This window comes from Tasmannia lanceolata, unplaced genomic scaffold (genome assembly GCF_043159265.1).
Source record: "Tasmannia lanceolata isolate RefF3 unplaced genomic scaffold, GAP_Taslan_0.1 ptg000008l, whole genome shotgun sequence".
In the NCBI taxonomy this organism is placed as follows: Eukaryota; Viridiplantae; Streptophyta; class Magnoliopsida; order Canellales; family Winteraceae; genus Tasmannia; species Tasmannia lanceolata.
Genome location: NW_027518685.1, coordinates 9,259,590 through 9,402,434, shown reverse-complemented (window position 1 = coordinate 9,402,434; position 142,845 = coordinate 9,259,590). Strand labels below are relative to the sequence as shown.

At 38.8% G+C, this 142,845-nt stretch overlaps 8 protein-coding genes across 12 annotated transcripts in view; 3 read left to right on the top strand and 5 right to left on the bottom strand.

The window, feature by feature from the left end:
- Positions 1-2,178, top strand: part of NF-YA4 (nuclear factor Y, subunit A4) — a 5,975-nt gene extending 3,797 nt beyond the window's left edge. Inside the window, exon 4 of the mRNA XM_077386155.1 lies at positions 1,496-2,178. Within this exon, the coding sequence (XP_077242270.1) occupies positions 1,496-1,693 (198 nt within the window). The 3' untranslated portion in view covers positions 1,694-2,178. The remainder of the gene's footprint in view (positions 1-1,495) is intronic.
- A 15,528-nt stretch (positions 2,179-17,706) lies between these two features.
- On the top strand, positions 17,707-26,338 carry PHB (Homeobox-leucine zipper family protein / lipid-binding START domain-containing protein). The gene is made up of 18 exons (XM_077387735.1): positions 17,707-18,666; positions 20,325-20,484; positions 21,330-21,439; positions 21,545-21,635; positions 21,721-21,816; positions 21,897-22,010; positions 22,092-22,175; positions 22,304-22,459; positions 22,548-22,622; positions 22,699-22,805; positions 22,900-23,089; positions 23,814-24,002; positions 24,152-24,232; positions 24,332-24,466; positions 24,660-24,982; positions 25,156-25,261; positions 25,637-25,786; positions 25,955-26,338. The coding sequence occupies exons 1-18, from the start codon at positions 18,461-18,463 to the stop codon at positions 26,099-26,101; spliced, it is 2,520 nt and encodes an 839-aa protein (XP_077243850.1). The 5' UTR covers positions 17,707-18,460; the 3' UTR covers positions 26,102-26,338.
- Positions 26,339-36,045: 9,707 nt separating this feature from the next.
- On the bottom strand, positions 36,046-45,816 carry ACD11 (Glycolipid transfer protein (GLTP) family protein). The gene is made up of 4 exons (XM_077387734.1): positions 45,555-45,816; positions 43,398-43,570; positions 36,972-37,117; positions 36,046-36,429 (listed from the first exon to the last, which is right to left on the bottom strand). The coding sequence occupies exons 1-4, from the start codon at positions 45,738-45,740 to the stop codon at positions 36,323-36,325; spliced, it is 612 nt and encodes a 203-aa protein (XP_077243849.1). The 5' UTR covers positions 45,741-45,816; the 3' UTR covers positions 36,046-36,322.
- Positions 45,817-58,209: 12,393 nt separating this feature from the next.
- On the top strand, positions 58,210-93,023 carry AIR9 (Outer arm dynein light chain 1 protein). 2 transcript variants are annotated; one of them, XM_077387732.1, is made up of 38 exons: positions 58,210-58,405; positions 59,025-59,950; positions 60,394-60,465; positions 61,302-61,367; positions 61,547-61,618; positions 61,734-61,799; positions 61,910-61,972; positions 62,055-62,120; positions 63,766-63,865; positions 64,240-64,341; positions 65,141-65,373; positions 65,467-65,581; positions 67,291-67,411; positions 67,566-67,741; positions 68,302-68,437; positions 72,522-72,622; positions 72,727-72,774; positions 73,552-73,736; positions 73,842-73,959; positions 78,858-78,985; positions 79,185-79,353; positions 81,972-82,090; positions 82,365-82,533; positions 82,802-82,886; positions 82,979-83,052; positions 83,224-83,343; positions 84,627-84,822; positions 84,918-85,039; positions 85,120-85,327; positions 85,587-85,660; positions 87,067-87,205; positions 87,293-87,474; positions 87,780-87,935; positions 88,438-88,569; positions 89,087-89,145; positions 90,782-90,814; positions 91,077-91,208; positions 92,483-93,023. In XM_077387732.1, exons 2-38 carry the CDS (start codon positions 59,066-59,068, stop codon positions 92,657-92,659), a joined length of 5,199 nt encoding a protein of 1,732 aa, XP_077243847.1. In that variant the 5' UTR covers positions 58,210-58,405; positions 59,025-59,065; the 3' UTR covers positions 92,660-93,023. The 2 variants fall into 2 exon arrangements, with proteins under 2 accessions (XP_077243847.1, XP_077243848.1); XM_077387733.1 differs by lacking the exon at positions 58,210-58,405 and adding an exon at positions 58,781-58,862.
- Positions 93,024-93,471: 448 nt separating this feature from the next.
- On the bottom strand, positions 93,472-98,231 carry LOC143882676 (cationic amino acid transporter 1-like). The gene is made up of 4 exons (XM_077386132.1): positions 97,936-98,231; positions 97,125-97,544; positions 95,042-95,481; positions 93,472-94,563 (listed from the first exon to the last, which is right to left on the bottom strand). The coding sequence occupies exons 2-4, from the start codon at positions 97,537-97,539 to the stop codon at positions 93,616-93,618; spliced, it is 1,803 nt and encodes a 600-aa protein (XP_077242247.1). The 5' UTR covers positions 97,540-97,544; positions 97,936-98,231; the 3' UTR covers positions 93,472-93,615.
- A 3,260-nt stretch (positions 98,232-101,491) lies between these two features.
- Positions 101,492-104,969, bottom strand: LOC143882675 (cationic amino acid transporter 1-like). Of its 2 annotated transcripts, none has more exons than XM_077386129.1 (3): positions 104,871-104,969; positions 103,529-104,034; positions 101,492-103,066 (listed from the first exon to the last, which is right to left on the bottom strand). In XM_077386129.1, exons 2-3 carry the CDS (start codon positions 103,959-103,961, stop codon positions 101,640-101,642), a joined length of 1,860 nt encoding a protein of 619 aa, XP_077242244.1. In that variant the 5' UTR covers positions 103,962-104,034; positions 104,871-104,969; the 3' UTR covers positions 101,492-101,639. The 2 variants fall into 2 exon arrangements, with proteins under 2 accessions (XP_077242244.1, XP_077242245.1); XM_077386130.1 differs by lacking the exon at positions 104,871-104,969 and adding an exon at positions 104,602-104,709.
- An 11,319-nt stretch (positions 104,970-116,288) lies between these two features.
- LOC143884264 (cationic amino acid transporter 1-like) lies at positions 116,289-119,705 on the bottom strand. 2 transcript variants are annotated; one of them, XM_077387730.1, is made up of 3 exons: positions 119,676-119,705; positions 118,327-118,832; positions 116,289-117,863 (listed from the first exon to the last, which is right to left on the bottom strand). In XM_077387730.1, the coding sequence occupies exons 2-3, from the start codon at positions 118,757-118,759 to the stop codon at positions 116,437-116,439; spliced, it is 1,860 nt and encodes a 619-aa protein (XP_077243845.1). In that variant the 5' UTR covers positions 118,760-118,832; positions 119,676-119,705; the 3' UTR covers positions 116,289-116,436. The 2 variants fall into 2 exon arrangements, with proteins under 2 accessions (XP_077243845.1, XP_077243846.1); XM_077387731.1 differs by lacking the exon at positions 119,676-119,705 and adding an exon at positions 119,409-119,431.
- A 7,855-nt stretch (positions 119,706-127,560) lies between these two features.
- LOC143884263 (coatomer subunit delta-like) lies at positions 127,561-141,185 on the bottom strand. Of its 2 annotated transcripts, none has more exons than XM_077387729.1 (13): positions 140,957-141,185; positions 140,716-140,794; positions 140,193-140,298; positions 139,619-139,658; positions 138,842-139,065; positions 138,010-138,252; positions 137,706-137,871; positions 136,860-137,161; positions 132,835-133,033; positions 132,591-132,744; positions 131,805-131,867; positions 131,592-131,688; positions 127,561-127,843 (listed from the first exon to the last, which is right to left on the bottom strand). In XM_077387729.1, exons 3-13 carry the CDS (start codon positions 140,193-140,195, stop codon positions 127,754-127,756), a joined length of 1,581 nt encoding a protein of 526 aa, XP_077243844.1. In that variant the 5' UTR covers positions 140,196-140,298; positions 140,716-140,794; positions 140,957-141,185; the 3' UTR covers positions 127,561-127,753. The 2 variants fall into 2 exon arrangements, with proteins under 2 accessions (XP_077243844.1, XP_077243843.1); XM_077387728.1 differs by having other exon boundaries at positions 140,969-141,185.
- Positions 141,186-142,845: the final 1,660 nt, after the last annotated feature.

The window sequence follows — 142,845 nt, the reverse complement described above, 5'->3', positions numbered from 1 at the left end:
GTTTGTAGAGACTTAAATAAGGGGTTTTTTGCCTTAGTGAAACCACACCAGACGAATGTTATCTTTGCAGTATTTGAAGGTTTGTTGAAATGTGATCCCACTTATGAGTATTGTAGTTTCATGACTACCAAATATACCTGCGAAGATATTTTGAAGTGAACTAAAAAAGGGAATGGATTTCAGTAGTATACTAAACAAACATCACTATATTTCTCTCATATTTCATATTAGTTTCCCATGTATTTTTCTCTTGCTTCTCTGTTTCTCGTTTATCGTTTCTCCTTTCTCCTTTATTTTTTTTTTCAAGTATTTCCTGTTTCACGTTTTCCTTCCCGAATTTGTTATCCAACCTCGAAACTATGGATCTTTCGTGCTTTACAGTTTTTTATTTGGTTTTTATACAAAATAATAAGGGAAGTGATTTCAACACTCCATTGTTTTGATAAGATGCGGGAATCATCTTATCGTCTAGCATTCAAAGGGGTGTCAGGAGGATTTTGCGGTTCTCAAAAAGCTCTTATAAGCCCTTTAAATACTAAACGACAAGATGCTGCACGCATCTTATCAAAACAATGGAGTGTTGAAATCATTTACCAATAATAATTACAAATGTAAATTTGAAGATCACATGATGATCTTCACCAATGGGATTAGTATCTTTTGTTTGTGACTTACAAACGGCCATGAGAATATTTCTACATATTATTTGGGATTAGCATCTTTTGTGGGATTAGTATTTTTGGGATTAGTATCTTTTTTTTTGTTACTTACATACAGATGGTCGTGATATGTCTATACATATTATTTGGGATTAGCGTCTTTTGTATATGACTTATATACCCATGGCCGTGAGTGTATGCAAGTCAATTTGGTAGGTTACTGCTATGCCCGACAGTTTTATATATAGCTAATGGGGAATTAATTGTTTTAAGTTATGCCCAAATTGGTTTGCATGCTATGAATCTTCGTAATTGAGTTATATTTACTCACGGAGATGTATACAAGTCATACTACAGAAATACAGATCCCAATCAAACACCGACTTATCTCACCTTACTATGCTTATATAAGGCGTATTTGCAAGTTATTCTCCACTTAGAGGTGAGGCTTTTGATGCCCTACGATCTTGGGCATTTTGTGTCTCCTCGTCGTTATTGTAATCTTAATATCCCTTTTATTGAATCAGAAAAGATATAATAGATAAATATGAGTTCTTGATTTTTTCTTTGAGGATGTGCAATTTGGCACTGTTGACTGTTTAGGGTGTTCAATATCGAACTCTGACCCGCTTATCTGTTTATTCAACTCTAGTTTTCATGCAATTTGATTGATATATCTTAGCAATTCATTGTAATATCGCATCAGATGTCTCGGCAAAAGCATTTCAGCTGTGCAAATATATCTATTGTTGTACATGTTTTTTTCCTTTCATCTGTGATTACCAGCTCTTTTGCAGCCTTCAGTAACTTGCAGTTCTGAAATGTTTTTTGTGTAGCCCTACATGCATGAATCTCGACACCAGCATGCTTTGAAAAGAGCTAGGGGTTGTGGGGGGCGGTTCCTCAATGCCAAGGTCGACAAAAACCCACAGAAGGAAGTGTCAGCACACGAGAAAGCACTTCCAGCCAATAGTCCCGACTCCGATAAGTTGAGTTTGCAAAACCAAAAAGCTTCCTCGGAGAAGATATCCTAATCATCCAAGCACATAAATTGTCGTTACAGCGAATACGAAGAAACATGGGCTCTGTATGGATTCCCGGAGTTGACACCACCGAAAGCCAAACACTGGTCCTCACGGCCCGTAATACTTTGGTTATCTGGTCTCACAGGCGGGTTGTCCTCCCTCACCTCCAGATTTCTTTTCAGAGTTGGAAGCAGAGCTTGGGTGTTTAGTAGGAGAGTTGCAGAAAGTGAACGAGGAAATATTTCAGTAGGTCTCGTGAGATATATATTGTAACACTACTAGTGCAGTTGGGTACTTGTTGCTTACTCTTGCATGAGAGTAAATATTGGTTTGCAGAGAGTTTTAGTTTATCAGTTCTGCCAGTTCTAGAGAAGGTTTCAGTGCCGCTGGCAGGCAGTTGCCAAATCAATTGTATTGTGTTCATGGCTTGTTTTGTTAGAAGTTTACTGCCTACATTGGCCTATTGGAAATTTGATTTTTTTTTGTTTTAGAGACATTTTGTGTGAGTTCCAGTTATGGGTCTGGTGATATTTTGATGGACTTGTTCTGCACTGGCATATGGGTATGGCAACTTGGACCATTGATCTAGTGGACCTACTGTAGATCGACGGTCGAAATTGGATAATGATGGAGACCTTTGAATGTGGAATGTGAGCTATACTCTATTTCTGCTGTACTATTAAGGCTGTTATACTTGTCAAGGATTTGGTGCTATGGTTCATCCACACTTACCCTCATTAATCCAAACTATTTATCAACTTCCTTTTGGATTTTGAGAAATGATTGAGTTCAAAACTGATTATTGGAATCAAATTAATAATCCAAACTGTTTATCTACTAAGGCCTTGTTAGATTTGGATTTTGAGAAATGATTTTGAGTTCAAAACTGATTATTGGAAAAAAAAATATTAATAATCTGAATATCATACGAGAATTGAATGTTGAATTTAATAATTAGTTTTGGACTCAAATTATTTCAAAATCTAAAACGAAAGGGCCTAGACCTTGCTCTGGACGGCCATGCACCGATTCTCCCCATCAAATTGTCCTAATTTTTTTATGTGTGAATGTTTTCATAGCAATAACATGTTGACCATGTATGTGTTTTTATTTTTAAAAGTCCATTTAGAGGTCGTAAATTAGAAGATTACAATCGCCCGAAAGGGAAAGGCAGATATTATTATAATTTGGGAATAACGTCCATCACAAAAGGATTTCGCGGATGGTCTGTCGCAAGTGAGAGCAGCCACCTCGTGAATGAAGACAAATCTGCTGAAAAGTGAGCGCTGTCACATGCAACAGACCATCCACACAATGCCTTCTGCTGTCATATGCAACAGACCATCCACACAATGCCTTCTGCGATGGACATTAGCAAATCCCTTATAATTTTGACTCCAATAATCAGTTTTAGGCTCACAATCGATTCTCAAAATCTAGAACAAACAGGGCCAGGAAAAAAGAAAAAAGAATAAAAAAAAAACAAGCAACTACGACCCACCAATTCGAAATTCCATTTCATGGCAGATTGTGGAGTCTAAGCAATCCAAAAAATTAATTAGGATGATATCTTATATAAATTGTTCAAATTCTAAATGACATCCTGCGTTATGTACGCAATAATAAGAGATGCTAGGCTTGAGTGACCTATGTAGGGGTGTAACTCGGGCAGGGTTGAGGCCAACCCTAGCCCAACCCAGGACTCAAAACCTCGGCCCTAACACGATCCAACCCGAGCCTCGGGTCGAGCAGGGTCAACCTACTTTGGCTTTAAATATCTCAACCCTAACCCACTCGGTCTAACCTGACTTTTCAAACTGGGCCAGTTTGGGTTGGGTTTGCGTTGGCTCTGGGAGAAAACCAGAAAAAAATATGAAAAAAAAAAACCATAATTCTAAAATTTCGAGGGGGACGGGGTTGGGTTCGGGTCAGGTCGGGTGGCCCAGCCCAAGGCCTTAACCCTAACCCAACTCAAAATTAAATCGGGTTGGCCTTCTCATCCCTAAAACAGCCCAACCCTAGTTGATTTCGTCAGGTTCATGTCGAGTCCGACCTAAGTTGCACCCCTAGACCTGAGGGACGTGAGAAGCACTATGGGCTAGCTGGACTTATACTGAAACTTGGGCCATGATGTAGCTTTCTAGCCCACCAAAAATATGCAAAAGTGCACGGGGCCGCCGCACAAATCTATGTACAAGCCCAACTAGGGTAGGCTTGTTCCATTCCCTGGCCTATTAAGTTTAACTTGGTCCCCTGGGTTGGTGCAGGGCCCCCCAGCCTTGTTAGAGTAGCTCATATTACAACAAATCAGGCTAGATAAGCATACTTTGGCTTGGCCCAAACCCATACTTTTTGAAAACCTAGCCTTATGGGTTAGGAGGGCAATACTTAATTTTCATGTTTTGTTTCTTTTAATTGGATGAAAAGATCATGTGCCAATCAAATTAATTATCTTTAAAAGAAAAGAAAAAACACTTGGGGCACATTTGGCTACAATGAACTCGGTGTCTCCACATAGTAGCGACAAGGGTGAAGTGTCTAAAAATCAGGAAACAAAAAACATGAAACTATAGTGTCTCAAAGTGATGAGAAGTGGGAAAAAAATCAGGAAACAGAAAACTTTATATAGGACTTTTTCCTCATTTTTAGCCACTTCCCAAGCTCATCTCAATCGCACTCTCTTAAACCTGTCTTCTTCTCGCACTGCCCTACTCCTCTGTTACTACTTGGGAACACCGATTTATCATAAAAAATAAAAAAAATTCCTGGCATCCAGACATGGCCTTAATTAGTCTCCGAGCTAGATGGGCGGGGATTATGGAACATAAGGTGACTGAAAAACTCATTAAGTGGGGCCCACCATGGGATAGTCCATGGTCTAAATGAATTGCAGATTCCATCCTAGCCATCCAATCAAGGGCCAGTAAATAAGATGGTTGAAACCAAAAATAGCTTAGGGTTTCCAACCAATAAAGGTCCATCAATCAATCAGTTTTAGGTCATCTGATCTGTGCAACATTTAGGTAGTGGGCCCATCCAATGTGGCTCTCACTACAAGACCTATTAATGTAATACAAGGTCCCACATGAAATTTCTTTGAATTACAGTCAAAATAACCAGTTGACCTGCCAAAAAATAATTGAAAAACAATACTGTTGACCGGGGTAAAGTGGAATTTATATTTTTTTGAATTGGTCTTTGCATCAGTGGGTCTCCCAAAAATTCAATGTAGAATGCAAGTCTATATTTTCTTTTTGACCACAGTTTTCCACCGAGAAATAATATCTCGTTGGGTCTCATACGCTTCTTTGATGGTGTAGATTTTGGGGTAAGGTAACATCTCTCTCTCTCCGTGTGTGTGTGTGTTACATCTGACCCAAAGAGAAAGAGTAAAATATGCAAAAGACCCACAATGAAAAATTTAGAGCAGATTGCTTTAGATGGGTGCCTTGAGAAAAGGGAATACAATGGAATGTCGGCAATGGTGACAATGAACACTGCCTCTCATATACCTAGTTTCAAACACCATGGAATCTTTCTCCATCTCCTACTCCTTCATCAGTGCCTTCCTACTTTAAAAAAAAAAAAAACAACTTCTACATTATTTTATTAACACATCTAATCATGGCAAATATTTCAAACTTATGTAATAATTAAGACAAATATACTAAGCTTTATTTAGTCTCTTTGGCTGTCTCCTGGACCCCCTCCCCCCCCACCCAACCCCCCAATATCTATGTAACATTTTATGCACCATAGAGAGAGAGATGCCGAGGTGTACAATGCACGCAAAGGCGCGCAATTTGAGGAACATGCGTGTGACCTTGGTGGTGGGGCCTCGTCGATTAGTCTATTCCGATGCGGCGCATGACAAGTGGGGACCACCCTCCACCCAGCCCAGCCAAGGACCATTCCTTTTCCACCTTAGTTAATTTGCAAAATGAAGCAATGGGTGCACCTGGGGAAGGAGGCTGGTCCCTTATCTTGTGCCTGTGGTGCCTTCCCTTTGAAAAAAAGGGCAAAAGCCTAAAAGCAAAATAAAAGGAAGAAGAAGTTCATCATGGATTTGAAGGAGACAAGCAGACACCAAGGGAGTCTGTGTACCCATGGACTCTCCCAAACCCCATCATAAGCCATTAATTTGTGTACCAAGGAGGGAGGCCAAGCCAGTGGTTTCATGCTTGGGATGCTTTCAATATAAAAGCAATATTGTCAACCTTAGGAAATCTAAAAGTCAATTGCTTTTGCACACAGCCTTTTCACACACTCTCTCTCTCTCTCTCTCTCTCTCTCTCTCTCTCTCTCTCTCTCTCTCTCTCTCTCTCTCTCTCCTTATCCCTTTGGTGTGAAGGGACTGAGGTGGCCAACACTATCAATAGTCTCAAAAGTGATGGTTGGTGTTGGTGGATCTAATCCACGAGGTGGCTTTTGTGTTTCAGAATTCAAGGTTGAGGATTTTAAGAAGCTCCAACTCCTTAAGAGTGGCAGTTCAAGAATTTAGTTAATTCGATTTCTTCTTATAGACCCAAATAGATAAACAACCTAAACAACTTCAATTCTAGGTGGGTCAAGTGACTCAAACCCAAGAATACCACATTTCAACAGAACAGATTCTTGGTGTTTCACCTATGACTGGATTGGTTAAGTTGTCTCACCCAAACCATGCAACCTAAAAACCAAACATTTTTTCATTGCTTTTATTGGGAAATCTCCCATAATTTGCCTTCGATTAATGTTAGATTAGTATACAAGAATTACTTCAAAAAAATTAAGTTGGAATGAGTAATAGATCCAATTGCCCTACATGTATATAACATAATTAATAAAAGAGAAATAATATTATTACCTACCAAAAAAAGGGAAATGATACCCCCCCAATCAGCATTTCCACCTTTTTTGTTTGTCTTTTCCTAGAAATAACTGCATTTGCGCATCCTTTCAGTTATGTTTCCTTGAAAATAGTTCATTTCCAAGAAAGACAAACAAAAGGGGTGGAAAAGCTTAGAAAGGAGGTGGAAATATCATCTCCATTAAAAAAAAACATCAAAGTACTGTGCTCCCTAATGGCAGGCCCCCTACCGGTTTAATAGTAATATGTCAAGGAAAAATTGACCACTATTCAGCTATGTATTCAGCTATGAAAGATGTCAAACTGTGTAGAATCTTATTTTTTTCCCATTCCTTATAATCAAGCAGGAGGTCTTAATCTTCCTTTGATTTAATAGGATTTTAATATAATTAAATAACAATCACTAACCCACTTATCACCATAGTGGAAACTGGTACGACTTGTTTATGCAAAAATATAAAACCATTTTAGCCATGCCTTACTACACCAATATATAAACCTTCATGACTTAGACGATCAAGCTACACCAAAGCATTGATATGCTTTCTATTGGCTGAGCAATTTTAAAAGGGAGATGATAAATCCGCACTCTACAGGATGATTCGCACGCATTTAACGTGAATTGAAGTAAAAAAACTGTTGAAAAGCATAGACTTTAACACTTTTCGACGTCAATTCACATTAAAGGGGTGTGAATGTGTGAATTTATCATCACCCTTTTAAAAATCGTGTTCGATTTTATCATTTTATCACTGATTTTTATTGATTATATTAATTAAACTCATTTGGATTCTCAAGATGCTACCAAATTCCCAATAAATCATTTGAAGAATGTTTCTAGTAGATTTTTTGAATGTTAGATTATGTTAACCAAAGTGTTTAAGTTCGTTCAAAATGGTTTGGAACATTTTGATGAGGGAAATGCTAGATTATGCCAGTCGTGACAGAGGTGGAAAATGTCATATTTATAAGAACATGCTAATAAAACATGTAAATGGTGAGCTGCACAAGACTGAGTGGTTGCTAGAAGAAAAAAGAAGAAGCTTGGAAGAATTGAATAACATTAAAAGACACAATCAAAACCCCACCCGGATTAACCAGAATCGCCGGTCGGTGAGAAGGTCTCGTCGTCTGATGACAATGCTAAGTAGAACATGGGGCTCGGAGGGTTACTGTTGCTGGTCGGATTAATCATCCGCGGAGGAGATGGGTTTTGAAAGGTAGTAAGTACAGTTTCGGAAGTGTGATTGTCAGGAGTCGAGCTCCTTCTCCGGCGTGTCCCAATCGTCTGAGTTTGGGATCTTCTGGTATCGGTGGCAGTACTCTCTGATTCAGAGGCTGACTCTCCTACAGTATATACTTCTGGTTCATCATACTCAGAATCAGTCTCTGAATCGTATTCCTCTTCGAACTCTTCTTCTTCTTCCGTTTCATCCTCCGACGTAGGAGGAGAGAGGGGTCTGCACATCGTGTCTCAGGAAAGATTGTTTCTGCTCAGTTGTTTCAAATGGAGGAGCATACGAAGAATATGCGTTCAAATGGATTGGAGAAGAATCGATTTATATTCCACCCTGATCTCGGCAATCGTCACTATGATGGCCGGGGGACAAATTCCTACTTCACAGGAGGGGAAAGATCAGACGTCCAGTGGAAGATTAAAAAAAGTCGCCGAGAGGAGCGACTGCAAAGGGTTATAGACAGAAGAAAAGCAAGTAACATGGGGGACTGGAGGTGCTCTAAGTGCAACTTCTTAAACTTCAGAAGACGACCCGAATGTTACAGATGCAGGAAGGTGTGGTCGGGTTTCGATCAAAATATCCCAGCTGGCTACCAAAGAAATCTCCCGTCTAGCTCAACTAGAACTATAAAGAAGAATATCTCCAGAAATTCTCTGAACAATAGACCGGAGGGGATGGTATCAAGGAGCACAGTAGCGACAGTTGAGAGTCAGCCGGTGGTGGAAGTTGACGCCATAATTTCGGAGATGAAAGATAGTATTTCTATATGCCCTGAGGAAATATGGGCTGAATCCATTGAGCTGGGCTCCAGATTTGACCTCCAACGAACTTTTTGAGGTAAAACTAGAACTTGAACAGTGAAAGACTTTACGGAGTTAAAGAGGTGGCTAGAGAACGCCTCGGAGATTTCAGCTGAGTTTGCGCTTTGGCAGATAGCCCCAGGGGAGTTTGCTATAACGTCTTCTCTGGATGCCTCGTATGTTGACTGCAGGCTTCGGTGGTCTAATGCCAAGGATAGTCCTTTTGAAGAGCTACGTGAATGGAAGGATAAATTCTCTGGGAATTTCACGTCTTCCTGGTGGTCGATTGTAGGGCTCCCTCCACATGCATGGGTGGTGGAAAACTTCAGAAAAATAGGCTGTCGTATTAGAAGGGTGTTAGCAACAGATGGATCCTGTGATGAAGGTGACGGTTTTGAGAAAGCGCTAATTCTACTTATGACATCATCAACCGCCCCATATTCTGTGAAATTACCGGTATGCATAGATAAAACAGTGTATTGGGTGATTGCGGCAAGAAATGTTAAACGTCCGGCCGTACACAATGTTCGACAATCAGCGAAAACATCAGCTTTATTCAAGCAACCTTGGTCGGGAAATCTCTGTAAATCCGGTAATGGACAGTCGGAGAAGACGATGGCGCATGGTAGTAATCATGCGGTGGTGGGTCTAACAAGCGCGTCTTCCTTTATTCACCTACCTTCCTACGTGTCGTTCGCAGATAGAGATAGCGTGAGCAAAAGAAAAAATGGGACGAGTGGCATGCACGTCGTTTCTGGTCTACAGTGGCAGGGAGTCGTGGCGAATGGAGAAAGCTTCTCCATTCGGCGGAAAACAGCCTTCCAAAGATCTAGTCCCCAGGTTCTCGCATCTCCGTTGATTCGAATAGAGTCTCCCCCTCCGTCGGATTGGTGTATCTCGTATTTGCAGGCCCCTCAAAGCCCGCCTAATGCTCTGGGCCTGAATGAAAAGTGTTCTAATGGGCTTTCTCCATTTAACTCTTTGAATAGGGATGAAGCCCATCGCGGCGGTTTTAAAGCAAGGGAGAATAGCCCATCTTCACCTCTTATACAATTATCGGCTTTGGTTGAGCATTCGAAGTTTTCGGAATCTAGTATACTTCTTCTTGGTGATATGGCATCGGCTGAAAAATCTCGTCTAGTGGTCAACCTTTCTGAGGAATTTGCCGGAGTTTTCTATGATGAACCTAATCTTGAAGGAGCTCAGGAGGGTTACGTTCCATTACAGGGAGGATGTTTGGATCATAATGATTTGGAATCCTCAGATCTAGATAATCTTTCTTGTGTGACCAGTGCCTTGATTCAAATCTCCGGGGAGGTACAAGGGGGTTCTGTCTCAGATAAGGAAGTGAACCCTAGCCAAGCATGGGTGGACCCATCAGAGAGAGGCCTAAACGATCTATTTTCTAGCCGAATGATGAATGGTATTTCTCAGTCCGGTAGGAGGAAGAGTACGGTTGAGGCAGAATATAGCGGAGGGGGTTTGCCTTCCCGAGAAGCTTCAGAGAAAGACAGCCTAGCTTTAGTTTTAAGAGTGGAGGAAAATATTAGTCCTATTTCCTGGGTCGATCCCAAATCAGAACTTCTGGAAAATTTTGTGAACCATATAATTTCCACCAGCAGAGTCTTGGGATTGACATACTCAGGGCCGGAAGATCAATTGCGGTCTATGTTCAGAGTTGCGGAGCTTCGAGAAATGGATCATAGGAATTTTTCAGATCCTTCAAGTGTTGAAGGCGTAAGGAAGATGTTACGGGAGCTAACCAAACTAAAATCGGATGTGAACTATGAAAACTCTATCGCTAGTAAGAAAGTGGTCCGTAATACGAGAAGTAATAGTAGAAATTGCCCCAGGGGAAGTGCACTGTGGTCGTATGGTTTTACATGAAGATTATATCTTGGAATGTAAATGGTTTGGGGTCCTTGGAAAAAAAGGCACAGGTTAAAGAAATAGTAAAAAGTAATAAGCCGATTATAGTTTGTATTCAAGAAACAAAATTGGGGGTAGTCAACAGTGCTCTTATCAAGAGTTTAGGTGGCAATTCCAATTGAGACTGGCTATCTCTGGCTGCTGTAGGAGTCGCAGGAGGTATTTTAGTTATGTGGGATCAATCTAAATGGGAGATCCAAGATTCTTGGGTAGGTCGCTTTTTCGTTTCAACAGTTCTCAGAAAGGTGGGAAACACAGATGTGGTTACTTCTTCAGGCATCTATGGTCCTACAGATAGGACGGCGAAGCGCCAGCTGTGGGAGGAACTTTCCATGATTAGAAGCAAATGGGTAAATCATTGGTATTTAGGGGGAGATTTTAATGAAATCAGAAGGGTCGAAGAAAGGTTGGGGTGTAGCAGAACTTCCCAGAATATGATTGATTTTTCAGATTTCATTGCTGAAAATGAATTGATTGATATTCCGCTAATGGGGGCTAAATTTTCTTGGTCCAGAAACTCCAGAAAAAGTCGGTTAGATCGCTTTCTGTTTTGCCCTGTTTGGATTTCTATGTTCCCGGAAGTGTGTCAGAAGGCGATTGTTCATTCAGTTTCTTATCATTGCCCGTTGTTGTTGGATCCAAGATTGGATTCATGGGGTCCCTCTCCGTTCAGATTCGAGATAGCATGGTTAGAACTTCCTAACATGGTTGAGAGGATGGGGGGGGGGGTGGGAATCTCATAAGGTGGAAGGTGCAGCTGACTTGATAATAGGGGAGAAACTCCGATTTGTTAAAAAAAGGCTCAAAGAGTGGAATTCTCACAAACTAGAGGCTCCTCATGAACGACAATTATGGCTACAAAATCGAATCAGGGACATATCTTTGGCCGACGAGGAAAGGTTAGCTTCAGAGGATGATTTGTATGAAGTGGGAAAAGTAAAGGAGGAACATAAAGGCTGCCTTCTACAGGAAGAAATCTCATGGCGACAGAAGTCCCGAGTTAGTTGGTTAAAGGAAGGAGATAAAAATACTGCTTACTTTCATAATATGGCCAGTGCAAGGAGACGGAATAATAGAATCGAGGCATTGGAGGTTCAGGGATCCTTATCTTGTAGCAAAGAGGCGATTACCATGAAAATTGTTGACTACTACAGGAAGTTATATTCAGCGGAATCTATTGTTAGGCCTAGGCTGGATGAGGTGATCTTTAAAACTCTTGATGCTATTAGCATCTCGGGGCTTGAAAGCCCTTTCTTGGAGGCGGAGGTGGAGAAAGGGGTATTCTCGCTGAATCGTGACAAAGCTCCGGGGCTGGACGGTTTCTGCCTTGCTTTCTTCCAGGCTTGTTGGGAGTATGTAAAGGGAGATATAATGGCATTTTTTCAAGCATTTCACGCTGGCCTGGAGTTGGATCGAGGAACTGGAGCCACTTTTATTGCTCTCGTGCCAAAAGTAAAAGGAGCAGTGAAAGTATCTGATTTTAGGCCTATTAGCTTGGTAGGTTGTCTGTATAAGATACTGTCCAAAGTATTGGCGGATCGGCTAAAGAGGGTCCTTCCCTTCATCATTTCTGAGAATCAGAGTGCTTTTGTTGGCCAGAGACAAATCTTGGATTGCTCGCTGGTGGCAAGTGAAATGGTGGATTGGATGGAAAAATCAGGTGACCAAGGTGTTATTTGTAAGCTGGACATGGAAAAAGCGTATGACAGTGGATTGGCAATGTTTAGATTACTTTCTTAAAAGGATGGGTTTCGGTGTGAAGTGGCGAGGGTGGATCAGAAGTTGTTTATCTTCAGCATATTTCTCCATTCTTATTAATGGCGCTGTAAAAGGTTTTTTCAAATCGTCACGAGGCTTACGCCAAGGGGATCCTCTCTCTCCCTTTCTATTTGTAATTGTTGCGGAAGCATTGAGCGTGATGTTGACGAAAGGAAGATCGAAGGGTCTGATTTCAGAGGTTAAATGTAGCCAGTTTGGGATTGAGGTATCGCACTTACAATTTGCGGATGACACCCTACTTTTTAGCTCTGCCCAGGCCTCAAAGATTCTCAATCTTAGGGCGATCCTCAGGTGTTATGAATTAGTAACAGGGCTCCGATCAAATTTCTCAAAATCCAGACTTTATGCTGTGAATATCGACGAGGCAGGAGCATCTAGTCTAGCCAATATCATGGGCTGTTCACTGGAAAGCCTGCCTGCATCTTATTTGGGACTGCCCTTGGGGATAGGGCGACCTCATAAATGTGCATGGGATCCCATTGTGGAAAGAATCGAAAGACGACTTGATACATGGAAGAGGAATTTGGTCTGTAAAGGCAGCAGATTAACCTTGATTAAGGCAGTATTGGCCAATATACCCATTTACCAGTTATCGTTATTTAAATGTCCTATGAATGTTATTAAGCGTATTGAACAGATTCAGAGAAGATTTTTGTGGGGGGGATCAGAGAAGAAGAGGCCTTTGGCCTTAGTTAGTTGGGAAAATGTCTGTAAGCCAATTCAAGGAGGAGGCCTCGGAATCCGAAGGATCAAGCAAGTAAATCAAGCATTATTGGGAAAATGGCTGTGGAGGTTTGGTGAAGAAAAAGCAAGATTATGGGCTAAAGTAATGTCAGGGAAATATGGTGTTACTCCAGGTAATTGGGTCTCTCTGAATAGTTTGAGCAAACCTGGGGTGACAATTTGGAGGGATATCCTGTGTCTAAACCCACATTTTGACCGAGGGGTTAGATATAGAGTGTATTCCGGCGACAGGATCTCCTTCTGGTCCATGAGGTGATGCTCTAGTTCCCCTTTAAAAGAATTATTCCCTGACATTTTCTTAGTTGCCGCTGATAAGTCAGCTCTAGTGAAAGATTGCTATGAGAGAATCGCTGGTAAAGTTATCTGGAAACCTCTCTTTCGAAGGAATTTTTTTGATAGACAATTGCCCTCTGTGATCAATTTATTTCAGATCCTTGATCAGAATTACATCAGTTTTTCAGGAGAGGATAGAAGGCTGTGGGTATTAAAATCCTCTGGATGTTTTTCAGTCAAGTCTTTCTATAATAGTTTGATGCCCTTTGAGGAAAATGCATTGGCAGCAAAGGTGTGGAAAATAAAGGCTCCTCCTAGAGTATGTTTCTTTGCCTGGTCAGCGTTAGGCAATAGAATCCAAACGGCAGACTTTCTGAGAAAGAGGAACATGCTGATTATTGATCACTGTGCTATGTGTATCGAATCAGGGGAGTCGGTAGATCATATCTTCATCCACTGTAGAGTAGCTCGGGAGGTATGAGGGAGGATTCTGAAAAGGTTTGGTATAAACTGGGTGTTTCCATCCTCTCTAAAAGACTTGTTTGCAGGCTGGACATGTACACCATGGGGCAAAAAAGGTAAGCGATTATGGTGGCTTTCATTAATGGCCTTCTTATGGGTTATATGGATCGAAAGGAACTCTCGAGTTTTTGAAGGGAAAGCTAAATCTCCTTATTTTTTATTCATCAAGGCCATTGCTCTTACTATTTCTTGGGCTCGAGCTCTTCCGCTATTCCGATTCGTTTCGGCCTTCGAATTGTGGGAGGGGTGGGGCGTTGTTTGCAATAGCCAGGAGAATATTAATGTATCCAATCAGCGTTGGTGCCCTCCTCCTGAAGGGCTAGTAAAATTAAATTTTGATGGCTCAAGTCTGGGTAATCCTGGCCCTGCTGGGATCGGCGATGTCTTGGGAGACTGTGCAGGCGAGGTCATTATGGCTTTTTCTGGCCCAATCGGAACAGCTGATTCGAATGAAGCGGAGGTAAGAGCAATGCACTAAGGTATCCTGAGCTTCGCAAGGGACCATTCAGGAAGTTGTATTGTGGAGGGAGACTCGCTTAATGTTATAAGATGGCTTAGGGGCCCTAGGTGTTTACCGTGGAGATTTCTTCATTTCTTTGATGAGATAAAAGATCTCTTGGAAGGTCTTCAGGTTTCTTTCCAGCACGTGAGAAGATCTGCTAATGATGTGGCAGATAAGTTGGCAAAAGATGGAGTATCGAAGTAGGCTCTAGAACTTTTTGATTTTCTTCCTTCCTAAGTGTATATTCCGGGGTTGTTTAAGTTCCTTTGGGCTTGTATGTATGTCTTTTTAGTGTAAGGGGGACCTCCTCAGTCTTCTCTTAATATATTCTGTTACCATTCAAAAAAAAAAAACATGTAAATGGTGGGATTTTCTATGTTCAAGATGATTCTTATATTTGATAGATGTGATTCATTTAAGCTAATTCTTTTAATTAGTAACATTAATAAAGTTGTAACTTTATCTTAATCAAGTTTTTACGTAATTCTAAGAATCTCTACAAGCTTATGGTCTACACAAGTAACACCAAATGTGCTCTAGACTTTTCCACACATATGGACCTTCCTACATGGGCCATCTTACATGGGCTTCTTTATATGGGATTAGAGTTCATGGGTCAACTTATTAACTTAAGATCAAATGCTAAAAGCAACCCGTAAACTTTTCTAATAATTTTTTCATTATAGATTCAAATATCATGTAAAAAATTCTACAATATTACTTTAGCATTAAATTTGACCCAATATTATATGTTATAATTCTTTTACCTTTAAAATTTCCATACAAGCACAATAATTAAAATTATTGCTTAAACACACAATTAAACTATTAAACATGCATAATAATAAAACTAATTATCCAAACTAGGTTCAAGTCGTTACACTATACTTACCACTATTCCACTATTCTCCGAGTGGTAATTCTAGACAAATCAAATGCTTGTCTCTTCCCTTTTGACTTCTTATTCCACTACTCTCTGAGCCACTCTCATGCAACCAAAAAATTATCCCTCATTTCATGAGGGGGGAGGGGATATCCCTGCCAACTTAGCCAAGATGGTTATGACACGTGAGTAAAACTTACCTTTAAAATGTCAATAAGAGAAAAAGGGTCTAGTGTGGCATAAGAAATCCATCAATTTTCCATCATTTCTTCATTTCTTCCGGGTGGGATTTTTTTCTCATTTTCTCAATTGAATGGTCCAAAAAATTGTTTATATTCGTGATAATATAGCATGGTGATAACTCTTTATTCAAAATTGTTGAAAGGGCTTGGGGAATCTAGGTGAAAGGAACCTTAGCTTAGTTCAAGAGATCAAAGAGACAAAACACCGTATCAAAATTTAGAATGGTGTTTTAAAGAGAATTCATATCCAACTACTTTAAGTGAAGAAAGGCCCGGATGATGTCCAATCTTCCCTTGCTAGCACCTTATGGATCATATGCTTATTGAAGAAGAAAACAAGCTTATATCTAACTATGTCGGAATACAGCTACCAGGATTTTGTGCAACCAAACACACCATTAGTAATTCCAACACTAATTTGGTCTAGCTAGCCTGTTGTAAATTCTAGAAGAAATGTCGAACTATATCTACCAGCTAGCGAGTGACGAAATCTCACTTGAAATGTTGACTAGGTCAACCCTGTCAAAATACCAACTTCTCCAAAAGCTTAAGCTGTTGGGGAAAGGCGTTATTTATTTTTTATACTTTAACACTCCCCCGCACGTGTGGCCCACTTGGCAAACATGTGGCACATGTGTGGTCCCACTTTGGGCCGACCATCCCATCTGGATTTTTGCTATCCGGGAGGTTTGAACTCGAGACCTTTGGCTCTGATACCATGATAACTTACCAACTTCTCCAAAAGCTTAAGCTGTTGGAGAAAGGCTTTATTTATCTTTTGTACTTTAACAAACCCTACTCTAACCTCTCACTTCTCCTGTCTACTAAACTCACATGGAGAATCTCCTTGCTCCATACCTACGCTGAAGCAAGCTCGACCCTTGTATAAGAGATATACTCAGTTTAGTCTTATAAAAAAAATGATTTTTAAGTCACCATCCTTCAATATGGCCAACACAAGGCCCTCAGCCTCGATGACTTCAATAGTGACTTCTCAGCATTGGAACAATGTTGGTTCCTAATTTTAAGAATAAGACATAAAATATTATAATTTTTCTTAAATGGTAGCCAATTAAAGACATTGGTTAAAATATTATAAATTTACGGAGCCTTAATTATTTATTTGAGCCCAACCACAAACTAAAATTTTAAATATATGGGGAGACTAGCGAAATTTGACCATAAATTGTAGTAAGCAAGGTTTTGAAAGCAAGGTTTTAAATTTCGCTTTCGGAATGCGTTTTGGTCCTCTATGAAATCAAAATTTCAGTTGAAAATTTGAAATTTTGGTCGAAATCCAATGAAATAAGGTTACGGCTATTTTATCTCCTATAAAATTTTGACCAGGCCAAAATTTTGGTAATTTCGGGAAAATATTATAGATTTATCAAAATCCAGAGTTTTTGGGTGAAATCCCTTAATGGATAAATGAAATTTCGTCTGAAATAAATTGCGATTTCATGTATTATCAATTTTGATGTCGTTCTCTACCGAAACCCGAACCGAAATTTCGAATTTCGGTCGAAATTACTACTAGTAGTAAGTAGGGCACCGTTACCTGGCCATGTCAAGGAGACTATTTCCCTAGGCTCTGTTTGGTTAGATGAGATTTTAGTGGAAGTAGTAGTCAACAAGGAGGTGACAAGGGTGGGATATGTGTAGACTTGTCTAAGAGAATTAGAGGGAATTTTGGTAGTGTGTTTGGTTAGATGTCAAAGCATGTGGGAGAATGGAGGGGTGTCATTAACAAAATAAATAGTAGAAGAGAGAGAAAGAGAAAAAAAAGTAATGATTACACATGGCATTTCACATTCTACTCTTCTCCTCTCTAAATTTTACCAAAAACAAGGTTTGGCATTGGAAAAGTAGGGGAGGGGACAATCCCACCACATAGGCGCCACCTAAGCAAAAAGCTAATAATGGTGTCTCTTCCATGTCTAGTAGTCCAATGGGATTTGAGCTAAAAAATGACAACCAAACAACATTTTGTATTTCATATTCCTAGAAATGCTCAGCCGTCTTCCCTACTTTTTGCAACCAAACAGAGCCCTAGGCTTTCAATGATCACATGGATTCTTCAATTTTGAGTTCAATAATCGGTTTTAAACCCATAATCGATTTACAAAACTATGTTCGTATGTCCTACGCATCCCATGTCATGTTCTATGTCCTCATGCATGCATGGGTTTTAACATCCTTTTATGAGAGAAAACGATAGAGTGAGATGGTTTTGTTTATCTGAAGAGAGAGAGAGCTTATCTGAAGAGAGAGAGAGCTGTCCTTTCTCTCTCACAGACAAATTGCAGAAGCAGTAGCAGCTCTTTTTCTATACAAACTGTGTCTGCCAGGTAAAAAGAAAAAGTTGTTGTGCGTTTCTTCAATTTAGTCCTCACAAAATCACAAATTGCTTACCTCAACACCTGACCTTCCTTTATTTTCTGTTGTCATTTGCCCTGTTTTTTTCTCCTCCCTTTTTTTTGTCTTTTTCCTGGTGGGCTGTGTCCTATTTCTTCTTAGTTTTCTTGTACTAGAAAATCTTAATATGGGTGTTGAGGATTACATACTAGGTTTTTTTTCCTTTGAGTTTGAGAGGTGGGTTTTGAATTAGGCTTGTGATGTGGGAGAGAGGAGGCTCTCTTAGAGGAGAGAGCCTGTTAAGGACTTGGAAGAGGTGTTTCAGTGCTGAAAGAGAGAGCCCTAGACTCTAGGTTTTTTTTTTTGCTCTTTCTGGGTTTTTTTTTTTGAGTCAGTTAGAAGCGAGACTTTTAGAACTTGTTCTTATTGTGTTCTGTATTTTGTCTGTTTTAAAGTGTTTTTTTTTTCCAGGGGATTTCTGGTCTTCTTAGTGGTTTTTTTGTCTTTCTGATTTTTTTTCCTGTGCTTAGTTTTGGGTTTGTCTCTGGTTACCTTTTTCTTCTCTCTATTTTTTTTTTTTTTTGGGTTTGTTTGGGAGGTGGGTTTTGGGGATTTCTAGGGCTTTTCTTTTATTATTATTTTGGTATTAGGGTTTGGTTGATGGCTCTTTCACTGCACAAGGATTTGAAGCAGATGGATTCAAGCAAATATGTCAGATATACCCCTGAGCAGGTTGAGGCTTTAGAAAGGGTATATACAGAGTGCCCTAAACCGAGCTCTATGCGTAGGCAACAACTTATAAGAGAATGTCCAATACTGTGTAATATTGAGCCAAAGCAGATCAAAGTCTGGTTTCAAAACCGAAGGTAAGGTGGTGAAAATATAAACCTATGTTTTTTTTTTGTTTATATTTTGTTGGCTCTTTATTTAGTTTTTGGTTTTGAAATGAGGGAGTTTAAGTAAATGGATTTGGGATTTGGATTTACTTCATGCAGTATTTCAATCATTTGTTATTTCTACTTTTCTTTTTTGGTTTGGGATTTTAAAGGTGGGATTTTGGAGATGTGTTATTGATGTTCGTTAGAATAGTGGCCTCTGCAATTTTTACTCAAAATAGAACTGTTGTCAAATCGGCATTTGAGTGGTATTGTTTTTTAGGAAGTTTTGAAATAAGGCTAAATGATAAGCTTTTAAGTTTGGTTGTGGGTTATTTTAAAAAAAAAATCAGTAAAATGGTTTGGAGAAATGAGAGGAATGTTTCTTTTGTGGGATACCTCTTGTTTTCTTTTCCAAAGAAAATGATATGCAGTGGATTAAAAAATTTTATCTTGGAAGAACCTTCTTGATGTTTTAAAAAATTGCATCTTTCAGGGTTTTAAGTTTTTTTAATGTTAGTTTACTGTGATTTTTATCTGAGAAGAATATAAAGGAAAATGAGGTCTGGGGTATGGGTTTTGAGATCTTTGGTTTTTAGACCAAAGGGGTTTTATCTCTGTGTGATTTGGGAGTTTTATTGTTTTCTTAAATACTTAGAATTTGTTGAGGAGAGAATAAATGGTAATGATACCTTACACTTAGTCACACTTGAGGAGACATTGATCGTTTTTATCCAAAATGGTGTTTTCTGGTGCATTCTTGATAACAACAATTATCGTATTTTCTGTATTTTTATGTCTTATTGCTAGTGAAAATGCTGGAAAATGTTTCTCTCAAATGAGATTCTGGAATACTCTCTTGGGGTTTTGTCAACGTTGTGTTTTTGATACATTATGCTCAATGGCTTAAGCTAGTTTTTTTTACTGGTAACTTTGCTGGTTTGATATTTTGGGGGCTTGTTTTTTCTATGAACTAAAGAAGGGTAAATGATGTCCACATGCTTGGTTTAGAGAAATGTATTTAATTATGCTCGACCACTAGTTTATTTTTATCATGGAATCTGTGCTTGTATTTTTTATTCTTTTAAGTTATTTCATTGCCAGATCTGAACCTCTGCTTTTGACAGTATTTCTTTTGTTTTATTTGCTACATTGCCTTATTCTTTTTGTTTTTAATTACTGAGAGTGAAAATTCTCCTAATTTCATTGACATATTTTCTTTCTCTACAATCATTTGATCGAGTAGGATGGTAAGATGTAGAGGATTTCATTCTTCTAATAGTAGTTTGGAAAAATATTGATTTTTTTAAAAATTTGATTTAGTTAATCAGGCTCTTCACAATAATCTGTTTTCAGTGAAAACAATATTGGATGAGCACATAGGCGTGTGATTGAGAAAAAGTACTAAAAACATGGGATCTGAAAAACTGGATTTGCTTCAACCTACAATTTTGGTTGTTTTTTTATGCGAGTTGTTCCTGAAATATGAAATTACCGGCACTTCTGACTGTTCTTAGACTAGTTTATATCTGTTAAACATGTCTAGCGTGTAAACTACTTCGGTTGTTTGCTTCTGGTGTACCTTTATATTTATAGTATCCCTTTTTTACACTTTTTGTGTTTTTAAATTTTCTGGAACTGTTTAATAGATGCCGCGAGAAGCAAAGGAAGGAAGCTTCTCGGCTGCAGACAGTGAACAGGAAGCTGACAGCCATGAACAAGCTATTGATGGAGGAAAACGAACGGCTGCAAAAGCAGGTCTCCCAGTTGGTGTATGAGAACGGATATATGAAGACCCAACTGCAGAATGTAAGAATTCCATTGTGATTCTACATTGAATAGAACATCTGGATTTATATTATACTGGCCTATGCATCTAGTTAGCTCAGATGATTGACTCAGGCAAATTTTTTATAAAATTGTGCAGCAACCCTTTCTGGTCTTCATCAGTCTTTGAAATTTGTGTGGTTGCTTTCTCCAAGGCCTTGCCTTGTTTGAATTGCAGGAATTTTCTATTAAAGTTTGGAAAAGATTTAAAAGTTTTTACTTTTTTGCATTGGAAGAAGATAATTTGAACCAAAACCTCGTTCTATTATTTATTGGCTGGTCTCTCAATTTATGATAATATCCCTCTAAATTAACAGCATCCATATATCATTTCCCACTTAAATTGCGGAAAGAAACAATTTTCTGTCAGACATGTGTATCTCAGAGTCCAAAGTCCAAACCAGGCCTAAGGTCCTAGAACCATAATAGATACCAATACTGAATATTGCAGGTTTTTATCTTTTCTCTTCTGCTGTTCTATTACACATACATCAATCATATCTAGTTTTTTTATATCCTCATCAAATTTTCTTACTTCAAGCAAGGGCTCGGTTATTAATTTACTACTATTTTATCTTCGTATGGTTTTGATTTTTTTCAATCTTTGCCATCTGAATTCACAATAGAGACCAATATTGTTAATCGCTTACTAGATACCCAATTTGAATGAAGAAGCATTTTAGTGTCTTATCAGACCAGATTAATATATTCAAATGTAGTTCACTTGCATGTCTATTATTTCACTTTTTGGATTTTAAAACATTAAAAGGCCTGAAAAGCTCTTCTAAGCATCTGAAGCTATTCTTACCATATTGGCTTGTTTGCAGGCATCTGTAGCGACCACAGACAATAGCTGTGAGTCTGTGGTCACTAATGGTCAGCACCAACACAACCCAACACCTCCGCATCCGCAAAGGGATGCCAACAACCCAGCTGGGTAATTAGATGGGCCTTCCTATCTCTTTTCATTGCATTTCGTAATATTGATGTTTCTATTTTGGGTACTCATTAAGGGTTTTCTTTGGCCATCTTTTTCCTACAGGCTCCTCGCTATTGCTGAGGAGACCCTGGCAGAGTTCCTTTCCAAGGCTACTGGAACTGCTGTCGACTGGGTCCAGATGCTTGGGATGAAGGTAAATATTCGAAGCATCAATCTCCCATTATTAATTTCTTAAGTGGCGAGTTCTAGAACTGACTATTCTAGTGGGTCTTATGTAGCCTGGTCCGGATTCTATTGGAATCGTTGCTGTTTCCCACAATTGTAGTGGTGTTGCAGCACGAGCCTGCGGTCTTGTGAGTTTAGAACCCACAGAGGTAAGCTTCGCTAAACTTTGGTTATCATATCTGATTGCTGAGACCTGCAGTAAGAAAATCTAATGACATCATTTTTACAGGTCGCAGAAATCCTCAAAGATCGTCCATCTTGGTACCGCGATTGCCGTTGTCTTGAGATATTGACTGTTCTCCCTACTGGAAATGGAGGGACGATAGAACTTATCTACATGCAGGTTTGTGCTTGTCTATCCTAATTGACTGATATTCTCAATATGTCAGACCCGTAAAACTATTTAATGTTTTGTGCTTTTTAGACATACGCTCCTACTACATTGGCATCAGCCCGAGACTTTTGGACGTTGAGATACACTACGGGTTTAGAAGATGGAAGTCTTGTGGTATGCTATTTGTATCACCATAGTCCCCAATAGTTATGACTCGTTGGCATCCAGTCAGTATTTTTAAAGTATGTTGTATCAATGTTTCTTGATCGCACAACTGATTTGGTCATCCAATTATTCTGTAGATCTGTGAGAGGTCATTGACTCCTTCTATGGGTGGTCCCGCTGGGCCTCCTGCCCCAAATTTTGTCAGAGCTGAGATGCTTCCCAGTGGTTATTTGATCCGCCCATGTGATGGCGGCGGGTCAATTATCCACATTGTTGATCATGTCGATTTAGATGTAAGTGTATACAATATAGAGCTTGACATTAGCTTCTCATTATCTTTTTAAATCCATATTTATTATTGTTTCCTGGGTTGTGGTTTAGGCTTGGAGTGTGCCTGAGGTGCTAAGGCCGCTGTATGAATCATCTAAAATTCTAGCGCAAAAAATGACAATTGCTGTGAGCATTATCACTTGAATACCCTGAATATTGTATTTTCTTTTGGAAGTTAAAGACTTACATACTCTAATTCTAGGCATTGCGTCACATAAGGCAAATTTCACAAGAGACTAGTGGGGAAGTTGTGTATGGTGGAGGGCGTCAACCTGCAGTTTTACGGGCATTTAGCCAGAGATTAAGCAGGTAATGTCATAATTTTTGACATAATGTCATCCTCAAACCCTTTTGTTTCGGTTCCTCTATTTATTGATTTGGAGCTCATGTAAATAAATGGCAGGGGATTCAATGATGCTGTCAATGGGTTTGCCGATGATGGATGGTCTATGATGAGCAGTGATGGTGTAGAGGATGTTACTATTGTCATAAACTCTTCACCAAGCAAACTTCTCGGCTCTCATATTAACTCCACATTGCTATCTACGTTGGGAGGTGGTGTACTGTGTGCTAAGGCGTCCATGTTGCTCCAGGTACAGTTTTTGTAATGATGAATGTGATATGATATGGGCTAGGTAGATTTTACTTGATACCGTTATTTAGGGCTATCTTGGGTCTATATTGGGCCTCAAGTGTTTCGTCCCTTGTAACTTGTCCCACGATGATCGTATGATCATAGCCCCTAAACCAGGTCTTGTATGAGGTGCGATTTGGGCTTCTGCCTGAAACTGTAAATTCATGCATTCTTGATTGAACATATAGGCTCACCAGATTATGGTGGGACCGTTGGGGCTTTGCTGGTGGTGGTGCCCGGATCAGCGGATTTGTTCACCATATTCGTGCTCCTTGTGTATTGAGTGCCATCATGATACTCACTAATGAGTACTGCCTAGAAAATGATAATTTTTTAATTTACAGGAATTGATCCATTCTTTAGTTGACTATGTATCACCGTCCTATGCCATTGGCTGTTAAGATATGCAAAGCCATTTTGGGTTTTTTCTGGGTTCTCACAACTAACATTGGTACATATGTTTTTTCTGTTACAAAAAGTTTAGAAAAGTATGTTGTTAAGTTATAATGGCTATATAACATCTGAATGATATTCTAGTCTAGAAAGCAAACAGAAAAGCCAAATTGCCGGTCCTCCCAATGACCATATATTGCCATCTGTTTTGACACATTCACAAATTTTTTTGCAAGTGTAAAATGTCCTTGTAATGAAAGCTGCTGACAGAATTCTTGTGCTGCATGTAGAATGTCCCCCCTGCATTGCTTGTCCGCTTTTTGAGGGAGCACCGTTCCGAATGGGCCGACTCTGGTGTTGATGCTTATTCCGCCTCATCACTGAAAGTTAATCCTTATGCAGTCCCTGGTCCTAGAATTGGTGGCTATTCCGGTAGTCAGGTCATTTTACCTCTTGCTCATACAGTGGAACATGAAGAGGTAACCTGGGTACTTATCAAAGAAAACTTTGTGTATTTTGCATAAAAAAGGGGCGGCCCAGTGCACTAGGCTCCTGCCATTCCGGTATTTTTGCATAATGTTTTAAATTAACTCTTAGATTAAGGTCATCTTTTTTTGTCATCCTACAGTTCTTGGAAGTGATTAGGCTTGAAGGCCATGGGTTTGCCCAAGAAGACCCTATTTTATCTAGAGATATGTATTTATTACAGGTGGTTTATACAGACTGCTTTTTTTTATCTTCCATGTGCTGTTCAAGGGAGAGATATTCTTGATGCCTTTTTCTTTTTCTTTTTCTTTTTTTTTGGCAGCTTTGCAGTGGAGTTGACGAAAATGCAGCCGGCTCATGTGCCCAGCTCGTGTTTGCACCTATTGATGAATCCTTCGCCGATGATGTACCTTTGCTGCCGTCAGGTTTCCGTGTGACACCATTGGATCCAAAAACAGTTGAGTGAATTCTCAAGTTCGAAGCCTTCCCATTCTATTCCTTCTAGATTTTCTTTTTCCATCCTGGAATTATGACGGTGTTACGGAACTTGTTAAGTTTTAGTGCCTATAGCAAATGACTAAATGTTGTATTTGATTGTTTCTGTTTCTGGGTTCACTTTGTATGGTTATAGCTTTCAATTTGTATCGCAGGATTCCCCTGCTGCGACTCGAACGCTCGATCTTGCTTCAGCACTTGAAGGGCCGGGCGGAGCGCGCCCAGCTGGGGAAACAGCGTCTAATGCATATAATCTTAGATCGGTGCTTACGATTGCATTCCAGTTTACCTATGAGAACCATCTTAGAGAGAATGTAGCCGCAATGGCCCGCCAATATGTACGTAGTGTTGTGGCTTCTGTGCAGAGGGTTGCCATGGCAATTGCCCCTTCGAGGTTGAGCTCGCATGTTGGGCTGAAGCCCCCACCTGGGTCCCCTGAGGCTCTTACCCTTGCCCGATGGATTTGTCGGAGCTACAAGTTTGTTTCGAGTTCCTTCTGCTCTATGTTTCTTGGTTTTTTTTAATATCATTGCTTACATTATTTTTTCCACAACAAAATTCTATTCTATAGTTCTTGATACTGTGGATGCTTTTTTCAGTGGCTTGACCTTCCATTTACTGTCACTAAAATGTTCCCTTTGAATTTTCTAGATTTCATACTGGAGCGGAGCTTCTTCGAACTGATTCTCAAGCTGGTGATTCCTTGTTGAAACTCCTTTGGCACCATAATGATGCTATCATGTGCTGCTCTTTGAAGGTAAATGCAACTAATGCCTTGTTTGGCAGCCTTGAATTTTTTTCTTAATGAAATATTAGATTACCAAGTGATGAGAGAGGAGGAGGGACAAGGGAGAGTGTGAGAGAGAGAATTGAGAGTGCTTGAGTGAGTAGAATAGTAGATGGTCCTGAATGGCTGAAAAATAGGGAACAAAAAAGATCAGGATACAATTTTTCCTACTGCTTAATTATCTATTGTAGAATAAGATTAGGATCCAGTTTTTTATTTTATAGGCTAATCATCTATCAAATTTTGAAATGAACATGCACTGAATTTCTGTTTTTAGCTTCCAAGTATAGAAACTTATGCCTGTTTCTTGATTCACTGGTTTTGGCTACAATTCTTACTTGACAGGCATCGCCCGTCTTCACTTTTGCGAACCAAGCGGGGCTCGACATGCTGGAAACCACTCTTTTTGCTCTACAAGATATAATGCTGGACAGGATCCTGGACGAGGGAGGTCGGAAAATGCTCTGCTCTGAGTTTCCCAAGATCATGCAACAGGCAAGCTTAAATAATAAGACACTGATATTGTAGAAATCCTCACAATATTTTTTGCATCACTGTTTTGGTATTCAGTACACAGATTGTTGAAAATCCCACAATATTTTTTGGTAGTAAATCCATGGAGGTTCTAGTTCGAAGGCTCATGGTTGTTATTCTTGTTTGCAGGGTTTTGTGTATCTGCCCGCTGGAGTCTGCGTGTCGAGCATGGGTAGGCCGATTTCTTACGAGCAGGCCGTGGCATGGAAAGTCTTGAATGAAGAGGACAACATTCACTGCTTGGCTTTCATGTTCATGAGCTGGTCTTTTCTTTGATCTCTCTCTCTGTCTCTCTCTGGTAGAAGAAGAATTGTCTGAAGTTTTATTTTGGCTTGAGAAAACTTCACTTGGTTAACTTATTAAACAGTTGAATGTTGGTTACTTTATTTGTATTTTGCCTTGTGGATTTGGATTCTGTCCATTAAGACCTCTCTAACTTTACATGTATTTTGCTTAATGGATTCAGATTCTCTAGTTAAAATATCTTTAAAATCACTGGTTTTACTTTTTTAATGTTAACTAAGGAGCCCTAGGCCCTGTTCGTTTTGGATTTTTAGTTGAAAACTGATTATTGGACTTAAATTAGTCTCTCGATTATTGCATCTATCATTCCTCATCTTTTAATTATTCCTCCTCAATAATCAATCACTCCGCTGGGTCCCCTCGCCATTATGCGGTAGTTAGTGCTGCACTAAACACTGTTGAGGATAGCATTTTCTTAATTTTATTTTAATCTCAAAGTTTGAGTTATTTTAAGACAATGGGTCCCTCTGGTTGATCCGGACCGTCTATATGAAGGGCTTTCCTTAGGATCTCTTAATTTTAACCGTTCAAAAAAGGATGGATGGGTAATATGTACATTTTTTGCATGCTAGATTGCTAGGATTGCATATTTGGGCCATGGGCTATCCAAGTCAATGCCTTGAGGATGGATCAAAGGTGAGCCACTAGATGATTAGTGTCAAAAAGCGGTGTGGGCCCTCCGATTTAGTCTGTATCGGGTGAAGTGAATTTGACTGAAAATCAAAGGCATTTTGATGTTAAAAGGTGCGTAGAAAACGTGAAAAGCCTTTTTTTTCTTCTGTTTTCAGTCCGACATGAGGAATTTCGATTGTGACGCCCTGCCTCATATTCTCGCCATCTTTTCTTTTTAATTGATGTGTGGGCCCTCCAACCACGTCGATTGCGATGCGAGTCAATGATACTCATTCCATACCTCATTCCGTCCCTCCCTCGCATTAAATTATATTGGGATTCATGAATCATGATCTTGATACGGGAATGACGATATGTCCTTTCTTTCTTGACCAAAATACCACTCTCTTTTTTAGTTATTCTCGATGATGTTCTATCCGAACGTCAGCGTACGAAGCCGTTAGTCGGATCTTGTTATAATACCAGGAATGCCCCTTTGTAATTGTTGTATTTACAAACTTTTTGTCTTCACCGGCCCAAACACCAATGTCAGAATATAGGAATAAATTGCTTAATTGTTATGATATTAGGACTACAATTTTTTTATAATTGTACAAACTAAACTTTGTCTTTTCTTTTTTAATTGGCCTCCGTGAGCTTTTTGGGCACCTTTATAACTTTTACCACAGTTTAAATAATAAAAGACGAGATGGGTTAGTAAGATCAGTATCCTTTGGAAAAAACACTCGAGAATTTGCTAAAATTAGGAGAATAATATTGGCACTGCCATGTTTTAATGATCGCACTAACTCAATTTGTCTTTATTATTTACCGAATTGATTGTTCCAGTTCCCGAAGAGAACAAAATCGCTGGTACCACTCTGACCAGATTAATATATGCGTTTGATTAACCACGCTTTCAAAAAGGAGGGTATTGGCCTACAAGATCTACGGTCCATGATAAATCCTACGTGCAGATACACCCGGGTGGATCCACGTCTGTTAATTGCATTTATAGCGCCATTGAAAAATGTTTTCGTGATGTGGATCCAATGGAGCGACCTTGCAAGGGTTTTGTTAAAGAGCGTCCTTCACTTTAGCATTCCGTATGAAATATTTCAGAGCCAAATTTCATAAAACGTAGGTAAGGGTATATCCGTCGGGTCAAAAGTTAGAATCACAAGCGAGGCAGATTTTTGATTGCGCATCTCGAAAGCTAAAGTACGTATGTGGTCCCTTCTTTGCCACGTGTCATTACATGAATGATTTGAAGACCTCCATCGCAAATATTCTTAAAACCCGTGCCCAATGTACGGTTTATATTTTGTACCAAGTCGAGTATGGCGTTGGATTAGAATACTGTCGGTGTTTTTAAAGTGGAACTTCAGACTTGGATAGTCCATGTAGGTCCATGGACACCCCTACCTGCAGCCCGACTTGACCGTAACCCGACCTCCGTCTTCTAATTTTATATTAATTTTCTTTGGTTTATTATATTTTTCTGTTTGGCCCAAGTGCAACCCGAACCGACCCAACTAAACCAGACCCGATTTTCTGTTAGATTGGTTTGGCTAAGGTTGACAGATTTAGAGGCAGCTTGGGTGAGGGTTGGCCTCAACCCGACCCAAGTTGCGCTCTTAACCAATAGGAAGGGAAATGATATATATTCGCCCCTTTTCCTCCTTGGGCCCATCTCCCTGTTGCATAGAAACTAGCAAGAGTACTTATACACATAACTTATAAATATAGGAGGGGTGGCCAGGGATAGGGGTGTAAACGAGCCGAGCCGAGCTTGGGTTGGACCCATTAAGCTCAAAAGCTCAGCTCAGCCAAGCTCGGATTATATAAAGGGCAATGATATATTCACGCCCCTTATCTTCCCTGGACAGCTCTATTTAGTGTAATTTGACAACTCTTTTTATACCACGGGGGGGTGGTCCAAGTAACAAATGGGGTTCCAAAAAAGAAGTGACATATTTTGCCTCCCCCTTTCGCGAGCTCAGGCTCGGCTCGTTAAGGATTCGAACCGAGCTCGAGCCCAAACTGACACCCCTACCCAGGGAAGAAAAGGGGCAGAGGAATATTAATATGGTTATTTGGGGTCACCTTTCAATGATCCAAACCGTTCATCCTTTGCTGACACAAACAATCTGTATCACATTTCGATCCATGTAAATTAATAATAAGATTAGCGTTAGCGTTATCAGCTGCAATCTTATTAGTGGGAGATGCCCGGGAAAGGGTAGTTTAGTCATTAGAAAAGCTGGAAAAGTGCTCACGCTTTCCAACCGAGACAAAAGCAAAAGTATTAGAATGGCATGTCCTTAATTTGAAAAAGAAAGCGTATGTTGACCGTATGGAGGCATGGATGGATGGTATGCATATGTTAGCATGACCATGAGATAAGTTTTTTTTTTTTTTTTAGGCTCGCGTTCCCACATCTTTTAAAGTCCGACGATCTAGGGTTAGGGTTTTATTATTCTGCACATTTGAGCTTCCAAGGCAATAAAGGTAAGGTTTGTGAAAGTTGTGGTTTTCGAGCCCCGTTCTTTTGCAGGAGTTGTGGCTCTCATTCACGCATGGAAATCGCTTTCTACTTTTGTTGATTTTTTCTGAGAGCTATTAAAAGATCAGATCTGCGTGCTTTTGTTTCTTTCTATTCAAGTTATTAGGTTAAAAAGGGTTAAGATCTCGCTATTTTCAATGCACGATACGGAGAAAATTAGGATTTCAGCGGGGAATCTGCTGTCAAAGTCGTAGATCATCAAAATCACGATCTTTTTGGGAGAAATTAGGGCTTGGGGCTTTCCGATCTCGTGTGTGGGAAAAAAAAAATCAGGGACGGAGCTTTGAATTTCCGGTTTTGGTTGAACATGTTTAGGATCTTTGATTTCTGAGATTTGACACTTAAGGGGATTTGTGGAGTTTGTGTGGGGTAGGCTTTTTAAGAACATTTTACTTTTCAGTTTTCAATTCATATTGATTAGAGTTTCCGATCTTGTGATATAGAGGGAAATCTGAGTTTTGTAGAATGATTTCAGGTTTTGTGATTAGGTATCTGAAATCTTAATTTGACCACGGTTGTTGAAGAAATTAGGGGTTTATACATAAAATTTAGGGACAATTACATTTACACCCCCTCATCTCTCCTCATCTCTGTTTGGTTGCTTGTAGATGGCTGGGAAATATAGGTGGAAGAGAGAGAGAAATGTAAGACAGAGAAAGAGAGAAAAAGAATAAGACAAGAATTTCTCCTAATTCCCCCAACAAAATTTTCCATTTTGGTGAAAAAATGGGAGAAGATTATGGGGGGAACATCTCCGCCACGTAGGCGCCTCCTAGGATAAAAACCAATAATGATGTGTAGAAGTTGTCTAGTGGTCAAAGGTGTAAATGACAACCAAACATGCTTTGGAAAAATCTCTGCGAGATCTCATGCATTTGAAACTCCTACAATCTCCCCAAAACAAGCAACCAAACGGGGCGTAATGCTTGTTACGTGACGGGGTGGACGGGAATGAAAAAATTGTGGGGGTGTCTTTGATGGATTTTGAACTATAGGGGGAAAAGTCAAGGGGGTTTACTTTAAAATGTCAGAAAGTTGAGGGGGTGTCTTTGGTACCTTTGATACTATGTGGTTAAAAGTGGAATTTGGCCATAGTTGAGACGGTGTATCTGTATTTTTCCCTTTTGAGCTTAGATTTCAAAAATCATAATCATCTCTAAGAATGCGAATAAAAATGAAGGGGATGCATTTAGGGCCCGTTTGGATACCTCATATTTTGTATTTTTATTTGGAATTGAGTTTTGAACACAAAATGAAAAGATCCGCCAGATCATGTTGGAGAGAGAGAGAGAGAGAGAGGGGGGGGGGGTACTTCCTACTGGAGGGGAGAGGTTGAGGAGCAAAGAGGGTGAAGGAAACTGCCAGATCTATGGATTTCCAATTACTTATTTCCACAGCATATTTGGAAATTTAATTTTTTTTTCACTAGATTTGGAAATCCAAGGATTTGATCCAGATCCAAATCACAATGCAAAAATTGCTGCAAATGTGAGATATCCAAATTAAAATCTTCTTGGCATCCAAACGAGCCCTTAATGATTTTTGAATAACAACCCAAAATGAGCAACCAGTTTGCTGATTGTTGAAGAAGATGCAATTGAAGAAGAAAGAAAGAAATAGCCATGCCATACCACATGATCACTCTCTTTAAGAATCATCCTCACACTTTACGGTGCAATTGGGATTCCCACGGACCTCGTCGGCTCTAGTAGACGTGCACTCGTTTATTAGTCCTCTCCTAACTACTTCAAAGTAGTGCTTGTTGAGAAAATCCGCTGAGCAGATCCGATCCAATCGTGCACAAATAAATGGAAAAGTAAAATAAACGCAAGCCACAAGATGAACATCGAGATTTTACGTGGTTTTGCCAATGCCTGCATCCATGGGCGAGAACATGATCGTTCACTATGAAAAACAAGGATTACAATGGGTTAACCCAAAACCCACAAACATGCAACTCGTTCCTTACTTCTCTCACCCAAGACCGTACACCGAGAGTAACCCGATAGAAAACCCGAGAACCCAAGAGAAGAACCCAAATCTCTCTCTCTCTCTCTCTCTCTCTCTCTCTCTCTCTCTCTCTCTCTCTCTCTCCATGGCTCCACGTTCCTCTTTGCAGCCATACACACAAATAGCCTCCCACAATTTGATCGCATTGAGAGCTTAAATACCCTAGGTTTTCCCAAAACCTAACAAAGATAGTTACAATTTTATGCATTTAAATTTCAGTTTGTTTGAATATATAAACTGTAATGGAAATCTATTATTGTCCAACATTCAAATTTACGACCCTCAACGATGAGTGATATTCTAAGGGATTGGAGAGCAATTATCACGGAGAAAGGTGGAAAACGTAAAATCTCTCCAAAATGGTGTTCCCCACTCTCTAGATCAATCAAATTCAATTTTGACATAAGCTCCAAAGGTAACCCTGGTCGGGCAGGGATTGAAGGAATCTTCCGTATCCTTGTTGGGCAAGAGATCTTATCTTTTTCCAGTCTAGTGGGAATCTGTGATGCAAATGAGGCAGAAGCTCATGCCTTCCTACGGGGCCTGAAATGGTATTCAAATGCTAGATCAGAGTCACTGATCATCGAAGGGGACTCTTCTAAAGCCATCGCTTGGGCTGCTAGTAAATCGCAAGGGCCTTGGATGTTAGCTAATGTAATACCATAAATTAAGGACTTGGTAGAAATCATTAAGCCAACACTTAATCATATGAGAAGATTGGCCAACACTTGGTAGCAAGGAGTCATTTCTTATTTTTCTGTATCTTAATTTGATCAGGTGCTGGTCCTGGATCGGGAGATACGTAGATGGGCTATCCATGATTTTAGGGTGTGAGTTGGCGGGATCTGTATCTTTGCTGCTTATGTTTTGCATTGAGAGGGATGCCTCGTCCCCTGTAATGTAATTCATGTTAAGCTATGTTGATGGTCTTTCACGTAACCTCATGAGCATTAGTCACTTATGTGATAATGGGTATGAAGTAATCTTTAAACCTGACAAATGTATAGTTAAAAATGAGGTAGATGGCACTATACAATTCAATGCATATAGAAATGGTAATGTTTACACAGTTGGGCTAGATGAACTAAGACTACAAAATGTAACTTGTCACTTTTCAAAAAAAATTGCGACCCATAGCAAAGTTACAATTTACAATCATGAGATTGTCCTAAATTGCTCTCCCCTTCCATATTTCATCACTAGTCACCCCAATCCCCATGTATGGCGTGTTTATCATGATCAGAGTGTTGATTCAATGTGCCATTATCAAACTATATGGAGTGTTTTTTTCTTATGACATAGGGTATCCCCACCCCATTTAGGGCAGGGCTAATCCCTACGGATCCGTGCAATCACCTTTAAACCACATGCATCGGATAAGCCCGGGGTTCGAACTCTCATATGTGTGGAGCAAAGTAGCAAACCCACAACGCCAGCCAGCGTGCCAACCCTGTACGGGTTAAACTATATGGAGTTTGCGAGTCCTGTATCCAGAGGATGATCCTAGCTCCTTTACCAGAAGAGGGTTTTCTTTGGATTTCCCTCATTTAGATTGATTGGATTTGCAATCCATGATCTAGTAAATCAGATCTCAATCAGCACGCCTGGTCTTAATAACATATGTTCGATTTGTGGCCCACCAGATCAACGGCCCCAATCGCCTTTGACATGCAATTTCCCCCTCCTTTTGACCTTTTTACACAAAGTAAAATTACATATTTTCCTTTTCCTAGCAGTGTTTTTTTATTCACGTGACGGTCTCAATGCAAGCACTTTTTAAGTGTTTGAATTGCCTCTCAAATCAAGAGAAAATGGGAATCTATTTTACTTTCCCCGTAGGCTTGTACTTCTATATTACAAACATTCCAAACGGACCCTTTGCTGTGTTTGATTGTATGACAGGGTGGGGTAGAAATATTGCTTACAGATGATGGTAGCAAACCTTCGTCACGACTAAGTGCATCGCCTAGAATCAGTCTGTAACCTTTTTTTGAAGGGATGAGATTAAAAAACATGTACTCGTTAGTCGTTACTATACAGGTGTTCAATTCGTTTTTAGCCATTGGATCATCTATCTTAGCCCAACTTATAGAGTAGTGATTAGTGTGCACCTGGGGCGATTTACTTTTTTAGCCATTAGGCCCTCTATGTAAGCCTCACTAGTATCGCTATACATGTAGGCCTCATTAGTTTTTGGCCAAATGGGGCCTGCATCTCAGGCACACTACTAGACAGATTAGACCCTCTATGAATATCTGACTAATTACTTTATAGATGGGTACCATTGGTTCTTGGATGTTGACCCTCTATTTGGCACCACTAGTAGATCATTGATTACTTCTGTTTGGCACTACTAGTAGATCATTGATTACTTAGCATGTAAGGTTTAACACTAGTATAAATATTTACACTGGAAAGAATTAAAACTAATTTATACCAAACAATGACAAAGCTAAAAAGGTCCAAGACTATATCGAATAGGAATAGGGGTGTCTAACAGACCCTAAGGATTGATAGTATGGGCATTCGTTTTGGTCCGTTGGATCTGAATTGGATCCGAATGCCATGATCTGATAAAATCTTGAATTGAATGCAGACGAGAAGGATCCCGGAAGAGGGCCGACATGTATAATTCTACATCCTCTATGGTCTTACTTCACGTCTTTTCTTGTTAGGAAAAATTGCCAATATGGGAGACACCAAAATAAGAGAATTGCCAACAGGGGTCACTCTTGGACAATTTTAAAGGGGTCGAAAACAGAATTTGGAGGAAAACCTGACCAAAATGCCCCTATGGGTTATCATGATTCACGTTTTTAATTCATAAAATAATCAAGAAAACCTTAAGAGTGTGTTTGGATTGCCGGAATCAGGAATCGGTATAGGTATTAGATTACAATCCAATTCCAATTCCCTTCGTAAACGGCTAATGATTCCAATTCCAGTGTTTGTGTAAGCACTAGCATTTGTCTAGGGAATCAGTGATGATTCCAATTCTAGGGTTTGGTAGCGTCTGGAATGAAATCAAAATTTCAATTAATATAATGAACTTGTAATAAATCTATATATTTTTCATCTAATTTATATTGTCACTCTTAATATTCCAGCGTTTTTGCCCTTTCTTTCTTTTATTTTGTTACTCTTTCCAATGGATAATATAAAATGGGATTTGCTAGCGTCCATGGCATAAAGCATTTTGAGGCTGGTCTGTTGCATGTCAGAGCAGCCAGCTCATGAATGAAGACAAAAGCTGCTGCAGAGTGAGCCTGCGTGTTGCCTTCTGCGATGGTCCCTAGCAAATCCCACATAAAATATATATTTGTCCTCTTTCACTGAGGCCCAATCTAATATTTTATTATATATTTCTTTTCACTCCTCTCTTATGATCTTATCAAGAGAGCTCTAATATTATATTATATATTTCTTTCAATTCTCTACTACAGTAGATTATGATGAGATTAACAGGTGGCCTCTGTTTTCTTGCTTTAAGCCATTTTAGCATCTTCTTCCTTTTTTTAATACAAATTGAAAAACAGAAGATGGAAGCAAAATCTGGTATTCGTCGTGGAGTGGGATGAAAACGGAAGAAAATCATTGCGTGATGAAGGGAGCCATTGTCTGTTTGGAATTGCCGGAGAAAACCCAACAATAAATACCTTGGTTCCGGTATTGATTTGCAGCATAGCCGGAAAGAGGAGATATCGATGTTTAGAGAAGAAGAGACGAGAGAGGGAAGCTTAAGAAAGGAAACACGTAATACTGGAAGGTAATATGAGATGAGATTTCACGCCTTTTTTTTCTCCCGATTCCAGGAATCAGAATACCACCCCCTTGGGCAGGTATCAAAACGCGCTCAATATTCCAACGTTTTTTCCACCTGGAGACGAAGCCAAACGCCGGAATCCCCTACGTCGGTATCAGATACCCATACCGATTCATGATTCCGGCCATCCAAACACACCCTAAGAACGTGATAGCAATAAGGGCACGTTTGGCTACCACGGTTTCTTTTTTTCCATGATAAATCAGTGTCTGCAACTGGAAATGAGGGTGAATTGGCTAATAATCAGGAAACTAGTGTCTCCGAGTGATGAGAAGCAGCTAAAAAATCAGGAAACTAAAAACTCCACTCAAAATAGGATCGACTTTTTTGTGACAATCACAATCGTGCCCTCTCAAATCTCTCTCCTGCCACTGCCCCACTCAAAATTCCTGGATGCCTTGCATGGCCTAAAAGAATGTGGTAACAAGAAGAGAATGCAAAATTATTAAAATATATCAAAGCTATTTCAGTAAGAGATTTGCTAGGGACCATTGCACAAGGCATTTCGCGGAACGGCTGTTGCATGAGTACGGCCACATAAGAACTTAGTATTGAGATGGTCCCTAGCAAATCCCTTTTAGTAACTGAGTCCTCCACAATGCAGTGGAGAAAAGCTTTGATATACTTAACCCTGGGAACCTAGTATTTTTCAGCTTTAAGTCAAAAATAAATATTCTGTTTTTTTATGGGTAAGTAAGCTTGGGTCGAACCTGAGACCTCAAGGTTGAGATACAAAGCCTCAACCATTTAACTACAGCCCGATGTATTGGTTCGTTGAACTACAGGCCCAATTTATCGGTTCAAAAGTAAATATTCTTGTTTTTGGATTCATGTTGAACTTTGATTTACTAGCGAATTCATGTTTTAATGTCCCCAATGCATCATTTGAATATGAAAGAGAAATCATAACAAACTAAAGTGCTTTGCGATAATGTAAATCAGAAACAGCACGAATGTAGGCGATATATTTGTTTAACCTAGCTGGGGGATGCACTTGTTCTCAAGCAAATAGGTCCAAGTGATAGATATCCACAGATGAATGTAGTATCAATGTATCGGTTCTTGTATCAATTTACATGGGCAGGAACAAGAGAAGGTCAAGCAGTTGGTACCTGGCAAAGAATCCGGTCCACTTGATTCGAGCAAAGCAAACTAAAGCCAAGCAACTGCAGCCTGAGACTCTTTACCACTCAATACCCAATTCCCTTGAGAGAAATAGATTGTTGATGTAGAGAATAACAGGAGCTGATGAAGCAATGTAGTTTTGCATCTGAACCTTCGCCGAGGCCTCTGAGAGCATCAAAAGATGTGTAATGCATTTGTATCATAGGCATTCTATATGATATATTGAGTCTGTATGTGCGTATGTACAAATTTCTTTATGAAATTTTTCTAAAGGATTCATTTAGCCGACCCCCAACTACTTTGGGACAAAGGCTTTGTTGAGTTGAGTTTTGAATGACTGATAATTTTACTGAGGGAAGGGGGAACCCCGGGACCGAGATGGTCAGGACATTGAGAAAAGAGAGAAAATGACAGCAAAAAACAGCAAGATACATCGCCCCTCAAGGAGGGAGAAAATAAAAAATCGCCAAACTGTTTGTACTGACTCCAGCCCGAGCTAATCTGTCAGCATCACAAGTAGACATGGAAACCACTAATCTTTAAATGTCAGTGGGGACGTCTTTATCGCCGTCCAACCAATGACAGTAGAGATTCATTAATAGAGAAATTTTGTTACTGTTGTCTGGCACCAGATCATTTTCCTTTTAATTTTCATAAATGAACATGATATTTACGACTCCACTATCTAACTATGCATGAGTTCTTACCCTCCTCATTTAGTTTCCTCAAGAGTTGTGCCCTTGTAGGGAGTGCATACATTCCCGCAGCCACAGCTTTCCTGATAGCCCATCCATGGTGAGGAGCAAAGACCTGTGCATAAGCCACTGACGCGGGAGTCTTAAGGGAACTCTCCCTGCAAATAGAATTCATGAAATATGAGTGACCTCAGGTGATGTGATGACAGTTTGGATTTTATATTCAGGAGCAGCAACATGTCCATCAAAATATAGCTGCTAAAGCATGCTTTATTAATGCCAATGAAAACTACAATGGTGGAGAGAGTACATAAACAAGTTCAATAAATCAAGCAAGTCTAATTGTCCTTTTTTTTTCTTAATAACGAAAATGTAAGATTTCTATGGACTCAATTGAGTCAAACCTGGAAATCAGGTGATTTGAATTCCATGTCATGACTGCGTTTCTAAAAAAATGGGACTCAAACTGTCTGTCAAGAAACTTAAAATATAGAGGAAAACCCCCACAAATTCTTTAATTGGATCCCCGCTCAATTAGAAACTCTAGACAATAAGCAACACAAGTAAATACTTACCATTCTAATTTAGGACTTTCTAATATCGAATTAACTGAGTAGGAAACTAACCCCTCAACAATGAAAATAAAAACTATACCAAACATAGAATTTCCTAAACAACTAAAAGGACTCTTAAATCAAATAGGTAACTACCCCAACATGACAAGACTTACTAAAAGTAACCTAATCATATTGGGAAACAAACTAAGCCTAAATTAATTCACAAAGGCCAACTTAAAACTCACTCACAAAAAATAAAGGGAAATGATAAATGCGCCCCTTTTCATTACTTAGGACACCCAACTACAGTGTATCTATGACTGCAAAGGGGCTGATGTACTTCACATTTGAAGGAGTGAGCGGACCTGATTGCCACGTACAATGCACCTGGGTGTCCCAAGTGATGAAAAGGGGCGCATTTATCATTTCCCAAAATAAAACCTAAAAGGCTAAAACCCATATTCAAAATTTGAGTCAATTGTTTTTTTAATTGCAGACCTTGGTCAACTATTCAAATTACATATTCACCTCTCCTATGATTTTTTTTAGAACGTTCAATTGTCGGAGGTTCCTTGTGGGCCCCACTTGATCTTGAAGACTCTTAGAAGAATTTCTTGGCTTGAAGGTATCCGATGACGGTCCCCATCAAGAGGACTTCAAATATCTCAATATTTTCTCTGTAGCCTCAAGATGAGATGATCTTGCAACATGCATATATTGGCTAACCACGCACAAAATAAGCTACATCAAGCCATGTTATTCAAAGAAAAATATAGCACGTGACCATCAAGTCACTAAAACAGCCCCTTAATTGGAAGACCATCACCATTTTCGCTCAACCTATGGTAGGGCTCAATGGGAGTCTGTTGGACGACCACCCAACTTCCCTATTTCTTTCGAAAATCAAGGATCTAGTTCCTCTAAGGCTCCGTTCACTTGTTTTCCCAGGAAAGAAAAAGAAAAGGTTTCCCGAGAATCTGACGTGGCATTAGGAAAAGAAATCCAGGGAAACTATGTAGGAAAAGGTTTCCCGCGCCTATTCACTCGCGCAGGAACTGTGCAGGAAAAGGTTTCCCGAGAAACTGCTTGCCTAGTTTTCCTAGGAAAGCAAATCCCACCAAAATAAAGGGAAAAAGAATCTCACACTTGTGAGAAAAGACTCATTTCCACATCATTTTTCCCAATTTCTATGTCAGATGTGACATTTTCCACCTAGGCTCCATCAAAATCCCGTGAAGACAAGTGAACATGCGAATTTTAGCTTTCTCAGGAAAAAATGGGGTGTTTTCCCGGGATTTGGTCTCCCGAGAATGCGAGTGAACAGAGCCTAAGAAGATGAGTATTCCCATTTTTGACAGAGCTACCTCAATCCCAGGAAAATATTTTAACTCATCCAAGTATTTAATTTCAACGTCAGCAGACAAAAACTCTTTTAACTGATCAATCTACGCAGGGCAATTACCTGTAACGACAAGGTCATCCATGTATACTATGAATGCAGTGGTGAACTCCCCTGAATGTTTCACAAAGAAAGTACGGTCACATTGGAACAAGTTGTATCCAATCCTTTTAACCGCTCTGATGATCCTATTGAGCCAAGCTTTAGGAGATTGTTTTAGCCTATAGAAAGATTTCTTCAGCCGACATACTTTCCCTTCATTTCCCGGAGACCGAAGACTAGAGGTGGCTGTATGCACGCTTCCTCATGTAAATCTCCATCAGGGGGAAGGAATTCTTCATGTCTGGCTGGAATGTGGTCATGACAGATTTTTGCAAGGAAAAGAAGCACTCAACTATATTTCATTTTTTGCTATAGGAGAAAATGTACAGTCAATTCCTTAAGTCTGTGTATAAATTTTAGGAACTAACCGTGTTTTACATTTGTCAACTATTCCATCAACCCTGTGTTACACGGTAAACACTCATTTAGAGCCTACTGCCTCTTTCCCTTTCGATAGATCTACCATTTCCCAGGTCTGATTTTTCAGCAACGCCTTCATCTCTTCCTATACTGCCTCTTTCCACTTTGGTTAGGAGATAGCCTCTGTAAAACTACTCGGAATAGACAGAGAAGAAATAGAAGAAGAAAAAAAGCATGATTTTTTTTTTAATGACAAAAAAATTCATTAATAGAAGCGACCGAGATGGTCAAATACAAAGAAGAGAAAAGAAAAAAAAATGAAGAATACAAAGGACATACAAGAAACAAAGGCATGATCTGTTGGAAACAAAGAATAATAACCAAAAAAATTAGAAATAGGATGCGAAGTGCTATGATACTTTTCTTGCATAAAGCAATGGGATATCAAGGTCAGAAGGAAGAACAAATTCAACAAGACTAGACTCAAAAGTAGGATGAGGAGTAGGTTCAATACCATTAGTAATCGAATCCAAGGCAGATTGGGAGAGAAGGATCTACGGTTGGCTTTCCTTTCCGTCGCCTCACATGCATTTGTAATTTTTGAGCCCATGTAGACCCTGTAGAAGGATGAGTAGGGAGATGAACAAACACAATCATAGGAATTGGACGAGGAGTAGGAAGAGGAACGGATTCAGACATAGGAGTTAGTATCCCTTTCAAGAGGTGTAGGAGGTAAAAAATGGAGTAGACTTAAGAAATGTGATATCTATAGCGACATCCGTTTTCCAGACATACGATCAAGACATACCACTTCTAAGTGGATGAGTAGCCAACAAATTCCCCGCAAATAGCTTTAGGATAAATTTGGACCCATAATATGAATGAAACAGACACACCCAAACACATGAAGAAGGACAAAAGATGGCTGGCCTGGAGAAAAAAAGAAGAATAGGAGACTTCCATTGTAGCATACAGGATGGAATCTAAATTTTCAGGAATGCCACTGTGAGATCAGCATCAACACAGGACATTTTGGCCTCATAAATACTCTAACAGTCCATGAGTAACCTCTAGCAGATGGCAGCTCTTTCTCTTCTGTAACCCTATTTTGTTGTGGGGTGTAAAACAAGGTACTTTGATGGAGAATACCCTGATCTTCCAAATACGACTTGAGTATTATAATATTTGAATATTTTTATTTGTTTCTCAAATTAGCTCAGTAACATACGATAGACCTGAAGAGGAAGACATTGGTAGAAGAAAAAGGGTAGAAAACAAAGCAGATATACCCATCATGTGATTAGAGGCTCTTGATTAAATAACCTACGATAGACCTGAAGAGGAAGACATATAGACATGATGAGGAGAAGATTGTGTACTTAGAGGAAGTGGAGATCGAGGCACCTTCAAGTTGAGAAAGGAAATGAAGAAGAAGTTCCATCACATATCCAGCAGCAGATACTAAGACACTAAGACCGATGAGGTGGTAGACGTAGCAGAAACATTGGTCAACTGGGAATTTTGGGCTTTACTCTGGTTATCCCTTTCTGGTCAGCCAACAATATCTCGGAAAGTCTCCTATGTATGACAATTTTCACACAATAATCACATATCAACTTATCATTGTCATCCGGAGCTCTATTAAACTTTTGATGTTCTCCCTTTTCCAGTAGATGACATAGAGGATGAAGATAGAGTCATGTGCAATGAAAATGGGATCGACCTCCAAAAGCCCATCTCTCCCCAAGATTTGCAACTAGGCCATTTCATACCCTGGCATTCAACACGGCTATGAAATTGAAGATTATGTTTTGCTCAACTGGTTTTTGATTTTTTCCTAAATCAGGTAGAGTATCCCATTCCAGTAACTGGTAGTGATCTAACTCCTCCCACAACCCTGAAGGGTGAAAATATGAAATAAAAAGTGACACTGCTCTTCTCCCCTAGGCGAACAGTCACGATCTCCTGCCAAAGATAATATACTTGTTCAATATTCTCTTTTCTTCTTCCTCAAAGAATAAGTTCAGGCTGTCTTAGCCTAAACTTCATTTGCAGTCAACAAGAATTCAGCAACCAAGATATGACCATCATATTTTTACACTCCCATTTAGCATATGCCAGATCATATTCCTTCGGTGCATTTGCTTTCCCAATAACATATCCCACTTCACATCCGCCTCCAAAAACATCTTGGGAATTGTGATCACTCAAGATAATTCGTCATCCAACTTAACTGTTGTGACACCATTCCGAAAAAAAAGGAACGAAAAAGAAAAAAACTTACTGTTGTGATCTCCTCACATTATGGGTATTGTCCCCATAACTACCCGTGGTAGAACTAGCTTCTGAGGCCCCAACTATTGTAGAGGTGATCTTTGAATTACTGTCACTCAACATCCTTTCCAGGAGATCAATTATGAGCAGTACACAGTGCGTAATCTATCCGTCCTCACCAAAGAATGTCTCCCAATCAAGTGAACCAAACTGAAAAATCTTGATCGGATAAGGGAAAAAACTAAATCTGATCAGAAAAACTCCAATATGGACAAAAACACCAAATATGATCAGAAAAAAATCCGGTATGGACAAAAAACTCCAGATATGATCACATACACTCCGGATCTGTACTCAAAAACTCAACATCTGATGTTCCTCTATTTTTTCGAAGAGAAAATCAAGAACAACATTCAAGTCGCCATCAAACAAATAGGAAAAAGCCATCACAAATCCCCTCAAAAAAATTGATTATACCCTAGACGAAGATGATGTCCCTTGGTTGCTGCAGACTTGCGGATAAAAGAAGAAGATGTTTTGATTCCCTGCTCTGATACTAGGTTGTGATCTATAATGAAGTTGATGGAGAAAGGAGAAACAAAAGAAGAAGAAGAGAAGAAAGAGAAAAGAGGGAGAGAAAACAATTTCAGTAACACGACTTGAGGTAGAAGCCCCTCTGCTTGACTTCTATTTCCTTAAGTTATTTACATAAAAAGGAAAAAAAAAACCCTTGCAGGCTACAATACGATATAACTCAACAATTAGTCCAAAACTGGGATTCCAATTGTCTTCAAACATGGGTTCATGTTTCTTCTACACTCAATAAAATCAATCTGAATGCTTCGTGATATAATAACCATTGTTTCATGAAACCAGAGTGGTAGTAGAAGCAGCCACAGGAACAGGAATAGAAGGAATGGATTCACAAGTTGGAGAAAAAATTTGTGGTTCTCAAAATTTTCAAGGAATACCTAGGAAATATTAGTAAAATCTTATAATAATTAAATATATATATATAGAGAGAGAGAGAGAAATTATATGATGCCCGACCGTCAAAATGTAAAGGGCGGAAGGAGACAAAACCTGCTGCCTTGGTTTTTGAACCAAGGAAAAGTCAAAAACGGTGCTTTCCCTTGGATTAAAAATCAAGGGAGAGAGGGTTTGTCTCTCTCCGCCCTTTATTTTGACGGTTGGGCATCATATAATTTCTCATATATATATATATATTGAACAAAGTTAATGAAATCGAGAAGGAAAGAACAGGTTGGTTTAGGGCATGTCCTAAACCATCACTCTAAAGTTATCATGTGTACCAAAACAGTAGTTTTTTTTTTTATCATTTTTCCAATTTTTTTGAAGAAATTCTTTGCATTTTGTCAAGTATGTTTTTTTCATAAAAAGACAGTGATTTATATTTTGTTGATTATGTGGGGTGAGAGGAATGCAGGTTAGGGACGTCCCGAAACCACGTGGTTCTTCCACGTAGCTCCGTATAACAAGCTTGAGTTTCCAGATTCACAAGCAGAAAATCATACAAAACTGAGTTAAAGATGGCATTTGTGTTATCACAGTAGATGCACCTGGTCGTAAAGCAATGTGAGGTTGGAAGTGAAAGAAAAGCACAAGAATTAAAAATTCAACCCAGAAGTGGCATCATTGAAAGAATATTTATGAACTAGTAAGATAAAATGCTTTCCAGGCATTTGCATCACCCAATTGACACAGAGAAGGGGCCTGCAGACATACTCTGATGCTAAAATTTGCTCGAACAGTACCCTGACCATGTCAAGTCCACGCTTCACTCTGAGAAGGTTGCGTGAATGGCTACCACCTTTCCTCACACAATTTTGTTCAACATCATGATCAAGCAAGGATTGTAATGTATCAATAGACGCCGATGCTTTTGAGAGATCATTAACCTGTTATGCAAAAGGGAAAAAGAATTTAAGAACCAAAGTATATGCAACAGTGCAACATAAGCGAAGGAAAACAATGTGAAAACATGAAAGGAAAACAATGTGAAAACCATTAGCTACAAATCTATAGTCAATCCACATAATTCAAAGTTCCCTTCTAAAATACATTAAACATCCACTCCAAGTCACATAGTTTTAAGCACTTTTAGCACAAAAGTAACTTTTTTTTTAATAATGCAAATGTAACTTATTATGTACTTGACATTTATTCAGTTCCATCACCATAAGGGGTATGAGAAAGATCATTAAAAGAGAGTTAAAGCATTTCCTCTAGGGTTAGAATATGGCAACTAACCTAAAACAGCTCAATGTATTACACTTCTTATACTTATAAATTATAAGCATACATGGGCAGTCATCACGGTATACTAAATTCATTTTTTTCATTAGATTCTAAATTCTGCAGTGATCATGGAGACCAGAGTTTCGCTATAGCAAGGCACACAAACACTTAGACTAGGAGCTTCCTTCGCATGAGCACCAGTCGTAGCTCCAAACTAGTTACCGGTGCTCCACTTTGACAGAAGATTCTGGTGGTTGTAGGAGACTCCCTAGCATGGGTTCCCTGAGAACAGACACAGGCAATAGAACCCTTGCAAAAAACTTCTATCCTGATCCACTCAGTACTTTTACGAAATAATATATTGGAAAATTTTCCAGTGTTTGATTCTACACCCCACTTTTCTTCCCCATTCCCCCCACCCTTACACACCCTCCACATACACCAAGTAACCCAAAAACAACTTATGATAATCAAATACAGCTTCAGATATACATTTCCTAGTTGGGTCACAGATTCATGGATTATCTATCGAAATTAGCAAGAGAATAACAAAGTAACTGGAAGAGAATTACTATTTTTTTTAACCCAAGAAGAGAATTACTATTTAAAGACTCCAAACTGAGAGTAAGTGTGATTTCTAACCATCGAATTCAATAATAGATATACTGATTGAAGCATATACTCATGAATTATCAGCAAAATCACCAAAAAGAGAAGAGGAACTGAAGTATTGAACTGTGAAGAACAATTAGATATCGTAAAAATCCGTGATTTCTAACCATTGAATTTGAGCACAGCTCCAGATAGAGATTTACGGCCCATTTGGATACCCCACATTTTGTATTTGGATTTGGAATTAAGTTTTGAATACAAATTGAATAGATCTGGCAGCAGCTCATGTAGAGGGAGAGAGAGAGAGGGAAGGGGGTACTTCCTAGTGGAGGGGAGAGGTTGAGGAGCAAAGAGGGTGAAGGAAACTCCCAGATCTGTGGATTTCCAATTTCTTATTTCCACAGCAAATTTAGAAATCTGGATTTTTTTCATTGTCAGCTGCTGAATTAGAAATCCAAGAATTTGATCCGATCCAAATTACAATGCAAAAAGGGGCTGCAAATGTGAGAAATCAAAATCAAAATCTTCTCGGCATCCAAACGGGTCCTTACCCATTGATTACTGATTGAATGCAGATTCACAGAATACTAATGAAAATAATAATAAAAAAGCAAAAACAAACAGATGGTACAAGAGAGAGTGAAATACAATTACAGAGACGAGAGGTTTAGGGCCTCTTTGGATCCCCCCAAAATCAATTCTTATTTGCAGATAAAATTATTTGAAGTTAATCTTATTTGCAAATGGAACATATTAAGGCCTCATTGAATGGCATTAACTATATCAATTATAATGCTATTATAATAATCATATGCAAATAAGCAAATTTAACTTCAAAATTATGTACAGATTCTCAAATTATAAAGTTAGAAATAAGGAACAATCAGAGATCATTAATCATTGGAGAGAGAGAGAGAGAGAGAGAGATTTACAGATCTAGTTACATATTCGCAGATTTACGATGGAAAAGAAATCCATGAAAATGAAGAGACGATTTTGTTAGATTGAAAAAGGAAGAGAGGATTTTGTTACCTTGGAAACGTAATCCATTTCGGCAAACTTGAATGCGATCCCTAGACAGCCGAAGAGGACTGAGACGTGAGAACAAGCGAGCGAGAAGGGCGCCACCTCCACATCCAGGGTCTGAGAATTTACAGTCGATGCCAGATCTTTGAAGGCTTCTGAAATCTTTCTCAGAGGCTTTTCTCCGTCCCCCATCAAAACCTCACCTAAAACTCTCTCTCTCTCTCTCTCTCTCTCTCTCTCTCTCTCTCCCTCTTGCTCGCTTGAGAATGACAGAAAGAAGCAGGTGCGAAGGAATAATAAACGTACTCTTGATCAAACAGAAGCCTATTAGATGGACGGTCTGGATTGATCATCGGTGGAGCGACATTATATAATAGTAGATATGCAACATCCTCTTACAGTGAGGTCACCCAATTTCCCTATTGTATGTGGCCCTCGAGCTCATGAGTTTTGCTTCCCTATTGCTTCGTTTGGTTACGTTTTTTTAAGTAAAATAGCAGGGAATGTAATTCTCCTAATTACCCAAGGGATGTTTGGTAGGGATTTAGCAGAAATTAGAATTTTGACCGCCGGTTATGTCGGGCGCTTGTCGGGTGACGTGGAACCCTCGAAATTCGCCGGATGAATTTCTCCAAATCAAAGAAAAAATGGGAGAATTTCTCAGAAAATTCTTTTTCACCGTAATTGTCATAACTTTCTACTTTTGCTTGTAGTTTTTTCCGTAATTGTCATATCTTATTACATTTTGTTGGTATTTTTTTCGTAATTTTCAAACTTTATAACCTAAGTAATTTTTCATTTAAAACTTTATAACTTCCGCTGTTTTACTTTTTTTTTGTAATGATTATTTTTTTGCTTATTTTTGCTTTTGCTAGCAACTTTGCCCATGTGCGCATCTTTGCACAAGGATGGCCACATGCCGAGAAGTAGCATAGGAGAAGTTTGCTAGCAAATTCCTATTTAAAAAAAAATGTTATCAACACTACTGTTTTCTTATGAGGGCACTCTCACTTTATTAAAAGTACAGTATGGCCCACACCATAGGATTATCCAAAGCGTCCATTAGATGGGCCATAGCCTAAATAGGTTATGCTCCAAAAATCATTTCCATAGGATGATCCTAACCCTCCAATCTGAATGTTAGAGGGTTGATCCTAACCCTCTATAGATCGGAGGGTTAGAATCAACCAATGGAAATAATTTTGGGGCATAACCTATTTAGGCTATGGCCCATCTAATGGACGGTTTGGATAATCCTATGGTGCGGGCCATACAGTACTTTTTATAAAGTGAGGAGTGTCCTCATCAAAAAACAGTAGTACTGATAATATTCCCCAAAAAATCTTAAAAAATACGGTAAAAAAACTCCAGCACATCTCCTACCCCCAACCAAACAACGTCGGAAAAATGCCCACAATCTCCTCGTTGACTGATTTCCTTTTGATTTCCCTTTGACTTCTTCTTCTCTAAATCCCCCTAACATCTACCAGCATCCAAACAGAGCATATGCATTCTCCATAGGGCAATCTACTTAGTGTATAGTGCGAGTGCCACCAGAGTCTTGGGTTTAAAGAATTTAATCATGACTCTACATGATTAGATCCGTCGATTTGTATCAAGGGCCTAGGATCATTCAATCAAGTGTTCTTAATGACATTTAACCAGACTTAGGTTGTCCTCAGTATCAATTGATTTTACCAAGTGCATTAGCAAAAATATCTGGGTGTCTCATCCCCTTTGAGGTGATGTGAGAGATTGGTTGGAAAGAAATGCTCGGACTTTCGAAGAGAAGTTTTCTATCATCCCTTACGCTAGCTTGTAAGATCATAATGAACTTGGCAAATTGGGCTTGACAAAGTAGTGCCTTTTGGGGTTACTCTACATATTGCATTTTAAGAAATTGGAAGACAATCTAGGTGGGTTCCATTCCAAAGGAAAAGATGCTAGTGATTTGGAGATCCCCCTACCTAATGTTCTCAAGCTCAATGTCGATGGTTGCTCCCTTGGCAACCTCGTCAGAGCAGGTATTGGAGAGGTGTTTAGAGCATGGTTTTAAATTTCAACCGAAATCTGAAATTTCGGTTTCAGTTGGACCAACACCGAAGAGTCTAATACCCGAAATGGTATTTTATTTCGTCCAAAATTTTAGAATTTCGGTCGAAATTTCGTCCGAAAATCTGAAATTTCACCCAAAAACTGTTTTTTTTTAATTTATTTAATATTTTACCGAAATGTGGTATCGAATAAAATATTGTTTTTAACGTTTCGGTGGGGTCCGAAATTGAAATTTAAAACAATGGTTTAGAGATAGTAATGGCGCACTATCATCCACGTCTTCTGTGGGCCAATTGTTATTACAGACTCTACCGAAACAGAGGTTCACGTTTTTCACTACGGTATGAACTTATTCAAGAATCAAATGTAGGGTAAGCTAGAGGTAGAAGGAGATTCTTCAAATGTCATTTCCTGGGTTCAAGGCAAGAGCATTGGACCATGGAGATTAGCTAAGTCTCTGGATGAGATTATTTGTATGATTAACAATAGTTTTCTTTCTTTTGTTCATGTCCCTCGGAGGGCCAGTGATCTGGCGGATTCGTGGATTCGTTGGCTAAAACTGGAGCATTGAGAGACTAGGTTTCCTCTGGGTACTCTCTCCCCATCGATGTGAATTTGTAATCGCTTTTGCAATGAATATAGTTACCTTTCTTTTTAAAAAAATAATATGAAGAAGAAGAAGAAGTGAGGCCCAATATGTGTCTCTTAGGCCATGTTCATTTAAGATTTTGACTCCAGAACTGATTATTGGACTCAGAATAAATATAGGGTATTTAGCTAAACAGAGAGTTTAGATCTCTCTAAACCGAAGATAGGAGTCCAGCCCATTCCCATTGCCCCACCTAGATCCAGTGAAACCTGAACCCATATGGTTCAACTTGACTTCAGCTAGGGTTTTGTTGGCATTTGCTAGTGTCTGAATCCAATCCCATCTCCCTAATTTTTTCGCGAATTTATAGTTCCGTTCATTGGTATACTACTTAATATTTATACTTAATACTTAATTTAAATGAAATACAATCGGATTCAAATATTTCCTCTCCATCCCTGCCTCAAAGGGACAATTTGAGTGGAATGCCGACCCCTTTTTTTCAGAATGAGTCCGTTTGTTTTTATGTGATTTCGTACTATACAATTTCTTTGTTTGTGGGATCATTTTCCCTCGAGGGGTAATGAGAAGAACTATAGAATGGATTGTTAACCATGCCTAGATCTCGGATAAATGGAAATTTTATTGATAAGACATCTTCAATTGTAGTATCCTGATTTCAAACAAAATTGAGGTATCGTGTTTTTTGTATTTTTTCAAATTTTCCATGGGCCAACCTAGACTCAACGTGACCGGATTTAGTAAATTGGATTAGATGGGTTGGGTTAGAGTTGAGAGATTTAGGCTCTGTTTGTTTCAGATAAAGACAGCCAAATATAAATTCAAAATTACATTTAAATTTGAGTCCAATGACAATAGGTTGTCATGACTCATAATCTGAAACGAACAGGGCCATAAAGGCAGGTTGGGATAAGGTTGACCGTCCTTGACCCGAGGCTCGGATTGGGTCAAGTTAGGGTTGAGGTAATGCTACCACGGATTGGGGTTACGGTTGGCCTCAACCTTGCCCGAGTCGCACTCCTCCTCCCAAAAATATGTAAACTATATTGATTTTTAGACCTTTTATCGTACGCATAAGATGTCCCCTCGGCACGGGACTGGTGCCGTGTCGATCACTTGATGAATGTCAACAACATAATAGTCTCGATTACAAATACCCATCTCCTTGTGAGACCCAAGATAGATATAATTCATTACGTATCATTAATCTCGAGAGTGAGTGTTTTCCGAGTTGCTTTTTGTCTTACGCTTCTTCACTTGCCCTAACTACCCTTAATTAATTATAGCGCGGCCCACGTTACTTTGATACAACGAAAGTACTAAAGAGGAAACCCAACTCAAAAGGTTTCTTTAGTTTTACAATGAGTGACAGTTTAAACAAATACCTTGTTGTTGGCATAGGGTGGAAACCAATTTAAAGCCATGGTAGGGCCTGAAACCATCTTGAGTAAAGACATCATTATAGTTTTTCATAATACAAAACAAATGAGGAAAAGTTCTACAACAAATAATTTTGGGAGTGAGGGGAGCATAAAAAGCTCCTACAGACCAGGAAAACAAAAAACTAGGTATTATTTTTCACCATTTTTAGGGATATCTATTGCTCTCTCCACTCCCACCCACTCAATTCCCCCTCTCTCAGTGTCTTCACCTCTCAAGCAATTGGGCCTACGAATATTCCATGGAATAGTTTTTCATCGACTCTACTTTATTGTATGATGGAGACAATGAAAAAGTGTATTTGAAGATTTAATTCCCAATTCCTTTTTTCTCCCCTTTATTCTTTCCTGGCCATCCCCTCATATTGCAGATAGAACAGTCGTAGATACTCTAGTCTAGATGGAGGTGCTCCAAAGAAAAAAGGGTGAATAGAGAGAAAGCTTCAATAGGGTGCTAAATTATTGTGATACAAAGGTTCAGCAGCTAAGACTTAATGGGTCCCACCTTTCATTGACTGGCCTTACCTCTTTTCCTTTTTTTTTCTTTTTTTGGGATGGGTGAGATTTTATTAGAAGGCACTGCACCGAGACAGTCATGAGACCAAGAAAGACAAAACAAAAGAAGGGAAAGAGACAAGCAAATACAAGAGCTTGATTAGCCTCACTCTAGATCTCCTATTGCCCAAAAATCATCCTAATCATACAATCTTAACAAACACACACTGTAGCTAACAAACATCTAATCTACATATAAATTATTTCTTTCATAATGTTCAAGTTATTCTGCCCGCAAGGTCTACCGAGTTTTGAACTGATTCAACTCGTTTTGCTGTCAGGCTGCCGAGTGGGTCAACTCAGCTAAGCTTCAAGTTGATTTGTCTGGGTTTTAGTATGTTGAATTTAACATAAGATTGGTTCAGAGATTTTGATGCTCCACCGTTCGCTGTTCTAGTTTAGATAGTGACAATTTGACTCTCTTATAGCTAGTTAGGATGCTCCCAAAGCGCATAGCTCTGCTTGTTTAAGATTATGACAACCGATTGCGAGTCCAACCCTATTCTTGAAAAAATGACTGAATTTCAATTTGCATTGTTTGGAGGACAATTTCAAACAAAACAAACTGGAATTGGCAGAACAGGAGACTGAGGGGCCTCTCGCCACTGAAATTTGTTACGATTTCCAAAAAAATAAATTTTTATGGGATTTGCTAGGCAATTTTACATAAAGCCATCTCTGCGAAAAAGTGAGCCTGTGTGGCTGTTTTCTCATGCAAAAGTGAGCCGAGAAATGGCTTTCCGCAAAATTTCCTAGCAAATCCCTATTATAAACATTATTTGCGAATTATCTTATTTTCCTTCAAAACTATTTGCATATGGCATTATATAGAAATGACATTTAGAAGCATACAGAGAGGCCCATAATTTTTTGGGTGAGAAACTGAGAATACTTTCTATATATACTAAGCAAATCTATCGCCGAAATACTGTTCAATTTGAGGTATTGCCATTGTTGAGCTATAGAGATCGACTAGCAACATGATCTTGTCTTGAAAAATGGCTATGACTCAGTGCCCATGTGGATTACAAACCTAGGTCTCAATCACAACATAGGGGTGCAAAACCAATTATTTAAAAAATATTAAAAGATGTCTTTTTCATGGTGCTTGACCAAAGGTCTACACGGCTAATGAAATAGGCTAATTTTTTATGACAAACAATATTAATGGACCCAATCACCATACACATGGCAATGTGACCATGTCTTGCGATGATTTTCTTCTTCTTTCAATTTGTGATGGGACGTAAAATTTGTTTTATGCCTATTTCACGTCGAAAGAAAGGAGTAAGACGATGCCTGTCATTGAAGATCTTTCCATTTTTCTAGTCAGATGTGGAAATGAAATCTGCACTCCCTTGTTTTGATCATGACCGTCCTCATATTTTTGAGGCCGATAAGAAGTTTGGGGCTCACAATCGATGTCACAATCTCAAACGAACATGGCTAAATTGTTTCCTTGATTGGATGTACAACCAGAGGCACAATTGTTCAATGATCTGAAACATTTGTTTTCTAGGCCTTGATAATCCGCTCCAGGCAATTCTAACCCTCTAATTTGTAGTTCTTAAATCGATGGTCAGAAAATAAGGATGCAGTTGTCCGGCCACAAATTGAAGGGTTAGAATGCATGGCCGCCCATAGAAAGGCTAAAAGATAAGTGATTTTGATCATTAAACAAGTGGCCCTACTTGTACTTTTGCCAGCCCATATTCTCCCTTGAAAATATATGGGAATCCATCATATAAGAATCGAATTAAACCTTTGCTCATTTGCTGAAACAAGGGAAAGTGGATAACAATTCCTAACCACAGAGAAGAATGATAAGCAATAATCAAGAAATAAGAATGCTTTAAGTTTAAGTGCTTTAAGTATGCACTCAAGACCTTGGAGCCCACCTTCTCTATTGATGAATCAATGGAACCCATTTCATTTCTCGAGGACCCCGTTGCTTCCATCAATGGATAGCTTTCCCCGTTTAGAGAAAAGAAGCTCTGCATAATCATGTAGACATACTTTATAATTAATTCATAGGCTAAAGGTGAAAATGATGCTTCAATCATTACAAATAAAAGATGCTTAAGTGTAGTGATAATAGCTTTGCTTTGAGCTTAAACAATGAAAATAGGGATTTTCAATTGTTCGTTATAGTCCGGTGAACTTGGAATAGAGACACACATACACACACAGAGAATAAACCCCTAACCCTTTCTTATTTCTCTTCGAGGAATGCTAAACAGAAGGGTGCCCTTGCGAAAACCATAGGCAAGGGCTCCCTCGTTGGATCCACATCACCAAAGTGCATTAAATATTTCTTTACTTTTACGTCTTCCGGTGTTTGTATAATTGCACTTTAATGACATGGATCCAATGGGGTTGCCCTTTCGGCTGGTTTTTGCTAGGTCGCCCTTAAGTTTAGCATTCCTCTCATTATTAACCCTACCAGTAAAAAGGCATTAAATGAGGCTGTCACTTTGTAAAGGATATCAAACAATGCAAGTGCTCCAATCTCCCATGCAGTGATTCGTATCTTGGATTTCCCGTGCCACAAAATTTACTCAGTTTAAACAACCTTAATTACAATCTGTAGCCTCAGATAGTCAGATGAATGGCTCGCAAAGCAAATTTTAAAGCATGGATGGTTTAGCTGGGTGTCACTGGGGCTCCGTTTGCTTGCCTCCCTTAGGTGTAAACCATAGATGCTTGAAAGTGAAAAAAGCTCATTTCCTCTTTCCTTTCCAAAAGATAAGTAATCCAAACAGAGCCCAGGGAACTTGGGAAGGAAAGTGAAAAAGTACCGTATATTTTTTTTTAATTGTGCAAAAAAAGTATTGTACTAGCTCACTTTGGCTTAGCCTTTATTATCTTTGTAATGTTTGCTAGAGCATATTAACTTCAATTATTAAAAATATTGCTAGAGTATTCTCCTCTTCTTCTTTAAGCCATTTGGATCTAGACCTTTGGCTCTAAGACTATCTCCTCCTGTAGGACTAGGTGGTTGAACTCCTCTGTTAGATTTCCCAGCTCCTCCACCACCTTCCCGTTGCCCATACCTTGGACTTCCGCCCTTTTCAATTTTTGAATTTGTAGGGGCGGGCGCTATCATTATCTTTATTAAGAGTCCAGACCAGGGGCAATGCTGTCACAAGGCCTAGGACCACGCAGGCAGCCTCCAATCTGGGTCTGTAACCTGCCTCAGCCAACAGGATGCTTGAGAGCAACCAATATTTTCTTTCCGCCTCATAACGAGTATTTTCCTCACTCCACTCCTTTGGTTTTGCTTTGACATAAAAAAAATTACGTCTCATCACCATCTGGCTTCTTCCTATTGAGATCTTTAATTTGCTCCGCACCGGATCTGAGACTCTGGATTGGGATGTGATAAGATCCCAATCGCCAAGCACATATACCTCAGGAAAATTATGAACGGCTGGGATTGCCCAAATTCCAAACGAACTCGAATGTGACCAGATGGTCACCTTCTTGTAAGAGCCCATTCACTAGCAATTACAGAATGTTTAGGATTGCCTGATCCAAGTGACTTTCAAATATGGCATCTACAACCCCGGTTTAGATTGCCTATGGATAGACTTTGATACACGCGCAACACATCCCTCTTCGTTTATAGATTGGCCCTATGTTTTACCATTTTTTCTACTTGCTTGACTCTGGCGACAATATCACGTGCAAATCATTTCTTTTTATTTCGTAAGAGAAATGATATCTCCATTCCCTTCTGATAATGGCAATCGTTTGGTAAACATTTTTTTTTAAAAAAAAAAAATTGGCTTTTGATAGCTGGTCAGTGTGCTTAGCAACTTTGCTTAAGTTTGAACAGCTAGTTATTAAAATATAAAATCCTGAGATATTGGCATTCTTAAAATGAGAACAATTGGGCAAACAATTACCATCAAGATCGATGCTAACAGTCAACTTTTGGGTCCCACATAGGGACATGAATGTGCAAGAGATGGCTGATCTAGTAGAATATCATGAGACAACCCTCATGGCCTTGGCTCCTAGTGGACTGAGCATCCCATGTGTGAGATAGAAGAGTACAAAAATCAATGGTTTAACTTTTTCTTGGTAGAACCCTGGGTTATCCAATCTGTACATGTGGCAAAAGTGGGCCCAAAAAGTATTTCTTTTTGAGCCTGATAGCCACCTGTTTTTAGCATTTTTTAATTAAAAATAAGGAAGTGCAAATATTATTTCTCTCTTTTTTTTTTAGCATTTTAAAGGAACACAAGTGCCAGTATAAAATTCAAGAAGGTTTGCAAGTCATTTTCTTGGGCTTCTTATAAAGCACTGTTGGTGTTAGGGAGTCGAGATTACATGCAAGAAGAGTAGGTTGCACACTTGCACCTTTTTAATGGCCAAAATATCCTTTATTCTTTCATAATGATAATTATGGTCCATTGGAGGAATGCTTATAGTTGAAAAATGTAGACAGGATTGCCCTACATAGGAGGACTTTCTTGTCATTTGCAAAAAAAATAATCAAGGGTTTAATTAAATAATAGCTCAATAAACGGCGTTTTTATACCAGCTCTTTTATTTCTTATGGTAAAGCTATATGGTTTCAGCTCTTCACCTCATGTTTTCCATGCATTTCCCTGTTCATTTTGGATTCTGAGTATTGATTCTGACTCCACGACTGATTATTGGATTCAAATTTGTGCTAATTTGAATCTAGTAATCGCTTTAGGAGTCAGAATTAATTCTCAAAATTCAAAACAAATTATGCCCTAATTTTGAGACCAAAAATCAATTTTAGGCTAAAAAAGGTTGGTGCTTTGAAAAATGTTGCATGTAAAAACTGAAATTTCTCAAGTTTGGTTACACCATTTTTTGGGGCTAAGAATTTCTTTCGGCTCTGTTTTGTCTAAATTTTGTTTTAGGTCCATTTTACGTTGAAAGAAACAGAGCCTTCGTGCATGTTTGGCAACCATAAAAAATTATTCCATAAAATATTCGTGGTACCAATTGTGAAATTAGAGAAAGAAAATGGAGAGAGTTGAGCGAGCTCGAGTGGGGGAGCACGCAGAGAGCACGAGAAGTTCCAAATAACTGAAGCGTGGCAGGATGTGAGTAGAAAGAACCACCATAATTTGCGGAAGAGCCAGAGAGAGAGGAAGTTGAGTCGGAGGTTGATAGAAGCCCTTGACTATTAGTGGTTCTCGAGTTTCTTTGTGTTTCCACTTTTCCTTGGATAGCAATATCTAGGAATAGGTGCTGTCGCTTTTTTTGGTCTGCATACATATTCTTGTGATAGGGTCAGTGTTTGTTTGTTGATTGTATCATCTTTCATATTCTAATAAACCGGTAGGGCTCCCTGCAAAATCCCAGCTCACCTATCAAATAAATAAAAAATTCAAATAACTAGTGAAAAAAAATACTCTACTTCAAAGTCGGTTTTCTTTTTCTTGTTTTTCCGGAGCTTTTCATGCTCCACTCAGTCCACCCTCTCAGGTCTCTCCCTCTCCGCCTATCTCTCACAACTGACCCCAAACACACAACAACAAAAGAGTCCTTGGTATAGTCACATTTCTCTTATTGGGAATTTTCTTAGGAGGAAAAAAGGATTTCCTGCAATATTCCAGATAGGGCCTAGACAGCTTGAGCACATCCAATCCAAACTGCACTGCATTGACCGTTTAGATTAATGGCCTGCCAAATATTTCGGTATGCTGAATAATAGTATTTGGCTTTTTCGGTGGGTGAGATAATTTAGATCAAGACAATAGTATTTTGCCATTTGATATTGGGGATTTGCTAGGGTCCATCGCAGAAGGCATTTCGCGGCTGGTCTGTTGCGTGTCATACCACCCACCTCGTGAATGGAGACAAAAGCTAGCGATGGACGGTAGCATTTCCCTTGATATTATTATTGAGATTTTATACGGTGCGAGCCCTTACAATCGCTTATTTTTCAAAAAAGTACTATACGGACCATGTCATAGGATGATCTCAACCCTCAGATCTATAGAAGAGATGCATATTATTGAAACCTCTGTAGATCGGAGGGCTAGGATAATCCTATGGAAATGATTTTTGGGGAACTACCTACTTATGCTGTGTTCCATTGTATGGACGGTTTGGATCATCCTACAATGTGGTCCGGATAGTACTTTTTCACCGTATAAAAACTCATTATTATTAGGCGCTTTTGGATTGCAATAACTTATTTGGAAGGTTTGGAAAAGAAAAACCTTTCCAAAATTTCATGTTCTCCATTGCCAGATTACACATGGAAAAAGGTGACTTGAACCAGCGAAGTTCAAGTTTTACCCATACGACTTTTAATTTATAATGATATTCCTAAAATTTATCAGAAATAACAAAATTATAGGAAAATTTTTTCTCAAGAATTTTTTCTTCCTCCAATCAAAACTGGGGCTTAGGGAAATACTATATCCACCCAGTTATTTACTAGCGTTTTCCCCTTGTACCGGTTTAGGAATGCTTCAATGGGGGCGTGATCCGATTACAGCACAGTTGGTGTCACCTTTAGAATGATTAGCATATAGTTTTTGGGTTATAATGGATTAAAGGCAAGGTCTATCAAATGGGACGATTCGGATCATTAAAAGGTGGGACCTACTATTTTGTAGTGTGTGAACCTTACCGTATTACAATGAGGTCGAACTCTTCTTGAGCAGTCCAAAAAAATGGTTTTTTTTTTTTTAGGGAAAATTACATTTACACCCCCTCTAGTTTCTGACACATCCACTTCCACCCCTATAGTTTAAAACGTGACAAATACACCCTTGTAGTTTCAATTTGTTTAAGGTTTGCCCCATCAGTTGAATGTTCGTCCATAGATTGAAGGGTTAGGATGATCCGATGGAGCTGATTTTTTGGGCACATCCTATCTATGTCAGGACCCATCAAATGAATGCTTTGGATCATCCAAATAATGTGGGCCCATACTCGAATCCAAACCCCAAAAAAACCAGCTCCATCAGATCATCCTAACCCTTCAATCTATGGACGAACCTTCAGCTGGGGGCAAACCTTAAACAAATTGAAACTAGAGGGGTGTATTTGTCACGTTTTAAACTTAGGGGTGGAAGTGGATGTGTGGGGTGCAAATGTAATTATCCCCCCCCTTTTTTTTTTTTTTTTTTTTAAACTAAGAAAATTGTCATGAACAAGTGAAAAACCAACTAAAGGTTGTGCGTCTATCATCACTCATCAGCCTTATTATCCTCGTGAATTTGCCATCAATTATTGCAGGGCCATTTTGGTCCATAAGAAAAAAACCAAATCGTATCCTTTTTGAAATTTAATAATGTTAACGATTGTGGCTTTCTCTGATTCGCTCTTTCCTAACACGCATTTTTTGGCACTCTTATTGCCACGAAGATATAATCGTATCCGTTCTTCCAACTGGTGAGTAAAATCCCACCCATTGCCCCTAATATGACCTTTAATGGATGATCCTAGCCGCTCGATCTATCTAGCCTCATTTAGGGTTTCATTGAGAAATTTGAAACCGTAGATTTTTTTGCAGCCATAGGGAGACGATTTTTTCGCTCCCCCAGTAGGATTATGCGCCCCACTTTTAAAGTGAATTGTGTGCAGATTAAGGCTTTTTGAGATCAAATCACGTTAAGAGGGGGCGCATAATCCTAGGGGGGTGAAAAAATCATTGCCCTCATATAGATGTGACCAGGACGATGTGGGTTGATTACTTGATTCTTAATGTCATACAAGATCAACTATGTCGATCAGATGTCGCTTGTGGGACCCTGAGAGATGATCGCTAAAAAGTAAAAACCGGCCAAAACCAGGGCAATGATAAATTCGAACCTAATGTAGGATAATTCGCACCACTGTGACGTTAAAAAACGTTAGCCTGTCTACCCATCCCCTCCTTTACAGTGGTGCGAATTATCCCACAGGGGGTGCGAATTTATCATCGCCCAAACATTTTTCCCACCTATTTCATTTTTTTTCCTCTTTAAAAAAAAGAGCACGCGGCGGAACTTTATGCGGGTTTTTACCCTTCCGGTCATATAAAAACCGGCCAGCTGCCGGAATATCTCTCTCTCTCCTCTCTCTCTCTCTCACAAGTGGGTAGTTTTTTTTTCTGTCATGCATTACAAGGAGGAGCATGCATTTTCTCTGGCAACCAAAACCCTAGAAATGGCCACTTCCTCTCTCGGACTTAACTGGATCTAGAACTCTCAAAGGTGAGATCGATGTTTTTTTATTCTGTTCTTCTAGACTAGATTTTCGACTTTATTGTATCGGATTCTCCGCTGATTTCCTCTGTAGATCAGTGTAGAATGTTGTCATTCTAGTTCAGGAGCCTGCATTTTTTGTCGATCTTAAAAATATCTTAGGAATTTGTTAAAACTAGGGTTTCTGTTCAAATTTCAGTGATTTTGAGTGTTATTTGGTCTTCTCGCATTGTTTCTTCATATTTTTTATTTTCTACTCAGATGGCTCTGAAATGCTACGGTTGTAGGTAGGAAAACTTACGCAGTTCTTTGACATCTGAATGATCTCTGAAATTAGACGACTTTTTAGCGTTCTTTCCTCTGTTTTTTTCTTCTTCTCCGTAGGAGATCGTAAAAAATTCTTTGGATCTGGGGGAAGTGCTTGCATTTTCTCTGGCATCGTTGAACGATCTCTGAATTGGCTGAGGTTAGGGCTTTTACTTGATTTATTGTATTTTTGAGGGGTTTGGACTTATAATTTCTCATGGTGTGAGTGTCGATCAACTTATGTTCTCTGAATTCCTGCAAATATATTGAAAGATCTCTGCATTGAAGACGATTTATTTTTTGTTTCTTTGTTTTGTTGCAGTTTTGGTGGGTTTTAGCCCTGGAAAGGTGTATTTGACCGAAATGGAGGCTCAATCAGTGAATTCTAGCGAAGATGTGGTGAAGAAGCCTCAAGCTTTGCCTTCTCCGAAGCAATCTTCTGTCAGTTCTTCTGAAAGTGTTAAAAAACTGTCAAAAACTGCGAAATCTGGCGTTTCTCCTATAGGTAGAGTTTCAGTACCTACCACTTCAAGCAGAAAGAAAGCAGAAGGAACAGTAGTTTCAGATTCGAGTTCGAATGCTCTCAAATCTACTGTAACACGGTCGACTAATAGCTCAAATGCAGCTTCCTTGAAAAGAAGAAACAGCACCGGAGGAGTGCTGGAAAAACAGCCCATTACAGGTCCGAAACCATCTGAGAGCGGGCCCTCAGTGGCGCAAAAGCGCATAACTCGATCTGTTTCTGGGTCAGTTAATCAATCTCGCACAGAACCAAGACGGGCATCATTGCCCTCGATTAGCAGTAAACCTGCAATTCCTGCTAGGCTTTCGGAGCCAAAGAAAACATCCCCAATTTCACCTACAACTAGAGCCTTGAATGCATCACTGAGATCGGACACCAGCAAGCGGGACTCTGCCCCAAAACCCACTGTTGACATCAGTAAGCAAGATTCTGCCCCAAAGTCCTCGGTTAAATCATCTTTATCGTCGTCTACTTCCAGGAGGGTTCCTTCTTCATCTTTGGATAGTAGCGGCAGTAGCAGTCTCAGAAGGACAACTTCTAAGGCTTCTTCTCCATCAGCTCGTTCACCTTCGATCACCAGTGGCTCGAGGTTTGGGTCTTTGTCATCATCAGTGGACAGGGGTTCTTCTTCTTTATCAGGTCGACGCAAGGCATTGACTCCAGACAGTAGAGATTCTCGCTTTATAATGCTGCCGCAGGTGGAGGTCAAAGCTGGGGATGATGTTGTAAGCACTAGCTTAATTAACTTTTACCTGATGGTTGCATTATTTTACAGGGAGTGTGCTTTGCATTATTTTACAGGGAGTGTGCTTTGCATTATTTTACAGGGAGTGTGCTTGATTTTTGTGGAAATGAATTTGAATTTAAGATTTCAGTTTCATTTTCTTTTGGGGTAGAGTTTTTCATTAGAGAAAATGATTCGTTTACTTTTTCTTTAGAAGGTGCTGAGGTGTTCTCGTTGTCTGTTTAATAGGATAACTTTGATTTTTTTGGTTCGTCATTGTTATTATAATTCTTGTTACTACCTTTATTTTGGGTTTAGATTCTTGAAGACGTGGAATTAAAGCTATGAGGATGGCAAAAAATTTGCATGAGGCTATAATTTTTCTGTCACACAGTTCTTTAAAGTGACTAAAATTGATTCTGATATTCTTGTCTTTTGTTCCAGAGGCTGGATCTTAGGGGCCACAGAGTTCGCAGTCTTGGTGCTAGTGGGTTGAACTTGTCCCCAAATTTAGAGGCAAGTAATCTTATAGGGACGTTTTATCATCATACTTGTATTGGTTTTTCATGCTTCAGCAGTTCTGTTATCAGCATTTATATTGAAGGGGGAAAAACGATATATGCTCTTAATTGGTTGGGTACTTGTTGAAGAAAGTTGCTATGCAGGATGATGCTTGGAAATAATTGTAGTGCATAGGAGTGTAACCTGTGTGATACATTTTTATACATTTTGGATTTGGGGAAGTGAATATAGGTTGTGTGGTTGTCTGTTACCATTGTTGGAGGATTACTGGGATCAATCTATCCTAGGTTGACCTCATTAACACAAGAATTTGTTACCAATTACCATCAAGCTTTCTTAGATTAACCTCAGCATCTTTATGCATTTTGTGTAGTGGTATTCTACAAGAATTTGTATATTTTGTTTATTAAGTGTTTTTATATGTTGTAAGGCCTTACAACAATATGGTAGGGGTACTACCCTTGATATTTGATCCAACAACAGCTCACTCAAAAGTGAGCTGCTGTTGGATCAAACATCGAGGGTGGTACCTCCACCGTACAAGGTCCCTATTGTTGTAAGGCCTTACACCATATAATTTCTCGTTTATTAATCTGTTTCCACTGCTGGGAGCTGCTGCAATCAGGCTATTTTAGGATGAACATATGTACTTAATTGTGGTATATTTTGTTCACTTTTTCTGTGATACTGCTGCTTTATAATGGCGATTCTTGCAAACTTTCATAAGCCAGTTTGCAGATCTGGATGATCTACGTCTTCATTATTAACTTTCCACATCTAATTACTGTCTCACATGACACTTTCTCGCCATTAACATTCCTCTAGTGCAGTTCCTTTATCTCAGGGACAATCTTTTATCATCCTTGGAGGGAATTGAAATTTTGAAGCGGGTGAAGGTTTGTTTTCCTTTCCTACATGCTTTAAAATCTTTTTTCCATGTATCGATGGTTATCCTCATATTAAGTCACATGCAACATCATTTTTGAGATTGGGTTCATTATAATTTGAAATTTCCATTATCCAACAGACAAATTAATGGCATCATATTTGATATAAAGAACTCTTTTCATGCTAGGTTCTTGATTTGAGCTTTAATGATTTCAAAGGGCCTGGCTTTGAGCCGCTCAAGAATTGCAAAGTCCTCCAGGTCTGAATCTCACGTGTTTTCTTAAGGTCATAAGAATCACTATGTGCTTTTATGTGTCTCAAGTTGTAGTTGAATTATTTTATGCAGCAGTTTTTAATATGCATTATTCATGCAGCAATTGTATCTTGCTGGGAATCAAATCACATCGCTCGTAAGCCTTCCGCAACTTCCCAATTTGGAGGTTGGTGGAAGCTAATACTCCTATTCTAATTGATATTGATATTTATGTCTCCCATGTGCATGATGTCATTCTAACTTGCCTGGCTCAATTCTAAAATGCTTCCTCTTCAGTTTCTCTCAGTTGCTCAAAACAGGTTAAAGTCTCTTTCCATGGCGAGTCAGCCTCGTCTTCAGGTCTGTTTGTTTCACATTCTTTTCTCAATTTTTATGGTTGCTTTCTGTCTCTTAAATCTCTTTTCCTTTGGACTTTGCACAGGTATTAGCTGCTAGTAAAAACAAAATATCAACTCTAAAGGGTTTCCCACATTTACCAGTTCTTGAGGTTAGCTTTCTTGTTTTGCATTTGAAATCCTAGGCTGTGATACATTGCTAATTTGTTATTCAAACTGAATCATTCCAATTTTACATGCTCCAGTAAACTTCTTTCAATAGTTTATGGAAGAACAATAATTCTAGCTTGCATTTATGTGCTATCACATACTACAATTAAGTTCAGAAGTTTGAAGGCCATGAGCATCTGTTTTGCTTTGACACTCCAAAGTTTTCATATCTCGTTTTGGTGCATACCTCAAGAATCTGCATGTGTGACACACGATAACTTTGCAAATAAGTTAGGTGAACAGATTCATTCAGAAATAGTCCATTAATCAGATGATGTGATCTCTTGATTGGGGAAGTGGATGTGGCCCATCCATGGTCAGCCTCTACACCTTAGGTTCTTGCATTTGCAAATGGTTGCAGATTTCATTAAACAACAATTAATTTGCAGGAACATATCAACTGCGGCCTTATCAATGTTGTGCACATGGTTTTAAATTTCGACCAAAATCCGAAATTTCGGATTTCGGTGGAGACCGACACCGAAATGGCCTTTCCCCGAAACGGTCATTTATTTCAGCCGAAATTTCGTTTTTGCCCGAAATTTAAACCAAAAAACCTTTTTTTTTATTATCTTAATATTTTACCGAATTTTCGACCGAAATTTACTATTAAATAAAACACCCTCTTCTTTGTGGTACTGGATTTCGACCGAAATTTCGAAATTCCAGGGGTCCGAAACCAAAATTTTAAACCATGGTTGTGCATTGCTGACCCTGGAATATGAGGATTTTTTTAACTGTCCATATCAGTACATTATAGAATGTCACAATCTCTCGAACCATCCAAATCCAGAGCATTTGCTGCTGTTTCCTTGTTCCACATCCAGTTGCTGGTGTCACTATTCATCACTGCCATTCTTGGAGGCAAAAGTCGTATGACTGTTGTTTGACCCCTCACCCTCCTATCCATTCCTATTTTAAGACAAAAAGCCTAGTCTGGTCATTTTAAAAAATTCTTTAAGTTCCATAAACAGAGGTAAAGGCTGTGGAACAACCATAAAAAAGGGGGTGAAAATATCGTATCCCTATTCATAAATATCATATCTGGGCTTGTAGTAGTATATATGATATTTCGTGTATAATATGCAATATCTATACTATATGAGATGATGTAATAGTTTGATATTTTGCGCATTGCAATATTTACTCTACATATCAAATTGTTTATATTCTCAGATCTTCAGTATGCATGGGGAAATGATACGCATGCTCCCTTGTTTTGGTAACACCATTTCTTACTTTATTCAACACTTTCCTGGCTGTTGATATTGTTTTGGGAAGTGTAACTGTGTGATAGGCCTTCAATAGCTAATTAGAACAGTGTAAACTGAAGAGAAGAGTGCCATTACTAAAACTAGGGAGTGTGTATATCATTTTCCTATTTCAAATTGCTTAATTGTTATTTATTTGCCTACTTAGACATTACCAAATATGTCAGTTACATGGACATTGAAATACATACATGCCAAGAAACCTGTATGGGTATATTCATATAATAAATGGCTGCACTCCTAATACTTCTATATGAAAATATGATTCTATTGTCCAGTCTGAATGTGTCTTCAACAATTACATTATGTGCTGCAGCATTTGCGTGTGGAGGAGAATCCAATACTGGAGATGCCTCACTTGGAAGCAGCTTCAATATTGCTTATCGGCCCTACTCTAAAGAAGTTTAATGACAGAGGTATGTTGGAGTACATTCATCAACACGGTTATTTTTAGTCTGCCAGTGTTTTTACCTATAATTTTAATACTGGGGAGTGGGTAATGTCCTTTTTTTTTTAACCATCTCCTGTCAACCACCAGTGTGTTTATTTGGCCCACACTACTACTATTATTTTTTCATTACTTTGAGCCCACATCTAGCCCTCCCCAGACCCCACAATGGCGGGAGCCTCATGCACTGGGCTGCCCTTTTTTTTTTGTCAAATGAAGTAATGGTATTGTTTTACATTCAACCCATACAAGCCTTTCATCCGAATTCCTTCAATTTCCTTGATTCTTTTTTACATGCTACCAAGGTTTCATTATTGTACACATTATGACAAATTGATGTAGATCTTTCTCGTGAGGAGCAAGAAATTGCAAAGCGTTATCCTGCTCACACAGCTTTATGCATTAGAGATGGTTGGGAGTTTTGCCGCCCCGAACTTGCTTCAGGTGAGTTATGTGGGATTTTCTAGTTTTTTAGTGACTGGTTCTCATTCGGTTTGTCACTTATTACAAGAAGGTTTCATGCATATTCATGTCTTGTGTACACATCTTGGTATTGTGATCATGAGAGATTTACACATCATTGAAAGACTTTAGTTCAACTGTCGAATGTTGAAAAGATGGAGAATACTATCTAAATCTTAAATTTGTAGCTGTATTTTTCCTGCGCGATTTATGCATTACCTATTTCTACACTTTGGCATTTTCTTTTTCCCTGGAGCTGCTTTTCTTCAGAATTTTGTATGATCAGTGTTCAAAATGTCAAATCAATATACTGTCAAAGTTTCATTATTCAAAAAAAGAAATATACAGTCAAATTTAGGGTCAGTCAAAGCTCAAATCGGCTGTCTCTGACACATCATTGAAGAACTTTAGTGCAAGAATGTTAAAAAGATGGAGAATACTATCTAAATCTTAAATTTGTAGCTGTATTTTCCTGTGCGATTTATGCATTACCTATTTCTACACTTTGGAATTTTCTTTTTCCCTGGAGCTGCTTTTCTTCGGAATTTTGTACAATCAGTGTTCAAAATCTCAAATCAATATACAGTCAAAGTTTCATTATTCAAAAAAAGAAATATACAGTCAAGTTTAGGGTCAGTCAAAGCTTGAATCGGCTTCTCTAATTGCACTCTAAGATAAGTTTTGTAAATTTTTTTTTTTTTTGAGATATTAAGTTTTGTAAAATTTTATGAGGTTCTTTATCTACGGTAGTATCAACTTTATTCATGTGATATTTGAGCAGACTCGACTTTTCGCTTTCTGGTTGAACAATGGAAGGATCATTTGCCTCCTGGCTACACACTCAAGGAAGCCTCTGTCGATCAACCATTTGAAGAAGATGCTTGTCACTGCCACTTTGATTTTGCCAATGACCGCTCAGTCAGCAGTGATTCCGAGTTAGTTTTGAAATACCAATGGTTTATAGGAGAAAGAACTCCTAGTAACTTTGTGGTTATTGCTGATGCAGTTGGAAAGGTATAAAACCCACCTCTTATTTACTGTACGCTAATTGTTTCATCTTGCCTCCTGTGATGTTACATTTTTGCGATATTGTTGGTTGATGACCAGGTTTACTGGCCAAAGCATCAGGATATTGACAAATTTCTGAAGGTTGAGTGCACTCCAATATTGGGAGAGACTGAATATCCCTCTATATTTGCTGTTTCTTCACCTGTTTCTCCTGGTACGTCTTCCTAGTACTTGGCGATGTTGGAATAACTCATTTTGATCTCCTTAAAACTGAACTTCTTCCTTAAATTAATGAATGTTCTGCATGTATATGAGTTGTATTTGCTGTTTCTTCACCTGTTTTGCCTGGTATGTCTTCCTAATACTTGGCGATGTTCGAATTAGAATTACTCATTGCGATCTCCTTAAAACTGAATTTCTTCCTTAAATTAATGAATGTTCTGCATGTATATGAGTTAGAAATTTATGGGAGCACTATATGGTAGATCCCAGACAATGGAAATGCCTTTAGAGTTTAGATTGAACATTCATGCATCTTACTGCATAGGCAAAGTTTAAGTTCCAATTTCCTTCACCCTCCGATCTTGAGTGAGACTGAATATCCCTCTATATTTTCCATGTCTTCACCGGTTTCGCTTGTTATGAGCAAGGTTTTAAATTTCGACCGAAATCCGAGGTTTCGGTCGTTAACGAAATCGAAATTGGGTAAAGTCGAGAAGTTACTTTATTTCGACCGAAATTTCGTTTTCCTCAAATTTCGGTCCGAAACTTAAGGCATTTCATCCAAAAATCTGGATTTTTTGATATTATTTTGAAATTTCAGTTGTAAATTTCGATTTGGGAGAAAAAAATAGCCGTTTATGGGTTTCGTCTAATTTCGCCCGAAATTTCGGTTTCGGTGAGGACCGAAACGCATTCCGAAACTGAAATTTAAAACCTTGGTTATGAGCATACTTCCAAGCACTTCGAAGTGTTGTAGTAAGAATTATTCTCGTTGTAATATTTTTTAAGTCAATTGTTTCCTTCATTCAATGAAAGTTCTACATGTATATGAGTTCGATATTGATGGGACATTCGATGATAGATCCAAGACAATGCAAATGTATTCTGAGTGAACATGCATATGTCGTAATGTGTAGGCAAACTTGAAGTGCTATTTTTAATTTGAAATGGTCTCGAAGTGCTAATTTTTTATAAAAATTGCCTTTTCTAATAGCATTGTTATTAATTTGAGCTTCCCAACTTTTTGTTTTCTAACGAACCATTCAATTTTGGTGTTTTTGGGGTGTGTAGAAAATCCTTTAAAAAGAAGGAAATGTGAATGGAAGATCCAATAAAAAATTGACTAATTAACGGTACGGTGTGCATTTCGGTGAGGGATGGAAACAATAACATTTTTTGTCATTTCGTGTCCGTTTCAGTGGAAATTTAAGACCATGCTTATACCACAGAACTTGCTCACAAAGACAAGTCATATAGAGTCTAGTGTAGACGAACAAAATAAACTACATGTTGCCATGTTGCCACTTCACAATTACAGTTGTCAGGTTTTGTCAAGGTGTACTAACCCTGCTACAAAGTAATTGTGAAACTTTAAAGCTAACAATGAGAAGTCAGACATTGTTGCTAAGGTATAATGTTATAACAGAATAAAGAGGCAAAGAAAACAGAATAAAGAGGCAAAGAAGCATTCATTATAATAAATTTGTAGGTGCTATTTCTTCCTCTGTAATAAATATTTTCCAATCTCATTACATGAAACTCTTGTTTTTGTCTTCCGTGGCTACTTAGATAAGTATAATTGCTTCTTAATTCCATTTGCTTACTCAGGGTATGTTTGTAGAGACAGATGTCATATGATGCTTTGAGCCGTTGTCATGTATTTGTTAGCTTGTTCACTTCTGACTATGCTATCTTGACCAGGAACTGGATACCCCAAGGTTCTGAACCTGAGAGTGCATGGCGAACTTGTGGAAGGAAATGTTATCAAGGGCTTTGCTGAGGTTGCATGGTGTGGTGGGACACCTGGAAAAGGTGTGGCGAGGTGAGATTGTTTTTTACATTATGATTAAACTGGTTTCTTGGTTGGCAATTCCTCTTTTCAACTCTTTCATTGTGTTTTTTGGAAAACAAATTTTGGTATTATTGTTTAGCAAATGTAAATTGAAAATGATATTTTCTTTTTCATATTTTGACAGCTGGTTGAGACGAAGATGGAATGGTAGTCCTGTGGTAATAGTTGGCGCTGAGGATGAAGAGTATAGATTGACTATCGATGACATTGATTCAAGTTTAGTTTTCATGTACACTCCAGTAACAGAAGAAGGTGCTAAGGGAGAGCCTCAGTATGCAATGACTGATTTTGTGAAAGCAGGTGGGAGCAGCTTCAGAAATTTTGAATATGCTATATTTTTGTAATTGCTAAAATTTGAGAATTTCTAGCTTTTAGTTGAATGTGTGATCCTGTACTGTTGATGTGGGTAATATTTCCCAAGGAAGCAGGATTCTTCCCTGGGAGCCTTCAATTCCCGCTTTGATTCCCGTTTCGATTCCCGCTTTGGCAACCTTAAGCAGGATTCTTCCCTGGGAGCCTTCGATTCCCGCTTTCGATTCCCGCTCTGGCAACCTTATTATTTCTTTCATTTTGTTCACTACTGCTGTAGTTTTTTCTTGTCCTGTATCAGCTTAGTCAGTGATATTAAGGCAAATGAATTTTACATGTGGTTCGTCCCATTGTTATGTACTGATTAACCTGCACCATTTTGTTCACCATGAGGGAAAGAAGAAAGTAATGACCTACAATATTTTGTTTATTTAATATCTGCTTATTCTTAGTTACTTTTGAGGCCTTTAACTTATTCCCTATTTGTACTTGTTTACAATGATCATGGTACTAATGGAATTCTGTTGCCCTTTTGATTCCCTTGTTGCCAGCTTCTCCGTCAGTCAGTAACGTGAAGATTGTAGGGGATGCTGTTGAAGGAAATACCATAAAAGGCGTTGGGGATTATTTTGGAGGAAGAGAAGGCCCCAGCAAGTTTGAGTGGTTACGTGAGAATAAGGAAAATGGGTCTGTTTTTCTTTCATCTTTTCAGGCCTAGATACAGCGCCCCCCCCCCCCCCCCCCCCCCTCCTTTTTTTTTTTTGAATATATATATGAGTTAAGTGAGACGGCTTAAAATACAGTGGGCCCACATTGTTTGGGTGATCCAAACCATTCATTTGATAGGCCCTCACATTGATAGGGTGTGCCCAAAAAATCAGCTCCATTGGATGATCCCAACCATTCAAACTGTGGAGGCAAAAATGGACAGATTTGTGAAGGTTTTTACACGTCCATTTTTGCCTCCACAAATCGTAGGATTGGGATGATCCTATGGAGCTGATTTTTTGGGCACACCCTATCTATGTGAGGGCCCATCAAATGAACAGTTTGCATCACCGAAACAATGTGGGGCCCATTGTATTTTAAGGCGTCGGTGTAGCTAAGTTAGCTACACGTATGTGTAGCTACACTTTACTCTCCCTCTCTCTCTCTCTATATATATATATATATATATATATATATATATATATATATATATATATATATATATAAAGGAAAAGGATTGTAAGCTCGAGTGTACCAACCTTATGGTACGCTCGAGTGCCCAATCACATGTGTCCCAAATTTTTTTTGTGGTGATCCAAAGCATTCATTTGCAAGGCCCTATCATAGATAGGGCGTGTACCAAAAATCAGCTCCATTGAATCATCCTAACCCCTCCAGAGTGGAGGGCAAAAAAGGGCAGATTTGTGGACAAACAGTGTCTGTCCATTTTGACCTCCACAAATGGATGGGTTAGGATGATCCTATGGAGCTGATTTTTGGTACACACCCCATCTATATAAGGGCCTTTCAAATGAATGCTTTGGATCATCCTAAAAATGTGGGCCCACATGTGATTGGGCACTCGAGCGTACAATTCTTTTCCTCATATATATATATATATATATATATATATATATATATATATATATATATATATGTATGTACTATTGTTGCTTCTCATTTCCATGAGTTTTTGCGTACATCTATCACTTGAGTTGTCTACTTGCTAACTACTCGATGGAAGAGTTTTTTACCTCCTTTGTAAAATTGTAATTTTCTGATTTACAAATTATAAAAAAATTATCAATTTTCTTTTCCCAATGATATCTCGTGAACAGGATATCTGCTTTTTGGAAGTGATCTTTTGTTACAATAGGAATATATTATACACCTAAAGATCCTAAACTTCTTGTACCTAAAGAGGCTTAGGGGATTGCTTTCAAGTTATATGAAAGTGAGGTTTCAAATTTCTGTTTTGGTTTCAATCACCACGGAAATTGAAACTTTTTAGTTTCAGTTGGAAATATTGGTGATAATCCTGTAAAATCCCGGAAACATATGGAAGCATATGTGAATGATAGAATTTTAAGATGGAACTTCAAGAAAAATGCTAGAATAAGAACAAATACATACTTAGAAACCAACACATAAATAGGACAGCTATCCATGATGATTTAACAACATCGAATAGTGACATGCTTTGTTGTGCCTGTGTGGTAATTCAATGCATGCCATATTTCACATGTCGTATAAATATTTACGTAATACATACCCCACATTTCACGTGCAATTCTTTTAAATATAATTATGTAGCACAGACTGATATAGTATACCCCTAATACACGGTTTTGGTTATGGGATGTGTTTTTGGCATGCATTTCAATGGGGATGAAGACAGAAATATTTCGGTCATTTCATTTTGGTTTTGGTGGAAATTTAAAACAATGTATGAAAAATCTGACATTGGTTCTATTTGTTATCTATTTCAAGACAAATATACATGTAGAGGCTTATGGGATTGCTGTATTTTATACCAAATTCCTGCATTTCTGCGGTGTCTGGTAACCTGCCTCATAACCATAGTTCAAAATATCTATGATAGGGATACTTATCGTCTGATACGTATCCGCATCTGCGAGGTCCACTGTGATATGGACGCCTTGTATCATGGATTATAAAAATGTCACAATCATATCACCCTATACAATTGATATGCAAGGTGTATCGGCTTATACAACTGATATGGGGCTGTACTAGGTTCGTACCGTGCCATGTTCGGATGAATATGCCACTTCTTTTTTTTCTTTCAATTTTTCTGCCATTTTCAACGGCTTTTGCTTGATTTAAGACTGTATGACCAAAAATAACATAGATTGTTAGATTCAAGTATGAAAACAATATTTGCAACAATATTTGAGGAGATTTGGCTGTTACTTATGTGGATTTTATTGGTTTTTTTTTGTTTTTCCTATTTTTTAATAATATTTTATCTTTTAATGATAGATTTACATGTTTGTTTGGGACAAAGGCTTTGTTGAGTTGAGTTGAGTTGAGATAGATTTACATGTTTGATGCATTGTTTGAACTTTGAAGTAGGCTACATTTATCAAGTTATGCATGGTTTGTTTTTTCCCCTCATTTTTAGTATAAATCTTCCATTTCATTTAAAATATGTTGTTTGTAATTGTTATAGCGCTAGATCTACATATCATTAGCATGATCAATCTATGTGTCTATCTATGTGCGCGCATTTTAATGAAACTTTTTTTAAAAATATTTTTCATGAAATTTTAACATTTTAATAATTATCTTTCTTGTATGTTTCATAGTTTGGAAATTTTGGCCTGGATCTGTGTAGATTTAATCTTATTTAATTTACTTATTTATTTGTGGGACTTATAGTACTTATGCAGTTATGTCAGTGTTTTACCTATTTTTATTGTTTCTTTTCATGAAATTTTTCTAAAGGATTCATTAGCCGACCCCAACTAGTTTGGGACAAAGGCTTAGTTGAGTTGAGTTGAGTTTGATTGCTTCTTTAGTTAAAATAATTGTTTCTATACTTTTAGTTCAAACAGTAATGAAAAAATCCTGACAGAAAAATAGGAATACAGGCAGCAGATATGCTCGCCAACACAATGCAAATCTGATAATTCTTGCTAAAATTATCAAATTATAATTCTTAGTTGACGTTGAAAAATCATTAAAAAAAAAAGTAAAAAAAAAGTGCAGCCCAATGAACGAGGCTCCCGCCAATGCGGGGTCTGGGGAGGGCTAGATGTACGCAGCCTTACTCCTGCTTTGCAGAGAGACTGTTTCCGTGGCTCGAACCCATGACAACCAGGTCACAATGGAGCAACCTTACCGTTGCACCAAGGCTTGCCCTCTATTAAAAATAAAAATAAACGCAACAAAACAAATTGATCAAAACATTGCATATCACTTTGTTTTGGGGACCATGAGTATCTGGATCACCTGATCCACAAGCGTATCACTGATAAAACTGATGCGTATTATTGATATGGCATACACGGATCGTTTCAGCCTCTGACTGATACGCTGGCCAATGCCGCTGTTTTGAACCTTTTTTTGGTAGGTAGTCTGGCATTCAACCTTCGATCTCTAAGTCGAATAACAAAGCCTTAGAGCATTGGGCTAGAGGCTCAATCCGTAATTCTCGAAACTTCCTGGCTTCTACAGTTTTACTGCTTTTATGTCAGTCATTTTTCACAAATTACAAAGATCCACTTTCTATCTACATGTGGAAATCTTAGGGCATAGATATAGAAAAGGAATAGGTGCAGAGGTATGCTAAAGGAATGAAGTACACATGCATGAGGATGTAGGATGTGGTCTAACAGGCAAGAATATTGATAACTATTTTTTAGAAGTTGGTAATGACCATCTGTAACCACCTTTTTTTGCGCTTGACCTTATTTTAAGGCATGCTATTCTGTTTAATTAAATGGCAGGACGTCTGGTATTCGATTTAGAACTGTTAAAATCTGATGTTTACATGAGTTATGTCTTGGTGGATTAATGTGGTTTTCTTTTCTTGAAGGTTTAAACATTGACTAGTTAGAAAGGGGACCTTGTTTTAATCTTTTGTTGGAATCAGTACCTATTCATTTCTTGTGCTTTCTCAAGTGTATCTTTCCAAAATGACTCAGAATTTACCCATTCTGATAATTCTTATTTTTTCTTCGGAAAATGTCAAATGCAAATTTAATCCACTTATAGTCGCTTCTTCATTCAATGTTTTCTTTACGATTCCCTTTTGCAGCAATTATGAATTGCTTTCAACTGGTACTGCTGAATATACTTTGACTAAAGAGGATGTAGGAAAGTCCTTGGCTTTTGTTTACATACCTATCAATTTTGAGGGTATGTTCATCTCCTCCTGTTCCTTGCCAAACCATTTCTTAACAATTTTACTGTGCATCCACATGATGCATTATTATGGTGTGACCTTACTGTTTATTTTTCAGGGCAGGAAGGGGAATCTGCATCTGTTTTCACTGATGTTGTAAAGAAAGGTACTTTGAGCTAAATTATTGTATACAGTATTATGGGGCTGAACTTGGGTCTCCTATTTCTTCGAAAGATATTGAATACCGAATGGAATTTTACTTAATATGATTTGAGAATGTTTAGCAAGCTGATGATAGAATTAAATCTTGTTTTTGATCTTGTACGTTGGGGAAGTTGGCTTCTGTTCATGTAAGATAGGGCGGATTCTTAGCAACATTTCACATTCATCTCCATGAGCCTTAAGTCAAATATCGTTCTCGGGAATTTCTTGTGAAGTGAAAATCTCAGGACATATTAATTTTTTATTTTTCTTTCAGGTTTATTTTGGGAAAAATGATAAAAATAAAATTATTTAAAAATATGTAATTTAAGAAAAATATAAAAAAATATCATAAAAATGTAGTGATATTATCACAATATTTGTCACTGTAAATGATTAAAATGAAAATATCGCTATATTTAACATCTCGAGATTATTTTAGAATTTTGTCGTTTTATCAAAATGTCACGATAAAATCACAATATTTTTAAAATGCTGTGAGGTATTTGTTACATAGCATGAGAGTACTGTTATCATTATATGAAATATTTGTGCTTTTTAATTTTAGAATTGTTGGTTTCTGCTACTTGCCTACGAGTTTCTATGATTCTAGCATCCCTGAAAATTCAAAGAAGCCTATCAGATTTTTCATTTTAATGGTTTGTAATGGTTCGCCACCACTTTTATTTTATTTCTGTTTATGTTATTTATTGTTTCGGATTCGTTGTTATCCAAATTTCAGCTCCTCCCAAGGTAAAAAATCTGAAGATTATTGGGGATCTGAGGGAAGGCAATAAACTGACTGTAACTGCTACCGTCACTGGTGGAACTGAAGGATCTAGTAGAGTTCAGTGGTTTAAAACGAGTGGTTCTAACTTGGAGGCTGAGAATGGTCTTGAAGCCGTAAGCACATCCAAAATTGCAAAGGTTAGGAAGACTCCTTTCTACTTTTATTTTGAGTATATTTATTTGCGAAAGTATGTTTTTTTAAATGAATATTCTCAAACTGATTGACAATTAACCTTTGTACAGACTTTCCGCACCCCCCTAGGTGCTGTTGGCTACTACATAGTGGCAAAGTTTACTCCAATGGCTCCAGATGGTGAATCTGGTGACCCAGCATATGTTATTTCTGAGAAAGCAGTTGAAAGTAAGTAAAATAATATTTGGTTTTGTTATATTGGGCTACCCATGTTCCCTATGCTAGAAGGTCCGAAACATCAGTTTCGTATAGTTGTCAACCCGTGACTCGACTCGTGACTCGATTTCTTAATTTTATGACTCGTGACTCGTAAGAGTTTTTGACAAGAACAGAAATTTAGTTGAAAGAAATATTTATATATCAAAAGATGAAGCATCTAAAAAAAAAATATAACCCAATACCACATAGATAAAGCACTAAGCCAAAAATATCTATAATATATACTAAGCAAGTAATTTTTCAAATGTCAGTCACCTTTTCCAAGAAATTTTTTTTTTTCTGAAAAAATTTTCAGGAAAAGTTTTTCCTAAAAAGTATTTTCCCCTAAACCATGCTTTGAACTTTTGATGGGGTGGGGCCCATATTCTATACCCAAGAATAGCATGGGTAGGGTCCACTATTTTACACTTGATCCGGTGAGCTCACCAACTCTATCCAAAGTCCAAACCCATGCATATATCGTGGGACCAACTATTTTACACCTCATGCTATGATGGGTTGGGGGCCAATATTTAATGACCATGCCTAGGGGGCCCAGCATTTTATCCCTAATGTTATTGACGAGGTGGGGTCCACCATCCCTACCCCAAACTATGCATTTGACTGGAGCGCACCATTTTACATCTCATGATTTGATGGAGTGGGGCCCACCATTTTACACCCATGCATAGCATGTGATTGAATACTAGTAATTAACTATATGCTTGTAACTTGCATGGACCAAAATGATTAAGTTTTAAGTTCCAACTTCCAAGTTTTCAACCATCAAAACAAGAAAGCCCAGGCCCAACGACTCGATTCGACTTGTAAGAGTCTAATTTTTTCGAGTCGACTCGCAGCGACTCGTAAGAGTCACCAGACGACTCGTAAGAGTCACCAGACGACTCGTAAGAGTTGAGTCACACATACGACTTGCCTTGAAAACCGAGTGACTTGAGTCGACTTGAGAGTTGACTCGGACGACTCCTAAGAGTTTGACAACTAATATCTATCAAGGAGCCTTGAAGAAAATCACCATGAATGGTCATAGTGGTTATTTGTTTATGTTATTGTTCTGTTTCTCTCTTCAAGAGAAAATATTAAAATAGTTACATGCAAATGTTCATGATAGTACTATTAAACCAAGTCCCATAACATCATTGGAAAGATTGTCTGAAAAATAGTTACAAGCAAATGTTCATGATAGTACTATTAAACTAAGTCTCATAACATCATTCGAAAGATTGTCTGATAAATAGTTACATGCAAAGAGGCTGACAGAATATGCTTTTCAACAATTTAAGGCTTATTTTTTCTTTTCATTTTTCGGATGGTAATGCACACACATGTATGATAGTATGTATGTAATTTTACACACGCAGACACACATGTTTCTATTATTTACTCAGGTTCTGCATTTACTTCAGTGATTTAAATTTCTCTTTTCCCCACCCAAGTGACAAACTTTTTCCTGCGTATAGTAATTCCTGCAATCTTCATGTTCTCCAAACCTATCCAATTTGATTGACCATTCAGTTAATTCAGACTCGTTTTTTTTACTGAACTGTTAGAAAAGTCTTAAGTCCTCATTTTCAAGCATGGATACTGCTGGAACCTCTTGAGAGACAGAAGCATGGGCCTACTTATTTACTGAATTACTTCCTATGTTTCAGTACTTGCATATGTTCCCTGGTATGAAATGACTATGATGTTGGATATACTCCAGGTTTGGGTTGGGGCCATGTAAATTCATACTGTACTGGTTACTCTAGGAATTTGGTTCATTGACATCTTGAACCGGTTGCAAGCTTATTTGATGTTTTAAACTAATTTCATGGTTTGTTTACCGGAGTGGTAAATGCATTAGTCACTTGAGATTGGAGCCCTTTTTTGCCTGTACAACTTTTCCAACCTGTTGCTCTCCATCGCAGCTGTCATCTTTGGCCTGCAATCTGCAGATTCATTTGTTGCTTTACAGATATAGAAAGTGCATGAAAGAAAATTCATCTGCTTCTCATTTTATTAATCATTTTTGTGGGTATATATTTGGCATCCATGAAACTTGTGTCTCCGTGTGCGTAACAACTTATTCTTAGTTGAATGCTGCAAAGTATTTGATACAGATTAGGGCTCTGCCATACTGTTCAAGGGCGTCAATCATCCTCTGATTCCTCTTCTTGCCTCTCTGGCTCTTCCTCAAATTCTGATGGTTTTTTCTACTCACCTCCTGCCACGCTTCATTCTGCCATGCTTCATTCTTGTGGGCTGGGTCTCCTTTTGTTTGGCCATCTTCTTCTGTTCTTGGGGCTTGTCCATGAGAGTTGTTTTTGAGACACCATTCATTTTCAGGTGAATAATCATCAACTTCTTCGTTGTGGGTAGGATCGACCTCAAGATTCTCAAGAGTTGAAGAAGTAAGAGGGGGGCCTTCATAAAGAATTTCATGAGTCTCTGGCTGAGTTTCTTTGTATTCCATCAATTCATGAGTTTCTAGGATACTGAAATTATTTCGTAGGGGTACCTCTTCTGTGATTTTTTCCTGCCTTGTCTGGGCTGACTCTTTTTTTTTTCCTTTGTGAGGAACCTTTTGCACTGGAATAGAGCTATGTATCCTTGCAAATCATCTTTTCTCTTTGGAATCCACTCTTGGCCTTTGTGAATCATCATTTGCATATGTAAGCATGCAAAATTAGTTTTATTGGGTTAGATAACAAATAACTTACCTCTGTGAGATTGGGGAAGGAATAATAGTTAGAAAAACAGATCACAACAAAGACTACCCTGCCTTCAGCGTAACGTGTAATGCACTTGAGTTTGTAGTTCTTAGCCTTTCATATTAACATTGAATTTCAATTCCAAAAATTATGCTTCAGTCTTATACTATCCATTCCCGAAGCATGCTTAAAATCTTTGTAGAACCTAAGACCCATTTTTAAAAATAATTCCGTTTCCATTTTCCGTTCACAGGCTCATTTCTCGCTCGCTCCCTCCCTCCCTCCCTCACGCACGAACGCACCCGATACGGATCTAGGGTAAGAACCTCCTAAGCACAGCTGACGGGCATGTCTATCTGCGTTTGCAGTATAATGCTTCCTCCTCTTACATGGAGGAACCATTAAAGTCTTGACAGCTGCATTTTTTTTCCTTTCAGCAGTCTCACAGACAGCAACGTCGGTGCCTTCTAACTCCCCCTTCTTCCCCCTGCTTATCCTTGCCGTGTCGGCCACCACATTTGTGTGGAATCTGTCCAGCTGTCCCTTTTAGATACATGAACTTCTCCTTGATTGCTCTCCGCAAAACTCCCCTTTTCCTCCCATGGCCTTCTGTAATGCAAGCGTCAGACGTGTTGCCTAAACTGTTCTAAGTGTTCTTGAGATCACTTGAAGCCTCCTATGCAAATCAATTACACTGATGGAATATGTTACTAACGACTGATTATATGTTGAAAAGGGGAACCAATCCCCTTCCCAAGGAAACCAAGGGAAGCAATTTTATTTATTTTCTCCGTTTCAGAATTATGAATTTTCCAAAATTTACCTACATTTGGTGCAATAAAACTGGTTTTGGGACTGTTTCAGCAATAAGGGACTGTTAGGCTGGAAATACGTAATGTGGGATAATTGTCACAGGTGTGGAAGAACCATATGCATTACAGTATATGGGTGTTAAAATCTGGTTTGAAGTTCTTGGCAGAAATAAGGATTATAGGACTGATTTTGGGATTGTTGGTGTTGAAACAGTCCAAGAAGGTTGGTCGGCCGGGTTGACAGTCAACAAGGGTTGTTTAGGAAAGGGTAGCGTGGTCGAGGATGGAAAGATGGGCTGCGTGGGTGTAGTAAGGGTTGCGGGTGAGCGAGTAAAGGGTTAATGGGGTCTAGCCGCTGTATTAGGTATGTAAGGGTTGGGAAAAGAGGTTTGCACAAGTTTCTACCGTGGAAAGATGGGCTGTCTTGGGTGTAGTAAGGGTTGCGGGTGAGGGAGTAAAGGGTTAATGGGGTCTACCGACTGTATTAGGTATGTAGGAGTTGGGAAAAGAGGTTTGCACAGGTTTCTGCGGCTGCATTAGGTACGTAGGAGTTGGGAAAAGAGGTTTGCACAGGTTTCTAGACAGCATGCTTTGTAGGTTTCAGATTTGCAGGTTGCAAGTAGGAGAAATTTTTTTTAAGAGAGAGAACACTTACCCCTTAGGGGTTCTCTCGAGCAAGGGTTCATCCAAGTTTTGGAGCAAATTCTTCAATCTTCTATTTCATTCTTCAGAAGAGGCCAATGACCTTACGTTTACAGACTAAAGGAAGCTACTACTTCTAATAAAACTTGGATTCCTAATCCTATTATTATGTCTTAAATAAAAGAACCGCCTACTTCTAATAATACTTGGACTCCTAATCATATTATAAATTAAATAAAAACTTAGCACAAATTAAAACTCTTAATTGAGACTTCTATTTTTAGTAACCCACACTTACTATTTTTTTTTAGTAAAATCTACAAATTACTGTATTTAGTAAACCTGGACTTACTAATTTTAATAAATATGAATTTATAATATTTATTAAAGACAAACTTACTGTATCTAATAAGTTTGATAAGAACACCCTAAAGGTACTCTAATGCTCCCCCTTAATTGATTGTGGCACCCCATCTATAACATATACTTACAATTAAAATATAAGCCCTAGGATGGTCCCTTTCACTTACTCCGGCATACTTTACCCTTTAGGGTATTGCAACATCACGTTATAACATCTACTATCTTGCAAGATTATTTTCTTTGGAACTTTTCCATGCAATTACACAACTTCTGTTCTGTTTATCTCTTGGAAATGTTGTCGCTGCTTACCCTATTTATTTTGCTTCTGATTTTGCAGCTCTTCCTCCGAGCCTGATTTTCTTGTCTGTCACTGGTGATTATTTTGAGGGAGAAATATTGACAGCGTCGTATGGATATATAGGTGGTCATGAAGGACAAAGTCTCTACAATTGGTATCTTCACGAGGTATTGATTTTATTTGGTATCTTTTGCCTTGCCTACTGGTTGAGGAATTGCTACCTATAAAAGAAATTGCTTCATGTCTGTTCGAAAATCTTAACTGCAAAATCCCTCCCTACACTTTTATTAACCCTGAAAATAAAAAAAATGAAAAACTTTTTAACGCTGGCTGTTTTTTTGATTATGAGACATTTGTGTTGTGCAGATTGAAACTGACACAGGTGCTTTAATACCTGAAGCATCGGGGCTTCTTCAATATCGCATAACAAAGGATGCAATCGGCAAGCTTGTTTCTTTTAAATGTACTCCTGTCCGTAATGATGGGAGTGTGGGTGAACCAAGAATTTGCTTGGGAAAGGAGCGGGTTCAGCCAGGCGAGTACATTTCCTTTGTGGTTAGGATATTGCAGCTGGAACTTGATTGATAGGGTTTTAACATTTCCTCAAAGACACGGCATAAGCCAGGTCTATCAGACCCAAGATTTTGATTGTGTGGCCACTTGACTAATGAGTTTAAATGTAAAAAGAACAAAACATAGAAGATAGAAGACTTGATATGACTATGGAAGAAGATTGAATGTTGCTGGACAATGCGCACGTCTAGGGGGAAAAACCTCAATGATATTACTTCAATTGATCATAGAAGAATGCATTTCGTTTACAATTTACAATTTCCACTCTTTATTATCTCGCCTAGTACTCCAAGATACTAGTAAGCTCCTGCTCTACTTCCTAGAAACTTTGTACCCAAATCATAATAGATAACTCATAGAAACTCTCTACCAAAATCATAATAGATAACCTGAAACCAACTACAATATCCACCCCATGAGTGAAACCAAATCTACATGACACCTATCTCCTTACGTGGCTTAACACTCCCACCCCATGGAATTCACCTTGTCCCCACGGTCTGAAGTAAGGGAACCGAGAAGAGATAGATTGCCAATCTTCCCATGAAACATCTGCAAAAGAATTGGACTATTGCACCAAAAAATGTGTCACTGCCCTATTGTTGTGATTAATGAGCTGGCAGTTTAGAATAGCCAGAAGCTCTAGGTCAAGTTGTCCGTTATCATCCCACTTTGGGTAGTTGTGTCTGTGGTACCACTTGTTGTCCAACCTTCCTCTTTAGGAGAGCAATATGAATATAGGGTGGGTGCAATGTTTTCTAGTACATGGTAGTGGCCAAAATATCACGGAGCTAGCTTGAGATCACGCTGGAGGGAAACGATAGCCTGTTTGTAGGGTTGTAACCTCAGGAATACCTAGTCATTGACCTGGAACTCGCGTTCGCTACGATGCAAATCAGCAAATCTTTTCATTCGCTGCTGAGCCTGTTGCAAGTTCTCTCTTAACAATCAAATGACGGCCTCTTGATCTCGAAGCTGCTGGTCTACCACTGCAATACTAGAATCACCAAAACTGTATGAAACATGAGATGGAGGGAGGGGGTTGCCCATCCAAAGCTTCATAAGGTGTCATTTTGGATGAAGAATGGTTGGTACTTGGTAGTATTATACAACCACTCCGCCAAGGAAATCCACTTAATCCATTGTTTAGGTCGATCTCCCGTCATATACTGTTGGCAACGAATGACAATCTCGATCTCCCGTTATACGAGGAACTCATTCCTTGCAATTGAAACAATTCCCTCAAAAACAAACTTGTGAATACCACATCATGATCACTAACAATAGTTGAGGGCATACCATGCAACTTGTAGATGTTGTTGAAGAAGCATTGGGTGAGGTCCTTAATGCCTATGTTGCATGGATTCGGATTCGTGTGTCGGGTTCGAAGTGTCGGATTCGGCAAACCCCAAAAAGTAGGATTCGGATTCGGTAATTTCTACATAAAATAAAATTTTAAAATTAAAAATATGGAGGGTTGAGGTGTTAGAGTTTTTATTAAGAGAGTCGAAGAAGGAGGAGGAAGGGGGTCGAGGCGCTAGGGTTTTTATTAAAAGAGTATGGCTTGTGCTTTCATATAAATAAAGTTAAGAAGAAAACACACTTAAAGGGGAAATATATCGGATTCGCTTGAAAAAAGAGGATTCGTGCGGGACACGGCTACGACAAGAATCCAGGTGTGTCCCACGTGAATCCAAGTCCGATTCGGGCGCGGAGACGTGTCGACACGGATTCGGCATAGGGGGCAAAGAATCCATGCAACCCAGGTTATAGGGGTGTGAAAGTGGCAAGAAATGAGCAGACTTGGTTAGTCGATCGACCCAATTCATAATAGGAAGCTCCTACTCCACTTCCTAGAAACACTACCCAATTCATAATAGATAAGCTGAAACCAACTAATAGATAACCTGAAACCAACTACAATAGCCATCCTATGTGTAAAAACAAATCCACACGGCACCTATCTCCTTACATGGCTTAACAAAGCATAGAAATGATACATGAAGTACTTCAAAATTTAGTTATTGGGTTCTTGTCAGGACCCAAGTTCTTGTCAGGACCCAAGTTTTTGAAGTGTGGCCTAAACCTGTTCAAACTATGAATCCTATATTTAGGGTCATTTTCTTTTCATGTTTTTCCCTTTAATTTTTTGTTGTTGTTGTTGTCCAGAGTAGACACTCCCTGTATAAATGTATCAGACATTCCCTACAAATGCCTCAGACATTCCCGATGTACCTTGGCACACACATTTTGGTGGACATTATAGAGAGCAGTGCTATTTTACTTCTAAAGGATGATTGTCAGGCCTTGTTTTTATGTTTTTAAACCTGTTCAAACTATGCATCCTATATTTAGGGTCATTTTCTTTTCATGTTTTTCCCTTTCATTTTTGTTGTTGTTGTCCACAGTCCCACACACCCCGCATAAATGCATCAGACATTCCCAACAAATGCCTCAGAGTCTCAGACATTCGTGATGTACTTTCATGTTCATTTTGGTGGACATTGTAGAGAGCAATGGAATTTTACTTCTAAATGATGATTGATGCATTTCTTTTGTGGCATGCAACTCAACAAACAGGAAGTCCAAGAGTGCTTTCGCTGCAGATCATAGGGAAAGGAATTGAAGGGTCTACGCTGCACGTCGACAAGAAGTATTGGGGTGGGGAAGAGGGAGATTCAGTTTTCCGATGGTTTTTGGTGAGTTGTTTTTTTTTGTGTGTGTGTGCAGATATGCAATGTTTCTCTTGTAATTGTTTTGTAAGATGGCGATTGAAGCTCGGTTCTGTGTGTTATAGTTGCTCATGTAGTATCCAGGGACTACCAGTTGATCACTGTAGCATTTAATTTTTGTTGAATATATGAAGCTCACGGGATTTCTTTATCTCTTTCGTGTGAAAAAGTGTTTCTATATTGTAATGCAGTTGGTTGATATTTAATTCCTGTATTGGTAAATGGCACAATATGTTTACAGTCTAGGCCTGATGGAACACAAAGTGAAATCAAAGGTGCAACAAGTTCATCCTATACCATATCGAAGGATGATATTGGTGGCTTGATTTCTGTTTCATGTGAGCCTGTTAGAAGTGACTGGGCTCGTGGTCCTACTGCTCTTTCTGAACAAATTGGACACATTGTACCTGGTAAGAAGTTTATGTCCACCTGTGTAATTTATGGACTGTTACCATCTGTATATATGCTGCGGATACATATGGTTATTAGCAACCTCTTCATATCCTATGATTGTTTATTGTTTGTTTGTTTCCAAAAACATTTAAATTTAATAACAATAACAACAACAGAAACAGCAGCAGCAGCAGCAGCAGCAGCAACAACAACAACAATAATAATAATAAAAGTAACAATAATAATAATCATAATAGTTTTCTTTCCATGCGGTGGATGCTGCAGGCCCACCAACTTGTTACTCTCTTGAGTTTCTTGGATCGATGATGGAAGGACAGCGTCTCAGCTTCATTGCCAAATACAGTGGAGGGTGAGATTGCGCTTCTCCCTTCTGCATCGTGTTTCATCTTAACTTTACTCTGTGCTGTACATGAACCTGAAATTCGGTTTCTTTATGTTTAGTGAGAGAGGAAATTGCACCCATGAATGGTTTAGGATGAAAAGCAATGGTTTGAAGGACAAGCTCAGTGGTGATGGTGAGTTTTCATGTATTCCTTGATGATACTTGTGCGTTTTGCAATATCTGTAGTGAAGTATTAACAATTGTAAGGTCAAATTTAAAAAAAAACTGCAAGGTTAAGTTGCCATTCAAAAAAAAAAAAAAAAAACCTTTAAGGTTAAGTTATCGAAAGTATTCTTTTTCACAGATTTTCTGGATTTGACTTTGGAGGATGTCGATAGAGTTATTGAGCTTGTCTACACACCCATACGCGGAGATGGACAAAGAGGGGGTCCAAAGAGCATTGTCTCAGATGTTATTGCTCCAGGTAAGTGGTGGTTTTCTTATCGAAAATGTTACATCTACAAGGGGCTAATGAGCATTATGTTCTTAATGCTCTAAAAACTCACTGCCTTTTCTCATCTTTTATTTTTCTAGTTGTTGTGTCAATAATCACGAGAATCGAAATTGGCAGTCATTAGCATGACAGCACCTATAGTTATATGGCAGCTCGTAACTGAGCAGTAAATGAAAGAATAGGAGGCAAATTCCTAAAAAAATGGGCTCATAAATTTCATTGCACCTTCATGGACAACTTGGTAATCATTAGTGCATCTTCATGAGAAATAATGTGACTAATTTATGTTCAGTAACTAATAATTAGAACTGGATGGTCATTCTTATCTCTCCCAATCCAGTTTGGAATGAGTGCACCGAGCATGTAGAGGTGGCACTTTCACTTTGTCAGAAGAAATGTCACATCAAAGAGTTACATACTTGTATACCTGTCTGTATTTATTAATATATCGATATAAATTTATTTATTTATTCATTCATATATGTATATATATATTAATATATTTATTTATTTATTTATTCATATATTCGAGCATCAGGCTTCACCACTACTGCCTGCTCTCTCCTTCATCAGCACTTCCCAGTCCACAACAGACCTGATCTTCTCTTGATCCATCTGAATCACACCCTTGCCAATCCAATTGAGGGTATTTTAATCATTCTATAATTTATATTGGTTTTCATATTATGTCAGATTTCTGTAATTTTCACATATTTGTGATGAATTGAGGGTAGACTCTATATTCCTAAGAGCTCATCGGTAACTCCCACATTAGCGATCCAGTTGTACAGAGAACTCAAGGGATGGGATTAAGATCAGCAAACTGGTAAGTAGGACTAAGTGCTGTATGATTGTGCCTGGCACATCATGGCTGTCTCTTCCTAGCTCCTGCAATGGAGGATGTCATTAAGCCATTTTCATTATGACGACAGTGGCAGATCAGTAGAACTGAATTCCAATTGGTGTCCAAAGCAGGAGGTTGTTTTTAGAGAAGCATAGGACATAGTAAAATTGAAAAGAATGAAATTGTTGTTTCGGCCACATAAAGCATATAGATTCTTTTGAGCATGATCATCTATAAAAGATTAAGATAAATGGAAGACTTTCCTACGTATCAATTTTTTATGTTGTGTGTTATTTAATGTTTGGGAAATATTTATCATTCCCTGTATCTCCTTTTCTCAGGATGACTATTCTATTACCTTTTCATCATAACTAATCTCTTCCATCTCTTGTACTGTTTTCTGCAACAGCGGATCCGATGGGTGTTGAACTCATAATCCCAGACTGCTGTGAAGACAAGGAAGTGGTACCTCAGAAGTCGTATTATGGGGGGCAAGAAGGTAATGGAGCATATACTTGGTACAAAAGTAAGAGGAAGTTACAGGAATCTGATTTGATGAATGTATCTGTTGCCTTTGAAGACGTCCTTATTGTTGCAACAAATTTGTAAGTTTCATGCTATCCTAGGGCACACTGTATTCTGTCAATATGTTTTGTTGCGCAAATTATCATTTCAACCGGATGATTTATTACTGAGACAGAACTTATAAGCCATTGCTGGAAGATGTTGGAGCTTATTTAGCCTTGCATTGGGTGCCCACTCGTGCTGATGGGAAACATGGGGAACCAATGACAGCAATTAGCAACCATCCAGTCATGCCAGGTATGTTTTAAGTTAATTGTTATTTCTCTAATTTATGTATATTCTTGTTCATTACTTATTACTGAATTTTTGTGAGGCAGCTCATCCAGTAGTTTCCAATGTTCAAATTAAGGAGCTGTCTTCTGGTATATACTCCGGAGAAGGCGAGTATTATGGTGGGCATGAGGGATCGAGCCTTTTCAGCTGGTACAGGGAAAATAATGAAGGTGCCATTAGTCTAATTGATGGTGCTAACTCTGCAACCTATGAGGTTACAGATTCAGACTACAGTTGCCGTTTATTGTTTGGGTAACTATTCTGACTCACTATCTTGTACTATCTGTTTGGAGGATATTGGCTGGAAGCTCTAGTTGGAAACATAACCTCAATACGAAAAATCACTGTCTGATATTTGGTTAATTCACCACTTGAAATATCCATATTTTTAAACCACAGTCACAATGTTACTTATTCTTGGTAGCTACAATGAAGTCATTGTTAAGAAGCCCGTTTGCTATCATAGTCACAATTATCTCTGTCGAATAACTTGTTAAAATGTTACTTGCAGTTACACACCTGTTCGCTCAGATTCAGTTGTTGGGGAACTCAGATTGTCCGAGCCTACTAATATTATTCTTCCAGGTAAATTTAAACCTTTAATTTACAAAACCTCAACTCCTGAAAAATGTCTGTTGTTGGATTTGGAAATACCTTTGGTACCTATTCTCATTTCGGTTATCAATATCACTTATTAAAAAGTTTTAAATTCTGAATTTTGTTTGGGAGGTACTTTTCACTCACTTATTCTTTGTCGCTTCAGTGAATAGCTTGGCTGCAAGGGTATTTAGAAGTTAGAACTACAATCACACGGTTCTGTTCAACACTTCAACTGATTCACTATTTGGTGTGCATTGAGCCATTGACCTCTTCCATAGCAAGTATTCCCTAATACCCACAAATGGTGAACTAGTGTAGAGAACTGAGTATCCAGAGTCCAGTTTAGGTCCTTCCTCTCTTAATTTTACTAGGATTAGGAAGGTAGCAAAGCGCTAGCTGCAAAATGCAAAATCACTTCAGATGATTGTGAGCCAGGTGGCTAGCTCTTCCATTGTAAAGACAGATTTGCTTCTGTACTTTATGTCCTGGTGCCCAGTTCAAGCTCCATATCATTTATCAAATAATTTATGGAAAAATAAATTGTAGTCTAAAGGTTTTTCTCAATAAAATAAAAGACACTTTTCTGTTGAAGATTTCTGTCCTAGAACTCTAGAACCATCTGGGCATTAGCGATTCTTAACTTCCCCTTTACCCAGTTATTGTTGTTTCTTTTTTCATCAGGAACCAGTATATCGATGTAATGTTGCTTGTCTTTAAAATTTTCCAAGATACATGCCTTTTATGTTAATTTCTCTCAACCTCCTCCTAACAACATATTCTTACTGCTTTTAGTTGCTAGTAATATGAAAGAACGGGCAAACTCTACCACCCTGACTCACAACTTAATAGACACTGCCTTTCTTTCACCCTTTCTGTTCTCTTTCATGCTCACCACCAAACATCTCAATTCCGCCTTAATGTGGAGATGCTTTTCACATCTTCCCATTGTAGCCTTTGGAGCCTTGACACTTGTTTCAGATAATCCACATCAATGGTAAGATCAATGTGGTGGCAGGACTGCTTTGTTGGGATAAGTCATAGGTTAGAGTTGACATAGGTATGTACTTTTTTGGGTACCCTTAAATGTAGTTACCTCCACAGAAGGCTCTCCTTATTATACAGTCGTTTTCTTCCAATTTTTGGCTGTTGCAGATGTGCTTTGGACATTTTAAAAACTGATGAAGTGTTCCATTGATGTTCAAAATATGGATTACTTCTATATTTCCACATGCATGGATCTTTTCAGTTGTTTTGCATTCAAGTACTATGCTCCCTTGTTATGGCCCACTATACTTGTTTTAGATATTGATTAAAAGACACTAGTAGTTCTATAAATGTGTTATATTAGTCTTCACATATGCCAATCACAAAGGCTGTACATCATCCTTCAGAGCTTCCAAAGATTGAGATGCTCACTCTCACTGGAAAGGCAGTAGAAGGTGAAATCCTCACAGCAGTAGAAGTGATACCGAAGAATGAAATTCAGCAACGTGTTTGGGACAAGTACAAGAAAGCAATCAGATACCAATGGTATACGTCTAGCCATCCTTGTTTAACAGTGATCCTATTGTTTCTTGTCGTTCCTTCCTAAATGTGATACTAGTAGCTGTGGTGCAGGTTTTCTTCATCGGGAATTGGGGAGAATCCGTCCTTTGAACCATTGCATTCGCAGCGTTCCGGCTCATATAAGGTGCGTTTGGAGGATATAAGTCGATGCCTGAGATGTGACTGCATTGTTACAGATGTGTTTGGAAGGTCGAGTGAGCCATCATCAGCAATAACTGCTTCCATTTTGCCAGGTATTTTCCCCCTTGATTAATTGAACTGTACTACATTTCATCTTTCTATTTATCTTTTGTGCCATTGAGCTCTCACAAATATGTACAATGTTGTTTTGAAACCCCACCCCTGGTTACTCATATTTAGAACAAAATGCTGTCTGCTGCATTCATGCCGCATAAGTGACCCGACATGATTTTTTGATTGTCTATGAGTGTCTCCCAAAGTTAACTCGGGATGTTCGGAATGTAAGCTGCCAATATGGTTGATAACATGATGCATCATATCTTTTAACTCTATGATTCAAGTTATTGTTTTTTCTCAGGGATTCCGAAGATAGATAAGCTGGAAATTGAGGGCAGGGGTTTTCACACGAATTTATATGCTGTTCGTGGCATTTATAGTGGAGGCAAGGAAGGCAAAAGCAGAATTCAGTGGCTTAGAGCGATGGTTGGGAGTCCTGATCTTATCTCTATACCTGGTATGCTAAGTGTTTGGATGGATATGTTGATTGACTTTTTACATGGTACCTGAATGATTGCACTCTAATCTGGAACCAGCTTTGCTGTGTTTATTCAGTGGAAAACATTATTCTTCAGTGTTTTCTACTTTCTACCCCATTTCATTCATCACATTCTCTTTTTTGGTTATAAAGAGTCTGCTGTCTTTCTTTGTTGGAAAGTCCCCCTTTTCCTTTACTTTGTGCATTCTTTGAATATAAAGATTTCTTTTATTTTACACTGATATCTCTAAAAGCAAGTATTTTCTGTGCCCTTTTTTACTTGCACTTCCTTTTTATCAGTATCTTTTTCATGGCTGAATTTGGATGATTCTACCAACTTACATGAAAAGTGTCCATTTCACATGGATGATTCATGTGATTTCACTTAGTGTAGGTCTTCTCAGTTTTTTCATCGATGGGTTTTGTCACGGCTGTTCCTTTTTCACTTGTTTGACCCCCAGGAAATGATTTGTTGTTGCAGGTGAGACAGGGCGGATGTACGAAGCTAATGTTGACGATGTAGGGTACAGGCTGGTGGCAATCTATACTCCAGTAAGAGAGGATGGTGTTGAGGGGCAGCCTGTTTCTGCTTCAACGGAACCAATTGCTGTTGGTAAGAGTTGCATATGTACTTTGATTACAGGGTCTGTCTTTGTAGAGGCCAAACATATCCCTGAGTTTCTATAATTTATTATGATACTTTGTCTGTTCTTCACTTCTTGCCCTACTATTTGGTGATTGAGTGTCACGTCAATTATTTAGATTTTTCTGTTGCTGTTTGTATCACCAACTGTCTTGACCTCATTAATCAAGTCCCTATACCCAATTACTGTATCAATTATTATTACTTACGGAGTTTCACATAAACCCAGGATTTGCTAGCATCCATCGCGGAAGGCATTTTGCGGATGGCCTGTTGCATGCGAGAGCAGCCACCTCGTAAATGAAGACAAAATCTTCTGAAAAGTGAGCTTAGGTGGCTGCTCTCGCATGCAATAGGTCATCCGCGAAATGCCTTTTCCGATGGATGCTAGCAAATCCCCATAAACCCTCCTATGTATTTATAATATCTACATGTATCCTTCTGTTTTGTTTGCGTTTATTTGAGTGGGCCTGTTACCTGTTTGCAGAGCCTGATGTTCTTAAAGAAGTGAAGCAGAAGCTGGATCTTGGGGCTGTGAAGTTTGAGGTGATGCCCGCAGATTTGAATGTTTAAAATTTTTTTTTTTTATGAATTAGGACTGTTATGTGGATTTGATGAGAATTGCAAATAAGTTATAGTAACGCCAACCAAGCAATCGAGGTAACCCCAAATTGTTGGTGATGCTTGTCATTTTAAAAATGTTTTGTGGTAAAATTTCATTCTTGGGTACAATTATTTCCATATTTTGGAAGAGTTAAAATTTTTACTATTAAAATTGCATCTGTGAGAATATGCAACACAACTTTAAGGATGGAATTTTTACGTAGATGAACCTATAGTTTCTAGCATGTAAATGTATGGACTCCACATAAAAAAATTATACAGGAGGGCCTTTGTCATGTTTGTATGATGGAAGTTCAATTTGTCTAATGGGCAAGTACCGTGTTTTTAATTCTAAGAAACATTTTTCTTTGTTCTTTTATTTTCTTTGTATTGGAGAGAACTTGTCTTGCTTTAACTTGATCTTTGGATATCAAGGCAAGTTTTTTTTATCTAAAGAAAGGAAAAAAAATTGTCACTTATACAAATCAAGACAAAATATTTTTTTTGTTCTTTATTATTAACTATATTATTATTATTGCTACTATTATTATTTTAAAATAACCTCTATTGACCAAAGAAGTTCTTTCAGACATGTTTCTCTAGAGATCGAACTTACAAGTTGGTTTACTTGTTTTTTCTAAAAATCAACCTCTTGAACTAAGACACAGAATTCTGTTTTATGTGTTCTTTTTAAACAAGCAAACTATCTTGACTTGAGATAAAGAGAAGCTGTTTTATTTCTTCAAAAAATTAAGTTCAAGACAAGATGTCTTTGCTTTTAATAGTGTTGTTAGCGTAAAACTGTCATTTGTCCACCAAACAAAACTAGCTCTCATTTTATCAACATGACAGGATTTTCTTAGGTGGTGTCTATCCATGTAAAATGTCATAAACTATATATCTATCTACAAACTAATCCCTTGAATTACTATTCCTTAAATTAAATTTGAAAAATAGTAGGGCCTTATTATTATTATTATTTTTTATGTTTCTTCTTTGAAGTGAAGTATTCCAAGCAGTATCTATCCCTTGTACAGACAGGGGCTTCTTTGTTTCTGTTGAAAAATTACAGATTTATCCATTGATTAACTTCCTGAATTCTCATGACAAGATTGTGATTTTAAATTAAGTTCTAATGGCATGATTTTAAAGGGCATTGTCATAAATTAAATTTGATTCTCTGGCGTCTTGTTAACTTCAAATTCAAAGCATTTTCTGTTGGAAAATAACAAGCGCATTCCTTGATTTAACTGCCTTTAATTCTAATGACAAGATTCTAACTTTCATTTTCTTATGAGCTATGATCCTGCATTTGACTCACTAAATCATCACTGTGCAAGTCACTCCTTATACTTGATATGGCGGTGGTAAGACACGAGACACAGAATCTCCTACCACCTGCTATAATTTACACCATGGTGGGATACTTTGGGTCCCACTCTCATCACAGTGATTCATTTAGCCATGACTGTGCAAGAGAGACAGTTGATTATTTCCCATTTTCTATTGCCATAATATCAGGTGCTCTTTTTTTCGTTTTGTAGTTTAACATGCATTTTGTTGTGATTATTGAAACCAGGCATTGTGCGACAAGGACCGCTCACCAAAAAAGGTATCTGCCAATGTATACTACTTATCACACATATAATGTTCTTAGTTACTTGTACTTGGTGAAACAAAGAGAATACTCAAAGCATGGGTTTCAATGGGCCAGACCCGCATAATCGACCCAATTTTGACCTTGTAATTTGGCCGGATTCAGATTTCAGACTCTTTTTGGCAAAAGCTATGCTTGGATCCTGCGCCTTGATGTCCCCAAGTAGTTGATGTGTAAGAGAAATCATTTAGCATGTTGTTGTTCATCATTGTTGCAGGTTCATGGAGTGGGGACTCTTGAAAGAAGAATTCTCGAAGTTAACAGAAAGAGAATCAAGGTTGTGAAACCTGGTTCAAAGACTTCTTTTCCAGCTACTGAAATTCGTGGAAGTTATGCTCCTCCTTTTCATGTAAGTTTATGTTTCATATTATGCTACACTCCGGGGATTTTATTTTTTTTTGAAAATTGACAATTTCATTAGGGAAATGATTTCAACGCAAACATGTTTTGATACATGATGCTCATGTTTCTTGTCTTTTATATTTAAAGAGCTGTAAAAGGGTTTTTACGGTGCCCAAAAAGCACTTACGTGGCAATTAAATGCTAAAAGACAAGATACGTGAGCGCATGTATCAAAACATAGTTGTGCTGACATCATTACCCTTTCATTACTAATCAGGGTGGGGACAAGATGTCCCACACCAAGTGCAAATGTGGAAAGTAAAGCAATTACAGAATCTGCCACATTAATTAATTTTAATAAGCAGTTACCAACATGGTCTCCCTAAATACTCCTTCCTTTGCTAAGACAGCAATTAGCCCTTGAATCCACCAAGGACCCCTTGAAGCATTCGAAGCCCAACTAATTGCTACACTCTGGGAAATACAACTGGTTTTCTCAATGATAGTAATATTGGCTATATTACATAGATTCTTCTGGGATTGGTGAAGTGCCCATGTAGGATTGCAATACTTTAGGATTTGTTGCGAATTGTCTAAATTTCTTTAATCTATTTTTTGTTTCTGAATTCCACAATAAATTTGCAATTATAAATTATCACATATTTTGTGTTTTTTCTATCGTGATGGTAAGGTTTTTTTACATGAAAAGAAATAAAAAACAAAACATTGTATTTACTTAACCTACCAAAATTCACATTCTATAATCATATCTTGTAAAATAATTAAAATTAGCCCAATCCACGAGTCCTATTTATGAAGTTAGCTGAATCTGACACTCTTATCCATAGCCATGCATTTCAACATAGAATGTTGGTACAAGTTTGAGAGAATGAACACACTTGTTAGAGTTACCTAGATGCGCTCACCCTACAAATGTAACTGGTTTTGGCCAGAGGCTTATGAACCAGAGTACTGGAACTTTTTTTTGGACAGTTAAAGTTAGGAACTGCAAGTATAAGTTGGAAGTACTTGCATACTTGATTTAGATAATTAGTAAGTGATAATGAATCATAGGAAGTGCCTTGATTAGAGGGATTTATTCTAAGCGTGTCTCACCTTAAAAGCAGGTTAGGGTTAGGGTAGTGGCTTGTGAAGCCAAGAAACTGTATTTGGAAATCCGGTGTAACATTTTCATGATTTAGATAAAAGGAAACAATGGAAATTATTCAGAGGAGGTACTTTGAATTACATGAATCTGTTCTAAACATAGTGATTGTGCAGGTGGAGCTATTCCGAAATGAACAACATCGCTTCAAGATTGTAGTAGACAGTGAGAATGAAGTGGAGCTTATGGTGCAAACCCGGCATTTGCGAGACATTATAGTTCTCGTGATCAGAGGCCTTGCTCAGAGATTCAACAGCACCTCCCTCAACTCGCTCCTAAAGACAGAAACATAAAAACCCATGTAGAAAAGAAAGGACAATAGATACAGCCAGTAAAACTTTGAGGTACATGTGTGATTGTCGGAGTTCCTTATTTTTATTTACTTTTAACACACTGTAATTTGTAAATCTTTTACAGGGCATTTGTTGGTTAAAATATGTGTTTGTAATGTTATATATACTGTGGAGGGAAACCCATTTGTTTCTTTAGGTCCCGGAGTTCCCAATTCATTCCGTGTATATCAGTGTGTATCTGGTGATCATATTCAACGCCCAAAACCAGTTGGAAGGTGGTGGCAGTTTTACAGACAGTATCACAGTAACTATCTTGGACATAGCCTCTTGTTGCTTATGAGGGAACCATTAGAACTTTTGTGTATTTTATTTTCAATGGGCTGTTTGGATGGATGGAAACTTTTTTTCAAAGAATTTTCTCATGGAAAACTGAATTTCCCAGTGGAGAAATGATAGATGCAAGAACTTTTTTTTTTTTCCCATACTCGAAAATTTTCCCTGTTTTAAAGGAAATGATTTCTTCATGTGATTTTGATGGTTCATATGGTCAGGGCGATTGATCCGAATTAGGCTGACCCGTAGTAGTTTGTTGTTTGTCCAGTGTTGATCAGATGATTTTGATTGTTCTTGATGATCATACCCCTTACATTTAGTAGGCCTCATTTAATCTGAACGGCTCCGATGAGATGTCGATTTGAATTTAAGATGCTAGGTCTTGTTATCTATATCGAAGGGTCCACGTGATGAATGCCCCAGATCTCTTGCGGGTGGGCCCAATTATAGACCCTTCCCTAGGCTCTGTTAAGTATCAAAATATCGTCATTCTCATAAAATTAAATGAAATTTGAATAAGAATGACTGTCTTTTACACATCCAAGAAGCAAAAGCTAATCTATAATAATAACATGGAAAATCTAACCATTTCTTGATTTACATCCAGAGACCCCGTCATTACTTTACCATTCTTCAGTGATCTCCCCCTTGGGGGGCTCCGGTACCGGTGCAACTCCATCATCATCGCCCCTCTGTTCCTGCATTTCAACATCAGTCTCCTTTGCCGCATCATAAGACGCATGAAGCCCAAACAAGAAGTAATACGCTAGTATGATAACTGTCCATATTCCAAACCTTACAAATGACATCCCATCAATTGAACCCAGCAAGAAAACATTAACCCCAATTGACGCCGACGGCAGCCACGGCACAAAGGGCACACCCCAAAGCCTCGGCTTTCTTGCCTCCTTAACCATCACTCTCAATCCCAAAGTCCCCAAAAACCATAATGGCACAGGCATCACATACATCCACCCACTCTCACTCACCGCCCAATACACTGCCACCGCAACTGATGACCCCACAATCAAAGCCAAGAACCCTACAAGTTTATTCCGGTCGGAATCCGATGTCTCTCCGGCAATGTAGTATTGCCTCACGAGGAGTGCGATCGCTACGAGAGAGAATATGAAGAGAGTGGCAATGGAGAGTAGGTTTGAGAGAATGCTGAGCTCGGTGAAGAGGGCGAAAGCCGCGCTGGCGCAGACCATTACGATGGTGGCGTTGACCGGCGTTCCGGTCTTCTCGTTGACTTTGGCCAGCCATGGTGGGACCATGTGGGTCCGGGCAATGTGGGTCAGATACCGGGCCTGACCCACGGCTGCTGCTAATAGAACAGTGGTCATCCCTTTCAAAGCTCCAAAGGCCACAATATACTTGGCCCAATTCATACCGACAGCCTCAAAAGCTACTGAGAAAGGCGCATTTTCGTCTATGGTTTTGTATGGTTGCATAAGGCAGAGAGTGAGGGCGAGAAGACAGTAGACAGCCATTATAATTGACATAGATCCTACAAGCCCAATTGGAATGTCCCGGGCTGGATTCTCGGTCTCCTCGGCCATGGTCGATACCTGTTGAAGAATAAATGATTAAATAACATCATCTCTAAAAGCTCAGGCCGTGGATGTTTCAGATTGTGACAACCGATGGTGAGGGCGCCAACCGATTATTGGCACCAAATTAAATTCTTAATACATGAGTTGTAGGGAGGGACTCATGTCACAAAAAAACAAAGATTAAAGAAAGTGTTGCATTCAAAGCGGATTTAAAGATTACAAATTGACTTATCATGCTCCTGGCTATGAAACCAAAGAAATTGACATAATTTTTGGCCAATAATCGGTTGGGGCACTCACCTGTTGTTGCAATCTAAAATGAATAGGGCCTTAAGCTTTTGGAGTAATTGGTTGTCTCACATGTTCATAATATTAAAAATTCACGTGTACAACCAACCCAAAAAAAGAGGGGCCACAGTGAGGGGGATAAATGATTAAGTAAAACCAACTCTAATAGCTTAAGCTTTCGGAGTAATTGGTTGTTTCAAAATACCGCGTCGAATCCAATGTAAGCGAAGAAGAGCACCGCCGAGGCCTTGAAGATTCCGCGGGCCCCGTAGGGTGCGAAATCGGAGTAATTGGCGGTATTTGATTGGGTTAATCCAGTGATTATGATGAAGACGATGATGATGAGGTGAACGATTGTGGCGATGTAATTGAAGCGGGAAGAGCCTTTGGTGCTGAGAGCGGCGGCGATGCCGATTATAATAGTGATTAAGACCGCGATTGGGTCGATGTGGTTGTAGTTCGCAGCGAGGGATGGGACGATGATTCGCAACTTATCAGGGTTGAGGTTGAGGAGCGTTGCGAAGTAGGATGTCCATGAGCGTGCAACAGCGGCGTTGCTGACTATGTATTGGAAGACAATGTTGCCGGCGGCGATGAACGCAATGAAATCGCCGAGCTCCACCCTTACAAATGCAAATGATCCTTCTGTGCGTAAGTCATGAAAGATTAATTGATTAATAAATTAATTAATTAAGGGTATATTACAAAGAAATTGCTTTATATTTTTGAAATATCGGTTCACTGCTAGCGTATAGCTTTTTATGATGATGAAAAAGACGTAAAGGTCCTCTCTTTTTTCTCTATTTTTTCTATTTTTCTCATCTCTACCACCACCAGTTTGTTGCAACTTGGATGAAGGGGAAGAGGAAGAGGAAGAAGAAAAAGAAGAGGAAGGAAAGAGGAGGGAAAAAAAAAAGAATTAACGCATGAAAAAACAGGAGGCACCGAGAAAGTGAAAAGGAAGAGGAAGACAAAAAAGAGATTTGACACCGGGAAAAATAGAAGGCAACCGGAGAAGTGAAGAAGAATATGAAGAAATGGAAGATACCCTAAAAATGAAAAAGAGAGGAAGAAAGAAAAGTTGGGGTCGAGTCTCGAAAAGTTTGGGTAGAGTCCGGAATAGTTTGGGTCATTAAGAAAAGTCTGGGTCGAGTAGGATTTGGGGTCAAGTCGGGTAAAGTTCAGGATGTTTTGGGAAAAGTTAGGGTCAACCTGAACTTTTCCCAACTTGACCCTAGCTTTTCCTACTCACCTCAACTTTTCCCACTAGTCATTGAAAATTTTGATATGAGCAACTTTTAAAAGGTCCTTAATTACTAAACCAAACTGTTTTTTGATAATAATGCCCTCTAATATATTTAAAAGTCATGATTTTAGAATAGAAAAACACATTAATTTTCGGGAAATGATAAATGCAACCCTTTTCATCACTTGGGACACCCAACAGTGTACGTGGCTATCAAATTATTATTTTTGAACAGGTAACGATAACTTGATTAATATATAATGATTACATGGGAGGGATACGCGGGCTATCAAATTCGTTGAATGCTACTGAAGTGAAGTACATCAGCCCCTCTACAGTAATTGATACACTGCTGCTGGGTGTCCCAAATGGTGAAAAGGGGCGCGTTTATCATTTCCCTAATTTTCACATAGCCTTAATTATGATATTTTTCGAAGGGATTCGATAGCGTCCATCGCGGAAGGCATTTTACAGATGGTCGGTCGCAGGGGAGAGGAGCCACACAGGCTCACTTTTCAACAGATTTTGTCTTCACATACGTTGCTGTTCTCACCTGCAACAGACCATCTGTGAAATTCCACGATATGGAGCTAGCAGATCCCTTTTTCGAATGATTATAGATGCTAGAAAACTGTATTATTTTGACAAAAACTCACTTGTAATTTAGAATATGTTCTTTTGGGGCTTTCTTCAACAAGTCATTTTTTTAGAGGTGTTTAACTCTACGTTACAAGTTAATAACTTAAGAAATAATTGAATAAGATAAGAAAAGGATGAGAACAAAACTAGGAAACATTATGTAACCATGGACTTGGTGTGGCACTGGTAACGACGTCGATGACAAAAGCAAGCAGGGCAGCAACACCCGATTCTCACTTGACAATGATAGTAGGAGTTCGCTAGTTTTGTTTATCCTAATAACTTATGTAAAATGTGGCCATTAGCAATATTAATTATTAGAGCCCCAACTGTATATTATATCACTCTATATGAAAGCCATAACTCAGAGCTACACTAATCACACAAACCCCAGTATCCATACCTGCCACTGGAATTTCTACAGCAAATTCCGTGTAACAAAACACAGCAAGCATGGCAGAGATGCCAGAAACCGCATAGGAGAGAATGACGGCGGGACCAGCTTCTTCCCGGGCCTCGAGGCCCGTCAAGACGAATATTCGGGCGCCAATGACGGCCCCCACGCTGAACCATATGATGTCCCACCAATTGAGATTCTTCTTCATTGAATGCTGGCTCCTTGCTCGCATTTGGTTCAATTCAGTTTCATCGAGGGACCGAGTAAGAATGCGGTCCTTGAGCCGCGTAGGCGTCTCGCCCAATGCCTTGGTGTAATTCTCCCAGCTTTTGAATGATTCTTCCGGGAATAAATTGTTTTTTACATGTCCCATGCATCCTTTCCTCTTTACAGCCCCACCATCTTCTGTTCTTTCTCCCATTGCCTCTACATAAAAAAGATGTGCAACATGTGATACACTGAAGGAATGGTGTATTGGCTACATGTTAAGATGTAATTATTTTATTAACTGGTAGGGGTAAGAAAGGCAAGAGAGACTGAGCCAAGATCAATAATAAATTTTTATAAAGAAAAAACTATGAGATCACACAATTCAATCCAAATTGCTTACGATTTTAAAAAAAAAGATGTTCATCCAAATTGCTTACAATTAAAAAAAAAAAAGATGTTCCAAACCAAATCACAAAGGTTATCCCAGCCCTTCCCCTTGAGAAAGAGAGAAGCCCATAATCAACTAACAAGAAAATCTTCTCAAAATCCGTAAGGAACATAACAAACAAAATCTTATCTAAACCCAAAACAAACGAGAAAAGCTTACCTTATTTGATTGGTGTGGATAGATCTCGTGCAGGCAATCCTGAACAAAGGAGAGAGATCTTTAAACAGCAGCAGAACCCAGATCTATCTCTCTCTCTCTCTCTCTCTCTCTCTCGCTCTCTAAGATTTTATTACTTAGAATGGCAGAGATGACACATAGAAAGATAGAGAGAGTCGTCCAAGGAGAAGGATTTTGTCTTCATGTGATCTGAAATTCCATATTTTAAGGATGGGATTCTAACTTTTAAGAGAGAGATAGAGCTAAGTGTTAAGATGAGGTGGGATTCTAGGAGAAAAGAGAGAGAGAGATGGGATTCTCCAGCGTTTGAGGGTGTTAGTTTAAAAAGATAGGATTCTAGTTAAGAGAGTGAGGTAGCTAAGTTACATAAAATGGGATTTGAGTGATCAGAACCGTTCATTTGTTCATCCCCAATCCCCACTTTCGATATACCTTGCCACAGAAAAACTTTTCATTCAGAGGGATAGGGAACGGTTTGTAGTGGTGTTGTAGCTTCACAAGATATCACTACCGTTTTTCATAGAAAATGAAAATTCCAAGTTTAGGCTGATTCATTTTTCATGGAAAATTTGCAACCACTTTGAATCCCTTGCAGCCAAAAAAAAAAAAAACACAACATCAATCACCCAATTGTAACGTAAAAAGATGGGGTCAAAGTTACTAAAAACACTCCTCTAATCTGACTTAAGCCAAATGAGTTTTTTTTTATTGTGATGAATTCTTTAATCAGTAGGATACGAATCACAATGTATATGGAATTCACATAAATAGTTATCTCATAACAAGAAGGATGAGAACAAATGTTGCCTTTTCTTAGGGACCCACAAATATGTGACACTATTCTAGTTGCTTTAATAAGTTTGATCTTGACAATGACTGACCGACTAGTTGGACTATTATTTTAACATCCATCTGGCCTTTTGTTGGGAGAGAGCCCAAATCCTAGGGGTATCATCCCTCTAACTAATACTCTACAACATCAACATTTGAATTCTTCATCTATACGGATTACTCATCAAATGGTTAGGATCACCTCATCACATTACATTGACCATTTCAAAATGATAGAAAATGACATAGTTGCCTAGGGTCATTTCTCTGCTCCGTTTGGTTGCTGGGTTTTTTTTTTCCTATGATTTATCTAGGAGAATATTTAGTGGCCACATCAGCTTTTTCTTGATGACATCAGCAAAATCTTGTCTTGAAAATGGTGGTCTCTCTTTCTCTCTCCACCCTCTCTCTCCACTCATCATAATATCTTTCTCTAATTAATGCTTGTCCCCTTCTTTGTCTCCTACCTTTACCCTTATAAATCCCAGGAAAAGAAAAAAACCCGGCATGGGTTTGTTAGTTTTGGATTTTGAGTCCAAAACCGATGATTGGACCTGAAATGACGTTAGATTTTTAGAACTGATTATGATTCCAAAACTGATTATTGATTGGACTCGTTTAATTTTAAGACCAATAATCAGTTTTGAACTCACAATCAGTTCTCAAAATCCAAAATGAACCTGGTATTTTGGATTTTGGGAATCGATTGTGAGCCCAAAACTGACTGTTAGACTTAAAATTAAACCCATTTTTATAATCAGTTTTGATTCAAATTGATTCCCAAAATTACATCAAAATTTTGATTCCAATAATCAGTTCCGAAAATCCAAAACAAACATGTTTAAATAATACAGAAGAAGAGAAAATAGATCTGACAGTATCTCCCTCATATACATTAAGTGCCAACGTTCTATGGTTAGACCTGTTAGCTTTTAGTCCCAATTTCAATGTGAAATCTCATAAACCAAAGTAGAGACTGATTCTTTCAACCAAGTGGGATCGTTGCCTAACACCTTTTGACCCCACAATCTTACCCCGGGCTCTAGGCATGTACTTTAGGTCAATTTTCAAGAAGCTGGATTCTCTCTAGTTACACAAAAAGTGCCGTTGAGAGAGAATTTCCTCCACCATAGGTGCCCATACTAATGTATCATGGGTTTTGCTAATGGGCACTTGTTAAGGAGCATTTAAATGTTCATGAGTCTCAAAATATGTGTTAAAAGTCTCAAAACAAGCATAAATGATAAATTGATGTTTTCAAGAGCAATAAAATGCTCCTGTAAGATCATTGGCAAAACCCATATATCATATTATGTTCTAGCGAGGAATCTTATGCGCCATGATTTGGGTCATACTTGACATTTGCTAGGCCGTAGTCTTTAGATTCACGGTGAATCAAAACAATGATCCTAAGAATTAATGTTGTGAAGTGGGTCCTTTGAGGCGACTAAATGTATGGTGGCAGTTATAATTTGGACTTGGTTGGGTGGTAGAAAATTAGAAATACATGATCGACCAGAGTTTTGTTTTTCTCTTTTGACGAGTGAGGCAATAAGTTTATCTAGGTTGCGGTGACTTTGTCCACTACGGAAGCAGAATATATAATAGCTTATTGTGACATTTCATTGGAGTAAAAATGGACTTGGTTGTCCGGGTGTCAATGGAACTAGACAATCCGATGGACTATCCGAATCCAAAGTTAAATGGACAGCACCTAGGCACACTACTAGGATCATGTAAATATTTCGGATCCCAATCATTGGATCCGAAAAAATTACCTATCACATCCAGACAATCCAATTTTTATAATTTTGTATTATTTCAAGGGTGTTTTAGTAAAAATGAGCCATATCCATTTTTCATGCGATTTCTATTTTTTAGTATTTTGTCATTCATCTGTCTCAAGTCTTGAGTTATCATCTTCTCTCCTTCTCCAACCATATAAGTCCCTATTTCATTTTGTGGTTGCCGCAGCTCACCCTCTTTTGAGAATTTTAACTCTCTACAATGTAAGTAGGACTACTTAGACACTCCGACGGACGGTCTAATTTGATATGGATGATGACCAAGACATGGGAAGTAGGATCCAAAGAACACTCCGAATCCGATCCAACCGATATGGGATTTGAATGGATCGTGACCGAGACAAAGGTGGATCAAATCCGAAGTGGTCTGTTGACACCCCTACTTGGTTGGGTTTGTTGATTTGGACATTGTACAGAGCTAGAAATACATGATCGACCACGAGTTTTGTTCTCTTTTGACGAGTAATGCAATAAGTTTGGTAGCTAAGTTGCAGAGACTTTGTCCACTACCGAAGTAGAATATATAATAGCGTGTGCATTGCATTGGAGTAAAAATTCATTTTTTTTTTCAATGCACAAACTATTTATGTAGCTTCCATTGAAGATGAACAAATCTCATTCTTGAAGAATCACACTCATAACAATTTAACAAATAAGTAGACGAAGCCGATTCTGAGAGAGAAGTTTGTTTAGTACAATGTCTTGCTATTACTTGATATATATGCAGGGAAAATGGAAAGTAATATTTTCATGAAAACTTTTTTATTTCTTTATTTTACTGTATCATATTCTCTCTAGTTAGGTTAACATCAACTTTTTGGAATTTTAAATTCTAAGGTTTGGTTCCACCTCTTTCAACTAATCTGAGAAATTCCACCCCCTTAGGTTTAAAGATGTAAACATCTCAAATGCTTTGGCACTAAAGCAGGTTCTTTTATTTTCATTGATCCTTCATTTGTACACACACACATCCAAATAAAACACCATAACAAAGCTGTCCAAACAAATCTACTTTACTTACAGACCATAACCCACATTAATTCTCTAACTCTATATATCACCAGTAGAAACCTTACTAGCTTTTTCATCACCCTCCACGCCGGATTCCGGTGCAGACGTGCCATTCCCCTCCTCCATTGTCTTCCACTTCGCCGGATTTCCCGCCTTCATCTCTTCTGCCTCCTTGGCTATATCATAAGACGCATGAAGACCCATGAAGAAATAGTACAGCAGCAACAACGCAGTCCACACTCCAAACCTCATAAAAGATTTGGCATCAATCGAACCAAGCAAAAATATGTTAATAGCAATTGAAGCAGAAGGGAACCATGGAACCAAGGGTACTCCCCACAACTTTGGGTCTCTCGCTTGAGGAACAAATAGTTTTAGAGCCAAAGTAGAAAGAAACCATACGGGAACAGTGACCACATACAGAACCCAACCCTCCTCGCTCACGGCCCAAAAAATTGCGGTCGCTATTGATGAACCGAGTATAAGCACAATGCACGCAATCAGCCTATTCCGGTGGGATTCCGACGTGACGCCAGAAACATAGTATCGTCGGACGAGGAGTGCAACGGCCACGAGCATGAAGATAAATAGGGTTGAGATAGAGAGGAGATCTGATAAAATTCCGAGTTTAGTGAAGAAGGCGATAACCGCGGTGGCAACGAGCATAACTACGGTGGCGTTGATCGGAGTGCCGGTTTTGCCATGAACTTGGGCCAACCATGGTGGGACCATGTGGGTCCGAGCAATGTGGGTCAGATATCTAGCCTGACCCACGGCGCCCACTAGTAGGACCGTGGTCATTCCTTTTAAGGCTCCGAATGCGACAACGTACTTGGCCCAATCCATTCCCACAGCTTCGAATGCGACCGAGAAGGGAGCATTGGGGTCTATCTGAGCGTAGGGTTGCATTAAGCAGAGGGTAACAGCGAGAATGCAATAAGCTAAGGTTGTGATGGTCATGGCCCCGACGAGTCCGATGGGTATGTCTCGGGCCGGGTTTTTGGTCTCTTCAGCCATGGTGGAGACGGCATCGAAGCCCACGTAGGCGAAGAAGAGAACGGCCGAGGATTTGAAGATGCCGCGGACTCCGAAAGGAGTAAAATTGGAATAGTTTTTGACGTCGGCTTTGGTGAGGCCAGCGATGATGATGAAGACAATGATGACGAGGTGGATGATGGATGCGATGTAGTTGAACCGAGATGTGCCTTTGGTGCTGACGACGGCGAATATGCAGATTAGGGTTATGACGACTACTGCGATTGGGTCGAGGTGGTTGTAGTCCTCGGGGAGGCTGTGGGCGATTATTCGGAAGTCTTCGGGTTTGTGGTTGAGTAGGGTGGCGAAGTAGGACGTCCATGCACGAGCCACGGCGGCGCCGCCAATTACGTACTCTAGGAGGATATTTCCGGCGGCGATGTAGGCGACGAAATCGCCGAGTTCCACTCGGAGATATGCAAATGAACCACCTATGTCATCAGAGAAATATTGTCAATTTTTCGGGTATATAATATAACCCAATTATGCTCTAATATAAGCCCAATAAGATAATGGACCCGTGTAGTAGTGGGCCTACACGTGCTTAGAGTCCATTAACCCGTCAATAACCCTAGTGAAAATGCACAATCCAATTTTAGCTTATATATAAAATAGGGGTTTTATCTTGTAAAATCCAGAATTACAAAATCCTTGTATCCAAACACTGACCATAAGCTATAACCGGATCGAACATTTTCAAGATCATAAAATCCAAGATTTGGCTTATAAAAACCAGGTTTTAGCTTATAAAATCGAGAGTATAACCTGTAAAATCCCGGCTAAAATTAGATATTGCATAATTTTAAATTACTAAAGGGGGAAATATTTTGCAGATTTTAAAAGCAGATTTTCAGCAAAAATCCCTTTCCTTATCTTCTCATCTTATTTATTACCTGCAACTGGGATTTCAACAGCAAATTCAGTGTAGCAGAAGACAGACAACATGGCAGAGATACCAGACACAACGTAAGAGAGAACAACAGCTGGGCCCGATTCTTGACTAGCCTCTTGCCCGGTAAGGACAAATATACCGGCACCGATAACTGCTCCGATACCGAACCAGATGAGGTCCCACCATGACAGATTCCTCTTCATCTCGTGCTGGCTCCTGGCCCTGACCTCGTTCAACTCAGTATCATCCAAAGACCGAGTCACCACTCGGTCCTGGAACCGAGTCAGGGTCTGACCCAGTGCCTTACGGTAATTCGTCCAGTTCTTGAACGATTCCTCAGGGAGGAAAGCCTCTTTGCTGCATGAACAGCCTCGCCTTTTTACGACGCTGTTAACAGGAACATCGTTGTTGCCTCCTTCGCTGTTGATTCCCATTTTGCCTCTTAAATTGAGAACTTCAGAATCAATAAATTAAGAATTTTGATTCTGTTGTTTCCCTTCCGATGGCCTGTTAGGAAAAAAAATATAATATGAATAAGTTAACTCAAATGAGAAAAACAGAGAAGAGATTTGAAGGGAAAAAGAAAAATTGATCTTTTTTTTTTTTTTTTCTGTTTGCATTAATTTTTGCGGAAATTAAGAAGCAAGAGACTGCAGAAATGGCAATAGATCAATGAAAATCTACAATAATAGAAATTTACAGGTAATTTAACTAACTTTCATCTAGGTAATTAAAAAATAAGCAATTTGATAAAAAGTATCAATTTTCAAAGGTTTCTAAGATTAGATGAAAAGAATATTGGAAGATTCAAAAGAAAATTCGATTTTGTTTATCATAATATCAGGGAAAAGGCCTTGAAAAAAAACTTTCATTAATGGAAATGGAAAAAATAAAATAAAAATAGGGCAAATAACTTCACCAAAAATATCCAATGATATGCCTGAAAAAGCTTCAACGATTAGAAAAGCCGTGATTTCCAAATCTCAAGATGAAAAAAAAAAAAAAAAAAAAAAACCCTGATTCATGTTTTTTATGAGTAATCAATGAAAAAGGTCTATTAAATAACACAAGTACCTTTTTTCACAGAGCGGCTAAGCTACTAAAATACAAAAGCTCTTAGACAAGGATTCGATAAAAACATCTCAAAAATACTTCCAAATCCGTTGAAAACCAGAAATTTTCTCGAGAATTCCTTCAGTCACGAAACTGAGAGTCCGAGATGTGGAAAGCTAAAAGTTATCGATTTTACTAATAAAAAACAAAGAAGGAGACAAGAATATTCTGTATTTTATTCTAAAATTCATAAAAAATAAAATAAAAAGGAATCTGAGATTCGTCCTTACAACAGAGTTTACCCGTGCGTCGGACGGGAATGAAAACTGCTCGTGTGGGAAACAAAACGGGATATTTAAAGGCGGTGGAACTGTCACCGGCAGTTCGGGTTGCACCGGAGAATACTCCGACACGTGTCGGTAGTTTTCCTATTCAGATTCAATGTACCGGTGTCATTGGTTAAAAATGGTAATAAAATTGGTTTTTGGAAATTCCAGTTGTAAGTCGCCTTTGACCGTACGAATGGGTCCCAGTATTTAAGTGATCCGACGGCTAAGATTAGTTGAAAACAGCTGGCGGCAGATGCCACATTGTTGGAAATTTGGAATTGAGGGTTGTTGTAATTGGTTACGTTTGGCATGTATTGTGTGGACCAGCTTGCCTGTAATTTTAAGAGGAAATGATTTTTTTCACCCCGCATCAGGATAAAGCGCTCCCTTCTTTGACGTCAAATTACATTAAAAGGGGGCGCATTATCTTACATTGGGGCGAAAGATCATCGCCCATTTTAAGACGTGCTTTGTATAGAAATGGAGATACTCTGATGAGGAATTCTAGACTGAAGGGAGCCTTTCAAAAAAGAAGTGAAAGGGCTCTCCCATTGGCTGCACATCACCATCATGCGTTAATAACCGCGGAAAAGTCATCTAGTGTGATAAGGACTCAGAGCTGTTTATAGAAGTCAAGAGAAGTTGATGCCCCGTGCTCACAGCTTGCTTTCTAAGTCGGGCCGAGTTTGGTAGGAAGAAAAGACAAAGGAGGGCCACCATGGAAAAATGTTTCTCGAAGAAGCTTTTTTTGCTTTGAGATTTTTAGGGCGCTGATATTGCGCCCCCCCCACCCCTCCCAAAAGATCAAAAGAGACTCTAAGGGCGGTATTGAAAGATATAAGGCCAAACTAGTCGCTAAGGGGTTCACTCAAAAAGAGGGAATAGACTTCAAAGAGACTTTCTCTCGAGTATCAAGAAAAGACTCTTTGAGGATAGTCATGGCTTTGGTGACTCATTATAACTTAGAGTTACACCAGATGGATGTGAAGACTGCATTTTTAAATGGTGATCTTCATGAGGATGTCTATATGATTCAGCCTGAAGGTTTTAAGGCTGAGAGCGAAGAGCACCTAGGATGTAAGCTTAAAAAGTCCATTTACGGTGGTATCTGAAATTTCATGAGGTAGTGTCTAGTTTTGGGTTCAAGGAAAATGCTGTAGATCAATGCATATATCTTAAGGTTAGTGGGAGTCGATTCATCATCCTAGTATTATATGTTGATGATATACTACTTGCGAGTAGTAACTTAGGCATGCTGAAAGAAACAAAACAATTCCTCTCAAGGAATTTTGATATGAAAGATCTTGGTGAAGCTTCCTATGTTATAGGAATAGAGATTCATCGAGATAGGACTCGAGGATTGCTGGGATTGTCTCATAAGACCTATATAGAAAAAGTCCTTAAGAGATTCAGCATGGAGAGGTGCTCCCCTAGTCTTGCCCCTATAGTTAATGGCGATGTATTCGTCAGTTACAATGTCCTAGGAACGCACTAGAACGGGATGAGATGAGACATATTCTTTATGCTTCCGCTGTTGGTAGTCTCATGTATGCTCAGGTCTGTACCCGTCCAGATATTTCATTTGCAGTTGGCATGCTTGGTAGATACCAAAGTGACCCAGGTCTGGATCACTGGAAGGCAGCCAAAAAGGTTATGCGTTACCTGCGAGGGACTTCAGATTACATGCTCACATTTAGGAGATCGGATAGCCTTGAGGTGATTGGCTATTCTGATTCCGATTTCGCTGGTTGTTGGGACACCCATCGATCCACTTCTGGTTATATTTTTATGCTTTCAGGAGGACCTATTTCTTGGAGAAGCGTCAAGCAGAGAATGACGGCTTTATCCACTATGGAGGCAGAGTTTATTTCATGTTCGGAGGCTTCGGCTCACTCCTTATGGCTGCAAAATTTTCTTTCAGGGCTTAATTTGATTGATTCTATTGAGAGGCCGCTGAAATTTCTCTGTGATAATTCCGCTGCGGTTTTCTTTTCCAAGAACAACAAGTCTGGAGACAGCTCGAAGCATATAGATCTAAAGTATCTTGTTCTGAGGGAAAGAGTTCAAAATCATGTATCTGTGAAATACATAAGCACCGCACTTATGTTGGCGGATCCCTTGACTAAAGGCTTGTCACCAAAGCTCTTCAGAGAGCATGTAACGCGCATGTGATTGGTTGACACTTTTGATAGCCTATGATAGTGGGAGTCTGCATTTGGTATTGAGATACACTATTGTGATCACATTATATTTTAAGATTCTAATATATATATATATATATATATATATATATATATATATATTATGATTATTTTCTACCGCTCCATTTTGTGCACATTTTGTAAATGGATTGTTAATAAGAGGTAGAATGTGTCTGTATGACTGTTTTAGACCATGTTTACATCTTATACATGTATGCTTTTACATTCATGTTAGTAAGAATTACTAATAATATAATCATGGGGTAGGCTATTGGGTAGAGTTGGTGACCCAGTGGTTACATGGTTTATTGTTGGTAGTTTTTGCTAAACGGAATGCTGTGTTTATTATCTAACTAATTTAAAGTTATGATCCTTATGTTTGGCTCAAAGATCTTGCTAGCCAAGTGGGAGAATGTTAGGATTATTTCCTAACGGTGGATATGGTTGTTGCAAGATCGACAGTCAAGATCATTTGGTGTGAAAAGGTATAAACGTTTGAAAAAAAGAGACGTTTGGGGAGAGGGATCGGCGCGATGAGGAGTCGCATCTCTTCTCTCAAACGCTTATAAAAAGGAACTCTTGGGTCCTATTTGCTCACAACAAATTCGTTTCAATATTTGAGAATCCACGCTTGAAGAGAAAGAAACCGGTCCCCATCACCGACGGTTGTGTAGCGAAGAGAAACTCAGAGAGAAAGAAAAACCCAATTCATGGCTTCCGGTATGTTTTTCTTTATTTCAATTCAATCCCTGTTGTTCTGTAATTTTCTCAATGTTCAATCGCCAAGATCTGTTGCCTCTTACAGGTGTTAGTTTAAAAAGATAGGATTCTAGTTAAGAGAGTGAGGTAGCTAAGTTACATAAAATGGGATTTGAGTGATCAGAACCGTTCATTTGTTCATCCCCAATCCCCACTTTCGATATACCTTGCCACAGAAAAACTTTTCATTCAGAGGGATAGGGAACGGTTTGTAGTGGTGTTGTAGCTTCACAAGATATCACTACCGTTTTTCATAGAAAATGAAAATTCCAAGTTTAGGCTGATTCATTTTTCATGGAAAATTTGCAACCACTTTGAATCCCTTGCAGCCAAAAAAAAAAAAACACAACATCAATCACCCAATTGTAACGTAAAAAGATTGGGTCAAAGTTACTAAAAACACTCCTCTAATCTGACTTAAGCCAAATGAGTTTTTTTTTATTGTGATGAATTCTTTAATCAGTAGGATACGAATCACAATGTATATGGAATTCACATAAATAGTTATCTCATAACAAGAAGGATGAGAACAAATGTTGCCTTTTCTTAGGGACCCACAAATATGTGACACTATTCTAGTTGCTTTAATAAGTTTGATCTTGACAATGACTGACCGCCTAGTTGGACTATTATTTTAACATCCATCTGGCCTTTTGTTGGGAAAGAGCCCAAATCCTAGGGGTATCATCCCTCTAACTAATACTCTACAACATCAACATTTGAATTCTTCATCTATACGGATTACTCATCAAATGGTTAGGATCACCTCATCACATTACATTGACCATTTCAAAATGATAGAAAATGACATAGTTGCCTAGGGTCATTTCCCTGCTCCGTTTGGTTGCTGGGTTTTTTTTTTTCCTAGGATTTATGTAGGAGAATATTTAGTGGTCACATCAGCTTTTTCTTGATGACATCAGCAAAATCTTGTCTTGAAAATGGTGGTCACTCTTTCTCTCTCCACCCTCTCTCTCCACTCATCATAATATCTTTCTTTAATTAATGCTTGTCCCCTTCTTTGTCTCCTACCTTTACCCACATAAATCCCAGGAAAAGAAAAAAATCCGGCATGGGTTTGTTAGTTTTGGATTTTGAGTCCAAAACCGATGATTGGACCTGAAATGACGTTAGATTTTTAGAACTGATTATGATTCCAAAACTGATTATTGATTGGACTCGTTTAATTTTAAGACCAATAATCAGTTTTGAACTCACAATCAGTTCTCAAAATCCAAAATGAACCTGGTATTTTGGATTTTGGGAATCGATTGTGAGCCCAAAACTGACTGTTAGACTTAAAATTAAACCCATTTTTATAATCAGTTTTGATTCAAATTGATTCCCAAAATTACATCAAAATTTTGATTCCAATAATCAGTTCCGAAAATCCAAAACAAACATGTTTAAATAATACAGAAGAAGAGAAAATAGATCTGACAGTATCTCCCTCATATACATTAAGTGCCAACGTTCTATGGTTAGACCTGTTAGCTTTTAGTCCCAATTTCAATGTGAAATCTCATAAACCAAAGTAGAGACTGATTCTTTCAACCAAGTGGGATCGTTGCCTAACACCTTTTGACCCCACAATCTTACCCCGGGCTCTAGGCATGTACTTTAGGTCAATTTTCAAGAAGCTGGATTCTCTCTAGTTACACAAAAAGTGCCGTTGAGAGAGAATTTCCTCCACCATAGGTGCCCATACTAATGTATCATGGGTTTTGCTAATGGGCACTTGTTAAGGAGCATTTAAATGTTCATGAGTCTCAAAATATGTGTTAAAAGTCTCAAAACAAGCATAAATTGATGTTTTCAAGAGCATTAAAATACTCCTGTAAGATATATCATATTCTGTTGTAGCGAGGAATCTTACGCGCCATGATTTGGGTCATACTTGACATTTGCTAGGCAGCGTCAGTAGTCTTTAGATTCACGGTGAATCAAAACAATGATCGTTAGAATTAATGTTGTGAAGTGGGTCCTTTGAGGCGACTAAATGTATGGTGGCAGTTATAATTTGGACTTGGTTGGGTTTGTTGATTTGGACATTGTACGGTGGTAGAAATACATGATCGACCAGAGTTTTGTTTTCTCTTTGACGAGTGATGCAATAAGTTTATCTATGTTGCGGTGACTTTGTCCACTACGGAAGCAGAATATATAATAGCTTCTTGTGACATTTAGTGTGCATTTCAGTGGAGTAAAAATGGACTTGGTTGTCCGGGTGCCAATTGAACTAGACAGCACCTAGGCACACTACTAGGATCATGGACATATTTCGGATCCCAATCATTGGATCTGAAAAAATTACCTATCACATCCAGACACTCCAATTTTTATAATTTTGTATTATTTCAAGGGTATAAATAAGCCATATACATTTTTCATGCGATTTCTATTTTTTAGTGTTTTGTCATCTGTCTCAAGTCTTGAGTTATCATCTTCTCTCCTTCTCTAACCATAAGTCCCTAATTCACTTTGTCGTTGCCGCAGCTCACCCTCTTTTGAGAATTTTAACTCTCTACAATATAAGTAGGACCTACTTAGACACTCCGACGGACGGTCTAATTTGATATGGATGATGACCGAGACATGGGAAGTAGGATTTGAAGAACACTCGGAATCCGATCCAACCGATATGGGATTTGAATGGATCGTGACCGAGACATAGGTGGATCAAATCCGAAGTGGTCCGTTGACACCCCTACTTGGTTGGGTTTGTTGATTTGGACATTGTACAAAGATAGAAATACATGATCGACCACGAGTTTTGTTTTCTCTTTTGACGAGTGATGCAATAAGTTTGGTAGCTAAGTTGCAGAGACTTTGTCCACTACCGAAGCAGAATATATAATAGCTTATTGTGACATTCAGTGTGCATTGCATTGGAGTAAAAATTCTTTTTTTTTTTCAATGCACAAACTATTTATGTAGCGTCCATTGAAGATGAACAAATCTCATTCTAGAAGAATCACACTCATAACAATTTAAAAAATATGTAGACGAAGCCGATTCTGAGAGAGAAGTTTGTTTAGTACAATGTCTTGCTATTACTTTGATGTATACGCTCGGTAACATATGAGAAAAACTAGCCTTCAAGTGGGAGCTTGTTATTTGTTAATATAGTTTGGTTTCTATTAGAAAACTAGCTCCTAAAACCAACAATTAATCCTAAATTTGTATTAAACAATAAATGTGTTCTTTTAGAGTTGGACATTCTTTCAACAAATATATGCTTATAGTTAGAGAAAAATGTTGAGATACATCACCAACCTATTGCTGCTATTAAGGAGAACGGTTGAGATTTGTGTTGCTGATATGAAGAAAGAGAAGCAAGTCATGTGCAAAGAATAAGGATCAAATCATTGATGATCTTATCCAAATAAATCTGGTAGACAGGTGGCAGATTGTTGCTATTCTTAGGGGTTGTTGCTTCAATTTAGGAAATTAGTTTCTTATCTTATTCTATAAAATGTAAGCCTTGAGCTCTGTTCTTTTTCACCGAATAAACTCTGCATTTCTGTTCTTTTTCAGTAAGAAATATTCAGTTTTTGTTACAATTTGGTATCAGAGCCAGGTTGCTGAAGAGTTTTTCTTACTGCAATAGAAATAATTTGGTCGAAGCTCATCAACTATGGAGCTTGCTAATTCTGTCAGTGGTGTTGAGAAATTAACTCACACCAACTACAACGATTGGAAATCTTGCTTGGAGTCCTATCTTCAAGGGCAAGATCTGTGGGAAGTCGTGAATGGAGCCGATACAATTCCATCAAACGCTGATCCTGAGGCGATTCGGAAGTGGAAAATTAAGGCTGGAAAAGCCTTGTTCGTGCTCAAAGCTACCACGCAGAAAGATCTTCTTGACTACATCCGAGATGCAAAATCTCCCAAAGAGGCATGGGATGCATTCGCTACTCTGTTTTCAAAAAAGAATGGAGCTCGATTACAAATGCTGGAGAATGAAATTGGATCGATAAATCAAGGTAACCTGACTATTTCAGAATACTTTATGAAAGTTAAAATGATATGTCAGGAGATTTCTCAACTCGATGAGGAATCAAAAATCTCGGATGCAAGGCAAAGAAGGATCATTATCCGTGGATTGAAGCAAGAGTACAGTGCCTTCATGACCGCTGTTCAAGGGTGGCCTGTTCAGCCGTCTCTGCTTGAGTTAGAAAGCCTTCTAACAAGCCAGGAGAGTTTGGCCAAGCAAATGGGGAGGATGTCTGTCAAAGATAATGAAGAAGTTCTCTTCGCTGGACGAGGGAACAAATCCAAATACAAGAACAAGCAAAGCCAAGGAAGTAATCAAGCAGGGGAAGCCCCAAAGGGTTGGGAATTGGAGAAACAATATTCCAATTCAAAAACCAAATCAACCTGTTACAATTGTGGTAAAGTTGGGCATTTTGCCAGAGATTGTTGGTCACCGAAGAAGAAGGCTGAGGAAGGTAATGCTGCTGTTTCAAATATTTCGGGTTCTAACGATGACAGTGAAGAGGAATGGGGAGCATTTTTCTCGATCATCGAAGATCAACCGAGGATGTACATATCTGAAGATCAAGAATGGGCAGAGTTCACACTTCTTGAATATCAATCTGATGTTGCATTCACGGTGATTGATGAAGAAGCTGACATTAGTCTAGCAGAAGCAAGCAAGCCCAAGAATTCAGAATGGATCGTAGACTCTGGTTGCTCTAATCATATGACGGGTGATGAGAGAAAGTTCTTAAGCAAAACTGATTACAAAGGAAAAAGAATTGTGGTCACTGCAAACAATGCCAAACTCCCAATAGCTCATGTCGGTAATGTAGCTTGCACTCTCACATCAGGAGAAGAAGATTTTGTTCTGAAAGATGTGTATCATGTCCCGGACATGAAGAAAAATTTGTTGTCAGTCTCCCAATTGACCAAATCAGGAGCATATGTGGTGTTTGGACCTGAAGATGTGAAGGTCTATGAAAATGTGCATATTTCAGGTAATCCTTATATGCAGGGAAGAAGGTTTGATTCTGTATATGTCATGACAGCACAAGAAGCTTATATTAACAAAACAGGGAGGCATGAAACAACTGATCTATGGCATGCAAGGCTTGCTCACGTTGGCTTCACTAAACTCAAAGTAATGATGCAAAGAAAGCTGGTGCGAGGACTCCCCGAGTTAGAAGTACGTTCAGATACAGTATGCTCAGGCTGTCAGTATGGCAAAGCACATCAACTGCCATATGCTGAATCAAAGTTTCAAGCAAAAAGACCACTGGAGCTAGTACATTCAGATGTGCTTGGGAAAATCAAAACAAAATCTGTTGGAGGCAAGTCATACATGTTAACTTTCATCGATGACTTTTCCAGGTATGTTTGGGTCTATTTCATTAAAGAAAAATCAGAAGTGTTTGAAAAGTTTGTAGAGTTCCATAATCAATTAGAAGCTAATCTCAAGTATAAATTAAAATGCTTGAGGTCAGACAATGGTGGTGAATACTCATCTACTGAGTTTTCAGCATATGTACTAAAACATGGAATATCTAGGCAATTCACCTGTCCTAACACACCCCAACAAAATGGGGTGGCTGAGAGGAAGAATCGACATCTTGTCGAGGCAGCAAGGAGTATGATGCACTCCAAAAATGTACCAACCAGATTTTGGGCAGAATGCATGAACACTGCCACATACATCACAAATCGGTTACCACAACCAAGACTTGGGTTCATATCACCGTATGAGAAACTGTTTAACCATACACCAAGTGTGAATCATTTTCGGGTCTTTGGGTCTGTTTGCTATGTTTTTATACCTGATCATCTTCGTAGTAAGTTTGACAGGAAAGCTACTAGATGCATTTTCACAGGATATGATTCTGAAAGAAAGGGCTGGAGATGCATTGATCCTAACACAGGACGAGCTCATGTATCAAGGAATGTGGTTTTTGATGAAATGTCTTCATGGTGGTCATCTGATCATACTGTTATACCAGAAAACAAGCAGCTTGAAGTAGAAATGATGGAGGAAACATGTGCTCCAATAGAACCAGCAGCTGTTCATGAAGAGATTAGCGAGCATGACAAAGAAGTGTTGATCCAATCAAGCCAACCAAGCTGCTCCCAAAGTAGTTTTCCTAGTATTGGAACAAGTGCCTATGAAAGTGAAGATAACAATGGAGGCAGCAACAATGAAGATGAAGGACCACGAAAGTCTAAACGTATACCTAAACCAAATCCAAGGTATGCACATGTGAATGCAGCAACAGCGTTTACAGCAACAGCGAAAGATAAGGAGCCAACTTCGTTTGAAGAGGCACAAGATAACAGCAATTGGAAGAACGCAATGGAGGAAGAAATAGCGGCCTTAAAACAGAATGAGACGTGGGATCTTGTGCCACTACCAGCTAAGGCGAAAACCATTTCATGTAAATGGGTCTACAAAATCAAGACAAAGGCTAATGGTGATATAGAGAGGTACAAGGCGCGACTTGTGGCTCGAGGCTTCTCTCAACAGTACGGGTACGATTATGATGAAACATTTAGCCCTGTGGCTAAAATTACAACAGTCCGAGTCCTTATTGCTCTTGCCGCGTGTTCAGAATGGAAGTTATGGCAGATGGATGTAAAAAATGCGTTTTTACATGGCGAAATTGATCGAGAAATCTTCATGGAACAGCCTAAAGGATTTGAAAGCATGACATGTCCACAATATGTATGCAAGCTACGAAAAGCACTCTACGGGTTGAAACAAGCTCCAAGAGCTTGGTTTGGAAAAATTGCAGAATTTCTTCAAGCTATTGAATACTCAATGACCTCTGCAGACTCTAGCTTATTTGTAAAACTCTCAAATGGGTTGGTCTCTGTTATTCTAGTATATGTTGATGACTTAATTGTAACAGGTGATGATGAAGAAGAAATAGCTAGAGTTCAGAGCAATCTTGGAGTGCGATTTCATATGAAAAGACTAGGAGAGCTACATCATTTCCTTGGACTTGAGCTTGAGCAAAGTGAGGAGGGGATATTTCTGTGTCAACAAAAATATGCAAAAGATTTACTTATGAAGTTTGGAATGTCTGAAAGTAACAGTAGTGCAACTCCTATGGAAGTCAATGCTAAACTTCGCGTAGATGAAGAAGGAGACATCAAGGACTCTACAAGGTACAGGCAACTGATTGGAAGTTTGATTTATTTAACACTAACTAGGCCTGATATTGCTCAGGCAGTTAGTGTAGTAAGCAGATTCATGCAAGTTCCAAAGAAGCCTCATCTTGAAGCTGCCCGACGAATACTAAAGTATATACAAGGCACCATTGGCTTCGGTATAATGTACAAGAGAGGAGGAGAGTGCAAAATCAATGGATTCTGTGATGCTGATTATGCAGGAGATCAGTCTACAAGAAGGTCTACAACTGGTTATCTTTTCAGCCTTGGATCAGGAGTGATATCATGGTGCAGCAAAAGGCAACCCACCGTGTCTTTATCAACCACAGAAGCTGAGTATCGAGCTGCAGCGATGGCAGCACAAGAAAGCACGTGGATAGTAAGATTGTTTAAAGAACTCTATCAACCAGTGGACTACACAGTAGACTTATATTGTGACAGTGAAAGTGCAATTAAGCTCGCAGAAAATCCTGTGTTTCACGCTAGAACAAAACATGTTGAGGTGCAACATCATTTCATAAGGGAGAAAGTCCTAAAGGGGGAAATCAGGTTGGTATCAGTTCGAACAGAAGGTCAAATAGCAGATGTACTGACCAAAGCGCTCTGCTGGAACAAATTTTCAAGATTTAGAGATATGATGGGAGTGGTGGATAGGAAGTTGGTGATGAGGGGAAGTGTTGAGATACATCACCAACCTATTGCTGCTATTAAGGAGAACGGTTGAGATTTGTGTTGCTGATATGAAGAAAGAGAAGCAAGTCATGTGCAAAGAATAAGGATCAAATCATTGATGATCTTATCCAAATAAATCTGGTAGACAGGTGGCAGATTGTTGCTATTCTTAGGGGTTGTTGCTTCAATTTAGGAAATTAGTTTCTTATCTTATTCTATAAAATGTAAGCCTTGAGCTCTGTTCTTTTTCACCGAATAAACTCTGCATTTCTGTTCTTTTTCAGTAAGAAATATTCAGTTTTTGTTACAAAAAATTCCAGTCCTCTGTTAAAGTTAGACAATTTTACCCGAATCCTATAAAATGTTCTTGTGTTTGGCATTTTTATATGTTTTTTCCTGATTTCTATGAGGGCATTCTTCGATCCAGGGAAAATGGAAAGTAATATTTTCATGAAAACTTTTTTATTTCTTTATTTTTCTGTATCATATTTTCTCTAGTTAGGTTAACATCAACTTTTTGGAATTTTAAATTCTAAGGTTTGGTTCCACCTCTTTCAACTAATCTGAGAAATTCCACCCCCATAGGTTTAAAAAGATCTAAACATCTCAAATGCTTTGGCACTAAAGCAGGTTCTTTTATTTTCATTGATCCTTCATTTGTACACACACACATCCAAATAAAACACCATAACAAAGCTGTCCAAACAAATCTACTTTACTTACAGACCATAACCCACATTAATTCTCTAACTCTATATATCACCAGTAGAAACCTTACTAGCTTTTTCATCACCCTCCACGCCGGATTCCGGTGCAGACGTGCCATTCCCCTCCTCCATTGTCTTCCACTTCGCCGGATTTCCCGCCTTCATCTCTTCTGCCTCCTTGGCTATATCATAAGACGCATGAAGACCCATGAAGAAATAGTACAGCAGCAACAACGCAGTCCACACTCCAAACCTCATAAAAGATTTGGCATCAATCGAACCAAGCAAAAATATGTTAATAGCAATTGAAGCAGAAGGGAACCATGGAACCAAGGGTACTCCCCACAACTTTGGGTCTCTCGCTTGAGGAACAAATAGTTTTAGAGCCAAAGTAGAAAGAAACCATACGGGAACAGTGACCACATACAAAACCCAACCCTCCTCGCTCACGGCCCAAAAAATTGCGGTCGCTATTGATGAACCGAGTATAAGCACAATGCACGCAATCAGCCTATTCCGGTGGGATTCCGACGTGACGCCAGAAACATAGTATCGTCGGACGAGGAGTGCAACGGCCACGAGCATGAAGATAAATAGGGTTGAGATAGAGAGGAGATCTGATAAAATTCCGAGTTTTGTGAAGAAGGCGATAACCGCGGTGGCAACGAGCATAACTACGGTGGCGTTGATCGGAGTGCCGGTTTTGCCATGAACTTGGGCCAACCATGGTGGGACCATGTGGGTCCGAGCAATGTGGGTCAGATATCTAGCCTGACCCACGGCGCCCACTAGTAGGACCGTGGTCATTCCTTTTAAGGCTCCGAATGCGACAACGTACTTGGCCCAATCCATTCCCACAGCTTCGAATGCGACCGAGAAGGGAGCATTGGGGTCTATCTGAGCGTAGGGTTGCATTAAGCAGAGGGTAACAGCGAGAATGCAATAAGCTAAGGTTGTGATGGTCATGGCCCCGACGAGTCCGATGGGTATGTCTCGGGCCGGGTTTTTGGTCTCTTCAGCCATGGTGGAGACGGCATCGAAGCCCACGTAGGCGAAGAAGAGAACGGCCGAGGATTTGAAGATGCCGCGGACTCCGAAAGGAGTAAAATTGGAATAGTTTTTGACGTCGGCTTTGGTGAGGCCAGCGATGATGATGAAGACAATGATGACGAGGTGGATGATGGATGCGATGTAGTTGAACCGAGATGTGCCTTTGGTGCTGACGACGGCGAATATGCAGATTAGGGTTATGACGACTACCGCGATTGGGTCGAGGTGGTTGTAGTCCTCGGGGAGGCTGTGGGCGATTATTCGGAAGTCTTCGGGTTTGTGGTTGAGTAGGGTGGCGAAGTAGGACGTCCATGCACGAGCCACGGCGGCGCCGCCAATTACGTACTCTAGGAGGATATTTCCGGCGGCGATGTAGGCGACGAAATCGCCGAGTTCCACTCGGAGATATGCAAATGAACCACCTATGTCATCAGAGAAATATTGTCAATTTTTTGGGTATATAATATAACCCTATTATGCTCTAATATAAGCCCAATAAGATAATGGACCCGACCCGTGTAGTGGGCCTACACGTGCTTAGAGTCCATTAACCCGTCAATAACCAAGTGAAAATGCACAATCCAATTTTAGCTTATATATAAAATAGGGGTTTTATCTTGTAAAATCCAGAATTACAAAATCCTTGTATCCAAACAAGGACCATAAGCTATAACCGGATCGAACATTTTCAAGATCATAAAATCCAAGATTTGGCTTATAAAAACCAGGTTTTAGCTTATAAAATCGAGAGTATAACCTGTAAAATCCCGGCTAAAATTAGATATTGCATAATTTTAAATTACTAAAGGGGGAAATATTTTGCAGATTTTAAAAGCAGATTTTCAGCAAAAATCCCTTTCCTTATCTTCTCATCTTATCTATTACCTGCAACTGGGATTTCAACAGCAAATTCAGTGTAGCAGAAGACAGACAACATGGCAGAGATACCAGACACAACGTAAGAGAGAACAACAGCTGGGCCCGATTCTTGACTAGCCTCTTGCCCGGTAAGGACAAATATACCGGCACCGATAACTGCTCCGATACCGAACCAGATGAGGTCCCACCATGACAGATTCCTCTTCATCTCGTGCTGGCTCCTGGCCCTGACCTCGTTCAACTCAGTATCATCCAAAGACCGAGTCACCACTCGGTCCTGGAACCGAGTCAGGGTCTGACCCAGTGCCTTACGGTAATTCGTCCAGTTCTTGAACGATTCCTCAGGGAGGAAATCCTCTTTGCTGCATGAACAGCCTCGCCTTTTTATGACGCTGTTAACAGGAACGTCGTTGTTGCCTCCTTCGCTGTTGATTCCCATTTTGCCTCTTAAATTGAGAACTTCAGAATCAATAAATTAAGAATTTTGATTCTGTTGTTTCCCTTCCGATGGCCTGTTAGGAAAAAAAATATAATATGAATAAGTTAACTCAAATGAGAAAAACAGAGAAGAGATTTGAAGGGAAAAATAAAAATTGATCTTTTTTCTTTTCTTTTTTTCTGTTTGCATTAATTTTTGCGGAAATTAAGAAGCAAGAGACTGCAGAAATGGCAATAAATCAATGAAAATCTACAATAATAGAAATTTACAGGTAATTTAACTTGAATAGACAACTTTCATCTAGGTAATTAAAAAATAAGCAATTTGATAAAAAAAGTATCAATTTTCAAAGGTTTCTAAGATTAGATGAAAAGAATATTGGAAGATTCAAAAGAAAATTCGATTTTGTTTATCATAATATCAGGGAAAAGGCCTTGAAAAAAAACTTTCATTAATGGAAATGGAAAAAATAAAATAAAAATAGGGCAAATAACTTCACCAAAAATATCCAATGATATGCCTGAAAAAGCTTCAACGATTAGAAAAGCCGTGATTTCCAAATCTCAAGATGAAAAAAAAAAAAAAAAAACCCTGATTCATGTTTTTTATGAGAAATCAATGAAAAACGTCTATTAAATAACACAAGTACCTTTTTTCACAGAGCGGCTAAGCTACTAAAATACAAAAGCTCTTAGACAAGGATTCCATAAAAACATCTCAAAAATACTTCCAAATCCGTTGAAAACCAGAAATTTTCTCGAGAATTCTTTCAGTCACGAAACTGAGAGTCTGAGACGTGGAAAGCTAAAAGTTATCGATTTTACTAATAAAAAACAAAGAAGGAGACAAGAATATTCTGTATTTTATTTTAAAATTCATAAAAAAAAATGAAAAGGAATCTGAGATTCGTCCTTACAACAGAGTTTACCCGTGCGTCGGACGGGAATGAAAACTGTTCGTATGGGAAACAAAACGGGATATTTAAAGGCGGTGGAACTGTCACCGGCAGTTCGGGTTGCACCGGAGAATACTCCGACACGTGTCGGTAGTTTAAGTGATCCGACGGCTAAGATTAGTTGAAAACAGCTGGCGGCAGATGCCACATTGTTGGAAATTCCAGTTGTCACTTGCCTTTGACCGTACGAATGGGTCCCAGTAGTTTAAGTGATCCGACAGCCAAGATTAGTTGAAAACAGCTGGTGGCAGATGCCACATTGTTGGAAATTCCAGTTGTCACTCACCTTTGACCGGACGAATGGGTCCCAGTAGTTTAAGTGATCCGACGGCTAAGATTAGTTGAAAACAGCTGGCGGCAGATGCCACATTGTTGGAAATTTGGAATTGAGGGTTGTTGTAAACGTAAAAGTGTAAAACGGTTGCGTTTGCCATGTATTGTGTGGACCAGCTTGACTGTAATTTTAAGAGGAAATGATTTTTTCGCCCCGCATTAGGATAAAGCGCTCCCTTTTTTGACGTCAAATTACATTAAAAGGGGGCGCATTATCCTACATTGGGGCGAAAGATCATCACCCATTTTACGACGTGCTTTGTATGGAAATGGAGATAGTGTGGTGAGGAATTCTAGACTGAAGGGAGCCTTGCAAAAAAAGAAGTAAAAGGGCTCTCCCATTGGCTGCACATCACCATCATGCATTAATAACTGCAGAAAAGTCAACTAGTGTGATAAGGACTCGGAGCTATTTATAGAAGTCAGGAGAAGTTGATGTCCTGTGATCACAGCTTGCTTTCTAAGTCGGGCCAAGTTTGGTAGGAAGAAAAGACAAAGGAGGGCCACCATGGAAAAATGTTTCTCGAAGAAGCTTTTTTTGCTTTGAGATTTTTAGGGTTGATATTGCGCCCCCCCCCCCACACACACACACACACAAAACATTGGGGCGAAAAATCATCGCTCATTTTAAGACGTGCTTTGTATGGAAATGGAGATAGTATGATGAGGAATTCTAGACTGAAGGAAGCCCTTGCAAAAAAGAGGTGAAAGGGCTCTCCCATTGGCTGCACATCACCATCATGCATTATTAACTGCAGAAAAGGCATCTAGCGTGATAAGGACTCGGAGCTGTTTATAGAAGTCAAGAGAAGTTGATGTCCCGTGATCACAGCTTGCTTTCTAAGTCGGGCCGAGTTTGGTAGGAAGAAAAGACAAAGGAGGGCCACCATGGAAAAATGTTTCTCGAAGAAGCTTTTTTTGCTTTGAGATTTTTAGGGCGTTGATATCCCCCCCCCCCCCCCCCCCCCCACACACACACACACACACACAACATTGGGGCGAAAAATCATCGCTCATTTTAAGACCTGCTTTGTATGGAAATGGAGATAGTGTGATGAGGAATTCTAGACTGAAGGGAGCCCTTGCAAAAAAGAGGTGAAAGGGCTCTCCCATTGGCTGCACATCGCCATCATGCATTAATAACTGCAGAAAAGGCATCTAGTGTGATAAGGACTCGAAGCTGTTTATAGAAGTCAAGAGAAGTTGATGTCCCGTGATCACAGCTTGCTTTCTAAGTCTGGCCGAGTTTGGTAGGAAGAAAAGACAAAGGAGGGCCACCATGGAAAAATGTTTCTCGAAGAAGCTTTTTTTGCTTTGAGATTTTTAGGGCGCTGATTTTGCCCCCCCCTCCTCACACACACACAACATTGGGGCGAAAAATCATCGCTCATTTTAAGACGTGCTTTGTATGGAAATGGAGATAGTGTGATGAGGAATTCTAGACTGAAGGGAGCCCTTACAAAAAAGAGGTGAAAGGGCTCTCCCATTGGCTGCACATCACCATCATGCATTATTAACTGCAGAAAAGGCATCTAGCGTGATAAGGACTCGGAGCTGTTTATAGAAGTCAAGAGAAGTTGATGTCCTGTTATCACAGCTTGCTTTCTAAGTCGGGCCGAGTTTGGTAGGAAGAAAAGACAAAGGAGGGCCACCATGGAAAAATGTTTCTCGAAGAAGCTTTTTTGCTTTGAGATTTTTAGGGCGTTGATATCCCCCCCCCCCCCCCCCCCCCACACACACACACACACAACATTGGGGCGAAAAATCATCGCTCATTTTAAGACCTGCTTTGTATGGAAATGGAGATAGTGTGATGAGGAATTCTAGACTGAAGGGAGCCCTTGCAAAAAAGAGGTGAAAGGGCTCTCCCATTGGCTGCACATCGCCATCATGCATTAATAACTGCAGAAAAGGCATCTAGTGTGATAAGGACTCGAAGCTGTTTAAAGAAGTCAAGAGAAGTTGATGTCCCGTGATCACAGCTTGCTTTCTAAGTCTGGCCGAGTTTGGTAGGAAGAAAAGACAAAGGAGGGCCACCATGGAAAAATGTTTCTCGAAGAAGCTTTTTTTGCTTTGAGATTTTTAGGGCGCTGATTTTGCCCCCCCCTCCTCACACACACACAACATTGGGGCGAAAAATCATCGCTCATTTTAAGACGTGCTTTGTATGGAAATGGAGATAGTGTGATGAGGAATTCTAGACTGAAGGGAGCCCTTACAAAAAAGAGGTGAAATGGCTCTCCCATTGGCTGCACATCACCATCATGCATTATTAACTGCAGAAAAGGCATCTGGTGTGATAAGGACACAGAGCTGTTTATAGAAGTCAAGAGAAGTTGATGTCCTGTTATCACAGCTTGTTTTCTAATTCGGGCCAAGTTTGGTAGGAAGAAAAGACAAAGGAGGGCCACCATGGAAAAATGTTTCTCAAAGAAGCTTTTTTTGCTTTGAGATTTTTAGGGCGCTGATATTCCCCCCCTCTCTTGACGGCTGGCTAACGTCAAACGTTAGGATTTAACGTATATGTCACTTTCCCACCATTTGACGGGTCTCTCTCTCTCTCTCTCTCTCTCTCTCTCTCTCTCTCTCTCTCCACACACACACAACAGGCCAGTTGGTGGGCCCATCTTTGAACAACGTAGGCCCCGCTCATACCACACCATAGGATAATCCAAACCGTCCATTTGATGGGCCATAAACGTAAATAGGTTGCATCCCAAAATATCATTTCCATAGGCTGATCCTGGCCCTCCGATCTAAATAGAAACTACATCTTATGCAACCTCTGTAGATTGTAGGGTTGTGATCATCCTATGGAAATGATTTTTGGGGCACAACCTATTTACATTATGGCCCATCAAATGAATGGTTTGGATCATTCTATGGAGTTGGTCGTAAAGTAACATTAAGGCCCGTCCACAATATAGGACGATCCAAGCCGTCCATGGTTTGGATAATCCTATGGAGTTGGTCGTACAGTAACATTAAGGCCCAATTGTAGGCCCCACCGATATTTTTTAAAATTGAAGCGTACCGTCCACAACATAGGATGATCCAAGCCGTCCATGGTTTGGATCATCCTATGGTGTGGTTCGTACAGTAATTCAGGCCCAATTTAGGCCCCACCCATATTTTTGAAAATGAAGTGTACCGTCCAGACCATAGGATGATCTGAGCCGTCCATTTGATGGGCCATAACGTAAATGGGTTGTGCCCCCAAAAGGGTTGGCCCATCAAATGAATGGTTTGGATCATCCTGTGGTCGTACAGTAACATTAAGGCCCGTCCACAACATAGGATGATCCAAGCCGTCCATGGTTTGGATAATCCTATGGAGTTGGTCGTACACTAACATTAAGGCCCAATCGTAGGCCCCACCAATATTTTTCAAATTGAAGTGTACTGTCCACAACATAGGATGATCCAAGCCATCCATGGTTTGGATCATCCTATGGTGTGGTTCGTACCAATTTAGGCCCCACCCATATTTTTCAAATGAAGTGTATCATCCAGACCATAGGATGATCCGAGCCGTCCATTTGATGGGCCACAATGTAAATAGGTTGTGCCCCAAAAATCATTTCCGTAGGATGATCACAACCCTACAATCTATAGAGGTTGCATAAAATGTAGTTTCTATTTAGATCGGAGGGCTAGGATCAGCCTATGGAAATAATATTTTGGGACACAACATATTTACATTTATGGCCCCTCAAATGGACGGTTTGGATTATCCTATGGTGTGGTATGGGCGGGGCCTACGTTGTTCAAAGATGGGCCCACCATTCCACCAACGGTTTCTGTTGGGCCCCACCAACTGGCCTGTTGTGTGTGTGTGTGGAGAGAGAGAGAGAGAGAGAGAGAGAGAGGTCTAATGGTGGGAAACCGTTAGCCAGCCGTTTGGGAGGGGGGGGGGGGGGGGGGGGGGGGGGGGGGGGGCGCCCGATTTTTTTTTTTTTTTTTCGTTTCCACAGTTTGGTGGGAAATGGTATTAGAGGAATGCAAAACTCTTGTAAAAATCGATGGAAAGGACCAAAGGGGAAAATTTAAAGGTCAAAGAGTATTAACTGCACTTCAAAATGGGGCGCCCTTTCAGTTTATTCCTCTCATTATAAATTAAAGATTCCTGTGAATTTTCCAAACTTGAATTGTCATGGTTCAAAACTTATATTTTTATTTTAGGTATTTGCTAGGGACCATCGCAGAAGGCCATTTCGTGGACCGGCTGTTGCATGAGAAGCAGCCATTGGATGAATTAATTAATTTAACAAGACAAATGGTGAGCCTATGCGGCTGCTCTCTCATGCAACAGCCTGAATTAAATGAGTAAGACAAAATATGAGCCTGTGTGGAACGTATGAGCAAATAATTTGGCGTAATGCCTTCCTTGGCACCACTTTTACATGTGAGAAGAACCATTTCATAGTTGATCGAATTTGTCTTATTCAACATGTGAGGTGTCATCTCTCTCCCGAAAAGACTGAAGAGGGGTGCAAAATTGTCTAGACACTCCTTATACTTGGGGATTTGCTAGGCAATTTCATGAAAAGCCATTTTCGCAGCCAACTTTTGCACGAGGGAACAGCTACACAGGCTCACTTTTCTCAAGTTTGTCTTTTTCATTTAATTCATTTAAGGTGGCTTTCTCTCTTGCACTACCTCAGTGGCAAAGATGAGTTTCTGTGAAATTGCTTAAAACAAGTCAAGAAAGAATTCATCACCCCAAGGTCCCAACTCCCAAGCTTATAAGTCAAGTAGTTCCCCGTCATGTCTTTCAAAGTCAAGAAGTAACTTTTTCTTTTGAGTAAACAAAGTCAAGAAGAAAATATCTTCATTCTAAGATCGACAGGCACCAAACATTCGCCGTTTGTTAGGATTTGGCCCTACAGAAACAGAATGTTCTTGTTGAGGAAACTTTTTTTTAACATTTCTGCCAATTTTATTTGTCTTTTTCAAGAAAGGAACTCTGTGGTCCAAGAAAGGAGGGTGGAAATATTCTTTGTTCACTACCCCACCGCGTCTGCGTAAACGCAAGGCTTCTGCCACTATATATGAACATCTTCTGTTTATTTATTTGTAGACGGCCATTTTCTATGTGTTTTACCTTCAAACGTCACATTGGTGTAGAACCTCTTGTCCAGTTGGTTAATATTTTGTTCATAAACCTTGAAACGTCACGAGGGGTCACTAACTAGATTTTGAAAAAATAGTCCCACCATTGCGGGGTCTGAGGAGGGCTAGATGTATGGAGTCTTACCCCTGCTTTGCAGAGAGGCTGTTTCCGTTACTCGAACCCGTGACCACAAGGTCACAATGGAGCAACTTTACCATTGCACCAAGGCTCGCCCTCTCATTATCTAAATTCTAAGAAACTCTTAAAAAAAAGAGTGCTAGTAAACACGGAAACTTGTTTTGTGCCCAAGAAGACATGCTTTTGATAGTTGGGGCTGAATCTTGTTCCAAGCGAATTAACTAAAATACCCTTATTTCAAGGTAAAATTTCAAACAATAATTAGCAACGGTTAAAGTATAAAAGTCATTGGTTGTTTCACGTGGTACGAGAGCACAGAGGTCCCGACTTCAAACTCCTTGATATTAAAAATCCACATGTGTCACGCGTAAGCCAACCCTCAAAAAGAAGGGTCACACGTAAGGAGTGAAGAACTATAGAAGATTGAAGGACGCCATCACCTACCACTTAAGCTTTTGGAGTCATTGTTTGTTTAAAAAATTTAACAACCGCCTCCTACGATGGCTTATGGCAGCATTAGTTAGGAAAAGATGGGAAGTGCCGAAAAATAAGGAAGACAAAAATTTTATTTTGAGCGGATATTCGCATTACCATGTTTTGATATTCTCACTCTCACCTTGTCTTTTCTTCTTTAATTTGATTGTGAGAGCATTTTTGGAAGACTAATGCTAGACTCGTACCGTCGAACGCTCAAAAAAGGGTTAAAAGGGCACCCCATTGGTCAATATCCATTTATGATAGTTATGATCGTGATTTTCTATGCCATCGTAAATGGATATTGACCAATGGGGGCGCCTTTTACCCATTTTTTTTGCAAGGGCACCCGTGAGTCTAGCATTCTTTTTTGTGGAAATTGTGATAACCATTAACAGCTAGTTAAATAGTAAAAGACAAGGTGAGTTAGTGCAATTGTAAAAACATGGTAGTGCAAATATCAATAGCCTTAGAGCATTGTTATTCTTTTACTTGCTTTTCAGCCAGCCACTTCCCACCCTCTCCTCACTCATGCCCTCAATTCTCTCTTCCTCTCCCACTCTCCCACCACTTGATAAACTCATATTCCATGGAAAAAAAATTCATGGCTGCCAAACATGGCCTAAGTCTCTCTCTCTCTCTTCCACGTTCTATCACAATTGGACCTACAACTATTCCTCGCTCTCTTCCTATCTTTCACAGTTGGACCTACAAATATTGTATAGAATAATTTTTCATCATGGTGGCCGAACATGCCCATGAAAAATAAATTTTCTCCACAAAAGAGTACCATGGAATATTTGTGGGGCTAGTTATGAGAGATGAGCAACTAAGTGAGTCTTGAAAAAAGGAAAATAATTGTCACGTTCGTTCCTAAAAGACACTTTTTTGGGCATAAGCGAGTGCCTCTTCTATTGATCTATAAATAATCGTAAGGTTCAAGAAAAGCTGAACTGTTGATTTTTGTAGTCTTTATCTAATGCATGGTACGCCCGTTTCAAATGAAACCAAGACCATGTGGGTCGCCTCATAATTTTCTACCAGATCAGCCTCCTTGATTCGCCCACAAAATTGAATTTCACCAATGATACTTTCTGCATAATTATAGATTTAAAAGGATTTAATAGTATGGGTTTCACGCCGCCCTCGATATTTCGAGAATTTATATGATGGGTGGCCGTGAAAACAGGTGAAGTCTGAAAAAAGTAGGTACGGCCCACTTTTTTCGATGATCCAAACCGTTCATCTGTTTGGGCACAACGTAAATAGGTTGTGCCCCAAAAATCATTTCCATAGGAAGATCCTAACCCTCCGATCTGAACTGATCTGAAAATGGATATTTCCAAAAATCATTTATAGGATCTTCTACAGATCGGAGGGTTATGATCATCCTATGGAATTGATTTTTGGGGCACAATCTATTTATGTTGTGCCCAAATAGATGAACGGTTTCGATCATCGAAAAAAGTGGGCCGTACCTACTTTTTTCAGACTTCACGTGTTTTCACGGCCACCCATCATATAAATTCTCCGATATTTCATCCAACAATATCGTAAAAGCGGCATAAAAAAATTTACACCCATTTCTTCAGTCCAAAATGGGCGTAAGATTTCTTTTACTTGGAAAGAAACGGAGCCTATTGAGGGTAACTGATTGACTGGTTCACTTCCCGGTTGCCCAAGTGGGGATCTATACCTAGGGCAGCAGCAGAAATTAAGTACAAAAAGTTGGTACGAGAATTACCCAATTTGAGGAAAAAAAACCTCTACATCATGGTCTCCCAGAGATGGTTAAATCATTTCAATTGACAAGTGAAAAAAGGGTACAACCCATGGGAAGAATCAAATAACAATACCCAATTTAGTTTACTCAAAACTTCAGTGCAGTAGCAACAAGCAGAAATCTCGGCAAAGGTTTATTTGAAAGAGAAAACTGGAACAAATGCTAACTCATTGCATTTATATCTGTACCCATCAAAGGTCAAACCACTTGGTAGTTTTCGGTGAGAAGCTGTGTTCTTTGAGCGAACTTTGGCGAAGGACCGCCTCTCAGAGGCAACACACTAACAACCTGCACGTACAAATATGTATCAAACCACATGCACCACAATCAATACATGGGAAACATAACTGTGTGGAAATGTGCTTTCACAACCCTTGAAATTAATTGGAATAATCATGGCATTATCATTTTAGGGGAATGGGTTTTGGCGGAATTGGTGGTGGAAACAGGATTCAAGTTTAGAGGCCCTAGAAGCTTTCACCAGCACACCCTCGTCACAATTAAGCAGCTCTAAAAACCAAGGTTTTAAATTTCAATTTTTTGTCATTACGGAAACAAAAATATTTTGGTTGAAAATTTTGATGGAAATCCTGTAAAATCACATAAACATTGGAAACATATGCAATTGATACAATTTAAAGACGAAACTTCAAGAAATGTAAGAATAAGCATGAATACAAACCTAGAAACCATCTCACATAAGCAAGACAACCATTCATAATGGTTTAAAAACATCGAAGACATGTAATATACAATTTTGAAGACCTAGTGACATGCACTTATCGCAAATGTCTGATAATTTAGTACATACCAAATTCCACATGTAATTCATATACATATTTATATATAATACATGAACCATATTTTGCATGCAATTCATATAGGTATATAATTATGCAATACATACTGATATAGTATCCCACTATTATACTTACAATTTTGGTTTATGCATTTTGTCGTTTCGGCTTAGATTTTGGTGTGGATGGAAACGGACACATTTCGGTCATTTCGTGTCGGTTTCGGTGGAAATTTGAAACTTCGATTTCGGTGGAAATTTAAAACCATGATTAAAACTACAGCAGAAAGAAACAGCCTCAAAACAGACTTATAATGATGACCTCAGCAAGATTTCACGGTGACATCCGTAGTGGGTCCACAGACCAGTTAAAGGCAGAGAATTCAGAGATCCTCACTGTTTTATATTATTACGAATAATGGCGCTTTTTCCTGGAAGTTTTAATATGAGAAAGGAACTAGGTAAATTTGTAATAAGATTCTGGACTGTTGTAGGATTTCTGTTTGTAGTTTCAGTCCAGTTAGTATTCGTGTTAGCTACGAAATTTTGTAAGAACAGTTAACTGTTTCAACATTGATTTTTTTTTGTTGATAGATAAGCTGGGGTTTGGCAGAGCCCAACCATCTTTATTCAATAACCACCATCTTTATTCAATAACCAAAAATAAATAAATAAATGAATCACATCTGATATATTCCTTTACCGTACTACCATTATAAATACATCAACAAGATCAGATAAATTGGGGTGAGAGAGGGCTCAGCTGTCGGTCTGAGGATCGGTCTCAGCCTTTACCACAAATACAATGAGACATACGGTCAGTCTATCCATGGGTACAGAAATAAGTAGATCAAAAAGTTCCTACGCAGCTCCAAAACCTCCACCAACAGCAAGATATACAAAAAGATCAAATCAATCTAGGGTTGTAGGCTTCAAGTGGAATCAGGTAGGACACAGATTAGTGAAGTGCCCATGACAAAATTTTGTCAATGCTGGGGATGATCTTATGTTGAAGGTGAGTAGAGTAAGCAAATGACATTATGGAAGTACCAGAAGCTAAAGACACATACAAAGATGAAGGATAAACCCTTGTAATTCAGCAAACAATGTGCCTAGAGCACCGGATGATTTGGGAAGGATGTATACTAGAGAAAAGAAATACAATGTCATTACTAATTAGTGAAGGCAGTAGTTGTGAGAATGTCTCTCAACTCATGGTGGAGGATAAGTTAAAATTAGAGGATAAGCCTCAGTCCCTACAAGCATGGTTGCAGAAAGGTGGAGAGGTACAAAATTTCTATGGAGCTCCTTTTTCTTTTGTTCAAGACTTCAAGGTAAGTATAATGACAAAATTAAGTGTGAGCGGTGGACATGTCTATTGCCATGTGAGATTGGGAAGATAATGGCAGTATGATCGGAGAAGTGTTCATCGTGTAGACAGCTTTTACAAAGACAATGTGGAAGTAGTACTTCCACTACAAAAGTGAATAGTAATTCCAAATCTCAAGAGGAATGCAATTTTCTTTCAGTAAGGGGTCTTTTTGAAGAATCTATGAAGAATGAGGTAATAGTGGACTTGACAGAACTTGTCGGAGAACTGGTTTATAAATTATGATGTCTATAACAATGGTGAGGAAGATTTCAATGAGGAAAGCATCTTGGTAGGACATGTGACTAATAGAGGAGAAACATTCAGGGAAGGAGCCAGAAATTTACAGTTGAGGGGGCCGGATTAATTTACACTTGTCTGCATTGGTCATTGGGGGGGCCATGGCCACTAAAATATCTAGGCATGCATGTATAGCCATGAACCATAAAAAGAATTTTGCAACTCATGGGGGGGGGCCATGGCCCCCCCTCAAGATATATGTGCATCCGCCCCTGGAAACACTTGCCTAGTATAGAGGACAAACGCTTGTATAGTGTGTTCTTCATTGGAGAACTATACCTATAGAGTTAGTCAAGTGGATTGACATGGAAGGATTGGAGAAGATGAATTGGAAAGCTATTATGCATATGAAGATTTCAAGTCAAGATGCGTTATTTCAAATGGAAAGGGAGAGAAGGCCGGAGCGGCTAGGCGGCCCACAAGTTCCCCCAGCAGGCCCTTACCAGCATCTCTGAAATTTAAACGTCTCTAAACTAGACCACAATGATGATGTCAGCATGACATCATGCTGGCATCAGCACAGGAGATGTGTATGGGGAAGAAATTCAGGGATTTTCTTTGCTTTAATTTATTATGAATTATGGTGCATTTTCAGGAATTTTAATGAGTCCTGAAACTAGGTAGTTCAGTCATTAGGTTTTGTTCGACTAGGATGTAATTTGCAATCAACTAGAAGTTGTCTTTGAGCCTACATAGCTTTGATGAAGAGTCTATATATGGGATGAACAATGGACGGATTCTGAAAGGGATGAAGAATTTCTGTTTATCCCTATTACGAGTTATGTCAATCGGCACACCATCCATTACAGATATCGTTTGTCTATTCCTGCATAAACAGGTCTAGCCTTGTAACTGATTTCTTTTACTTAAGTTGCAAAATGTAAATCTTCAGTTCCTCCGTTTAAAGTTTACTGTTATTTTTCGTGCTTAAATTTCCAAACAGTGTCCGTAGATTTCTCATTGTTTTTTTTTTTTTGCTAAATTATTTCTGTGAATTTTCCGTTAGAGGCTGCATCAAAACAACACACCAATGGGCAAAAAGAACATCCTAATAGGACCTAAAGTGATCATCACTAGTCAGGTCCTGAGAAATAACACACTGTAATTGCTTTTTTTTTTTGGGCCTCAATCACTACAGAAAATCATCTCAGAAGGCATTTCGCGGTAGGGGGTGTTCTACTTAGTTGGCCTCAACTAGTTGTAAGTAGTGTTTGGTTGTAAGTTGTAAGTTCATCAATTCTACTAGAAAAAAACCACTTTTGATAGTGGTTTGTTGGTATGCCACGTGGGCTGACAAAGAGGAGACACAGAAACAAGCCGAGTAGTCTCTTGGTAATTTGAAACTCTACATGCAACCAACCAGAGTTTTTTGCTGATGTGGCAACCAAAAAGCACACAACCCCTGATAAACCCAGGGATATTTTGAAACCAAACAGACCTAGTGGTTTAACAAAACTCGAAGTTGCATTGTTAGAAAAGTATTCTAATACCCATGCTCTGAAAACTACTAAGAAGAGCAATAAAGAGAAATAAACTACTAAAATGTAAACTGAAGCCGAAATTCCACAAACCTTTATGTCACTGAATGTCTTTGCAGCAGTAAACCTTACGTTAATGGGAAAGAACACTGAAGAATCAGCTGGAGGAACGATAAACTCCATCGATCCACTGCCAAGGATCAAAAGGTAGCAAAAGGTTCACAAGTTATTTTAATAGACTACGAGCTTTCAAAGAAATATAATTTCAAGAGATGAAATTTATTCAAGACTCAAGCACTCGCTGACCTGCGATTAGAGCTATCAATAAGAAGGATGGACCACTCTATGACAGAACTCCTTGGGTCATACCTGCCAGCGAAAGAAGTGTCAAGGTATCGAACAATTAGTGCACTAACAGCAAAACATAGAAACAACTTGTGATCATGGAATTTTGACTGCCTTTGAATTTTTCTATCAGTAACTTTTTAATGGACTAAATTTTGCTCAAGGATATCCAAACCACTTGGGAGAAAGGCCATTGAAACTTAGCAAAGAATGGTGCCCAGGATTTATAACTCTACTGGTGAAAATTAAACCTTGTTTCTTCTCTGTACGAGTCATAGGGCAGCTATTTATGTTTATAATTTATAAAGAACAACAATTAAAAAAGATTTTACAAGAACATAGATTTTAGTTTATAGCATCTATACTCTTGTTCTTTATGACATCTAACTTTATGAGCTTAGTATAAATTATGACCATCAACAAAATAGAATAGAAATCCATTCAGAAGAATTCCATTAACTCTGGAATCATTTCCATTTCAACAACATCCAATTTCACAACTAAAAGGGTCATATCCATTATTTATTGTTTCTTTAGATTTTATGCATTAATTCGACTCAACGCACTCAATGCCAACAAATAAACGATAACAGAAATAAGCAATGGAATTTCAGCACCACCAAGAATGTCAGCTGCAACCCTATTTCATGGGCTTAGCTATGCAGAGTGGATTCATAAAGTTGAAGTGGCAACAAGTATGTTGAAAACCTATGCACAGCAATAAAAGATAGCATTGGAAGCACTCACCTCCATTCGCCATCAATTTGCCTAACACTTGGTGGCTCTCGAAGTGCTGGAAGTGGCACAGAGACCACAACATTTTGTAGGTCAAACATCCCGGAAGCTTCATATTCAATGTTTACGTATGTCTCACTTCCGGAAACAGAGGGCCAGCAGTTGACTGCAAAACGAAACAGGAATTAAAAAAAAAAGATATAAGAATAACAATAGAATACCTGGGAATAATTGTAACAAGAACAGAAAAACCTACTGGTCAATGGCACAATAGACTCATCCGTGCTCTGCATTCTCCATTTCAGAAGGCCAACACCTGCGGCATCACCAGCTTGACCAGTGGGAAAAGGCCTGTTAGGATCCTTCAGGCCAAGAATATTTTCATTGGAAAATAACTCCCTGTTGATGTTAGGGTGAGTTTTGAAGAGGACGCCAGGATTTCCACCAGTTTCAATCTGCAAATAAGATGAAATAACAGTGATATGTCATTAAGACAAGCAGGAAATCTTTCAATTCGCAGCAACAACATTTAAAACAAGTGAATACTCAATACACTAAGATCTGATCTGAGATTTGAAGGTTGATTAATTCAATCTCAACCATTGGATTCTAAATTGAGATGCTTATATGATTCAACAGTCAGATCAACTTGATTTCAGCTTGCATCATCTAGATTAACCCTAACTGAAATTTTTGAGATATGTATCATATAGAATGGTTATATCTGAGTTATTTCGACCATATTTTTGGACAATTTGCAGAAGAATTGAATTGAATTCTTCTATTAATCCTACATCATATTTGATATCAAAGCAACAAGAATTAATATTGGACATTAGTGTAAAATGAACCAAGGAAGCAGGATTCTTCCCTGGGAGCCTTCGATTCCCGCTTTCGATTCTCGCTCTAGCAACCTTGAGCAGGAATCTTCCCTGGGAGCCTTCGATTCCCGCTCTGGCATCCTTGAAATGAACTAGTCAATGGTTGTATCTTCCCTATTGCTCCTGCATCACTGAGGCAGCTATGACCATGTCTCAGAAGGAGCTGCCTATCATGTCAGGCCTCACCTTATTCTTGCCTATTGCCATTGATCACTTTTTTTAATTTCAGAATCAAAACCCCAATCGTTGGCACATCAATAGAACACTAGCCATTTAGGCTCCACAGCTTATTAAAGAGCCTGTAGATTGGCCAGAAGGCGAAGTTACGGAACCACCACCTCAAATAGAACCAATCCCCCATGTTTCCTTCTGCCCACAGCTTCGCCACCCCCTCAAATTTTCAATTTGATTTGCTTCTGAACTGAGCATACTCCTGACTCGAAGGTGATACGTGTCGCAAACTAGAATCGCCTTACAACCCCCAACTACCCTCCCCCCCCCCCCCCCCCCAACTTCTATTTCCAGGATGGCTGGGGGAACAGCGTAGGGACAAATGACGTCAACGATTTCTCCCAACAGGCGACCGATGATGAGGCAATTGCCGCTAGTTCGGCCAATGACCATGGTCCGTTCAGCAAATCTCACAGTCCTCTGCAACATACTACTCCACATCTATACTATATTGCATTTTAAAGATTATGTTCTTTAAAACGCTTCTTACAAGAACCTGACTAAAAAATATAGTCCACCACTCCACCATACCTTAGTGCAACTTACCACTTGAGCAGGGAGGCAATGGCTGGTAATCCATGTTACACGGTTTCTTCTAAATGGGCAACGTACTCATGTCAGGCATGCATCAGATTCCGATACTTGAAGATTCGCTGTGACACTTCTAGATCTGTTTTATTTGATTTTTTCTCAACACTACTGCTACAACTTTACAATTATGGCATGTTTTGAGTTCTATCCAGCCTGATAGTAAGTTTTCTATATGGAAATAAAACATTATATTAAATTAACATATTAAATTTTTTAATATATTGGTGTAACCCTATTCTTGTGTAAAATATTAAAATTTGAGAATTGATTAAAATATTTTGGCTAATCTATGAATCTTTCTTCTTGAAGTTTTGCCGAATCCGACACTCGATATACCCCCATACTGATGCAAGATAGCCAGTAATATTTTCAGATTCACAGAGAACAATTTCTGGTAAAACGAAATAGAGAAGATGAGAGAAAAGCAATCAAATAACCATTAGAATTGGAAATAGAAAGTAATAGCAACAGTGAATTATGGGGGGAGGGGGTAAACTCCGCCAATTGATATCTTAAATTGATTTCAACAGCAGCTAGTTTGGTACTCCAACTCTCATAGGGATTTCCTAAGGTTATTTTGATGATTTTTTTGTGGATTTCAGTTATTATATTCAAGATATGTGGTTTCTGATTTTCACGGCCTCAAAATCTTCTACTTGATTACCTCAGCCCAGCAGTTGTTGATGCCCCCCCCCCCCCCCAACCCAAAAAAAAAACCCAAAGGGAGCAGAGTCAATGGGCATAGCGATGGCCAACCAGATCAAAGGAGCTAATCATTATACGAATGTGCCGCTATTCTGGTAACCACTGTTAACAAAAACATTAGCACAGCTTGTCTTCCTAGCATAACTCTTATTGCTATCTTTTAGTAAACAGCTAACAAAAACGTAACCTCTTCATCCATTGCGACAAGTAACACACATGGCATGCTTAAGAAGAAAAAAACAAGGTTGGAAAATTGGTGTCTCATGAGCAAAACTGAAGAATAATTGGCAAATCACCTCTTCATCCATTGTGATATTGCCTGTGATTTGGAATACTATTCTTCTCTGTTTTGACGTGGACTGGGTTTTTCCAGAATCCATTAGCGGTCCTTTTTAATGGCTGAAACATCCGCAGGCCTGAGAGAAAAGGAAAGTCAATGTATGCCAGGTGTAAACCAAAGCCTAAATGGACTCCAATGCACGTGGCAATCCTGGGCTGGCTGGGATCGGAGGAGTGATCAGAAATGACAAAGTGAGGTCAATAAAGGTTTTTCAGGCCCCATAGGCTTTGCAGATTCTAACGAGGCAGAGATTAAAGCCCTGCTCAAAGGTCTTAATATCGTCAAAGATCCAAGGATTCCAAATCTTGGCAGAGGGTGATTGGGCAAACCTAATAACCTGAGCATCCATTGATTCTAAGGAGCCGTAAAGATTTGCTAATATTATCTCTCGGAACTGCAATCTTAAGGAATAGATGTGCCTCTCCTCCCATACCCCCTGACCGGCGAACAAAATGGCAAATGATCTGTCAAATCAGGGGAGTATAGAGATTGCTTCATTGTATATAGTTCTCTCCCTATGGAGTAATGGGTTTTTTCTGTATTTTGTAGGCTTAGGGCCATCTCATCCCTAGCCGTCTCTTCTTCTTTTTTTCTTTCTTTTTTTTTTGAAAATGGAGCCGTCTCTTTGAAAAATAAATTTTTACCTTTAAAAATAACAAACGTAACCATTTATTTTTAACAAACAGGAGATGCTTAATATAGATAGGTATATCACAAAGAAATTCAATCAAGAAAAAATATCATCATCTTATAATTAAGTACATACAATAATTGAGGAGATACTCTATTTTCTTCACAGTGACTTCAAACCAGCAATTCTGGTAAACATTCAAGAGTATGAGGTCATAAATGTTAAGGACGTTCAGAATAGTAACAAAAGGCATTAATCCACCAACCAATAAAACTGTTTCAAGTTCCACTTCTAAACAAAGATGTAAGTCAGTTATTACTTTATAAGGACTCTAAACCCTGAAATCAGCATTGTTAGCAGACTCTTTTCTAACTTTGACCAACCCCTTTTCCTAGTGATTAGACTTGCCTACTACACTTTTGGGTTCAAGACTTTCTTTTTACCCTAAAAAAATTTTGATAGTTTTTTCTTTTCTTTTCTTGTTTTTTACTTTTAGGCCCCGTTAGGATTGCAGGAATTTTTTTGGAACAGTTTGTAAAGGGAAATGTTTATAAAATTTCCTACTTTTTTAACTCGCAAAAAAAGATAATTTGAACCCACACTAATTAATTTTTACTAAGAAAGACCTTCAATTTATGATAATAACCCTCTAAATTAACCATAATCATATTACTTCCCTCTAAGTCATGGAAAGAAAAATTCTCCCAAGAAAAAAAATTCCATCAAAAATGTTTTCCTTGCAATTCAAACAGGGCCTTAGAGATTGGAAAAGAAATATTAAAGAGAAAAAAAAATACAAACCCAATTCACAATCCATAGTAAAGTGTTTGCTGATGAGTTTGAACAAGTTCTATCCATGCATCCACTCAAACACACATGAGAGAGAGGGGGGGAGAGATAACCTGAACTTGAATGAGCCCATCTTCCTGGTTCAAAATTTGAAGCGAAAGGGTACCCTGAACATCAAAGTTGCCAACCCCACCATCCCGCTTGAGTGTCACATTAAGCCTTTCCTCAGCAGTCAATGTAATGGGATCAGTTGGTGGAATGGATGACTTTGAATGAATGGCGGTTGGTTGTACATCCTCAAGAATCACTTCTCCTTCAGCTTTTAAAGATTCCAAAAATTGGTTTGTCTTTTGTGTTTTCCCAAGTTGCATACCAAGTCCTTTTGGAGGAGCAGTGGCAGACGCAGGGGGACGACCTGGTGATATAAATATTTCACCAATGAAAATGTATAAATTATCTCTTGTTAAGAGTAAAATTATCAATAATCAAGTATTTTAATAAGTTAAGACTTCGGTAGTAAATGGCTGGTATGCTTTTCTTTCTTGCCCATAATGGTAACAAAAACATTTTATTAGAATGAAGAGAAACTATACAAGCATGAATGTGATGTTATGTATTTGTTCTTCAAAATTTTCTTATACACCCAAATACAATGTTAATGTATATCATGTTTGTTTAGTGTATTTTTCCTCTTCACTCTGGCAGCTGCATCGATCGGTTATATTTTCTCAAAGCTTCAAAGTGTGGGATCCTCAAAGCTTTGGAGATTATATATAGAAGTCAATCAATCCTTAAGAAATTCTAAAGAATAATGGGTAATTTAGCTCAAGTAAAGACTGTTTATGCAGTTATGAAACATTGATGATGCTACCACCAAATTCAAAATTAAGTTCCATAATTCATTTCATAGCAAATTAAGCACACTTCATTGAAATTCAAGCATAGAATAAAGCAAAAACCTTTAGACTTGCTAGGAAAAGGCTCCACATCAGCACCCAATCCAAATCCAGAATTGCTTCCAAATCCACCTCCACCACTACTAGATATACTCATATCACTAAAGCTACTTTCAATTCTTCCCTGAAGAGCCATAAATCCTCCTTTATCACTTCTGGTTCTATCAATCTGCAAAATTTTAATATATGATTATACAAGAAATTAAGAAAAATTGCCAAAGAGCAACCGTAAACAGGGGAAAATTAGTGATAACCACCAAACAATATAAGGAGTCTTTGAGCTTTACGTTGCATCATGAACAAATACCTTGCTTTTGTCAATCTCACTGGCTTTACGCTTCATTACATCCTTGGTTTCATTGATCTTGCTCTGCATTACCAGCTTGTGCAGTCTTTCTTCATGACTTTCCATCTCACAGTATTGCTTAACTTGAGCAACAGTTACACTTTCTTTGTGGCCAAGAGAGATCACTTCATCAAAAGCAAAAATAAGCTCAAAAGCCATCTTGCAAATACCCTCTTCATCCAGAGAGGGCGCATACTCAGGAACCTAAATAGAGTTAAGGTATAAACTTAATATATCGCTTGCCACATAACTTCTAGACATAAACAAATGTTTGCAATCATTCAAAAAAAAAAAAAAAAAAAAAAAAAACCAAATGCTTGCATGACTTGGAAATATTTTGACACTGAAAAGACTCCTGCTCTTCACAGGAAACAGCAAAAATGCCACAGAAATTTTAAAAGACGAGAATATCGAAGTCACATAACTGCTATAATAATCAAAATCCCTAAGAATGCAAAAACTTCAAAAATGTTTTATGGAAAAAGGACCCACATCTACAACTTCCATGAAATAACAAAGACTCTTCATTCTAGTAATGTGTATATTAAAGGATTATTTGGAAGCATAAAATTTTAAGCATCTTCAACAAAATGGTCCTTTGATAACACGAGGCAGTTATGTAAGACTTGAAAATTTATGGAGAAGAATTTGCATCTAAGGAAGTAGTGTCCTTTAGTCCCTACACCATAAAACAAGATCAGATATGACACAACCACTCAAAAAAACCACTAAAAAAGCTCTCCTCCAGTGCAGGACGCAAACACTATTATATGAACCCCTTTACAAAGGATACAAGTTTGGAAAGCAGTCTCAAGGTCTCCAAATCTTCAAGAATGTTGCTCTGCTTGTTTGTTACAAGTAACAAATACAGAGCTTCTATGGGCTGGTAGACATAGCGCACATTCTCAGTCTCAACATATGTGTGTTGTTGCCCTATGCCAACCAACTTGGGAAATGCTGCGAGCAATCCTTCTATCCTTATACGAGACATCACCACAAACTGCCTCGAAACCAGAGCTGCAAGAAAGGTATACAGAAAGTAAGTAGAATAATACTGGTGGTGTCAGCTAATAATAGCACAATAACAATAAAATATATATCAGAGACAATAACTGCTTGCGATCCATCTTGATAAGAGAGTAAATGGTCAAAGGAGCAAGAAAATGAGATAGCTTGACTGCTAAATAGCTAGCCATGCAACTTTATTTTAAAACTGATATTGAGAACAAATAAAAGATGAATAATTTCTGGAAAAATCCTATGAATAATTTTGTGTCTGTCAGAAAGAATGAGTAGAGATGCTTGTGCAATAAAAAGAAAACACCAGGTTTAAAATAAAAAAAAAGCATTTCCGCATACAATTCTGCTATTTTAAGGCTCTATGTATTTCAAGAAAATGCCCAAAGACACCTTCAACAATTTCAGTACGAATAAAAAGAAAGTCAACAAGTAATGAAATTGCAACAATGTTGTAGACTCAATGTCAAGGTCTCATATACATTAAGTGATAATTGGTAACAACAAAATACAGAAAACCATGAAATGATTTTCATTCATTCAGCAAACGCACCTTTTCCAGATTTGTTTATGATAGAAGCTGCAAGAACCACCTATTCACATAGCCGAAATAAAAAAGAAATTCAGTACCTAGAACATAATAAATATTCATAATTTTCTTCATTCGAAATAGAATGAAGAAAATAATTGTAAAGGAAAGACCAAAGCCAGGACCGAATAGTAGCTTTATACATCATCATAGGTGAGCTTATTGCAAGACCTCTTATTGTATGCTAAAACAATGACCCGATCTGGTAAAATCTTTTCTCTTGAGGCAAGGTAAAATTTGGTGATCCACAATGTGGGTAACCTTAACCATTCAAGATTCATAACATAGGGCACTCAACAAGAGAAGTGTAATATTTTCATTAACAGAACAGACATACATATGTATGCATTGATCCTTGGATATAACCAATGTTAGAATATGATCAAACAAATATAAATCAGTGAGAAAAGATTAAGAATATGATTCAATAAGAATCCAGAGTCCAAAACTTAATACAACCAGATGAATATCATTCAAGAGCATTGTCAATTATCCAGAAATAGAGTAAAAAAAAAGTTGGAATGAGTTATGCTTTTACCATTGTGAAGTGCTTCCAAATGCCAACAAGTATAAATCGTCAGGGACTACAAGACACTGATCTTATCAGGGATTAAGCAACAGAATACTCTCAATCAATTGAACACCTGGAGAACCAAAGTTAGTAAACGGCGCAGTAAGGATGTGATTATTACAAGAAAATAGCAGGAGATAAATGCTTGTAAGCTTCTCCAAGATGGAGGCAACTTATACAAAATTATTTCCTAAAACACCATCCAGCTTACCCAATAGGTTACTATATCAGCCTAATGAAAATTCAACCAAAACTGATGAAAAAATCTTTGGAATATACCATACATTAACCAAAACAGCTTTGGACCCCAAAAAAATGGTGTAAATCAGACAAACTAAAGAAAGAACTGCAAGAAAGAAAAATGCAGATTCGTCAAACTAATCACAATTCGATCCTACAGGAACATGAAAGGCAAATCATTGATAAAAAAAGGAGCAAATCTTTGATGCAACAGGGAATGAAGGAAAGAAAATGGATCAGAGAAAAATACCTTAAGAAAAAGAAAATAGGGAATATCTCTTGAACAGATCTAGGTTATTTCAACAGATCTGGCCTCGCCTTATATAGATCTGGGCAAAAAATTTTGAGAACAATCAAATCCTAGAAAATATAAGACCAGAAATAGAGATCTACGACAAAGATAAGAACAAATCTCTAGTAGTCAAATCAACAGAATATCATTTTCATCGTTAGAAGAACAAATCGGTAATATAATCGATATAAAAATCAACCATGAAATCAACCTGCAACGCCTGTTACAGATCCTGGAAAATAGACACGAATTTTGATGGGAAGAAGACCTAGCAACAGCAGATCAAGATCGAGAGAGAGAGAGAGAGAGAGAGGGTTCTTAGACTCTTAGCGCTGGACCCACACCATAATTCGAAGTGTTATTGGGATATTAATTCCCGTCACGATCCATTTCAAATCGGACCGTCCATGAGAGAGTGTCCCAGTAGAGACTTGAGTGAGATGAACGACATAATAATACTGAAAATAGGAATCGTTAGGAAAAAATGCACACTCGTTTTTAAAAAACCACTAAAATAATTTATGTAGTTTTAAAAAATTGGATGCAATTTTTGAAAAATAGTGTAATAAAATCAGATTTAGAACTGCCCCACCCGTCACGATCCAATTAAGTTCGTATTTGGATGGTCCATTGGATTGTCTTGGTCCATTGACACCCCTCTGTGGGTATGGTGCGTTTTTTTATGCGGAGAGAGAGAGAGACCCGAACGGTAGGGTTGCAACTTGGGTTAGATTTTACTCAACCTACTTGACCCGACCCAGAGAGAGAGAGAGAGAGAGGGCGAGCGCTGAACGGTAGGGATGCAACTTGGGTTAGATTATACTCAACCTACTTGACCCGACCCAAAAATGCCCCTTGACAAGTCGAGAAATCATGGGTCTTAGGTTGGGTCAGTTTTTAGGTTGAAAAACCGGGCCCCATATAGGTCGGATCAGATTTAAAAAAAGATATCCAAAATGCAAAAACAACCGACCCAACTTCTTGGAATGAAATTAGACTTGGCCTCATAATGTATATCAAACATATGCAAATTGTACTTCCAAATCATTTTTCTATTATGGGTTAGCCGTGTCCGTACATTACGGATAGATGGGTGAAAATCCTTGTGATTAAATAGATGTGTGAAAATATATACTATGACAGACCACAGAGACGGCATAAGAGAGAGAGAAAGATGAGATGAAACTCATAGTGGTCAGTTTGGCAGTTGCGAGGTCCAATTTTTGGGGTCCTAATCGACATATTTTTGAGCCCACAACAAACCTACCCTTGGAGCCAAGGGTGCTCCTAGCAGTTTCTTCAACTCGAGCGCTAGCAACATGTTTGTGAAAGTTTTCACTATGAGTGGTTAAGAGCATGCAATGCCTGGTTAAGAGCATCTATACACACAATAACCAACTCTTAAGACAACGTTTTGTTTTACAATCAATGATCAATTACCAATGGGGGACAAAAATTAGGTGGAATTATCAACAGGACCCATGCTTTTCAGAAATTATCAACGAGGGACAAAAGAGGTCTTGTCATTAAAAGCTAGACGAAAATGCCCTTTTCTTAAGCAACACGTTTTGCTTTTCCACTTTTTCCTCTTCTCTCTTCTTTCCTTTTTTTTTTTCTTTTACTTTTTCATTTTCAACTTTGTTTTTTTACCTTACCAGTCATCTTCTTCATCATTTAGCCACCATTGGAGGCCGAAAAACTCAAAAAATTGAAACGTGAGTTCATTCCCATCTTTCTCTCAATATCTAGGTTTTGTTTTAGGGTTTTGCATTTCTCCTTCTCCCTTTCAATGGGGGATGAGGAAGATGAATTGTACGGTAGAAAGAAAAAAAAGTGAAAATGTTCGAGTGAAAAAAAACCAGAAGTAAAAATGTGTTCATAAGAGACTTGATAAGCCCATTCGGAATTTGGTAACCCCATTTTGATACTGGATCCTCAACCCCAGAGACTTGAAAACCCCCTTCCAAAACTCCAGTACCCTTGGGCAATTTTAAGGGATTTGATAAGCCCATTCGTAAATTGGTAACCCCATTTTGATACTGGATAACCCCAACCCCAGAGACTTGAAAACCCCCTTCCAAAACTCTA

What these genes read in the sequence shown, in the direction of transcription:
- LOC143884263 (XM_077387729.1), bottom strand. An exon ending in GTGAGATTGACAAAAGCAAG is followed by an intron (nt 137,872 to 138,009) that starts GTATTTGTTCAT and finishes AAAATTTTGCAG; the next exon opens with ATTGATAGAACCAGAAGTGA. An exon ending in AGACATTCAGTGACATAAAG is followed by an intron (nt 127,844 to 131,591) that starts GTTTGTGGAATT and finishes TTGTACGTGCAG; the next exon opens with GTTGTTAGTGTGTTGCCTCT.
- LOC143884264 (XM_077387730.1), bottom strand. Translation starts at nt 118,759, where the DNA reads ATGGGAATCAACAGCGAAGGAGGCAACAACGACGTTCCTGTTAACAGC. An exon ending in TGTTGAAATCCCAGTTGCAG is followed by an intron (nt 117,864 to 118,326) that starts GTAATAGATAAG and finishes CTGATGACATAG; the next exon opens with GTGGTTCATTTGCATATCTC.
- LOC143882676 (XM_077386132.1), bottom strand. Translation starts at nt 97,539, where the DNA reads ATGGGAGAAAGAACAGAAGATGGTGGGGCTGTAAAGAGGAAAGGATGC. An exon ending in TGTAGAAATTCCAGTGGCAG is followed by an intron (nt 95,482 to 97,124) that starts GTATGGATACTG and finishes ACTTACGCACAG; the next exon opens with AAGGATCATTTGCATTTGTA. An exon ending in CTTACATTGGATTCGACGCG is followed by an intron (nt 94,564 to 95,041) that starts GTATTTTGAAAC and finishes ATTCTTCAACAG; the next exon opens with GTATCGACCATGGCCGAGGA.
- AIR9 (XM_077387732.1), top strand. Translation starts at nt 59,066, where the DNA reads ATGGAGGCTCAATCAGTGAATTCTAGCGAAGATGTGGTGAAGAAGCCT. An exon ending in CGAGTCAGCCTCGTCTTCAG is followed by an intron (nt 61,973 to 62,054) that starts GTCTGTTTGTTT and finishes GACTTTGCACAG; the next exon opens with GTATTAGCTGCTAGTAAAAA. An exon ending in GACTGATTTTGTGAAAGCAG is followed by an intron (nt 67,742 to 68,301) that starts GTGGGAGCAGCT and finishes CCTTGTTGCCAG; the next exon opens with CTTCTCCGTCAGTCAGTAAC.
- PHB (XM_077387735.1), top strand. Translation starts at nt 18,461, where the DNA reads ATGGCTCTTTCACTGCACAAGGATTTGAAGCAGATGGATTCAAGCAAA. An exon ending in TAGAACTTATCTACATGCAG is followed by an intron (nt 22,011 to 22,091) that starts GTTTGTGCTTGT and finishes TGTGCTTTTTAG; the next exon opens with ACATACGCTCCTACTACATT. An exon ending in TGGATTTGTCGGAGCTACAA is followed by an intron (nt 24,983 to 25,155) that starts GTTTGTTTCGAG and finishes TGAATTTTCTAG; the next exon opens with ATTTCATACTGGAGCGGAGC.
- LOC143882675 (XM_077386129.1), bottom strand. Translation starts at nt 103,961, where the DNA reads ATGGGAATCAACAGCGAAGGAGGCAACAACGATGTTCCTGTTAACAGC. An exon ending in TGTTGAAATCCCAGTTGCAG is followed by an intron (nt 103,067 to 103,528) that starts GTAATAAATAAG and finishes CTGATGACATAG; the next exon opens with GTGGTTCATTTGCATATCTC.
- ACD11 (XM_077387734.1), bottom strand. Translation starts at nt 45,740, where the DNA reads ATGGGGGACGGAGAAAAGCCTCTGAGAAAGATTTCAGAAGCCTTCAAA. An exon ending in AAATGGATTACGTTTCCAAG is followed by an intron (nt 43,571 to 45,554) that starts GTAACAAAATCC and finishes TTTGCATAACAG; the next exon opens with GTTAATGATCTCTCAAAAGC. An exon ending in GAGCAAATTTTAGCATCAGA is followed by an intron (nt 37,118 to 43,397) that starts GTATGTCTGCAG and finishes TTCTATTTGCAG; the next exon opens with GGAGAGTTCCCTTAAGACTC.